This window comes from Phaethon aethereus, assembly GCF_964289735.1.
Source record: "Phaethon aethereus genome assembly, chromosome: 2".
In the NCBI taxonomy this organism is placed as follows: Eukaryota; Metazoa; Chordata; class Aves; order Phaethontiformes; family Phaethontidae; genus Phaethon; species Phaethon aethereus.
The window spans coordinates 131,928,791-132,072,969 of NC_138582.1; the positions used below are offsets into that span (position 1 = coordinate 131,928,791).

The 144,179-nt window shown below is 39.0% G+C and overlaps 1 protein-coding gene across 1 annotated transcript; it reads right to left on the reverse strand.

The window, feature by feature from the left end:
- Window positions 1–225: 225 nt before the first annotated feature.
- PLCL2 (phospholipase C like 2) lies at window positions 226–106,286 on the reverse strand (the record flags this gene model as incomplete). The annotated part of the gene is made up of 6 exons (XM_082015633.1): window positions 105,953–106,286; window positions 44,291–46,777; window positions 40,652–40,855; window positions 23,611–23,686; window positions 8,142–8,251; window positions 226–405 (listed from the first exon to the last, which is right to left on the reverse strand). Exons 1-6 carry the CDS (start codon window positions 106,256–106,258, stop codon window positions 226–228), a joined length of 3,363 nt encoding a protein of 1,120 aa, XP_081871759.1. The 5' UTR covers window positions 106,259–106,286.
- Between the last annotated feature and the right edge of the window lie 37,893 nt (window positions 106,287–144,179).

Genomic DNA, 144,179 nt, shown 5'->3' on the forward strand with positions numbered 1-144,179 from the left:
TACTATATTTTGGCCAATAATGTAATTTCCATGTTACACAATATCATTGCCTTCACAAGCAGAGTTGCTACATACAGTCACAGTTTCAATAGATTGTAATTAGCTTCTCCAGTTGTGCTTTAAAAATTCCAAATATTTTCCAACAGTAAGTGCAAAGCAAATGTCCTATGCAGCTACAATTGGTCACAGAGTTATAAACTCCATAATTATGAGAAGAACATTCTCTCATTCTCCATTTTCATCACCTGCTTTTTCAGGTATAACCTCTAGACTTCGACGGGGCTTTGTGATTTCTGCATTTTCAGTGCCTGGCTTATTGAGTCCACACGAAACAGTGGCGTAATGGATTTGTTTCAGATTCTCCAATGCTTCATTTTTAGCGTATTTGAGAAGATCAGCTTGTCCCTGTAAGAAAAAAAGGCAGTTAGAATACACAACTGATAATAAGATTCTCTGGTTTTTTTCCCCTTCTGTTTGCTTCAGATTAATGGTACTCTCCTAGAGACATAACAGATATGTTGGCTCTGCTCCTCTGCCAAATAAGGCTGAAATCCAACTTTACTTTTTGATTTAAAAAATAAAGGAGGAGAAGTAGAACAGCAGTCAGACAAAAACACGTGTGCACTCATGGTGTGATACTTCATCATTACTTCTTTAGCAACTCCGAACATAAATACTATTCTATGAAGTAAGCAGAATTACGCATTTGAGGCACACAAATTGAAAACAAATATTGCTTTCTTCAAAGAAATAATGCCCCCCCTTCCCTATACAAGACTATAATAGCCAAAGTGGTTTTTTTCTGATTACCAGACAGGAAAAAAACCTCAAAGTTCACCAATCACAACACAAGCTTCAGTAGTATTTTCTGCTACAGAAAACCAGGGCTACTTTATTTTTTTTTAAATCACATACTTTTTTCCAAACTGAAAAACAACTAAAAGCTAATTTAAAACACTCCAGCAGGCTAAATGAGTCATATCTGGAGTGCATCTGTTTCTAGCCCAAGTTCCATTTTACATGGATTAGTAGAATATAGTACTGGAACTTTAATCAAGTTGTTTATTATAGGCAGAGCTGCTAGCAACAGTCTATTAATAAAGTTGCCCAAAACTTCTCATTTCAAAAAACCTGCTTTCAGTTGCTTATATGCTTGCCAAACTTTAACTACTTAAGCTGATACTTCCTATGCAGGATTTTTGCCATTGGCAGATGTTATTATTATTACTGTTTAATATTATTCTTTAACCTCAGCCATATGGTTCATTCAGTTCTGAGAATAAAGATGGAAAATGCTGTCAGAATTCTTTCAACAAACTTCCATCCTTCCCTTCCCACTCCCATTTGGGATAGGGACTTGCAATTCAAACGACTTCAGGGCCTCAGAGTAGTGAATCCAAGTTATGAGCTTTTAATAAACAAAAATCAGATTTTGAACGTGGTTACTACAAGCACTCAGGATTTTGTTCTTGATCATTCTTCATCTCTTGACAGCTCCAGCAATGTGGCAAGACAATGCATATTCCATTCCCACACAATAATGAATATGCGTTAGAAGAAAAAGTTGGGTTTTTCCTGTATGGCTTCTCCAAGTTGTCTTACCACCAACATTTGGTTGCCAATGAAGGCAGTCTAAAAGCCAGACTGGAGGAGGGGAAGGAAGAGCCTGGGATAGGGATTCTGGCAAGGAGGTGGATGGAGAAAAGGAGGGGGCAAAAGCAATCTCTGGGACTGACCTGGCAAGAACTCTAGGACTGCGGAAAGGGAAATTAGACTGTACTATACAAAGTAGAGACTAGATCTTACTAAAAGAGGAGATTGTGAAATCATGACAAATGAACACAGTCATGAAAGAACAAAAGAACACAGACAACTACACTGAATTTGGATCAGACAGGTGAGTGGAGAAAGGGAAAGATTGAGGCAACATCTGGGATTGGAATACAGAAATAAAACGGATTGACAAAATCCACCACATTGAAAGAAGCTTGAAAATGACAGACAAGTAGAAGGACCAACAACTCAAAAAGAGTGAGAGCGCTTGGTAATGACACTAAAAGCTGGTGAGAGAGAAAAACAAACAAAAATAAAGAGCAGGGAGAATACTGCAGAATACAGTGAAATCAGTTAAGTTGAGGGCAAAACAAAAATTAAGACTCACTGGGAAGGATCTCTAAAGGAGGCGAAGAGGGGGCAATGTGAACTGAAAAGCAATGGGAAAAAACTGCCAGAAGAGAAAATTAGGCACCAAGTGGGAACACAATACTTGGATGGAGGAGACAGGGGAAGGGAGAAGCCAGGGGTTAGCCAGAATGGCTGCATTTTCAGCCAGGAACTAGAAGTGTCTGGACAAGACTGATCAGGGAACACGAACTTTGTAGACAAGACAGGATTTGGGATAAGGGGCTGGATTATTGTAGACAAGAGGGGATCAGACTAAACACATTTGGCCAAATGGGATCAAGTTTAGAGCAGGGTGAAATAGAAAACTGAATCTGTGTTCATTACTCTCTTCTCCAACACTTAGAATGAAGCAATTGATTTCTGAATGCCACTGAACTCAGAAAAATGTTTCTGAAACCAACTGTGTTGTCATTATCTGCTGTCATGTCTGGATCCAAAGATAAAACAAGAGCCAACCACTGCTACCAAATATGGCTCAAGTGAGAGAGGTCTTGTGCAACTGATGTAAAGTGCCTAGCTCTGTTGATGTACCATCATGAAGCCATATGCTGGAGAAAAAAAGAAGTGCACAACTTAAAAATTCAAGTTGTAGTCACAGTGAACACTGTTGAACAGTAATACAACGCATCTGAAAGGCAGAAAAGTAAAAAAGTCATCCAGATCTGAAGAAATTGCCCCCACACACTCAGTTGAAAGAACTCAAAGACCTTCCTTCTAGTTATGTATCAAATGTCTCTTGTCCAAGGGCTCTCAAGATTCAGTTTCAATTCTCTATATTCTATGCATACTGTAGTTGCATAAGATCCTGGTTTTCGCAGTAGGTGCCATTGATTTAAAAAGTAAGTCAACAGCACAGTCAGTTGACTGCAATCTGGAACACAGGAATCTCTCAGATCTATGACTACTCAGAGGTCTTTCACCTACTTACCAGCCCGAAATGGCTGTAGGCAACTTGCTCTGATAAAATGCGTAATGTAAAGCAAATACAAGAAACCTATCAACAGCTCAAGCCTTAGTCAAGCAGATTTATCATAAAGTAAGTACAAAAAAGCCTATATTCAAAGAAACAAAGCTGGTCTGTGGAGACAACTCAATGCTGGAATCTGGAGCAGTTGCAGAACCAAACCCGTATGTTTCTCGCTATACGGTAGGGCTGCCTATGTCAGGCTTTCACCTCAGGTAAATCAAAACGTAAATGAATTTAGTCCTTAGTGCTGTCTAGCAAACACACCACAAAACTTGAATTTACTCCCAATATTGTCGTTAACAGGCAGTTAAGTGATTAATTCCCAACTGGGAACAGGACCGATAGCAGGCCTTGCACATCACAAGCGCAGAGCACTGTGAGAGCACTGTCCTCACAGCAGCAGAAGGCAATCACTGCTCCCTTTCCTTCACCGTGGTTAAAATTCACTAACAGAGCTGAGTACTATGTAACTTTAATATCTATTTCACAGGTTGATGTTTAGAAGCTTCAGAAAAAGAATCAAGCACCAAGCTGTTTTGTAGGCAGACATGAAAAAGACCTTAAAGAACATCAAAGAACAAAATTGATATTCATTCATAAGCTTTTAATGAACAACAATAATAAAGGATGTGAATTCATGTGGAAGGTCAATTCAATACCCTTCATACCTCTCTGTCCCAATATGCCTGCATCAACTACTCTGTTGGTTTTTTTTTAATAAACATTAAAAATCTTCTATTTCTTTTGATGCTTTTAGCCAAGAGGCAGTGTTTTTATATCATAGCTCCTGAAAGGTAATTAAAACCAAAATCAAAATGGTTCCTATCAGTTCTCATACCTGTGAAATGAGATATCATTTCAGTGTCAACTGGACATAGCATCAAGTAGAATGTCTCAGCATAGCTACCTGCATAATCTGGTATGCATTCACTCACGATTTCTGGTTAACAGGTTCTCCAGTGAGTGTGTGAACGTGAAAGTACGACTGTTGAGATGACTTTTGAAATAACTGCACGAGCACCCTTTCCCGCCTCAAGAATCCCAAGAAACTGTATCAGTAATGACTGGGCTTTAGGTCAGGTTCTGGGACCCAAAGCTCGTATCAGGAAAAGAAAGAAGCCGGTAACACTTTCTCAAAGCGCTTCTCTGAGCAGTGGCTGCCAGGTACAACGGGACATACTGCAGTGCTCCCTGCCCAGCTGACATTCTCTGAGTGCGTTTACAGGAACAGGACATAAAGGACTTAACTTCTGAACTTCTAAATATGGGTTTAATTAGGAGCCAAAATCCTATCAGTCCAGCAACATCAAGAGACTAGTAATTTTAGATATTTAAATGGAAGTGGCATGTGGGAGGTTTTCTGAGTAGCTACAGGAGTAGGCAGCAGCTATCAGAGGCTTTATGAATGCCCCATGGTGACAACAGTGCTGCCTGAATCCACTTGTAGATTTGGTCCATAAAATTCAGATGGTTGCTTTTTCAAAACACATATTTACGAAGTTGCATCCCTATAAGTGCCTTGAGTGTTCCATTTACAAATACATTTATAAAAACAATGTAGGTGCAGAACCAACGTCATTACAGACATAACATGCCCTGAACTGCGTGTCTTGGGAGTTCAAGAGAAAGGAAGTCATGTTGTCTAATGTGACATGTCTAAAAACTCATAGCCAACAAGAAACATCTAACAAATGCTGGACTTAGGAGTCCCACCTTCATTCCGAATACTTCCACTGAACTCTCCCTATGCGTTTAGAACAGCTCTTTGTTGCAAAGACTAATTTAGAGACAGCGTCACGCTCTTCCTATGGGCACCTCAAATTCTGAGCCTATATAGGTTTTTTCAAAGTTTTGCTCTGCCAGGAAAATCCATAAATTGTTACATTATGTCATTTGCAGCAGTCTGCTGTGGCAGTCCTTAAGAGCGATTTTCTTTCTTCAGCTGTGTACTCTTCCTGGCAAGAAATGTGATTATCTATATTTATGCTTAGAAAATATGAATGCTATCAGTCTGAGTAGTAACAGTAAATAAATTACTAGCAAATGACCTTGCAAACTGCCTATTTGAAAGAGAGGAATATTCTAATATTGTACAATCTCTAAATCTCTCAAATAGGCAACAAAGTTCACTAAAGCAGACTAAATTTACTCTAAATGACGCTCTGAAGTTAAGCAAATACCTATATGTGCATATAAGGGTTGCAAAAAAATGGGAATGCATGCCAAATTCAAACATTCTATACCAATAATAAATCTGGCCACATGGCTTCCAATTAGGAAAAATAAAATTCTTTAAAATAGTAACAGTAATAGTAATGCGTGTGGGCGCGCAGACACCCGTACAGATATTTAATAGCTACGTCAGATGTTTTAAACAAAGAGTTCCCCTAGAATTAAGCTGTCGATTTTGTTACTTTATCAAACTTTCCATTGCATCAACTATAGTCAAAATGGCCCAATTGAAAAAAAAAAAAAGATCAATATGCACCTTGAGGGTTAAATGCAGCTTAATTGATTTGGAAAATATATCAGCCACACCATGTGAGCAGCCTGCGATTCCTCTGTGAGGGAGCTGAGGATGGTGCTCATGCAGAATTATTTAGTAATGCTGTTCAGAGCCACACAGCAATTCCTAATTCATAGCCAAGAGACCATGTCAGACACTGTTCCTAATTACAAGAATAAAAAAAGTTAAATCCATCTAAGCATGGCACTGACTTTGGTGTATTGGTTGCTCAACTGCTTTGCGTGTTGAACAGCAAAATTTGGGGCCACTGAATAGACAGGGTTTTATTTTTTGTGCTGTTCAAGGGGGAAGTTAATTTGACATAGGCAGAGAATTCAACAGAAAAAAGAAATTCTTCTTAAAGCGGCTCACATTGTCACTCTTCTGATCAATTTTTACTCTAAAAAATATGGGCATTCACTTTCCATCCCTGTCCTCACATATTTTTTACAGAACTGCAAAATGGAAAAACATATTAGATTAAAATTATGATTGCAGGTCTTTTTGTCCAGACAGCAAGAGCAGTGTCTTAGAAACTGATAAATTTTTTCTATTTAATTATGTAACACAAAACAAGTTATAGTTACAGCCTATAGTTAAGACTTTGGAGTGAAAAAACTCAACGTGTTACTTCAAACAAATCACAACCTCTAACTTTCTGTACATCTAAATGTGAATAACAGCACTTCATAGACGCCTATGTGAACTTTAATACCTGTAAAGAACTTTAAGATGTAACAACATACCAGAATTTTCTGTAACATGTCCTGTTAAAGTTTCGACAACAGGCTGATTAAACACCTCAACATTTTTTTTGATAAAGTATTAATTAAGGGACAAATTGTATCTTGCTACAGAAAGGACCTCAATCTGCGAGCAGAAAAAAACAAGTCAATGTAGAAGAGATTCTCTCAAGAATCTGTACAAAAGGAAGGCCACCTAACTTCATCTTTACATTAATCCTAAGGATATGCAGAAAAGCCCTTCAGTGCTCTGAAGAGCCAGATATACTATGTGGGTTTTCTGATTCCTGGCTCACGCAGAAATCACGACTTCATATTTCAGTCACTCATCAACTGCAAAGCTCCCCCCCCAAGCCCTTATGTTCTGAACAGAAAGCAGAGATGAAGCAAAGGTACTGCTGTTTCAGGCAGCATTAAAATAGATTTGCCTATCCAAGCCGATATCTGATACCTTTGATGGAAAAGAAGGGATAAGAATTTATTTCCTTGACATTTGCCAAAGCCATTGAACTGACCCCCCTCCCCTCTATTCCCTAGGTAGCACAGGAATGGTACTTGACACACCCCATACACTGTCTTCAAGAAACTCTGCTCTAAGAAAGGAAAAGTGGTAGTCTGGTCCTTTTATCTACAAGCAGAACATGCATGCATATTTTTAGAATGTATTAACTGTACAACTTGTAGCAAATTTAACCTCTTTTTGATTCTCCTCCACATTGGACTTGTGTAACACAAGGGGGACTGGAGCACCAAGCAACACTGTGAAAAGCTTAACGGTGGAAACCAACATGGAAAGCTGGAGAAACACATCTGTATTACTGTTTTTCTGTAGTAGTTCACTGTAGAAGAGGCAATGGGGAATTCTATTTTCAATAAGAAGTAAAAATAAAAAAATATGTGGGAGAAAGTAATTTTCTTTATAATTAAAACAGACTTTATAGTTTAATGTAGCGATGAAATATTTGATTGAGTGGGAGAGAAGAACTCATTAGTGGATGTAAACACAAAACCCGAATAATTTGGGCTAGAAGTATAGTGTCAAGGGAATAAATTAAGGGACGCAGTTTTGCTATCTCTATAAATTTTGATATACTCTGCTGAGATGAAAGACCAGCGAGAAGAAACCTGAGCTGTTCCATATTCTAGTTTCCTGGGGGTCTCTGGCTGAAAGCTTTTTTATACTTCATCACTTACTGTTGTGTCAAAACATAAGCAAATGCGCTTGACAAAATGCAAAGAGAATCTCCAGCTCATGCACACTCAACTTACTCCAGTCTGGATTACTAATATAATTTGTATGTATTATTAATCATTATTCATCACTGACTGTAGTAACAACAGCTTCCCTTTTGTTTTTAAAAAACTGCATGAACCGTAACACTCTTACTCCCTTTTACATCACAAAGCAGGTTAGAATAGATTCCTCCCAGCCCGAGCCCCTTCACAGAAATCTATACTCATTGTTTCACCTATGTATTCAAGATTACAGTGGATCCTGTTAATGTTAAAACGTTGTAAGAAGAAAATGTCAGACAAAATAAACAACCTGCCACAATAGGAAAAGAAGAAAAATTCACATTGAGAGTCTGATGTGTTTTCAAGTTATATAAACTAAACTGATGTGGTTATAGAAGTGAATAAAACCAGTTGAACTGTGACACAGAATAATGACCAATAACAATATGAGAATGTCAGTTGTGAATGGAAAAATACAGTAACTAACCGAAGGAAGACACATTACCTTTAAAATTGTAATGTTCCACGTAAAACTTTCTACAGACTTTTGCAGTTTTCTTTCTTTTAAGCCTTCTCTTGCTCCTATATTGTGCAGGTTTTCATGAAACTCCATTGCTGTGGAGAATAAAAGAGGGAGGAATATAGTATCTATTTTAATGCATTTTTGTGATCACAGAGATAGTGATTTGAAACCAATAAGGCAAAAGGTCAGCGAAAAAGCTTCAGAAATTTTATTTGTCAAGCACAAATGTATCTGATCTAGCAGTGTGCAATGTTATACAACATGCCAATATACAAAAATCTCTCTAAGCCAAAATCCACACTGAAGTACCTGTTGGGTCACTGCCACACAAAGATGGAGCCAAGCAAATATTTACCATACGAAAATACTACTTAAGCACAACTGAATTTGTTACACTATATGTAAAAACCGTTTTGTGAGTTGCTATAGAATGGGAACAGTAATTTCATTAAATATTCTGGCCTAAAAAATTTATTTTTTGCCTTGCTCTTTTATGCACTAAATTAACATCACAGTTGTCCAGCTAACAGCTTATATGCTGGGGCCAGCTTTACCCCTGAGAAAAGGAATAACTGTGAAGGAAGAGTGCCAAGTGAACTGCAAAGAACATTTTACCACACCCATGTAAGCTTCTGTGTCCACAAAACCTGTATCTGAAAAACTCCAAACCAAAAATTTTTGGCAAAATTCAGATTAGCTTGATCTAAACATTAGAGTGACCAGAGCTTTAGTTTTAATCCAGCACACTGCACAGATATAAGAAAAATAATTTGCTTTCCATGCTGCTGTTACAAGTCATATGAAAATAAGTTTGAAACAGTTTCCTTCATAGAGGGGAAGTAAAACATCCTTCCATGGGTATGCACATCAACCCAACACGGATTACAGCAACTCTCTTATGGAAGTCATATGTTAAATTGCGCTCTCAGGCTCCCCATCAGTATATAACATAAAGGGTATTTTTGAGGGCAAAAGTTGGCAAGTGGTTGTGACTTACACCTGTGAATGTAAAACCAAGTTACAGCTTAATTTTAACTATGTTGATTGAGGTCTATTTGCCCAGTGAGTATATGTACTTCAAAATTTACATGTAATTAGTTATCATGGAATAAACATACGAACTTGTGTTGGCTGTCAATCCTAGAGTAGACTGACTTCTAAGGACATCATAGAATCTATTCTTTGTAATTTCTCTACCCCACCCACACTTATGTCTCATTACAAGAAAAAAACATGACAATGTTTTCTTTGTACATTCCCTTACCTTACTCCCATATATATACACACACACATTTTTAAAATTCTTCGTATATTCATTTGAAAGACAAGATCGTTCTTTTCAGCTTTTCTTACTTTTTAAAATTTCACTACAAGAAAAATAAATGGCAAATATTTTCCCTGAATTAAACTACTGTATCATTTTTATTTCAAACACTTCTCTGTAACGCTGGTTTGCCTCTAGTAAACCATTCATACTATATTTCCCTAAAACAGTTTTCTAACCAGGTGAGAAATTAAAGTTCATTCATCCACCACTGTTTCCAAGTATCCATTTCCCGTTTACAACATCCAAAACAATAAACTCCCAATGTGACCATCAAAAGATTATGTACAGATCCACATTTACACCATTACGTTTCTAAAGCCACCATGAAAATACAGATTTTCTGATCGGTACCATGAATTCTGAGACTAATACTGCTAAACTTTTGGAGTTCTGCACCTCATTTCTATCTTCATAAATATTGCCCTTCAAATCCACAGGCACGAGTGATCGATAATAACCGTGAACTGAAGCCACTCAGCGAGAAATTAAGAATAATGCTGAGAGGCTGCATGATCGATGTGAAATTGGTGCTTTGCAGATTTCAGATCATTCTTATGTATACAAAGTCACCAATACCTCAAATGCAGAGACAGTGGTGACCACGTATTCTGCTAGCCAGGAGAGCTCTTTTCTGGTTCATGGACTACCTTCTACAGTGACCCCCTTCCTTCTTTATGCTCATGCCATGTTACACTTCTGTTCTGCCAAAGCCACTCCACTACAGCTAAATATTCCTGGCAGTTAGCAGCAACATCTCAGTGTTCTTTTTCAGAAAATGAAACAAAGTCAGATCATCCTACCAGAGCATGCACATGTAAACGCTGAGCAAACTGCCTTCTGCTTAAACAAACTCATCACACCCCTCTCCTAAACATCTCTCATTAGAATGGACAGGGCAACTCCCCATTACCATGCTAAACTAAAGCTATCCTACTGCAAGCCTAAACATAAAACCATGGACACGTAGATTTGAATTTTATTTCTGTTTCTATGACTAGCTTGCCTGATAAATTGAAATGGATTATTTCACCTCCAAGTCTCAGTTTTTCCATCTGTTGAATGGAACAAATTATATTTGCTACACAATATAAGCCAACTTAATTTGGAAGTATGAATGTAGCACAGCATTTAACAGTTGACTACATCTCTCTTGATATTCCCCTTCTATGTTCCTGCTTGTTTTTCTTGGATTTTGTCTTAGAACTGACTACTTCATGTATTAACAGTAGTGAGGTTATAACAAAAGTGTTAAATTCCAAAACAAAGCTGACTTCTTAGAAGATAAAAGGAAAAAAGAGCTTTTCATTTACAGCTAAATTAATAAAAAGAAAAATATGTTCATATAAACTCATGTAAAAGTGCCTTTAAGATATTCATGACAGATGTCTTTCCTTTTTAAATCTCGTTGCAAGTAAAAATTAAGATATAGTAAGCAAATTACTTTTATGAGGCTTAATTACTTCTAGAATTATTAGTCAATTAGTCCTTTCGAACTGCCTGAGAGCTCTTGGATGAAAACATACATAATACTAACCTTATTTATCAGTCTTAATATATTTCAGCATATGTCACCTGCTTAATCCAAAAAGCAGTTTTCCATTTTTACTGGCAGATGTTAAAAAGGGTATCATCGGCAAGTTTGTGAGCAATCATGAAGATTATGTAGGATGTGGGTTCTTCTTGCATTCAGATGGAATTTCCTGGGTTTTAATTAGTGTCAATTGCACAAATATTTTTATCTACAATGAAGTTACTGATTGTTGTCTTGAGCCAGAAAGCACAGTTCTAAAAATGTATTTTGATTAGAGACGTCAACTCAGATGGGAACAGTTTGCTCAGAGAACCTGTGGAGTGTCCATCCTTGGAGTTACTCAGAAGCCATGTGGACATGGTCCTGGGCAGCCCGCTCTGGATGGCCCTGCTTGAGCAGGGGGAGTTGGACCAGATGACCTCCTGAGGTCCCTTCGAACCTCAGTGACTCTGTGTGTCTATGCTGAATTTATTTTCTTGCACAGTTGGAGAAAGAGTTTCTAATTTAGACAATATGTTTGCTAAAAAAACTTACTGCTTTGAAGCAAATTTAGTTTGATGTGAAGAGTCCCCCATGTATACAGAAGTAGCAGTTAGCCACTTTGTCTTCTTACCTCGGCACTTTGGACTATACTTGGATAGTAGAAAGATCAGTTGTTGTTCTTCATTACAGAGCAGCTTTGAACTGTCTGGGAAAAAACACACCTGATTTTTATCTATAGTGATCTATGAGGATCAATAAGATATCTGTAATAGATTATTGATTGTTGTCTTGAGCCAGAAAGCTCAGTTCTAAACATTTCTATGGATTAGAGATGTCAGCTTTACTAAAATCCTATGTGCACCTAGTATCACAGAGGTGGGAAGGCACCCCTGGAGATCGTCTTGTCCAACCGCCTTGCTTAGAGTTGTGTCAGGTAGAGCAGACTGCCCAGGACCGTGTCCAATTGACTGCTGAATTGCACCAAGAATGGAGACTCCACCACCTCTCTGAGCAACCTCTTCCAGTGTTTGACCACCCAAGATCCGCACTGAGCCTTCTCTGCTCCAAGCTGAAGTCCCAGCTCTCTTAGCCTCTCCTCATATAAAAGACACTCTAGCCCATTCAGAAATCATCTCTCCGGCCCCTGGTGGACTCTCATCAATATGTCTGTGTCTCTCTTTTACCGTGGAGTCCAGACCTGCATGCAGCACTGCAGATATGACCTCCCCAATGCTGAACAGAGGGGAAGCATCAACTGCGCCAGTCTTTTGGCGATGCAATTCCTTAGGTATGTTCAACTTGTTGTCCACCAGGGTACCCAAGTCCTTTTCTCTGAAGCTGCTTTCCAGACAGTCAGCACCCACCCTGTACAGGTGCGTGCATGGCGTCATTCCCTTCCAGGTGCAGGACTCAGCACTTCCCTTTCTGACGTTCGTGGGGTTCCTGTCAGCCCACTTAGCCAACCTGTCAAAGTCCCTCTGAGTAGCAGCACACCCGTCTGCTGTATCCACCCTCTTCCAAGTTCCTACCTTCTGTCAACTTGATGAGGATGTGCTCTGCCCCGTCATCATCCAGCTGACAAAGGAAGACATTTTAACAGTAGTGTCAACCCCTGGGGCACACCAGTGGTGACCATCCTCCAGATGGACTTCATGCTGCTAAGCACACCGCTTTGAGCCTGGCTGGTCTGCTAGATTTCAGTCCACCTCACCGCCCACTTATCTGGCCTCGACTTACTTCCTTAGTTTGTCTGTGAGGATGTTACAAGAGGCGGTGTTGAAAGACTCACTAAAGTCAAAATAAAAAACACCCACTGCTCTCCCATCCTCCATCAAGCCAGTCACCTCATTGTAGGTGGCTGTCAGGTTGGTTAAGCCTGATTTCCCCTTTGTGAATCCATGCTGACTTTTCCCAATCACTTTCTTGTCCTTCATGTGTTTGGAAACGGTTTCCAAGAGGATTTACTCCATCTGCTTCCAAGAGATTGAAGTGAGGCTGGCTGGCTTGGTTCTACTTTTGACCCTTCTTGAACTTGTTAAACCATAGTAACTCTACTGCTTATGACAGTGTGACGACATCATTACTTGATTCCCTTCTGAGTTTCTGCTTGTGGAATAGTAGGGCGCTTAGTTTGCATCAGATGCATTAAGAAGTCTGGTCACCCCTTTTCCCCTGTAAGCAAGGGCTAGCTGACAGAAGCTATACAATTGTCTAAGGGCTTTGTCACGGTTTAACCCAAAAAGGACTGTCGTGGTTTAGCCCCAGCCAGCAACTAAGCCCCACGCAGCCTCTCGCTCACTCCCCCACAGTGGGATGGGGGAGAGAATCAGAAGAGCAAAAGTGAGAAAACTCATGGTTTGAGATAAAGACAGTTTAACAGGGAACGCAAAAGCCACGCACACAAATAGAGCAAAAAGAAGAATTAATTCACCACTCCCCATGGGCAGGCAGGTGTTCAGCCATCCCCAGGGAAGCAGGGCTCCATCACATGTAATGGTTTCTTGGGAAGACAGATGCCATAACTCCAAATGTTCCCCCACCCCTTCCTTCTTCCTCGTCTCAACTTTATATATCAAGCATGACATCATATGGTATGGAATATCCCTTTGGCCAGCCTGGGTCAGCTGTCCTGGCTGTGCCCCATCCCAGCTTCACGTGCACCCCCAGCCTTCTCGCTGGCAGGCCAGCATGAAAAGCCAGACAGTCCTTAACTGCTTAGCAACAACCCAAAACATCAGCATGTTACCAAGATTTTCTCATCCCAAATCCAAAACATAGCCTCACACCAGCTGCTATGAAGAAAATTAACTCTAGCCCAGCTGAAACCAGGACAGGCTTGCAAAATAAAAACTTCCATCTTTCATAATCTGATTCAAGTCTTCTCTGTTAAGGGCCAGCTTTTCAGTGAAACATTCATCCCAACTACACTAAGTCTTGTAAATACACTGTTATATATGTAACAAAATAGGAATAGCATAATGCAACTGAAGGTCTTAAAACTGAACAAAATACTATCATAAATTTTCCCAATCATAATCAAAGATTTCACAGCATACCCTTCTCCACTGAAGTACATTTCTTCTTTTAAAGCATTCTCATAAGCAATTTTTCAGTATTTCCTAATAATTAGTTTTCCCCCTCAGTGCAGAATCACTTTCTGGTTCCCCAGTGAATGCTGATTAGTTTAGTTTGAATTTCATTATTGTCTCAGCTTTTCCTTCTCTCTCAGACACTCTCTCCCACTCCTGGAATGTATTAGATGACTTTAAAACTTCTTCATCCTTCCTGCGAATACCTTACCATTCAAGATGCTCTTCTGAAATTTTATGTAAAATTCTTTTCACCCATTTTTAGTAACTTCAAACAGCATGAGGAGAAGTGTTATAAATTTGTTCAATGCAATAGGAACCCTATATCATGTGAGGACGCTAATAAATGTTTGCTTTGTTAGTCTAGGAAAAGAAAACCAAAAGAGAAGTAATTGCTCTCTAGACACACATCAGTCAGGTAAGACCTTGGACATCAAAGAATCATCATCTTAGCTAACAGAAGTATTAGGATGAATGTCCATCAGTAAAATTGGAATTTATGTAAAATTTGTAATGATTGTAGATGTGGTTCTGTAAGCAGCCTTGAAAAGGAGAAAATTACTCAAATAAAAAACTCATACTCATTTTAAAATAGACCTTGACATGATCAATTTCCAAAAATTGTACCTGGGAGTAGACTTCAGGACCTTCCATTCCTGTGTTTCCTCAAGCAGCTGCATGATGAATCCTCTAAATAATATTACATGGCAGACCTCAAACTTGCATTAATTTATGCTCAGCATATTCTGATGGAATGTTTATGTCCATAAACAAAAAAAGAACTGATACGACAGTATAGAAACTGGGGTGTCTTATTGCTATGACATACTTACGTACAAGGCAATACAACAGTCTTGGGCTGATAAGAATTCTGAGCTATCACCTGTCAGAGTAACTTCCAGATTAGAAAGTTAGCTTTATTTTATAGTCCTGAATTTTTAATCAGTATTTTAATTGTCACAAATAAGTTCAGAAGATGCAAAACCTTTCATAACTTACAAGCATGTGAGCTTATAATATTTATGTTATTATTTTGCTGATGCTTGAAATGCTAGAACAAGGAATATGCATTTTTGTTGTTGTCCTGCATATTGGATATGTTGGCTTTGTAGTGCCAACATTGTATCCTCAGGAAAAAAAAGGTTTATTTGCAGATATATTTCAGAAACAACAATGTAGATACTATTAAAAGTTACTAATCTCCAACAATATTTATCTTGGAAAAAACAGTTTCTTAATTTCTTCAAAATGAAATAACCTCACATGAAATTCACTATCCCTAATTACTACCTAGAAATGACACCTGTTGAAAGTTGGTCAGCAATTCCTCCCACTACTGGGCTTTCACTATAGTTCCAATGTACTACACTTAAGATACTGATTAAAATGCAACACACAAAGCAGCATAAGTGACTCTGATGAAAACTCTGATGATAACTACATGTTTATTAAAATCACGATGTGAAGAGAGACTGCAACATGGAGAATCGGAATGTGTGTGTGTAAGGCAGCAGTTCTGACTGTTTGGAACTCTGAGATTTCTTTGCTTTTTTAAGAGTTACTATCACAAAGCCCTGGCACACAAACTGAGGTTATAGGAAAAAAAGTCACACCTTTTCTTTAACCAAGACTTGAGATACTAATTTTCAAGGAAACCTTAGCAAAACAGTAAGCACAACACTTGCTATACTGTATTTCTAAAGACAAATTTCTACTTGACATACTCGTTTGTTTTCTTTCATGAAAGCTTTCTTGCCAAGAGCATGATTTACAACCTAGGTGAGACATGACTACACAGCAGATGGGCTCCTCCTGGTATAGGTTTTTTCGCTTAACCAAGAACTTTATCAATGAAATAGCACAATGGTAAAACTTTGACAATAGATGTATATATTTAGTAGGCCTCATATGAAATATATTTTATTTCATTCTTGGTAGAGCACTTTGATTTAAAAGCAAATGAAATAACTTTTCAAAAGAGTAACAGAAGTACCAAAAATAAAATAAACTTTAAATGTTTTTAAAATGGAAGGGAAATACCATTCAGCTCTTGATTAGGTTACCACATATTGCAGCTCAATTACTATGTACACTAATTTTGAATGCTTAGAAAGTTTTCAGTTTTCAACATAAACCACTTTCTTTAGTGCTGTGGAACCACTTATAAGATGGCCATCAACTTCTTTATGAACCACTCACTGTCAGAAGAGATTCAAAGTAGTTGGCACACCACGCTTACGCAGTTACGAGGTTACAAAGAGGACATCTGTGACATCTGGCCTCAATTTAATTAGAACGCAGTTACTTCCAGGGGTTGAGTAACAAGCTCTACCTTACTCAAACACTTTCAAGAACACTCCTATGTAACATTAACTGTCCAGACACCACAGTCAACAAAATTGGTATCAAGATACAAAACAGATGAAACCCACACACCAACATGTTTTGTGTGCGTCCAAAACAGCAGTCTTACAAAATACACAGAAAACCAGGCCTTCACAAATTAAAACATTTGCTCTGAAAAGAAGACTCTTAGTATTTGACCCCCAATGTAGGGAAAACTTGATCCAGAATGACAGTCCTCCATGAAGACAGATTACATTTCTGAATGTGGGTGAAGTTAAGCCGTTACCATGTATGAGAATTAATTAATGCTGTCAATAAAAGGGAAGAAACACAGAGCTGCAAGGGAGAGGATTTTTTCCACAGACTGCTGTTTCCATCTTTTATTTATCAGCCTTGATCCTCGGGAGAGACCAATGAAAGTCTAAGGAAAAAATATCCTGATTTTACTGAATGCTAGAAAGCAGACTTAATAAAGACATTGATTTATGACACATTATAAAATTTCTCCCAGTCTTCAGATCCTGCTAAGCCCACGTTGTTTCACTGGCAATAGTAATTACTCTCTCTTTTGCTTCCACAGGAGTGTAACTTCTTCTTTCTTAAATATCACCTTCTGCTCCATAGAAGTTGGGTACCTTTTTCTTTCAGATTGCCTGATTAACACAATTAGTTAAACCCAGAGTCATTTCCCCAACATGTAATCACTACTGTTTGTTGCTGTTATTTAAAATATGAAGGGGAATCTCTGAAAGCCCGTTAAACTTTTCACTGCTTCAGCTACTAACTCACATTACAAAATTTGTCTTTCGACCATAGTTCTGCTTTTTTTAACCCCTTAGGTTGGAGCTGTTGGTTAGTCTCAGTCAGCAGCTGTTGTACTAGTTATGCTGTCACATGTAGATACAGATAGTCCAAAGGGGAGTAAACAGACGACTCATCCTTTCCTACTGTTTTGGATTAGATTATACTTATGAAAATAGTGTAGCCTTTGGGCCGATATTGGTACATAAGATGTCTGCTGTATTAGTGCTCTCTAGTATACTTCTCTATATCCTAAGAGATAAAATTAATCTTGCCTCTTTAATCATTTTAGCAGGTAGAAGGCAACTGAAAAAAAAAAAGAACCACAAGCTAATATCACAGCTTAATTTTATAGATACTTCTGTACTGGGAAAGGCTATTTAAAATCAAGAGTTCTATTTTAGCTTCTTAAAACTTTATTCTGATTTCCAGTACATAACCAAATTTTCCAATTATTTTTGTTTACTGAGGTTGCTTAAAGTTGAACACACAGCTCTAGATAGCCATCATTAATACCATTTTTTACTGGGCTAGAATTGCATCAACGATAGGGAAAAAAAAGGCTTCATTCTTCCTGACAAACTCAGGAGAACAATACAAAAGCCATTACTTTAAGTGTTTGCCCCGGGAGCAGCGAGTGAGATCTTTAAGAACATCTAGAAGTAAGGGAGATGCATCCTAGGAACCATCCACGCTTGTGCAAAATATACCAAATTCCCCAAGAAAACACCACCATCCAAGGTATTAGAGCGAGCTATATACAAGGAGCAATATATGAAAAATACGGTGTGAATAACAACGGAGAGAGGGATTTGAACACAAAGGAGAAAGACCCATCATCTGTTCACCTATGCTACCTAAGTTGATCTAAGTGCAATTCTTCACTTTCCCCCGCCCTCCTACCATAGCAGAATGTGGCTTCACGAATATTCAAGATAGGAGAGGAACAGGATTAACAGAGCCAGGGAGTATATGCAACAACAGTATAACCTGAGCTGCTGTGGAGCTGCACCTGGAGATGCTTAGTGGACTTGCTTGAGGAAGAAGGACTAATAGGAAGAAAAAAATGTAGAAAAAGGGGAGCAGACAGAGCAAAAGAACAAAAACAGGTTAAAAAAAAACAGGTAAAAATGATGGCCCAAATACAGGAAAAAAGTTAAGAGGCATATAAAGAAAAGGATTGCCCTGAATACACCCTTTATTAACACCCTTCCTTAACTATCACCGACAGCCTATTGTGCTAACAGACCTTCAAAATGATGTTGTGACAAGTGTGGAGAAAGCAGTTAAAACAATTTCATAGCTGGCTTAGAAAAAATGGGAACAAGGAGAAAACAGGGAAAAGCAGGTATTTCAGAAGAATGGAGACTGGCTGACAGGGGCCTCAAAGTGCTGTTTTAGCCATAGCAGGTGAAGTTGGAGTTTATGTGATGGGGGTAAATATTGTAGATTGTTTACTTTTAACAATGAACCTCATGAAAAATATAGTAAAGGATCCAATTCTAAGATTTAACTTCAACATCACTATGTCCCACTCACGCAAACACGTTAAATACTGCTCAGTTATGAAGTCCAACGGTAACAGATAAAGCAGCTTTTTCTTCACTCCCTACCTATGAAGCCATAGTTTAAATGCAGTGACTTCTAATCAAAAGTCAAGACTTGCTGATGAGAAGCAGTATTTCAGAAGACATGGATTAACAAATCCTGCTGGACTTGTGTATCCACAGTTTCCAGACCATGAACACTGCAAATTCTCTCTCAAGTCAGGGTTAACTACAAAAATGTTGAGAACAACTGATCTAGTCATTCCCTTTCACTGTTTAAATAAAAACTCAGTTGCATGCCTCTATACCCAGTCAAAAGTGCTCCTCAAAACTTAATTAGATCAATTTCTTTTCCTCTATTAATGGATTATCTAATCTGTACATAACATATAACATAGAATATTACCTTTTCTGCATCTTACATGTTTTGTTTTGGTGGATCATAAGTCCAACTTAGAATGCAAGTAACAGGAACAAATAGTAAAAGAAACAGCTCAGTAAATGTGTTGCTGAAAAGCTTAAGCAGTAACAGTGGGGAACTGAGAGTTATAGCTATTTGAACAAAACTGATTTTATTACTTTAATTTTCAACTACAAAGAGTATTTGCTGTGCTTGTATGGCCAACATCCTAACCTTTTTCTGCATGCAGCTCACATATAACTTTTTCCCAATGGATATTGTTGTGCACTGTTTACCTTTGACAGCATCCAGAATGGATGGATATTCCCTTTCTTGAAGCTGTATCCTGTTTCTGACACTTCTGAAGGACTGCTCTAGAGTACAGGTTAGAAAATGTACTCATTTTATGTCTTTTACTACTTGCATTATTTAATAAACTAAGTCCCTGCTGGTTTAGTCACTGTACAGATGGAATAAATAAGACAGTCCCTGCTCCAACAACTTAGAATTGAAGTATGAGGGGAAAAAAGAGAACAGATGGATAAAGAAAGAGTGGGGAGTACAAGGAAGCAATGAAAACTATTTTTGTTAAGGTGGTAGGAGGGCATGTGTCAATCTAGCTATATTTGTGGGATAATTTTAAAAACCAATTCAAAGGAAGTAGCCTGGTGGATGTTTACAGTGAGCCTGTGTGACAACATGATAGAATGCATGATGATGGCTGACAATCTATCAGGCAGTGGAAAATCTTGCTACCAAATGAACAAACACAAGAAAAGTGAAACCAGCTCAGGCCTGACGTACAACGAGGAAAAAGTAGAGAAATCAAGATAGGGACAGACATCATCAAAACGACAGCCAGAAAAATTATGTACACAAAACTGTAATGGTCAAACTCAGAGAAAGGGATAGTGTAGCTGAGATCCCATAAGATAAAAACCCGAACAAGAGTTCTGGCTGCCCAGATAACATGGGAAGGTTATACCTCTAAAACCATATAGAAAAAAAGCAATCTGAATTATCAGCACACAGTGCTGGAATACATATTTATGCATGAAATTAGCAGTAAATTGACACTTTTAGAACTATATGCAGTAATTTCATTTCCTCAATTAAAACAGAAAACATAGACACCGTTTATTGTAGATATTGTCAAGGCTACTTCTTCCTCTACACACATTCATTTACCGCTGTTACATTTCAGACTTTGTTTTCTAATTGTCAGTGTCACAAGATCCTTTTTTACTGTTTCACAGTCATATCTACATTTGACTATGTTCAATAACTTTGTCACCAGCAAACTGTGTTTGATCATTATTTGCCCCTCTGATCATTTAATGAATACTTGGAATATCACATGTTCTTTTGAGCTTCCACTGCTGAACACCAAAACGAATTCCCCTAAGGTGTGGTTCCCTCTTTTAACCAGTGATGAGCTCAGGCAGTTTTTAAGTTATAAAGCAAAAGAATGCAATGGAAGATTCAAACAAGAAGTACAAGAATGATGTGAGTTGGGTACAAAGGAGGCTACGGATGGGGTAAGGTGACCTGGACATTCAAAATGTTTACTCTGGAGAAGATACAGGAGCACTTTAGGTCTTAAACAGATCAAGGGAACGGACTGGATTCTCTTCAAATTCTCTTTAGCACCTACATTCTGTTTTCTTGCAGGATCTTTATCTGTCTGAATAGCACAAAATAAATGGCACTGTTAAAGAATGAGAAGTAGTGGGAACCAAAGTAGTATCATGTTCCCATATCTTTTCATAAGTTAATGTATCTAAAATGCTTTCAATAACTATTTACTTAAGAACAGAATGTGTTGAGCTGAAATTAATATGCCAATATGAAGAAAACAGGTAAGTTCTTTCAGATGGCTTATTTTTAAAGAAACAAAATGGGGACAGAAGTTTACAGTTAAATGTTCTTAGAGAAAATTAATAGCAAAGAACCTGAACTCTGGGAATAGCCATCTCAAGAATCATTGCTTTTTCAATAGGCTATCAACCTAAGTAAGAAATAATGGTGCATTTATTTTAAAATTAGTTCCTAATTTTAGGAAAGGCCAAAAATCTTATTATTAAACTTAAGTTAGAAAAAACTTTAATTCAGCAAGTCCACTTTGTCTATTTAACAGATTTCCTTTATAAGCCTGTTCATGACAACAAAAATTCACTGCTTATTGGCAGCTTGAGTATTTCTTCTTATTTTAGCAGCGTCTTCACTCTTTCAGCCATAGAACAAAAAAGCCCAGACAAGAGCATTAATTCTGGTTTTCCTTATCAAGAAACTACATAGGAAAACATATAAACTTTCACTCATAATTAAATAGAGTAGCATCTACTGAGATCATGAGATCAATTAGTCATAAGAAAATCTTTGAAAACAATTGATTTTAAAAGATAATTCAATTCAGTTCATTCATCTTAAAAAGTACCTTGACCCTGCAGGGCTAAAGCTGCCCTAAATAGCAGGTTCTATTACATAATCCATACTTAGGCTTATGTCACCATGCTGGAAGTTTCTCATTTAAATAAGATCAAAATCTCTGCTATTTAGCATGGGCTTTGTCTTCAGCATTCTTAAACAAAGGATTCTTGGACCCAGCTGCAGTTCATGTAAAATAAGGTTGTAAAACTCAAGAAAATCAGACATAGGCAAGTTTACTGGAATCTGTATGAGCTAGCAGAAAGCAATTTGAAGGGCAACAATTCTAAAATATGAGGTAAAATAGGAAATTAGCTTTTGCCTTACCTCTAACCAAGGATCTAAACTGCTTGAGACACTGATGAAGGTAAAAAAATATGGCACACTATCACCACAAAAATGGGAGATGATTCAAGAAGTAAGCATACAAGTCTACAAGACGATGTCCTTATGGCAGCATGATACACTTTGAGTTTGACATTTTAGATAAATCTCTGCATCTACCAACAAGATATGTGAAATATTATTTTGTCACTCGTGGTATTTATGATTAGTTATGTTTGAGAGCTTGAAGTAAATAGGACAAATTAAAACTTCAAGTATTTTTACAGCTCTGTGGTTTGACTAAAGTTCACAGAGTTTGAGGAATGTGTGCTGTGAATAAAGGGGAGATCTCAAAATTCAGAGTGGGTAAGCCTTCCTGCTGCTGATCTGAGTTGGAAGACACTGCTAACAGAAAAGAGTTTGTAAAGTAAGGGTAAGAGTGGAAGAGCATTATTTTTTTCTTTTCAGGAAAAAGAGAATCAAGAAAAGAGACTGACATTTATAGGAGAGCACAGAAGCAGATCAAAGAATGGAAGAAAATCATGGAAGATGATGGGAGCTGCAAGATGCTGAATATCAGATAGATAAAAATGTATATAAAAAGCTTCTGTCCCTACTGAGTCACGCAAGACATGGTTGTAGACACTGACTGACTCTCTGGCAGACTTCCTGTTTCTGATGCACAATGTAATGCATCATTACTCTGAGCAAATCTGTAATATTGTTTAAAAAATCCTTAAGAAAGACCAAAAGAAAACATGCATAATTGAACAGCAAAGTCAGAGATGCTATTCAAAATAAGAGGGAAACCTTCAACACCCAAAAGTCCTGTTCAAATAAGAAAACTATTAAAATGTATCAGGTGAAAAAGAGACATTTTGTGAAGGCATTGAGAACTAACTCCACAACCTGTTTGAAATATGTACCAGAAAAGGGAAAAATTCCAGACAATCCATGGGTCCAAGAGGTCACAACAAAGTTTAAAAAAATAGACTTTCTGCATCCATGTGGTTTGAAAAGTCTGCCAGGTAACTATCTGCAAAATCAGTTTTACTCCAGATATATAAGATGTTAACAAATCCGCAGAACCAGAGGGTATCCATCCAACAGATCCAGAGAAACACAGGGACAGAATCATAGAATCACAGAATCCTGGGTTGGAAGGGACCTTTTAAGGTCATCTAGTCTAACCCCCCTGCAGTGAGCAGGGATGAAGATCTGAACTACTATCACGTAATTATCAGAAGGCAAGGTACTTTGCCAAGGCTCTTGAAGACATTAAGGTTCCATGACAAAAAAGAGGAAGTTCTCACATAGTAAAAGAGGAGATAGGAGTAAATGGTTAAAAGATTTCATTGTGAAAGAAGATAATCCCCTTTCTTTCCTGTAATCCTGCGTTTGCATTTGTGTAAATTACTATATTGGCAAGCTGCTGTCCATATATAAAATACTCATGATTTCCAAAGCCAAGCTGTAATTCTATGGATCTTCAATTTCTATTACTTGAAATGTCCTTTTCACTGTTACTGTACATGCCCAAATTACAATAATCTCTTTCTGTTGTTGTTTGGGTTTTTTTGCTACTGTTGAATAAACAAACTCGATTAAAAGGTTTGGGAAATAACAAAAAATGCAGTAAGTTCTTTACAACATTTTTAAAAAACAGCTTGTACTTACCTGCTCTCTGACACTGTACTATCTTCTCATATAAGCTATCTGTATTTTCAACTAGAGTCCTGATGGTCTGAATCATCTGTAGAGAAAATAAATTAAAATATACAAAAATATCAGTAAAATTAAATTTCTACCAAAAACCTTTAATCTCTAAAAGATGCTTGAACTTGAACTCAAATCAATAATCTAGTATTTGTTGTTAACATAATGAATACATTCATCTTCCTGGTCATGACCAGGCAGAGAAGTGTTCTAAATGTGGCATGAAGACATAAAAAATACGATGTTTTTGGGCTGGGATCTGTGAACACTGAAGTAAAATGTCTACTCCATAATTAAGTGCCTAAGAAAGCAAGTGGAAATTATACAACTATTTACCAGGTAATTCACTTTTGGTGGCTTGGGTGAGATAACCTGGATGCAGGTTTCCTCTTCCTCACTCACTCTGATATTCATGATGATGACCACTCACCACCCAGTGCTGCCTTTTTCCCTAGGGATCATTCCATTGCTTTTCCAGATTTGTTCCTCTACATTTTCCCTTTTTGTGGCTTGACCTGTACATATGTATGAGACAAAACTCTATGGAGGAAAACAAATCACTCCAGGCTGGTACTGGAAGATGAGGAAAATTAATTATTCCTTTACCTGATCTTTCTAAACAAAAAGTCTTTCACGGAAGCTCAGCTGAAAGCACACCAATTAAGATGGAACCGTGCAGATTTTTCAGCCTAGGGTATGTATTCAGCAGTAACGGCTTTGTTTCACACCTTACCCACTGATGCCTCTGGGCATCCACTCAAGCAGACGGATTTCTCAGCACTAAAACAATGACTGCAGTTTGACAGGTTACTTATGTGGGTGTTCATGTGGAACTTTCTTCTTCTTAGGAGACCACAACTGCTGTTATTAGCAGGAGCGTTGCATGTTACAGGGAAAAAAAACCCAAACCTCACTAGCAGTCCTCCTCAGAGAAATAATACTTTAAGAGGTATGACTACAGCAGTCCTTCATCACACATCACTTGAGTGACATTGAGGCTGTTTTTCTGATCATTGCTCTAAGTGACACATAAATCAGTTTGGAGAAGCAGGCAAGTAAGCCTCAGATTTTTGATCACAGCAAGTGGGCAAGCAAGTGAGGAGAAAGAACACCTGCATAGATGCAAACTACTCTACAGACTTCTATTATTTTCAGCTACACAAAATGTGGTTTAAGTAAATGACAAAGCATTTAAAAATAATTCTAGTTCTGTTTCTATTCTTTCGATTTAAAACGATAAAGAAAATTATGCAACCCCCAAAATTTTTAGTTTATGCTACATATAAACAACATGTGAACAAGCAACTTTAGAGTATGTGGAGGTCATCATACTGGATAATTTAATTTAATCTTCACATCCCAGTTAATCTGTATTTAATTTCAAAGTATCTATTTATCCTGATTTATATTATGTCAGTTTAAAAAAAAAGAAATGCAAATTGTAATAAATAAGGAAAAAAAAAATCACTTGGTCAGGTTGCTACGCTGCAAGTAAAATACTTTAGCTTACCCATTTTAACTGGATTGTTCTTTGAATATAAATAACAATGTTCACTCAAGCAAAAAATGCCTATAAATAGAATTAAGTCTATTACTAATTAGGTCTGATAAATTGAAGATAACTATTTTAAAGAAAAGCATACTTAAACAAGCGAATATTGTATTTCACACAGACAGGCTTCTGTAGGGAGCACTGCAAACTGACTATTCCTGATTTGTCAGGAAGAAAGCTGCATTTCACTATGTTTCATTACTATTCAGTCTTTAGAATAGTATTCAGAAATTGAAATGAAGCCACTATAAATTTGTTTGAAAGGCAAGGATTTTACCTGTTTCAATATCTATGTATGATTGCTTCTGTAATGCACTTAAATGAAGAGAACCAAAACACAGCTGCCTTCAATTGCAAATACACCTCCAATAACTGATGTTATTTTGCTAACTAGCTGAAAGGACACTGTAAAGCATCCTCCACTGAGCTTTTGCTGCATTGAAAATCACCTTGAAAAATGAAGTGCTGGGCATGTATGGCTCTTGTTTTGTCAGGATGCTAATACACAATAATACGGACTACAGTGGGATTCTCTGTTAATAAGAATCCTTTCATTTGAGAACTTTTTAGATTGGAGTTTATAAAAGAGAGAGACCAATTGTGCTGCTGTACCAATTCAAGGTATTTGTTCTGCAGGAACTGTAAGAAATACTGCAGCTGCCCTATGTTAGTCTATTCTGTGTTCTTGACCCCATGTGTACAATAATGTAATTTCTAAGTCATCTCAGTTAGGTCCTATTCCAGACACAGAATGTCTCTATTTGCTCTGTTTCCTTCATAAAATATATTCTACATGCACATCAGATAATTTAGAAATAGTGGAGAACAAGTCTCAGCAGATTAGAAAACTTTGAGACACTGCACTGACCTTCAGAAATAAGAGAATTCAAAGACAAAAATGCTTACATCACTGCTTCTTTGTTGACTTTCTGTATCAACAAAGCAAGAAAGTTGTACTAGTTCTGCAGAAGAAAGGAAATGAAACTAATCACTGTATTAGTGCTCTTTCATCACAGCAAGGCTAATATTGAAGAGTTTATAATAATGTGCAGATTTAGTATTTCGCAGTTTTGGTATGGAAAGTTGCTTTCCCTAAACACTCTCAGATCAAAAGTTAACACCCTCTTCGGAACTTTTGAAGAAAAATATCAATGCATTTCATGTGACAGAAATTACTCTAATATCAATTTTTATATTACCAAGGCCAGTAACAGTTTCTTCCTTTATCTTTGGTCTCTAAAGTACATACAAAGCTGTATTTAACAGCACCACTAAAGCAAAACTGGCTGAGCAAGCAATAATTCAGGGGTTGATTGCCACTACCATTCAATCAATAATATGCTACACCCCAATTTTGTTGATGCCCTTCACTAATGAAACAATGGGAGCACTACGCTGCATGCATGAGTAGGTGTCATCTTTTAGTAGTGTTTAAATAATAGAGTAATAGTATTAGTTCGTAATTTTATTCTTATATTGCTCTTCACCATGCAGCCACCTTTAAGTATGTATTCAGCTATTTGTTAAATGACTCTTATGGAGTGTTTGAACATGTGAATTCTTTCTGTTGTTCAAGCCAAAACTGTAACATCATAGAAAACATTCATGTAGATATTAACAGAGACTGAAAGACTTTTGGTAGACACAGCATATGGAACAACTGAGTATAAATGGTTATATTTAAACAGAAAATTAGCCTGATCCAAATGATTCTTGTATGTATGTGTGTGGCTGGTATCAAAGCGAAGTAGAAAATGATGAGTAAGCAGGAGCTTCAGTGTGAAAAACACTATGGCTGCAGCAAAATGAGAAATTAAATTCTCCCTCAACCCCATGCCAATCTTCATATGACCAGCGAAGTGCTCTGGTACTCACTACATACTGGACTATCTTCCTTTTGTTTTTTTGGCCAATGGAAAATGGGAAATAAGGAATGGCATGCTTTATGAGCCATGAAGTCACCAAATTTTTGCAGAGGCCAGGATGACAGTTGATCTGTTCGTCAAACTCTATTTCTTAAATCATGCAACCATTTAACCTATTTATCAGAAAAACTGTCAGTAATTCCAACAAAAGGACAAACGTCAGGAAAGACGTTAAAAAAAAAATTTAAATTATTCTTAAGGGGTTTTAGAAATAAACACTAAACAATTACTCCAGAGTTCCCAGTGAGGATTAGAGACGTGTATTATTATATATTGTCCCTGCCTTAAAAAGCATGATGACAATGGTTAGAAATGAAAACAACTCTTGCTTCAAACTGATGGAACTGTGCTGCTAACAGTACCATTCACCACTTACGTGACTGTGTCTTCACAAACCGAGTGAAAAAATCATATACTTAAAAAATACATCTATCCCCTTTCTCAGCAAAATAGAACTCTCATTCAAAGAGAGTTACAGAAAACTAAAAAAAGAATATACATGTCTAGACTACCCTTTAGGCTTATTTTTTATATTGCAAAGGTTTGTTATGTCTGTTTTGTTGTTTTATGAGAGAGATAGGTGCTATGAACTAACACTATGTATGTCTATGCATGTATATAAGCGCTCACATGTAGGTACACATGCACGTATTTGAGATCATTCACTCAATTTCAGCTGAATTTGAACAAGTGAAGATCTATTTCTACTAGGCTCATGAAGACAGGTCTTCTGGTAGAAGACAAAACATCCCGTTTATGTCCCCAACTTAGGGAAAAGGTATAGACCGAACTCAACCCTAAATATTTTAAAACATCACATTTAATAAAGAATGCAGACCTTAAGAAAGAAATCTTTAAAAAAACCCAGGATTTATTAAGTCCTCTGCATGTGGAACTGGCTGGTAGCACACCAAGAGAGACATCAAGTGCATTTTAAAATGGAAAAAACAGCCAATGATAAACTGTGTCTGGCTGATAAAACTCAGTGGGAGAAAATACCTTCACTGACAGAGTTGCAACACCAAAGATGAACTTTATTTTTAGCAAGCACGCTACACATTTACATTTTGAAATCTGTGAATAGGTGTTGCCAATACTGTTAGACCTACATGCCAACAGTAAAAACTGAAACCATACTTACAATAAGTATAAACCAAATCTTTATTAAAATGGCTCTCTCCACAAAATGATGCTTATCTTCTCCTTTGTCTCAAATCTCAGCATATTAGATATACTTCTGAGACCACAAACTACACCATTTCTGAAAACAGTTTAGTATTCAGTGGCCAAACTGGTACTCTTAACAGTAGTAATAAAAATATAATTTGCATTTTCCTGATATTTTATTAAGTCCAGAACAGTACAAATAACACTAATAGTAAATAGCACTTCATAAAAAACAAAACCAAATACAGGGCATCCCAAACTACAATACATAAACAGTTGATAGTATCTGCACCATTTCAAAAGATGTGTGTGACCCAGAGAGGGTCAGAAGTTGCTACCATTGCCACAAGCAATAATGGCAAGGAAAGGAACTCTGGTAGGGACAGCATATAAACACTTCTATTCTTAAGACCCATGATATGTACCAGGAACTCAAACAAAATATGGTCAGTTCTAATTAAATTTATGTATAAGCTGTGCCCAAATAGTCCAGTATTCAATGTCAATGCACCAGGAGGCGTTTTTGTTATGGCACGGGAACAAGCAGAAAAATTGTTCATAGTCCTTTCAGTGACAACTGCCATGGTCAGCTTGCTTTGAAGTTACATAAAGAGTTGTTCTGAACTATACATACCACCTTTGATTTTCTGCTGGAGAAGAATGGTGCTATAGCACTAAGGAAGGAAATGACTGGAAAATCAGATTGTAAACTCATATTAAACCTCAGAACTCAAATGAACTGTTCTAATGGTGTGGACACCACACTGAAAGCATTCTGAAATGTCCAACTTTTAACCAGTACCACCATAAACAACAGAAGTGGACTTCTAATAAGCAGGTGCCTCATGTTCACATTACTGAGCTCAGCTCAAAACACAATGAAGTGATAAAAACCTTACATCTACCACCCTTGAGACTGCTAGCACCACTAGATCAGTGCTACTCAGTTTTTAAGACTAAAGGGTCCTCAAGTTCAAACAGGAGTGATATACAGCAAAGAAATCTGTTAAGGTGCTACTTTGCAATTACTTTAACATAAGGGACAATATACTTTTCTCGGTCCCAGGTTCAAGTTACAGTCTTCCAGAAGACCTCTTAGTAGAGCTTTAAAATATCTGAAGAATACCTTGCTAAACTGCATCGAAAAGACAACTGAAAAAAGACAGCCAAACAGTTTTCAGAGAATACAACTTTCTGGACGACTACTACTGACAAGTGATGAGACAGAAAAAAACCTGCAAAAGCCCCAGCAGAACAGATTTTTACTAATTTTTTAAAAAAGTTTTTCTTCAAATTCCATAGAAATTTTAGAAATTAACACTGAAAGACCACAGCCAGTCCATGAGTTGAGTAAATCATGTTATGTAAAGAAGGTATTCATTAGCAATAGATACACTGACTCTTGTTTAATGACAACTTCATCAAAGGGAGAGACACATATGGGGGATGTACCCATGAGTCCTAAAGGGGCAAACTGATGTCATTGCAAGGCAATCCTCAGTTATCTTTGAAAGGTCATGGCAACCAGGGGATGTTCCTGAGGACTGGAAGAAAGGAAATTTCATTCCTATCTACAAGAAGAGGAAGAAGGAAGACCAAGGAACAACAGGTCAGTCAGCCTCACTTCAATCCCCAGTGGAGTAAATCCTCTTGGAAACCTCTTCCAAACACATGAAGGACAAGAAGGTGATTGGGAAAAGTCAGCATGGGTTTACAAAGGGGAAATCAGAAATCAAAAACCTGACAGCCACCTACGATGAGGTGACTGGCTTGATGGAGGATGGGAGAGCAGTGGATGTTTTTTATTTTGACTTTATTGGGGCTTGAGAGAGGTACTGCCTCTTGTAACATCCTCACAGACAAACTAAGGAAGTAAGTCGAGGCCAGATAAGTGGGCGGTGAGGTGGACTGAAATCTAGCAGACCAGCCAGGCTCAAAGCGGTGTGCTCAGCAGCATGAAGTCCATCTGGAAGACGGTCACCACTGGTGTGCCCCAGGGGTTGACACTACTGTTAAAATGTCTTCCTTTGTCAGCTGGATGATGACGGGGCAGAGCACATCCTCATCAAGTTGACAGAAGGTAGGAACTTGGAAGAGGGTGGATACAGCAGACGGGTGTGCTGCTGCTCAGAGGGACTTTGACAGGTTGGCTAAGTGGGCTGACAGGAACCCCACGAACGTCAGAAAGGGAAGTGCTGAGTCCTGCACCTGGAAGGGAATGACGCCATGCACGCACCTGTACAGGGTGGGTGCTGACTGTCTGGAAAGCAGCTTCAGAGAAAAGGACTTGGGTGCCCTGGTGGACAACAAGTTGAACATACCTAAGGAATTGCATCGCCAAAAGACTGGCGCAGTTGATGCTTCCCCTCTGTTCAGCATTGGGGAGGTCATATCTGCAGTGCTGCATACAGGTCTGGACTCCACGGTAAAAGAGAGACACAGACATATTGATGAGAGTCCACCAGGGGCCGGAGAGATGATTTCTGAATGGGCTAGAGTGTCTTTTATATGAGGAGAGGCTAAGAGAGCTGGGACTTCAGCTTGGAGCAGAGAAGGCTCAGTGGGGATCTTGGGTGGTCAAACACTGGAAGAGGTTGCTCAGAGAGGTGGTGGAGTCTCCATTCTTGGTGCAATTCAGCAGTCAATTGGACACGGTCCTGGGCAGTCTGCTCTACCTACACAGCTCTAAGCAAGGCGGTTGGACAAGACGATCTCCAGGGGTGCCTTCCCACCTCTGTGATACTAGGTACACATAGTATTTTAGTAAAGCTGACATCTCTAATCCATAGAAATGTTTAGAACTGAGCTTTCTGGCTCAAGACAAAAATCAATAATAATATCTTATTGATCCTCATAGATCACTATGATAAAAATCAGGTGTGTTTTTTTCCAGACAGTTCAAAGCTGCTCTGTAATGAAGAACAACAACTGATCTTTCTACTATCCATGTATAGTCCAAAGCACCGAGGTAAGAAAACAAAGCTTTTAGAAAACATATTGTCTAAATTAGAAACTATTTCTCCAACTGTGTGTCCTGGTTTCAGCCAGGATAGAGCTGGTTTTCTTCACAGAAGCTAGTGTGAGACTGTGTTTTGGATTTGGGATGAGGAACTGTTGATAATGTGCTGATGTTTTGGGTTGTTGCTGAGCCGTCAAGGACAGTCCAGCTTCTTGTGCTGGCCTGCCAGCGAGCAGGCTGGGGGTGCACGGGGAGCTGGGAGGGGACACAGCCGGGACAGCTGACCCAGACTGGCCAAAGAGATATTCCCTACCATCCGACGTCATGCCCAGTACATAAACTGGAGTTGGCCGGGGGGCGGAAATCGCTGCTCGGGGACGGGCTGTCGATCACGGGGTGGTGAGCAATCGCTGTATTGGGCATCACTTGTTCTTGTACATTCCTTTGTTGGTATTATCATTATTGTTCCCTTCTTTCTTTCTGTCCTATTAAACCGTGTTTATCTCAACCCACGAGTTTTTTCCTAATTCTCTCCCCCATCCCACTGTGGGAGGGAGAGTGAGCGAGCGGCTGCGTGGTGCTTAGTTGCCAGCTGGGGCTAAACCACGACACTGTGCAAGAAAATAAATTCAGCGTAGAAACACAGAGTCACTGAGGTTCGAAGGGACCTCAAGAGGTCATCTGGTCCAACTCCCGCTGCTCAAACAGGGCCATCCAGAGCAGGCTGCCCAGTACCATGTCCAGATGGCTTCTGAAGAACTCCAAGGATGGAGATTCCACAACCTCCCTGGGTATACTATTCCCATGCTCAGTCATTCTCACATTGAAAAAGTCTTTCGTGATGCTCAGACAGAGCCTCCCGAGTGTCATTTCATGCCTCTTCTCCTGTCACTGGGCATCACTGGAAAGAGTTGGCTCTGTTCTCTTTGCATCTTCCCTTTGGACACTTATTCACATTGATGAGATCCTCCCCAAGCCTTCTCTTCTCCAAGCTGAAGAGTCCCAGCTCTCTCAGCTTCTTCTCATAGGAGTGATGCTCCAGTCCCTTCATCACCTTCGTGGTCCTTTGTTGGAATCTCTCCAGTATGTCCATGTCTCTCTTGTACTGGGAAGCCTAGAACTGGACACAGTACTCCAGGCATAGCCTCACCAGTGCTGAATAGAGGGGAAGGATCACCTCCCTCAACCATAACTTGTATCATATATTATGGTGTCATTAAGCATGACATTTCCATTTAGACTGTAAAACACTGTCCTCTTCCAAGACAAATGCAGAGGAAATTTCCATTATATTTCCTGAACTCAATGGCATATGATGATATAAACGTAATGCTGCAGCTAATTGACAGTGGCAGTATATCCCCATAAGTGGGAAAAACATATGAATGGGCTCATGGTTTCACTTTTTCAGCCTTCTTTTCCTTTCTCACCTCTTTTTGAGATGTTTTATGTTCTAGGAGACACATACATGGAACACTTTGTCTTCAGAAAGAAGCAAGCTGAGATTATGCCATAATGCAGTGCAGGAGCATAAGAGATGAAATCCACTTATCAAAACTAATTCTTGTAGGCCCAAGAAAAAATAAGACATCATCTGCTCTTAATTCTGCAGTATCCCAAAATGAATTAGATTTCCCACAGTTCAAGAAAATTTACCAAAGGAACAAACAGTCCACAAGTTCTCCATTAAAAAGTCTTACGTTCTTTCTTAATTCCTCATGGGTGAAATTTTTGAGGAAGACTAGGTTGAAGACAGAGTAAATAATCAATAGCTCTCTTCTAAACTATGCACATAATTACATTACACTCTTTTAAATCCAACATCTTCCTTGCTTTCCTGACACTCTGGATGTTACAGCAAAATTATTTCCATAATTTTTAAACTAACACTGATAGAATGAAAACACTATGTAGAAAGTGGACCATAAAGTGGACAGTAAGGAAGCACATATATATGAAAGGAAAATATCTTATATCTGTAAAAAGAAGTAGAAATTTATCATCCTTGTGAAAAAATTAATAGGTAGTGTTATTTTTTGAAACTAAAACTGTAACAGTTCCAATAACCACAATTTTTTCACACAGAAGGAGTCAAGACGACAAACTGAAGATTAAGAATTTATTGAGAAAGGAAACTACTATTGAAAATATGGAGTACATTTAAGAGAAGTTGTTGTGCATCTTCATTTTTATGCTCTTCCATAAACATTCCATTGGACTACATTAGAAACAGGACAGTAAGCTAGATGAACTCCTCTTCCTAAGTAGTTGTATTGCTTTGTGCTCTTATGAATACTGTGAGTCAGCCATTAGCCATAATGGGGTTAATGAGAGGATACAAAACGCTTCACCATTCATGCTCTTAACAAAAAATGAAGAAATCTTCATTTCCCATAAGAATCAAGTTGTCATTATCAGAGCTTTTCAATCAATGCAAAACAGCTCATACTTTACAACATTTCGCACTGGAGTCCAGATATCCAAAATTAGATGTTTGTTTCTGCCCTTGTGGACTGAAAAGCTGAACATAAACTGGGGTTATCATCTGCAGCTCTGTTTTTGGAAGCATAATTGCAACCTTTGGTTTAGAATGACTGTCCTGTTATAAACCAGGAAAATAAAAACTGATAATAAACAACGTAACTCTTTTTGAAGAAACTGCCCAAGCTGTTCACTAGATTTTCTATCAATACTTTTTCCATCAGTTTTTGTGACAGACTAACAAATACACAATCAGTAACTTTTTAAATTAATCTCAAAAACCAGGATCTACAATTATTATAATTCATTTAACATGGCAAAAATCATTACCTGGGCTATTTGCAATATTAAATTGCAATGAATGATGTATGTTTTCCCTTAGATCTTTTCACCACTGAACTGTATCCATTTATTACCTAAATAAAGACAGTTCTAACTCTGCAGAGACTTGATAATGAAAGTAAATATACTGTACAAAGCCAGAGGCAATAATGGAAATAGTGAGACAGTGTGTGCTATTGGTATTTAAATATTGCATTTATATTGCCAACTCTGAAACTTACTGTTTTAACACACATTGTAACAAACCACCACTAAGACTGAGAAAGTTGTTTAAACATACCTCACATCTTGATGATCTTTGCAAATCTGGGGACGTCATTAAGTCATACATCTTCAAGAGTATTTAGCTATTTTAGCTAGATCAAAGTTTTTGGAGCTATACCTACTATCTCTAATCCACTTACTGGAAAAACAATCCCTAATGCAAAAATCAACAGAAGCAACTGTCTTTAATAGTTCTTTTCCTGTTGGAACATCAGGTTAAGTTCAATACTTGCTCCAGTTATCGGAGAAGAGCTAAGAATTTTAAAGGGCAAAAAGTTTAGTTTTAATATGAGCATTTCAAAAGGGACTTTGTAAAATGCTGTTGGAAAATACAACCAGACTAATCTTCCACACAACTTGACTTCAAAGAACTCCAAGAGATTAACAACCCCTTCACTTTATAAAAGCTGCACTGACTCTTCCCCAACACAACGTGTTTCTCCATGTTTCTTCTAATTTTCTTCTTCAAAACAGTTTCTACCCATTTTCACAGTACAGATGTCAGCCTGTCTGATCTGTAAATTCATGATCTTCCCTGGAAACCTCTTAAAACACTAGCAGCGCACTAACAACTTTGATATTCAGTTTTAAGTGAGAGGATACACACAGCAATTAGCAGTTTGGATATTTCAACTCTTGACATCTTTCAGAATCTTTGAATGAGTATCACCTCTTGCTGGTAATTTTTTTCTCATTATGCCTTTCCTGTGTAATATCTTAGATTGGCATTTCAGTTAGAGATGAATTCTCCAATGAGTCCTTCATAAAGAAGCGTTTCATATGAAACCTTAATCTCCACAGGTAAATGGATGCAAAAACTAACTTAGTGTTGTGACTTTATTTCTTTTCCTTTCATACTTTGATCAACTAGTAGTCATACACACTCTTTGACAGTCTTCCTTTTTCTGATATTTTCAGAAAAGAAGTTACTATTAAGTCTGTGCAGGTTGTTCCTGAAGTTCTTCACTGTCGGCTTTCTTATGTTTTTTATTGAACCACGGCAGGGTTAAATATCTATCTTATCTTCCTCATTTGCATGTGACCAGCTTTTTGGAAGAGGCCACCTTCTTTTAAACAGCACCACCTCCTTGTTGTCCTCCTCAAGTGTTTTTTGGTAAGTAGTACATATTTACTTCAAGCCCCCTGTGTGGTATCTTTAGAATGTCTACGATGTCTGTTCTTCAGACTGCTTCCCTTACCTTTTTGTTTTAACATGGTTCCTTATTTTTATGTAGTTATGCTCTTAAGCATAAAAGCAAGGGATAATAGCTTTTCACTCTTCTGTGCAAAGCCTAAGTTCTTTGTTTTATAAGCCAGATGATGCTAAGAGTTAAACTGTAACATGGAACTACCATGGAGGTGGACTCTAGAAAACATGGTCTCAAGAACAACATTCTGAACCAACCAGGAAACAGAACACAGCTATCACAGTCTATGCCAGTCGCATATTCCTCAGAAAAGGTATAAGATGGAAAAATATGGATTTTCTTCAGGTGCACAAAGCAGAAAGTGGTCAGATGCTATCATGTGTTTTAACAGCCCATGAGATCCAAAGATTGAGTTGGATTACAGGGGATTGGTGACTATCTTGAACTCAGCCTTCTCTGCCACAATCAGAAACTGAGTATTTAGATCACAAGAAAGTTACACAAGTAACCTATTCCTATCACTCCATTTTAGGAGATCAACTGGTAATTACCAGCACTGGATCTAGTATTTTTTTGTTACCCCACAAGTTTGCAGCCTCAAAGGGTAATTTGTGGAACAAAGGCTTCTTAACTGAGTAACTCTGGCATATTAGTAAACTGAGATAAGTAGAAAAGCCTTCACCTATTGGTACTCTCAAGATACAATTCTATAACCACAGTCATTCAGAATGACTGAAATCCCTCTTCCTGTATTTGCAAAGTAACCATAACCAAGGACCTACACCAACAAGTTAATTAATACAGATTTTACGAGCTAAGCATAACTCAAAATAGATCTGTTGATCATTTTTTTAGGCCCTGTGAAAGAGGCAATGGATATATTCTGTGCTTTCTTCAGAATTATGAGCTTCAGTCCAACATGCCCAACAGAGAAATGCCCCACTCAATTCATCTATACTGATATCAAGATGAGTTTTAAAAGTAAAGAATATTTACGGTTTTGAGCAGTAGCCAAAGTATGAGAGGACTATTAACATTTTACTGAAACCTGGACAATCAGTCCTTTCTAGATAGTCTTTTAATAAGCCCTACTAGTACCAGTCCAGTCTACAACACTACAACTATCTACTTCTCAATGGGATGGACATGTTCACGTTAAAAGTACCGGCTATCATGTTTAGTTTATATCATCGTCCAAATTTGCAAATCCATAACATTAAGTTAACTTCCATGTGACTGCATATGCAATCTGCTGTATTGAGTCAGTAGTTAAAATGAGCCAACAATAAGGTAACCAGACTGAAGCTTACTACAGAGCTACTAATCACCAGTCATATGCTGTTTTCCAGTTCACAAGCTTTGCTGTATTTTAATACCACTCATTTTCACCATCTCACAACCCCTACCACCAATAAACACAGCCCTGCTCTCCAGCCTATCCCTAGGGTTTGTATAAAGAATTTATTCATCTTGTTTGACTTCATTTGAATCAAATACAGACCTCCTATACTGTCGTCTGCAGACATTTTGAATTACAACATAATCTCCACATTAAAAAAAAACCATCACCAGAAACTGTGAAAAAAAGGATCTAGCAGCATTATCTAATTAGGATTTAATAATATTTAATCCTAATTATTGTAGCAGCATTAATTATCTTCTTTCAAATAGGTACAGTTCTCTGCTAGTTTTCCTCTTAGAAGTAAATGCCTGCTTGAAAAGTTCAGAAAACCTTATCTTCATCAGATAGGACACTTCATCCTCCACTATGGGCAGAGACAGTCAAATGCTCAACAGTATCTGGCTTCATTTGCATGATCCTCTAGCATATCTTCACAGTGCTATTGTACTCATCACTGAATAATGCTGCAGACTTAGGACGAGATAATTTTTTTTTCTCTTGCCATAGCACAACTTTTTAAGGCTTACTTACTGTTTATGTTAAAGGTTATAAGACATTTAAAAAAAAACATGCAATGGTGTGGAAGAGGCACTTGCCTTAACTCCAAGCTTCAGTCTGCAGCACTGATCAGTGATGGGTGTGATGACACCAACAGAGTGCATGCTGAAGTATCACATAAAGGAAGCTGAAGTTCATGAACGAGAGGGAAAAATAAAACATTGTTAAACAGTGAAAAGATGTTAGGGTGAAAAATACTCAGGAGCATGGAGAAGGTAGAGAAAAATACACAACTTAAACTTCTGCCTTTTTCAAAAATTCCTAGTTACATTTGTTTTTCATTATTCTGAAAAGACAGCCCAGCTCCTATAGCATAGATAAAAGCAAAAGATCTTTTTACTTCCTGGGTGAACTTCTGGTTTCAATAATGCTGGTGACAAATTACTCATTAAATTCAAAATCAGAATATTTTAACACATGAATAGTACTAGCCTTTACCACTTATAGCTCTTCCATTAATGTAGTAGTGAATGCTGACAATTTAAGAAAGCATTGTGCTATTTGTTTACATGTAAAAAACCCAAGTATCTAGTGATATGCTAATTAACTTATCATTTGCCTCATTGTTTCTTTAAAAAATATATGTACCTGTGCTACGCTGAAGAAATTCTCACCCTTACATGTGCCCCTGCAGTATTGCGCTCTTTATTTCAATGTGGACTGACTGTTCCACTGTTTTACAGCCATTCTCACTTTACAGAGCAATGATGAATCCTTTAAGCACTCCCAATGTAAACAAATTCTGAGTAACTAAAAATGTTGTCTGAATATTGCTTTTCATGTTTATTGTCATTTTATAAGAAGGAGAGTATTTCTGACAAATAAGAATCCCTTCATTAGCCAATATCGTGATCCTGAAACAGCAGTACTTTGAGAGTATCATTACGTGTGTCACATTGAGAATTCACACAGCCTAGGCATTTATGGTACTAATCAAGGTTTATTTAATAAACATTTATCACAATCTCTGTTACCAACATGATTTCATACTTACAGTACTTGACACACTGGAAGAAGAGAGTTATATAATTTTGACCTATATTAAGGCCTAAGACAGCAGAAAATAAGACAAGGAGGTAATCATTACTTCGCCAATCCATCTGCCCTTTCTTAATTCTGCATAAGGTTTTCCATTATTAAGCTGAATTTTACACCCACCTGTTAATTAATCATGTCAAAAAATCACCAAGCCAAAACCAACCATTGAGATAAAACGTGTCATTCTGAGGACTCACCGTATTAATTTACACCAAAAACACACAAAGAGAACATTATCTATGATAGTATCAGACTCTAAACATTTGCCCCTATAGCAAATATCAATATAGGAGCTAAATAGCTTCACATCTCCTCCTCTCCTTGAGGAAAGGATTTCAGAAACAAGAGTTACCAATATGGCTCCCATGGTTAACTTCATTTTCCAGTATACCCTACAGATTTTAACTGCTTAAAACCCTTTTTCAAACTGCACAGAGTATTGGCAAGATCAAAGTCTCACAAATTGAAATGCATCTCGCTATTTTAATCTATAAGTTTTATTTCATGAAAATAATCTTAATTTTTACTTATCTTCAATATAATTTAGAGCTAGAAGCACTATCATACTCTTTGTCTTTCTTTGAAACTGGGTCTTTATCCCTTAGGGAAGAGGAAATGGAAAAATGCTTTGAACATGACACTAAATAAATATTCTATTATTTTTATGTATAAAAATTAAGTATATATTTCTAAAGTATAGATTTCTAGATTACAGGATGTGGGAGGAAAAAACATATGTGAGAGACAAAGAGCAAACCAAACTTGGATTGGGAAGATTTATGGAGTCATGAGTCACCTCTATCTAGGTGACCTTCAAAGAAAAAATTTAATCCAGACTTACAAAAAGGTTTTAAGTAACTGGAATATCTTAATAACTAACAAGCAGCATTACCACATCAGAACAAACTGCATGTCCATCAACAAGACAAAACTTCATTACGTACATGTTACAGGTGTAATCACAATAACCAAGCTTGTTTGCATCCTAATTACAGTGGTATCTTATAAGCTACCATTAAGAGGATATACCACTATCTTCTTGTAACTGTGCTACCGTTTCAATCAAATTCTGTTGTATTTACATCATCACTGAACTACACAAACTCTACCTAAGTTGCTAATTTCTAATGAGTGCTTTTTGGATTTTGGTATAGCATTACTCTAAAGCTACTTTTTCTTTAGAAAGCAGTTTAAAAGATCTATATGAAACTGGGCTACTGGTTCTTTTCCTTCATTTTCTTTCTTTAAATAGCAAAGACTGTTTTTAAAACAGTGACTTGATCCTTCCAGGTGAGGTTTCTCATTTTAGCAGAAAAAAATAATGCAAAATTATCCTAGAAACCTTTACTTATTGTCAGATGATGTATCAAATTAAAGAAATCATTAAATAAATAAATAGATGTTCAATTAATCTGTGCCAGATTACTTCAGCAGAAGTAAGGAGGACATTTCAAATCACACTCATCTGGATCTTTTTTCCATACTTAAATTAATGCAAGGCAGGTGTAAATCAGTATTTCTCAGTGTATTAGTTCTTCCTTCTTGTTAAATGTTTAATCTCCAGTCTCTTAAGAAACCATTTACATATTTACTGAAGTATAAGGGCTGAAGTTAACATTACAGATGCTTACAGATGTAAAAATTGGACCTATAAAAAAGATATAGCAAAGGAAAATGAAAAAGTATGTGTAGAGTTTAACACTTCAAGGAGCTTATAAAACTACAATTCCTAAAAGCAGTTCCTGACGTTTTTCTAGTCTATGTTGAGTCAAAGCCAAAAGAAATCAAGGTCCACAAACTGGAAAATGTAAAGTAGCAAGTTAATGTAAAAGGTTTATATATAAGCCAAAAGTTTCAAGTTACTGCAAAACAGGTAAATTAATACATCCTCTTCATGTTAAATTCTCTTGATTATAACCACTTTGCCTTCTGAAGTGTACAAACACTTACGGATTTGCATGCAGTGTATTAATCTCTATGTTTTACCCAATATGAAAACACTATCAGTTGCTGTACATTCATGGGAATGTCTTTCAAGCACATGTAATGAAGCATGAAATAGAAAGTCACAGGTTAAAATGACCTTTCAAAACCGGCATGGTACTGTGTATTATTAAAAAAAAGTCTTTCAAATAGCATATAAAAGAGCCACAAAGGACTACTCACCATGTCATATGCTGTTACAATCTTTTTCAAGACCTCTGGAACAATCCCTTGGAGCTCCATAGTCGGATACTGATCATTGAGATTCAGTACTACCAAGGGTGTATTATCAGGCCCAACCAAGCGTGTAGACACTGCCAAAATGCACTGCATAAGATTTGCTACAGGAGAGAGGCCACATAATTCTTTGAATGAAACTACTGCATTCTGCAAAAAGGAAAGAAAGAGTTTCCTTTACAGTTAAATATGAATTTTAATGTCTCATTCTTTCAGGATAAAATATTTCCCTGTTATAGTTGAGCTACAATGTAGAATTACCACAGCTTTTCCCGGAAGAACTGGCAGTTTTCCAACGCAATTAATATTACACATATATTTTACCAAAAATGTTAAAAATTCAAACAGAATTCAATACTTGCCACAGGAAAAAAAAAAAGATCTATTTAGACAAGTATCTCTGGTCTCTACCACTACTAAAATTAACCATGCAAACAAATGAATTCTAAAACATACTGGTTATATATCTCGAAAAATTCTAAAAGACACTTCAAAGTAATTTTTAAAATGCCACCAATAGAAACAAAATATTAGGTGCTGAACATCACAAATAAGCAAAGTGAAGTGGAAGGAGGAATTCAGCCCATTTGTAATTTTAAACATACCTGAACTACAGTCCAGACGTGCTGTGGATCTGCTGGCTCCCATTTGGTGTGATTCAGAAACCCAGCACTCCATTACCGATGGCATTCCTATCACAGAATCACACTTAAGTGAATTTTTAAGGTACTTCTATATAAAAACCAATTTTGTACCTTTCCCTAAAATTTATTATAGTTGTATTTGATATGCAATATGGTAGAATACAAAACCACATGTTTAAACTTGAAGAAAATTTCCAGTATTAGAAATACAATGTGACTCCAAGTAGCCACGGAAATTCCATGATAGGAACATTTTTAGCACTGTAATGAAATTAGGCATTTTGTACCAAGTGGGAGCTGGTGATCTATGGCAGGTCTGGAGTTTATATTCCTATAGGAAACAAAACCAAAAACACGGTATATTTAAGTTACAAATGTGCTCAGTGCTCCTTGTCTCTCTCGTCTTACCCAAAGAGGGCATCTGACACAAATCTGAATTTTAATCAAAACCATTTTCCATCTTGCTTGGCATGGTAAGACTCGATTGTGGACAAATTTCTTACAGAGATGTCAACCTTAATGCAAACAGGAATCAAACGTGAAATATTTTGCTGTCTCTTTATGAGACAAAATACCCAAAGAAGACTTCAAAATATGTATGTATAGCATATTTACGCAAAATTATGTAAATACTAAATTGCATCTATTACAGTCACTTACAGTGTACTTTAACGCTAAGTAAATGTTTAGTAGCATCTAGTAAACGTTCAGGAAACAGAAACTACTTTTATTAACTCGAGTACACCTTAATGACACAATAACTCCACAGTTGAAAAGACAGACACTGGGAAGTCCATTCAAACAGATTTTGTTTGAGATAAACATCATGGGTATGCCATTATGAACAACAATTTACAGAGAGGTTAATAAGGACCCAGGGAACATATATATTAACTAATGGCAGGCAGGACAGAACTACAGCTGTAACTCTTGCCTTTGGACTTCCAACTGTTTATCCAGAGACTATCCCTCATACTGTCAAGCCATTTAAACATGCAACATCACATCCAGTTTAATCACTCATGTTATACTTTTATCAGTGATTAATATGTAACAACACTTCATTACAACGGTTTTTGTCACAGTAATGTAGTACCTAACATGGAAGAAAGAAGCCTAGCTATTTGTACACAGATTTAGAGAAACCATTGAACTCATGGCTGCACATTTTTTTTTTCTTCCATCTTCTATTAAAAAAAAAAACAACTTTGCTCTTTATAATCTGGTTTGTGAGGACATTACTTCTGTTTCATAAAAATCATAAAGATTTATAATGCAAAATTTCAGTAATATAGAAATTAATCAAATCTCACGTAAGTTGATACTTGAGTGGGGTTTTTTACTTTTATTAGCTGTAAAACCTTAGTTGTGCAAGTTTAAATTGTGCACATTATATAATCTGTCAGTAAAGTTATGCAAAACTAATATTCCCTCGTGTGCTCGAAATATCTTCTTGACAGCATTTTGAGAGATAATGATGAATTTACTTGAGAGCACAACTTTCAAACTGACAGAATAAAATACATAAAATACCTTTTAATATCTCATGTTCAAAGAAGCCACCTGTTTTCAATTACATCCATTCTGGAAAATACTATAGCACGGACAGTAAAGAGTTTAAAGTAGCTACAAAAACTGTACGTTTTCACTGTTTCCTTAAATCTTTGGTTCAGCTCTTCCTTGAAAGGTGTCTTAAGACACAGTATCCTTTATATGACAGAATTCTAGCCTTCGATAGGTTAACTATGGCTAAAGTTCACTTTATATGTAGACCATAATGTGAAAATTTATGAGTCAAAACATCAACCCCATATTTTTTTAATAATCTTTTAGTATAGCAATTTTATAGACCAAATGGAATGGGAGAACTTCATAATGCTGTACTAATTTCTTCTTTCATATGAAGAAAAATGAGTTTTAAAACTGTATTACTAGTAAAATCTCTTCAATGTAAGATTATCCATGAAGAAAATTTATCTACACTGATGTGCCTTTAAAATCCAGAATCAAGTCTTAGACATTTCCTTTAATCAGCTTCCCCTTAATATTATGTAAGAGTAAGAGGATTTAATAGGTCACTTCATTTGAAATGACTATGCTTAATTTTATTGATCACTGCTAGTACTCCATCAGAAGTCTACAGATAATTAAAAGCTTTATTAAATAAAACACAGGTTTACAACTCATTTTAATCTATGTCTAAGAGGGTTATTTACCTGGAATCTTTATGGGAATCTCCAAACAATGCATTTTTGAAGTGGGATCTCTTGGCTTCCACAAAAACATGCACCTCAGCCTGTACTTTCTCCTGAAATTCAATGTGTTTACTATACAAGACCTTTAAGGTAACATTAATTTCTTCTACAGTATGTCTTTTAATACCTTAGCACTAACTCCATGTATTTCTAACATATTTTTGCTATGAAGAATCATGGAAAGCAAATGGTCTTTCAGAAAGGACTGCCTTCTATTTGGGAATGAGGAAAAAACAATACCTCAGTGAAAATACGCTAAACATACCTTCACGTACAAGAAGTTTTCTAATAAGCAGTAAAGTCTCCTTTTTCTATCAGCTCTATTTTCCTCCTGCATTTCTGTTTAACTTGGTTTTCTAAAACTAAAATATTGCCAAACTTTCCTCTAGTGCATATCTAATATTCCTTCAAAGACATAGGACGAGTCAACAGGATTGAGTTCTAACACTGGAGTCGTATTTCCATTTCACATTCAACAAAATCCACATATGCATCCAAGGTTACCTCAGTAGACAGTATCACCTAAAAGACTGCTCTGACATAACTTATTTTTAAAGCTGTTCAAGCATTAGACTCGAATAACATAATTTACAAAATGCGGCAAGACTCTTAATAACATATATTCCATATGCATCACAATACAAAATTACATGTAAGAACCAATAAATTCATTGTAAAAACTGTACCTGCATATTTTCTCTCAAATCCGTGGCATCCCGAATAGGTTGGAGAGCGTTCTTGAATACTTCATCTATTGTTTTAATCCATAATGTTCTCATAGAAGCATATTCCCTTGATTTCTTGCCCTTCCTCACAGAGAGGCCCCGCTTATGAGGTTTCCCACCACCCCTTCGATTAGTAATGGCCACATGCACAAACAAGGAAGCATGTGCTAACATTTCACCAGTTAAAGACTGCAGAGGAACGTGCCGATAACCAGTCTGTAGACATTCAAAGGGAATAGTGTATTGCCCGATAAACTCATCCCCAATGTAATCATCATCCAGTACTACAAAACGCACCATAGCTAGTTCTGGTAAATTTATTTGAAATTCAAAGCTTTCATCAAAAATTGGATTATCCCCATTCTGATGCATAGTTTTCGTCCTTTGCTCTGCACAGTCAGCAGGGATTCCATGTATTTCAACATACACGTAAGGATCCACAACATCACCTTTGGCACCTGATCCTTTGGGTTTAGGAAAGTTTTGCCCGCTAATGATTTTAATATGAAGCAGCTGAGGTGAAACTCCAGGCACAGTGTCTTTTGTATTTGCACTAAAGAAGGATACTTCTTCTCTCATGATTGCAGGACGAAGGACATAGCCACAGTTTCCATTTTGTCGAAACCAACCAATGTTAAGATCCATCATTAAGCCAGGCGTTTGAAAGTTCATTGCTACTATCTGACAACCACATTTCCAAAAGTCCTGGGGATTCATATTACTAGAGTCAATCCTCATCGGACTGGGGAAAACTCGCGCAAGAAAACGTTTGTTGTAATTTACAAAGTCTCCTGGGTTTTCATTGGCATATTTGCTTGCAAGCACTTCGTTAAATGAGCACACTTCCCAGTACTTCTGGAGCTGAAATGAAACTTGAAACTCTTTGAACTGAACTGATTTACATATGCTTACCAACTCAGAGAGTTCTTTGCAGAGCTGAAATCTCTTCCCCATCATCGAGTTTTGCTGTTCTACCCCCTCTTTCCCCACTCTCTGTGACATTTCTGCTCCTTCATCTTCATCTGTAACATCTCCTTCTAGTCCAGAACAATTAGAGGAAAGTTTCTTTGCTTTAATTAGTATTTTCCCTTTAAGTGATTCCGGTGATGGAAGATAAGATTCTTCAATGTTTGGAGACTGTGTATGTAATTTGTCCCCCAAAATTTTTTTCATGTGTTGTACCATCACTTTCTGCTGCTTAATAGAACAATGATTTTCTAAACACAAAATAAGAGGGTATTCTGAAGCAAAAAATGCATACTTGTTAATAATGTCAATCACACTACGGAAGACAATCTGTGATGTCATTGTATGCCCTGTGTAAATCACAGGCTCATTATCTGGACCATCCCATACATCCAGTTCAACACTTCGACAACCCATTTTAAGAGCACGAATGTAACCTGTGATGTCAGAAGGCCCTCGAAACTGATCCTCTATTAAGTATGTATTATGAGATGAATTTATAAAATAATGAGATAAAGGTTGTTTCATATCTTGACAAACTTTTTTATGTTCTGGATCAAATATGTGGCAGTCTGGTGAAGTAAGGTAGTTCGTAAACCCATCTATAGAAAGACAACCCTTTTCCTGGCCCTCTTTGGCTGGCTCGTATTTCTGAATAATTTCAAGGCTTATTTCTTCCGTGACGTGTGCCATACCCTGTTCTGCTTCTAAAAACATCATGAGATCCTTGGTATCTAGGAATTCTTTATTGCTTGAAAACTGAACCAACAGGAAATAGATTTCAGGTCTGGTACAAAGCTCATGAAAAACTTCAATAAACTCTTCTTTTGTTACTTCAGTACCAGTTTTTTCCTTGGATCTATGTAACTCCTTGAATTTTAGTTCAATTTTATTATTTTTTAAACCAGGGTTTAAGTCTTTTATAAACTGTACAGCATTACACAGGGGTATATGTCCCAAATTTTCTATATCTGATTCACTGAACATCTGTGAAAGCCATGAAGTCCGCATATTATCTTGAGTACTTTCTATCATATCTAGAGTATGTTTTCCATAAGAAATCAGGTATCTTAAGCCAGTAACCCAAATATTTGCAATGTCTGCTGAGTTAGCAACAAGATCTAGTGACTCATAGTTTTCTCCATAGATAATTGAAAATGCACAGTCTTCTGATATCTGGTCATATATTCCATTGCTGCGAAAAATATCTGTATTTTTTCCTGTTCTTACTTCTTTGATTGATTTAATATCAATCTTTGCTTTTTCAGAATCCTTTTTTGAAGGTTCCCAGCGTAAAGACTGCATATCTGCATCTAAAAGAAAATATCGGTGATATACCCTAGAGTTGGATCGAATCTTTTTGAGCTCAGAGCCTTCAACCATTGCATTTATACAGTCACTTGCACTGCTGATCTTTTTCTCAGTTGGCATACTGCTAAATGACACAGTCTTTTTCCGTTCTCGCTTTTGTTTCGTACCATCCTGGTAAACAAGGGAGGGAAAAAAAGAAAACATGTATCAGTATGATTTTGCTCAACACTGAAATAGGTTTCAACTTACAGCTGAAAGTCCATAATGTAGTTCAAAAAGGTCTAGCATCTGCGTGGTGACCAGTAAGATGGAAATTCTTATTGGAAGCATCACAAATGATAATAGTAATAATGCCTTCATATTTGTTCTTGCCTATGTAAGTCATCTTCCAGGGTTTGTTGTTTTTTTTTTTTAATATTTTGTATGAACACAAAATTAAACAAAGCAAGTTTTGAATGCTAATGAAATAATAATGCTGTATAAATGCATTTTACTTTATCAGTAATAACCTACTTACAGAGCTAATGCATTCTACAGACAAGGCAGTAGGAAGTAAGCTTTCCTCCGAGTTCTTATACAGTCCTCCGGATATTTGCTGAACTTTGTCAGTACAGAATATAATGCTTTAATACCATGCTGACAGGGTCCTCATGAACACCAGAGAAACATTAATACAAAATTAACTATATAAAATACACAGGACATGGTCCTAATCTAAGTACACAAGATGTTAACAACACTTGTTACACATAGCTCCCTTCTCTATTGCACCTATCCATGTTCTTCCCACGAACTGCCCAGAGCATTGACACATGCATCCCACCCCTATACTAAGAAACCATCCACATTAGTCTTAAGAAGCTACACTGAAACTCAAGCAGCTGGACTGGAGCAGATATAATTCACTGCAAGTTCTGAGTTTCAGGAAATACGACAGTGACTCAGGACGGAACCACCTGAGAGGATTAAAGTTTAGCCGGTTCCAAAGAAGCTGCATATCATTAGAAAGAACTTGCATGGAAAATGCAAGACCTGGTCAGGAAGGGAAGCAAAAGTGATTCACCTTTTCTCTTAAAACAATGGAATAACCCAGAAGTCTAAGTTTACTAGAGAAAGCTTGGGTAGGAAACTGGATATATAATCTATTAAAAAAAAAAAGACAAAATAATATAATCTAGCTACCTCTATTTGCTGTTTGTATTAATTCAAAGAAGTGTAAATAAATCAGTAACAGATGACTTAATTATAATCAATTTCATGAGAAAGAACTAAATTTACGAAAAATGTGTGCTTTCATTATCTGCATTTTCTGAAATCGAAAAAATGCTGCGTTTTTTTAAAAGCATCATGTATCTTGATAACCTAACTTGTAGTCTGAAATAATACTTTCATGAAATAATCTTTTTATATTAGATACCCAATTCAGAAGTGTTCTTCTTATATTGCAGCACCGCTCAAAAAATTACTTTTCCAGCTTTATACAGAAAGAATGTTGATTTTCCCTCTAATAGTCTTCCACTTGAAGTATGTTCCAGTGCAAATCAGCGTTACTTATATGGCAGAAAGGAGAGGGAAAAAAAACTTTTAATGATTGCTACGCTGAACAGATGTTCAAATAAAAACCATTCATTACAGAATACATTTCCAGTTCAGGGCATATGTGCTGTATGTTTAATTTCATTAAATTGAAAATGCAGAATTGTGTAATTTAATTTATATGCATCTGAAAAACCTTTCATAGAAAACAATGATTAGTGAAGTAAGCAGACTTAATATTTGCCGTTCTGTGTTTTAGAAAACTGATCAATCATATGATTCTTGCACCTTTAATGACAGAAGAATTTGCTTTATGCAAGTTCTCAAGAGACCAGTAAAAGCGAATAACCCGACAGAGGACTGTTCTATTTCTGAGTCCAGATCAAACACCTGCAATGGATACCACACACAGTTGACTCTTGGAATCTCATGTAGTTTGGGCATGAGGATTGCTTTCAAACAAAAGCAAATTTCTTTAATTTAAAAAAAATAATAAATTACAAATGTGAGTCTTGTTTACAAAGATTTTTGTTCTCTTGTAAGCCTAGCTTCTTGTCTGGCTACTGGTCTATCTACATCTCCTAACCTAAAAAAGTGTCAAGGGACAGCCCTACAGAAATGAGCAATGACATTCCTGCCCAGTATTTTAGGGCTTGGAACGAAGCATGTTTTCTCAGTCACAGACCTAGGAGGGGGATATATTTCTTGAACCCTTCAGTGAGAGACAGCTGTCAGATAACTTCCTGACACCAGAACCATCAACGCCTGGGAAGTACTATCTTGCCTGACTGTGATCAGTATCTACCAAACAGAAGGAAGGCCTATGCCTTTCTCTATGATCAGGATTGTGTCTGATCCAAGACATGGAATGGCAAGGGAGAAAAAAAGATCCGCCATCTGATGTAAAAAGGTCCTTCTCAAGGCAACCCCATTCCCAACTCTAGCTATCTGAAGACTGAATTGGAGTTTACACATGCGCATGAGAGGGATAATTCAATCTACCACACCTGCAAGGCTATTTTGCTTGCCTGCCAGATGAATCTGAGACCAGTTTGACAGTATTCTGCATTTCTGCAGGGTAAAGCAATCTCACCACTTGGCTTATTCATCAGTAGACATCACTGCCTGAATGTGGTGACCACAAAGACAAATTTTAAAATACTCTTGTGAGTTTCTCACAGCTCTGAACTCCAGAACACACTTTATAAGTTTTTGCTTCTCCAGAGATCAATGACCCTGAACTACCAGATTGCTCGTGCGAGTCCCCATCCTGACTGAGACATGGCAGTCGCAATCAATCTGCATAAACAGAACAACAAAGGATATTTCCCCAAAGACACTGGCCAGAATTACCCAATGAATAAGTGGCTGTCTAAAAAGAAACAGAAGAGAAACTCTCATTCATAAAATGAGAATGTGATTGCATAGAGTGTGCACTCTCCACGGAACACGTTTGTGAGCCTCAGGGAGATAGTCTGGCATGGAGAAGGAGGCAAATATATTCTTCTATATGATGTGGAGGATTTCACCCTAAAAGCAGGGTGGCATTCATGAACTGGGTCACTCTCATGGCTTTAAGTCGGTCTTGAATCAAGAAGACTGGCACATTAGAAAACTCTGTAGATCTGAACAAACACAGGAGTGACTTCTCAACATTCCTGAGACTTAGAGCATTCTTGATGCTGTTCAAGATGGCTCTACAGTGCAGGTGCATAATTCTGTCCATGGCAGAAGCTACAAATTTTGTGCTGGAACAACCTTCAGAGTCCTTCTAGGATCTCTCACACAATGAAGACCACGACAATCTTCAGATTAGAACAGGTACTGTCACCATAACTCAGGACTTCCCCTAAAGACTGCCTGTTCTTCGTAAGACTTAATCATTGAAATCAGAATGACCACCTCCTCAATACATTTCCTAAACTATGTGTGCCACATCCAAGGTCACCTGAAAGAAGTTTTGAGAAACAAACCAGACCACAGGTAAAACTGTTGTGAAACTTTGCTAATATCACTACAAGTGACAACACAAAGAGTTTAGTTTATCCAGGAGTTCGTAGCAACAGAAAATGAAGTATCTAGCCATTTAAAAAACAGAAATAATCCCAGCCGACATCTCCGGCACTTAACAAGACAGAGATAGCTGGAGAAAATGGCTTAAAAAAACCAAACACAGAACAGTATCTCCACCATAACTTTTTTTTTTATCCCTTTCAAGGTACAAAGAAATGGTTCTGTGACTAAGACAGTGCTATCTACAAAACAGAATTCTGTAGACAACAAAGAATCTTGCATCAGACATTGAGAGATATGCACATCATTCTTGAACAGCAAAGCTTTTAATACAAGCAATTTTATGATAAAATTACTTAGAGTTGTTCCAGTAACCGCGGCTACTGATAGGGACAGTGGCAGAGTCCAAACAGAGATTTGATAACGTAATAGATCAAGATGATAGAGGAAACAATGAATAGTGCAAGGTTTGCAAACACCTACTAAAGGAAAGGATGCAGAGAGTGAACTTTATGACCTGTAAATATGCCCCAGAACACACCAGGGGGAAAACAGTACTTCAAAAAACATCCAGTCCTGGACTTACCAAGAAGTTTAGGTACTGCTCGGTACAGTGGAACCTAGAACACTCTAGGAAGAAACTTAAGAGCCCAAGGCAGGGGCCTGCCAACCCCCCGAGGTGGGAAGTGAGAGGCTGCAACTGGTGCACTGTGCAGGACAGTCCTTCCATCTGCCAATACAGAATGGTTCTTACACTCGCCAACAACAACTTGGGAGACGGGTGTCTCCGATCCCTGCCTCCCTCCACAACTAAAGCAGCTAGCTGCAGCTTTGATGCGGTAGTTAATGCTAACTGGGATTTGAAGATTAAGGCTTCTATCTGCATTTAGCCCACTAAGGTAGTCCTTTTGGGACAGAGGACTTTACAAAGACAAGACAATGGTAACAAGAGGAAGTGGCAGAATGACACATTTTTAGAGCACTCATCTGGGAAGTGAAAGTCCCTGATGTCATTACTCTATAAACATTTCACTTGGTGACCCTGAATGCAAAACGTACAAGCAGTCCATGCAGCAGAGACCTGAACACTGACTTTTGCCCTCTCGGAGGAATACCCACCTCCTCAGTGGACAGATCCTGCTGCTTTTTGTTTATGCTCTAACCATACAAAATTGCCATTCGTGTTTATATACCAGAGGTTCGTCAGAACTGTGGAAGGCAGCTCCATCCTAGTCGTGAGAGCATGCAGCTAGCACATGAGGGGCTGCGCATTTGAAGATCCCCAGGCAGAAGGGCTAGTCAATGAGTTGGTGAGTGCTCTGCCAACCAAGCAACTACATAAAAAATAGAGCATAAGATGCCTCCCCTCAACCCCAACACCTTGCTGCAGGCTTTTTGACTGTAAATGTCTGAGCTTTGACATGTGAAGAAACTTACACACCTTGTGGCAATGATGGCATACAGTCTGCAGGAGCTACAGTCCCAAGAATGCCTACTTAATTAATCCCAAACAAGCTTAGAAACAAGATGGATGCTGAGCCATTTAGCCTGGCAAAGACAGCAAGGTCCATTCATATGTTTAGTAATAAGACTACAATCACACACAGTGTCTCAATAGCTTTTAAATAAATCAAAAATTCAGAACTTACATGCAAAAAATTAAGTGACATGTTTGGGAATCTGAGGGTCAGTGTTGGGGCAATACTCTGAACAATTACTAGTGAGTAGGTGAGAACACAGCCCATGCCTAAGTTCAGTTTGTTTTGGGTTTTTTTTTTAAATCACACTATTATTCAATGTCATATAGCATAAAAGCTGTTTTAGAAGTTATTTAATGTACATCTGTAGACAACAGTTGCAATACAATTCACTACTTTATGACGAGAACAAAGAGTCTAATGATCTTCATGATGAACATAGAGTGAACTACTCTTCTGACACTATACAACCCATTGATGACTTGGTTTTATAGCGCATGTGATACTTAAATAGCCAACGTGAGTTCGAAAACTGCCTGTCTTCATCAAATGCAACTCAGCAGCAACTGCAAAATCACCGAGCTTAACAATATGATGCATAACATAAGCCCATTTCAGGAAGTGGTTAGTTAAAAAAAAAAAATTAATTTAAGCTTTATTTGTTTAATTAAGATTCCTAAGCATTTTTCTTCAGAACCCTGCAAAATAAAAACCCTGAATTTTGGAGATTTTCTTCATACTTAAGAAAGCATTCAGGTATGTCTATATGTAGTTAGGTCTATTCAAAGGATAAAAATACAGAGATTTAAGGCATCATTTTAAAATATTCGATTTCTAAATGCATTTTAATAAAAATAGGATCATATCAGTAACTTGTTCTTTTCCAAGGTTTCACCTGTGGTTTTCAAGATACAAATGCAGCCATAGATCAGCAAATTAGTTATGAACACAATGTCATTATCATATTATCCTTCTCTCCATAAATATTTTCATCACAAAAATATTTAGAGTTTTCTTTGAAAAAGTATCTTTAACTGATACAGCAATAATAAACAGGGCCAATTATTTTTGAAAACACAAAATAAAAAAATAATTATTATGTATAGGTTGCTTACATACAGCTGCCAGCTCATTCGCTCCTCTAGACAAGTATGTACATTCTTCCTAGTCAGTACCTTTTAAGTTGCCATTACTAGGAGATTCTTACTAACACGGTGACCCAAATTCACTAAAAAGCACGTACTTTATAATGCTTTAACACAGCTGTCCAAAGCTTGCAGAGCATGTGAAAATCAAAGCAAGAAAAAACTCTCCAAGTAATTAGCAGTTCAGCTGACAGAATTCCAAACACTTCAGAAACAGTACAAATTAAATCACATCGTGTACAGTAGTTTTTCAATGGAACTGTAGCCACTGTTTAATGAAACACAGCACTGAGCAGTTGTATTTAAGACAAAGCAAAGAGTCCACAACCTAAAAAAAAGGCATTTTGGGGGGAGACAAAACATCAGCTATTTGGAAAACACAGAGCCTCCCACTCATCGTGAGTCACTGTATTTGAGCTCCACGTTTCAGTATTTTTCCAAACTGATGTTCATGGCATATCTGCTGTTTGCAGAAATCTTTTAAGAGAACCGTATTTTTTCAGTGTGTGGTGGGTTGACCCCAGCCAGACCCAGTTACACAATGTTATAAATAACAGTGAAGGGGAAAGAAAAATATGAAAACTAGCTGTAAAAGTAACAAGTAATATTTTTTAAAATCATTTTTTACTAAAGGCATTCTATTATTAAAGGAATATGGACACAATGGCAAGTCTTAGCTCAACACTCAAACAAAAATTACCTGTTTTATTTCAGATCGGCTAATTGTGTGGTTTCATGATACAGCTAAACCAATTCCCTCTTGAAAACATTAATTTTCTGTCCTGTCTCCTCCTGTCCCAGCTGCATCTCCCTTTTTCCCACCCCAGCTCCTCAGGCCCACATTAGCACCTCTCTTACACACAGTTAAGTTAATTCACCTCACCACCTCAGGAAACAAAAAATCCCTTTTTTGCTGAATTAGTCTCCTGCAATTTTAGTGAGCTGAAACAATTTACCATGTCATCAAGTAAGTATCAGAGCTGGTTCAAAATAACCACCTGAAACAGAGAATTGATTAAAAATGGGAGGAAAGAACAGAATCACTCCCTTTTATCAAGAAATTAATTCAATTAAGATCAATGCTGTTGAAACTGTTCTGTTGAAATCGGGTCCTACATGACTCCACAAGAGAACTTTATGTCATTGGGAGAACAAAATCTCTCATCTTGATCCACCTCACTGAATGTACATCAACAATTTCATAAACATACTGAACATAAAGGCAAGGTATAAGAAAGAACTACCAACACCACAACATAAGAGAATTGAGGTTCCCAGGGCTCCTTTGGCTCATTTCATCCTGCCTCACTTCAAGAAAACAGGACAGCAGAAAATTTATGAGTATATTATATGAGAGAGATCACTACTACACTACCTATTAGAAAGAGCAGAGGAAAATGGTAGCCTGTGTTGCCCTTGTTGCTTTTAGAGCACTTTAACTCAGTTAAAGACTGTGACGAGCAGGGAAATACAGTTTTGCAAATAAAGTCTAGACTAAGGCTTTCTTTGTAAAACTTCTTACAGAAGAGCTTATTTAGTCATTTGATCAGTTTACCAAGAGTAAAGGAATAATTTTTTAAATGCTTTTTTTGATGTTGCTGACTTCAGCATCCTTAGGTTCTTCAGCGTTTAGATGCTCTCACAGTATGTCGCAGGGAAGCTTTCCGTGAACTTCTGCTACAAGGCAGACTCTTCTTCCACCAAGATGCCCAAGACATCCACAGGCATGCTGCCACTCGCTCCTTCTCACTCAGCTCTTCAAGCTGAGCAAGGTAAGAGGATGTCCTAACTCCAAAGCTAAAACTCACTAAAGCAGCACAAAACCACATTTTGTGTCTCAAAATAAAAAAGTGGCGTTTCAATATATTAATTCAGCACTCACAAATCCACAAGTTCTTCAAAAATATGTAAACAATCTGATATTACTTAGTCTGTTGAAAATAAAGGAACTGTAACTACTTACACTATGTTTCATTTCGACCTAAATTTAAAAAATTGTTTATAGTAACTAAGATTTCTCCATTCTGCTGATTCATGCTGCCAAGAATGTTTGCATTAAAGCAGCAACTACTGTAATTCACAGAAATGAATTTATGTTTATAAAGCAATACACATAATGAGAGAACTTGATAATACTATATATCTTTATATTAAAATACAGTAGTAAAAAAAACATTCAAACACAACTGAGGTGTTCTTTCATAGGTAAGTATATCTGTGTATTTATGATAGTAAAATAAAGGGGCATTTGGTTTCAGGGGTTAATCTGCAACACAGATGAGCAGGGGAAAGGGAAAAAGAAAAGTTCCATCTCAAAAAAAAAAAAAAAAAGTAAGAAACAGCTAAGGAAATTGCCCAGACTGCTGTGAGCACTGACAGTGCCAAAGCTTGAGTTATGCTTGGCATGAATGTCTAAGTTTTTTACTTTATTGAGTCAGTTACAGTTCAGGCTTCTGGGTTGCATTTCCAATGGAAGCAAAAGAGGTATCCACTTTTCACAAACAATAAAAGAAAAACATGTATATTTCCGATCCAAACAAGCAGTATTTTAACCAAATTCATATGGCCTATGGCAAACAGATCATTTTAACTGCTATAGAGAAACTCATGTTTATTATAAGTATTTGTTTTTTCAGTCATGGATGATCAGAAAAAGGAATAATAGTTATATATACTTTCAGCTTGAAGAATAATTGATTAATTTTAACACTGTCTCCCACAGCATTCTCCTGGAGAAACTGGCAGCTCTTGGCTTAGACAGGTGTACTTTGCGCTGGGTAAAAAAACTGGCTGGACAGCCGAGCCCAGAGAGTTGTAGTGAATGGCGTTAAATGCAGTTGGTGGCCGGTCATGAGTGCTGTTCCCCAGGGCTCAGTACTGGGGCCGGTCTTGTTCAATGTCTTTACCAATGATCTGGATGAGGGGATCGAGTGCTCCCTCAGTAAGTTTGCAGGTGACACCAAGTTGGGTGGGAGTGTTGATCTGCTGGATGGTAGGAAGGTTCTGCAGAGGGATCTGGACAGGCTGGATCGATGGGCCGAAGTCAATTGTATGAGGTTTAACAAGGCAAGTGCCAGGTCCTGCACTTTGGTCATAACAACCCCATGCAACGCTGCAGGCTTGGGGAGGAGTGGCTGGAGAGCTGCCCGGCAGAAAAGGACCTGGGGGTGCTGGTTGACAGCCGGCTGAACATGAGCCAGCAGTGTGCCCAGGTGGCCAAGAAGGCCAACAGCGTCCTGGCCTGTATCAGCAATAGTGTGGCCAGCAGGAGTAGGGAAGTGATCTTCCCTCTGCCACTGGTGAGGCCGTACCTCGAATCCTGTGTTCAGTTTTGGGCCCCTCACTACAAGAAGGACATTGAGGTGCTGTAGCATGTCCAGAGAAGGGCAATGAAGCTGGTGAGGGGTCTGGAGCACAATTCTTATGAGGAGCGGCTGAGAGAACTGGGGTTGTTCAGTCTGGAGAAGAGGAGGCTGAGGGGAGACCTTACCGCTCTCTACAACCACCTGAAAGGAGGCTGTGGCAAGGTGGGTGTTGGTCTCTTCTCCCAAGTAACTAGCAATAGGACAAGAGGAAATGGCCTCAAGTTGTGCCAGGGGAGGTTTAAATTGGATATTGGGAAAAATTTCTTTACTGAAAGAGTGGTCAAACACTGGAATAGACTGCCCAGGGAAGTAGTGGAGTCACCATCCCTGGAGGTATTCAAAAAATGTGTAGACGTGGCACGCCGGGACATGGTTTAGTGGTCACTGGGTATTGGGTTGATGGTCGGACTTGATTATCTCAAAGGTCTTTTCCAACCTTAATGATTCTATGACTCTATGATAACTGAAGACAACAAAGCTGATACTGCAGAAGAAGATACTGGAGGATTCTAATAACCAAACTCCATCAACAGGTTTCAGTACAGCTCAGGAGTGAAGAAGCCTCCGAGTCTTTGCTGTGATACTTAAAACCAGCAAGATGCTCTTTCTGCATACACGCACAACTATTTAAACTCTGAGCATTTTCATTTTCAGCTCTTCAATAATGTTTTAAATACCCAAATATTATAGCTAAGATATACTTTCATGAACATTTCAGTCAAGACCTATCAACAAGATTTAATATGCAGAACACTATAGCAATCATCCTGAAGATGAGTCTCAGATTTTTTTCAAGTATTCATAGCTGCAAGTCAGTTCCACTATTAGAAAGCACGTGATTTTTCCATTTTTCATTTCAGGCATAAAGAACAATTTGACTGAATTGGCAAAATAAGTAACTTCCATACCCAGCTGTCAGGCTTCACAGTTTAAAACAAGAATATAGCATGTGGGTGACTTATAAAGATAACACAATAACCACATTTAAGATTTCTGTAATTTCAGATGCAGCACAGCCTCTGCAGAAAGCTGCTTCACCTCTCTCTGTGCTACTCCTCTCCGGCATCAGAGAGGAAAGAGAAGCCAACAGCAGGACCAACAAGACATGAGTGTGAGCACTGGCTCAAGCCTCCCTACCCTTTCCCACTGCTGTTGGTAAAGCCTTCCGAATAGCTCTTCCAAAGCTTCCCACAGACATAAGCCTTGTTTTTGTTTGGTTTGGGCAGTGCCTCTTCCCACATCTCTTGAGGGGATAGACTGCAAGATAGGGACATGGAGGAGCAAAGTCTCTCCCACTGTAAGAGAAAATCAGGTTTGAGAGCACCTGAGGAACCTGAACATACACAAGTCTATGGGACCTGATGAGATGTAGCCCAGAGTCCTGAGAGAATTGGCTGATGTAGTTGCCAAGCCACTCCCCATGGTATTTGAAAAGTCATGGCAGTCCAGTGAAGTCTCTGGTGACTGGAAAACGGGAAACACTGCATCCATTTTTAAAAAGGGGAGCAAAGAGAACACTGGGAAATACCAACCTGTCAGCCTCACCCCTGTGCCTGGGAAGATCATGGAACTGATCCTCCTAGATGCTATACTAAGGCACATGGAGGACAGGGCGGTAATTAGAGACAGCCATCACAGCTCCACCATGGGCAAGTCCTGCCTGACCAACATAGTGGCCTTCTATGATGGAGTGACCACATCAGTGGTCAAGGGAAGAGCTACCAATGTTGTCTATCAGGACTTCTGTAAGGCCTTTGACACAGTCCCCACAACATTCTTCTCTCTAAATGGGAGAGAGATGGATTTGATGGGTGGACTGTCGGGTAGGTGAGGAATTGGTTGGATGGTCGCATCCAGAGAGTAGTGGTCAACAGCTCAACGTCCAAGTGGAGATCAGTGACAACTGCTGTCCCTCAGGGGTCCATATTGGAACCAGTACTGTTTAATATCTTCATCAATGACAGAGACAGTGGGATCGAGTGCACCCTCAGCAAGTTTACAGATGACACCAAGCTGAGTGGTGCGGTTGACACCCCTGAGGGACGGGATGCCATCCAGAGGGACCTGGACAAGCTCGAGGAATGGGCCTGTGTGAACCTCATGAGATTCAACAAGGCCAAGTGCAGGGTCCTGTGCCTGGGTCGGGGCAGCCCCCAGTATCAGTACAGACTGGGGGATGAAAGGATTGAGGGCAGCCCTGCCGAGAAGGACTTGGGGGTACTGGTGGAGGAAAAGCTGGACATGAGGAGCTGGCAACATGTGCTCGCAGCCCAGAAGGCCAACCATATCCTGGGCTGCATCCAAAGCAGCGTGGCCCGCAGGTGGAGGGAGGTGACTCTGCCCCTCTACTCTGCTCTGGTGAGACCCCACCAGGAGTACTTCGTCCAGCTCTGGGGCCCTGAGCACAGGGAAGACATGGACCTGTTGGAGCAGGTCCAGAGGAGGAGGGCCTCAAAAACAACCAGAGGGATGGAACACCTCTTCTATGAGGAAAGGCTGAAAGAGTTGGGGTTGTTCAGCCTGGAGAAGAGAAGGCTCCAAGGAGACCTTATCGTGGCGTTCCAGTACTTACAGGGGGCTTCTAAGAAAGATGGACACAGACTTATTAGCAGGGCCTGTCACAATAGGACACGGGGTAATGTTTTTAACTAAAAGAGGGTAGATTTAGACTAGATCTAAGGAAGAACTTTTTCACCACCAATGAGGGTGGTAGAACACTGACCCAGGTTGCCCAGCGAGGTGGTAGATTCCCCATCCCTGGAAACCTTCATGGTCAAGTTGGACGGAGCTCTGAGCAACCTGATCCTAGTTGTAGATGTCCCTGCTCATTGCAGGGGTGTTGGCCTAGATGACCTTTAACAGTCCATTCCAACCCAAATTATTCTATGATTCTATAATAACACAGAAGTAAAATTATCGCCTAAAGGTTATTTTATCCAAGAAAAACATTCAGGCTTAAGAGGAATAAAATGTAGAAGTTTTTTTATTCCAAAAACTATCATTACCTCTGCCCTGCAGCTGTCTATTCATCAGGGGATTTGCTTCATTCTAGTGATTGATGAATGGTGTCTTCAGATCTGCTTCTTGACTAATGGTAATTGGACTAACAAATTTCATAAGATAACTCTAAAGAAGGAGAAGGGACTTCACAAGCTGAATTGTTCTGCTTTTGAGGTTTGAGATAAGTTACTTTTTGTCAGGTAGGAGAGTGACCATTACCAATATTAATTCTTCAATGCCATGAAGAGTTCATGTACATAATTCAGTACAAAGTACAAAAGTTGGAATTTTAAAACTTACTACTTGCTAAACAAGATTATCTTGCAAATTCTTCTTTGAGTTGCTACTTCAACCTCATTAGTTAGATGGCAATGATAATTAAACAGTAATAAAGAACTGTTTATTTTTACGGAGGACAATTCTTATAAATTAGAGAAAAAGTATTTATTAGGTTACCATGGCTCAGCGATCACACGGGCAGCAAGACATGAACCCAAGTGCCTTTGCTAACCACACACTGCTGTTTCTGATAGGTTTTCCTTGTTGATTTTCAGACGTATGTAATTTACAGTTGTCAAACAATTATAGGAAATGCTCATTCTGAATGCTACATCAATGCCGTTCTTCCCCCTTAAGTCTGTTCTTTAATTATTCATAACAGTTACAGGCACTTAGAAAAGAACAGTGAACTATAAATATTTAATACAAGATGCCTGTAACAGGAAGACATGAGAGAGACTACAAAAAAATCAAATAGTATAAAGTATTTATTTATCCTAAACCAACAAACAATAAGCAAGGTGTACACTCTTTAGATTTTAAATTTATATAAATATTCTCAGCTTTGACAAACAAACCTAGTAAGTCATCTGTATACTTTACCAAACAATTACAATTAAACAAATAAAAATTATCAGGTACAGCAGTTTTCTCCAGACTTTTACTGTTTTAAAGGGGTCTATTATGATCATTTGCTACAAGTTTACCTTGTGAGGAATGCTGAATAGGCATCACCACAGGACATGACAGCTTCAAGTAGTTACAGGATGTAAGAGTCAAGAGCAAATACGCTGAAGACAAATTTCTGAAATCCCACCTACAACAGCAGCATCTTAGCAAGCAGTTGATTTTAACACAAATTCTCAATATAGGTTAGAATTCTATCACTTGGGGTAGTAAGAAGGTATGCAAGAATTTCAAAGAAAAAGTTTACAAGCCTTCTAGATGTGGAAGAGGGCTACAGATCCAGTATACACTCAAACTTCACTATAATATGGCAGGTAAAAATAATCCTACTTTTAATTTTCAGAGCTCATTGTGTTTAACACTTTGTATGGACAATAATGAAAATCTGCTAATACCGTAATTGTGTTCTGTGGAGGAAAAGACAATTACTAGGAAAACAGAACTCATCTTTTTTTAAGTCCCGAAGACCTACTAGGGAAATAGCATCAATCTTTCATTAAAGTATTCATGCACTGTATCTCAATACAGTGTACGCAGCTTTCTGACTATCTTACACATCACAAATACTCAAAAATTCACATTGTAGAGCACAAAAATTAACCCCAAATACACCTAAAAACTGAAACTAATCACAGAAGCAAAAACGATTTTCTCATCCATTTACTTCAAATTGAATTGCTGTCTGCTCACTCTGAAACCAAAGGCCTCCACTGTTCTGTTCACAGTACAGAGTGATATACCTGTCCTTTCAAATCAGGTCAGTGTCCCACCACAAAAGCACATCTGCCTAAACAAATGGGAAAAAATGAGCATGCCTTTGGTGGTCAAGAAAAGGCTGAAGAAAAGTTTAGATAATACTTAGAAAATATATCCATTTTCCTTATCTCAACATTATAACCACCCAAAATGCAACCTCACAGTGATTAAGTGACTTCATGAGGAGGAGAAATTTTGTTCTTGTGCGATGTAGAAGAGAGACAGAAACTAGAACTGTTTCATTAGAGTCATCCTCCTCACTCTCCCAGCTTCCTACATTCAGCTGTTTATTTTCTATTTTTTTATAATTACTGATTTAAAATGTGTTTGGAAAGTTTTGTTAATATTTCAATAGTTCATATTTCATTATTTCAAAATTATTTAAGCATTCATCTTCAACATAGAAACACTGGTGCAAAAAAATGTTTCCTTTTCCTAATACTGTTAATCAGAACTGAAAATAAATTACAGTAACCACTTTTGTACATAAAGCATGTGGAGACAGTGTAATCAATATGTGGTGGAGAGTATATTTAGAATATATTTAAAAGTTTGCCTGTACAGCAGACACTAAGGTAAAGAAAAATCCCAGCTGTAAATGACACCAGTGTACCAGAAAAGTACTAGAACAGACACAGTTTTATCTGCAAATGCATCTTTTGGTTACCTAGCTTACTCCTCTCAGTAGTTAAATTATGCCAGTAAAAGAAGGCAGCTGTTAGAATCTGTGTAGTCCCTAAAAACAGAGCTACCCCTCATGTCACCTATACCAATAAATCTAGTCAAAAGCAGACAAGCCTTCAGTATTAATACTTATATTGGAACCCGAAGAATGAAGGCAAGCATTCAGTAAAAAATTGAAGGAACTACTTTTTGTGTATTAAGCAACTCTCAGAATAGTTTAACTAATACACAGACTAAAATAGTAAATCGTCTAACTTCTTACAAAGCCAGTAACATTCCTAGATAAAAAAAGAAGGAAAAGCACTGACAATAATATTCAAAACTTGCTTTTTTTTGCTTTAAAAATAGGTTGTATGTAAAACATTTTAAAAGCACATCTTTAACCAACTTTGCCCGTATTTCCACATATTTTGGTAAAGTCATGCTGCAACATGACCTGCCCTGTTGGATTCAACACAACGTAAGTCTGAAATGACAGAGGAGCCAAAAGGAAGCGTAAAATATGAGAGGAAGCAGATGCGCCATTAGTGGAATGCTGCTTTAAAAGATTTAGATTTCTGTACTAAGAACAGAAAGAATACATGTAAGGGAAAATAATTTACTGAATTAATTTGATGGAATGGTTAATTGAAAAGTTAACAGAATTACTAAATTATTTGGATACTGCATCTTGCATATGTATTCATTTGAATATAGAATTCATTATCTATTATCCACTTGAATTCTGAAATAAAAATAGTCATATTATAATTGAACATGCTATAAATCAACCAGCCCTCTGAGGTACAACATTAACTGAATACAGCAAAAGCATTCTGGCAATATTAACAGAACTGTCTATTCATATCTCTAGTAACTTGTTGCTGGCCAGTTTTTCTGTACCATTGGATTTTAACTGTCAGTATAATTTAGAAGGAAAGAAAAAAAACAGTAAGTGGTATAACTATTTCAATGATGTGTGGTAACTTCTCATTCAATGTACGTTATAACCTTATTTCAGTAACTTGCTCTATGCTGCAACTCCATTTCAATCATTTACCAAAGTATACGTTAGCTATATGAACTTGTAGTGATAGGAAACAAACTAACTTTACAATAGAAGAGCGCTTTACAGATTTGGAAAATCAACAACAATCTTGTCCCAGCCTATTGTACTGGATTATTTACTTAAGGACTGTTTAAGAACAATTGCAGTTGTACACATTACATCACAAGGGATTAACTTTGGGGTCAGTAATTTATTATAACTACCTTTCATTTAAATACTCTCTATCTCCTGCAGGTGCCATCCAGCGCAATATTATTTCCAGAACATTAAGGAGCCCAACCTTCAGAAATATATGTTAAATGATCTGCACTCAAATATAGCAGAAATATCCTAGTTTACATAGAACCTTTTACTCTTTTCCCTACCACAGTATTTGCACACTCGCACAACGGCATTTAGTTACAATAAAAACTATTTCTTAAAAGCAAGTTACAGATGTATGAGAAGGAAATCATGGCAGAGTAAGCTTCATGATGATAAAAGTGATTGAGATAGAAGCAGGCTGTTTCCAAGGCTACCAATGAACCATATATTATGTTTTAGATGGTTTCCCAGGAAAATAATCCTAGGGATCACATCACCTATGTGTGTTTCTTTATGTATCCCTCCTCCTAACCTTAGAGTTTATTTCTTGATTTCAACTAACTCTGACAAAAGAGGAGATCTAAAGATGACTAGGCCCCACAAGTTTACCAAAACAGGAAGCCAGGAAACAAGAAAGATTCAATAAAATGCAGATTATGCAAAAAGCATAGATCAAGCATTCAGACCTCCTCAGATCCCCAAGTCAACCAAGAAGACACAGTCCTACTGAAGATCACATGTCATTAATCTTGGGGCAAACACAACAGACTCCAAAGCAGAGAAAAGAGCCCGCCACTTTCCACAATGTCCTGTCTTCCAGATAAGAAATAAAATTTTAGCCCGAAGAACTACTTTTCCCCTTCATTTTTTTCATTCTGGCTTTACATAAATGAAATGGATATACAACACTGAGATCTAAACATCAGAAGAACCTCTCTTTACTGTCTCTTGCTCAGATTCCCTCAACAGACATTACAGCATTGCCAAGAACTCCCAAGGGCTCAGTAAGAAAAACAAAAGCTTGTTGTATAACATTATCAATCAAACCCTGCTCCAAGAAAGGTAGGTGTAGAGTACCTGCTTCTTCAAAGACAACTCTCTCTTCTACTAGAGACTAAGATTCCTCATCTCCTCTAGGCTTAACCACAGAGAGGTTTATCTCATCTGAGCATGGCCCGCTGTCTTCCCACAGAAGTTACTGGGAATTTTGAGAGAGAACAGGAAAGGTTTCAGAACAGATCTTCACCTGTGTCAAAAATCCCTACTGTGATAAAAAGGTGTTTCTTTCAGTGTAGAAAATTCACGTATTGCCTGAAGTGCTTACAACCAGCAATGTACTATTCACCCTCTTTTTCCCACCCACCAAGACAGCTGTAAATTGGATCTAAAAAAAAAGCACCCGTCCCACTGGCTTTAGCAGGGACTGACAAGTGGTGCATACACACAAGAGAATCACAAAACTTCCTTTTATGAAGACAGTCTTTTCTCTATATTAGAACATCTGAGTTAAACCGTAAGATTTCAAAAATTAGTTCTTTGTGTTAGCACAGTACAGATTACTTCAGTCTCAATTGATTTATTTTCTTAGGGGAGATCAGAGCTTTATAAGAGGTTAACTAAGAATTCTTCTGTAGACATTGCTACTAAGGGGCCACAAGCTTTGCGCTATAATAATACCAAAAGCCTCAGGCATGTCAGGTTTCATCTGAATTTGTCTTGGCCTGCCTGGAGCTTTGTTTTAGCTTGTCTAGTTGTAGCAGTAATGATCTAATGCCTAGGTGATTATTGCCTGCTTTGTTTTAGATTTTGGTCAATTGTGCGATGTAATACTATATATTTTTGTAGTTTAACAGACAGTAATAGGAGTAAATGTCCTGTGTACAATAAACACTCAGTGACCCCAGAATAAAAACACAGCATAGAGCACAGACCATCATATTCTCCCCGAAAAAAAGACAGCTTGCTGACAGGACAACTCAAGGCTGACAACAACTTGCCTTGACACTTGGCCCCATCCCCAAATGAAACCATTGACTGTGGCATCCATCCATAAGGGCAGTGTCAATCTGGCCATAACATCAGAGAAAGAGGTATATACTAGAATATATGCATGTAAGAACTTCAACCATACATAATTAGAACTGTGTTACTATCATAACTGGACTAATAAGAATTCTTTCCTTGGACTGCTAAGATTTTATGTAGACTGGCAATAAATTGCTGCCTTCCCCTGTAAGGTGTATCTCCTTTCACTTATAAGATTTTGAGCGTAATAAATTGGTCAGAAATCTGTAAGCTGGACAAACCAATTGGTAACACGTCCTTTCCCATTAACAATCACATATGTTGCTTATCTTGTCACACCCAAGTAAATAACCTCATGATACTTAACATCATATTTACTGTTAGCTGATAGCTAATATAACTTAATAGTCCATGCTTGTTAAAAGGTTAATAGTGATTGGAGAACTCATTACACATGGATAAATAATCCTTCATAATTTTTGCTTCAAATATACCAAGAACACTTAGTAATTGATAAATTAGGAGGACAACTTCAGCAGCACCTGTTCTGTATTTGCAAACCTTTTCTATCCAGTCTTCAGTGCAGATATTACACCCGTAAACTAATGAATGACAACCTCAGAACATCATAAAGCACACAGATTAGAAAAGGCATTAATGCTCTTCATCTACTGACTGTCTCTGACTCAGGAAAATGAAGAAACAGTGACCACTGCTTAGATGAAATCACACCAAACTGGCTGGATAGAAGTACATACATGTGGCAAAACTCAGAAAAAAAAAATCTTATAGGAGCACAGTCGATGTTAGCATATTCCTGACAATAGCATCCATAACAGGGATCAGAAAAGCCTTTATGTATTGACTCATACCAAACTTTTAACTTCTGTATCACTAAAATGTCACCCTGACATAGACTCACAGAAATGTTTAGATTAGAAGGGATCTCTTGAGATCATGTAGTGCAACCCCTCTGCTCAAACAGGGTCACAGAGAGCAGGCTGCCCAGGACCATGTCCAGTTGGGTGCTGAGTATCTCCAAAAATAGATATTCTACACCCTTTCTGGGCAACCTCTTTCATTGTTTGACCATCCTCATACTAAAAAACATGTTGTCTTGCATTCAAATGGAATTTCCTGGTTCTTTTAATATGTGCCTCTTGCCTCTTGCCCTGTCAGTGAGCACTACTGAGAAGAGTCTGACTCCCTCTTTTTTATTCCCTCCCACCAGGTAAGATGCCCACTGAGCCTCCTCTGGTCCAGGCTGAACAGTCCCACCTCTCTCAACCTCTCCTCAAATAAAAGACGGCCCAGTCCCTTAACCCGCTTTAAGGCCCTGCACTGGGCTTGGTCCAGTTAAGTCTGTATCTTTTTTGTACTGGAGAGACCCGAACAGGACTAACTACTCAAGATGTGGCTTCATCAGTGCTGAGTAAAGGGGCAGAATCACCTCCCTTGACTTGCTGGCACCTAATGTATCCCAGGATACTCTCAACCCTTTTTGCCACAAGGGTGCATTGCTGGCTCATCGTCAGCTTCTCGTCCACCAGGACCCCAAGGTCCTTCTCAGTGAAGTATGAACATTTACATGTTTCACTGACAGGTGTGGTGCCTTCAAGGACAAATACAGCCACCAGACTGTCAAGAGGAAAGAGAAAAGTTAACAGCGTAGTGATACACACACTACTGATGATTTTTATCACAAGTTAGTACCATTCCTATGTATTTGCTTGTTTTAAACACAATCCAATTTAAGAGCTTTGCTCCTAAAGGTAGTGTGCTCAGTGAAATTAAATGGAATGAAAATTCATTATGCACAGGGTTCATATTGGCTGCAACCTATGATAATTTTAGTATAATTTAGCAGTTACTTGGGTTCTCAACAAACAAAATGGCAATGCTGTCCATGGCTGCTTTATGGATTGTTAGGAACTCTCTGCTTATTATTTAATAGCCTGTTCCATTAACCATTATCAGTCTCAGAGATGACGCAGCTGAATATATCAAACTCAGGAAGACTTAAAAAAGCTTTATAATTTCAAGGACAGTACATACAGCGTGGGAGATGGAAAGACACCCCCCTTCCATTACATTAATTATTATAGGGAAAATTACTTCTCTCTCTAGCATATCATTACTGTCATGCTTTTAGGAAAGCCTGTTGAGAAAGCAACTAGCTATGGCTGTATTAGTTTGACTAATAAACTCTTAGAAATTTCTTTATCTTCACAATATTTATATAGCTAACACAGAGGTTTGTTTTACAGTATGTCTTTACAGGACACCAAGATTCATAATGCATTTTATTCTAACAAAACCACATACACAAGTATATACATTAACCCTAAATCATAGAATCATTGAATCATTTAGGTTGGAAAAGGCCTCTAAGAATATCAGGTCCAACTGCTTACCTAGCATTGCCAAGTCCACCACTAAACCATGTCCCTAAGCACCACATCTACATGCCTTTTAAATAAATCCAGGGATGGTGATTCCACTACTTCCCTGGGCAGCCTGTTCCAATGCTTGACAACCCTTTCAGTGAAGAATTTTTTCCTGATAAAATCTAAACCTCCCCTGGACAACTTGAAGCTGTTCTCTCTTGTCCTATCACTTGTTACTTGGGAAGAGAGCCTGACGCCCACCTCACTACAACCTGCTTTCAGGTAGTTGTAGAAAGTGATAAAGTCTCCCCTCAGCCTCCTCTTCTCCAGACTAAACAACCCCAGTTCCCTCAGCCGCTCCTCATAAGACTTGTGCTCCAGACCCCTCACCAGCTTCATTGCCCTTTTCTGGACATGCTACAGCACCTCAGTGTCCTTCTTGTAGTGAGGGGCTCAAAACTGAACACAGGATTCAAGCTGCGGCCTCACCAGTGCCGAGTACAAGGGCACAATCACTTCCCTACTCCTGCTGGCCACACTATTGCTGATACAGGCCAGGACGCTGTTGGCCTTCTTGGCCACCTGGGCACACTGCTGGCTCATGTTCAGCCGGCTGTCAACCAGCACCCCCAGGTCCTTTTCTGCCGGGCAGCTTTGCAGTCACTCTTCCTCAAGCCTGCAGCGTTGCATGGGGTTGTTATGACCAAAGTGCAGGACCCTGCACTTGGCCTTATTAAACCTCATACAATTGACCTCGGCCCACCAATCCAGCCTGTCCAAATCCCTCTGTAGAGCCTTCCTGCCCTCCAGCAGATCAACACTCCCACCCAACTTGGTGTCACCTGCAAACTTACTGAGGGAGCACTCGATCCCCTCATCCAGATCATTGATAAAGATATTAAACAATACCGGCCCCAGTACTGAGCCCTGGGGAACACCGCTTGTGACCGGCCACCAACTGCATTTAACTCCATTTATCACAAGTCTTTGGGCCTGGCCAATGATCAGTTGATTTACACATCTTTCTATGTTCTCTAAATTAGAAAGAAAAGATACCATTTGAGCATATAGCCTACCCTTTGCTTAATGAGAAAGCACCAACAGAAGCAGTACTGAAAATCCTTCAAAACAATACTACACATACCACAGTTTACTGTTTAGCTTGTGAATGGTGATTATAAATGTTCTGAAAAACCTCAAGATAATATCTTCTATGCTCTTCAAGATTTATGACTTACAGTCTATGGTTTTCTGGGAGTTTCTGGATCATTTCTAGGTGATAAATGAAAGGTGACTCAAAGCATGAGTGTTGTTAGGCACTTTCTGTCTTATAACACTGCTAGGTAACTCTGGGAGTCTATAAACTAAACAAGACTAAAATGCACTAAAGAAACACCACAAAGTTCAAAAAGATTATGAAATGTCATTATTACATAGCCCCAAACTTTCTAGAGACACTATTTATTTTTGGAGCTCAACTTTCAGCTGTTTCCTTCCACCAAACCTTTTAAAGTGATCTATTCTCCTAACCCCTAGCAAAACTCAGTCACTCTTTTAAGGAGGTGCTGGAAGCCAAGAACCCCAAAATGAACAGCCCAACATCACCATCCCTTCCTACATTAATGTGACTATCTTCAACCTCAGGGAAATCACACATGACTGTAATCCTTGTTTAGTTCCTAACTAATTAATAGTTGTTGAAGCAATATCACAACAATATTACATTTCAAGATGCATGAAAACATGTCTAAAATTTTCTACTCCATTTAGTTGTTCTCTACACTTTGCTGTGAATGTATCACAGCTACAGAATTATGATTCTAGTTTTGTTCCCATATGCCACATTGAAAAAATGTTATGCAGAGAAAATACATTATATGGATGCATGCAAGTATATTATTCACTGATTTATAAGACATTGGCAGCTGAAAAGAAATATTTACACAGGCAACTTTCCTACAGTTCTATGCTGTATGTTAACAGGACTGCAATTCTGCTTGAGATTAAAAGTAAATTACTATATCCAAAACCAGACTCTAGGTATAGACATAACTTCATGAATAGCAAGTCTGCCATACACATCCTTTTGTCATGGACACAACTGAACAACATACACATTAGCAATACCAAATTCCTCTAGAAAAAATGGCAGACTTTTCACAGCTCTGAATCCTGTAGTGTGTGTGAAGTCGTAAAAATGAATAACTGGATGGCAACGAGTGCTAATGGCGAGACTGCACACACATCTGTCCTCGGCTGGTTCCAGAAACTAACTGAACAGCTGAACCCGAAGGGTAAACAACAGTAAATCTTCCGGATGCTTTTCATCCAAAGACTTTAACAAGTTTCAGGAAAGTGTTCCAAATTCAGACTGCAACTGACTCACTGTGGGACATTAATTTGTTTTAACAGACTTCAAATGTTACATGTGGTCCAAAGTCTGAGGAAAATGTACAGGCTCATTTGCTGTTATCAGATAAAGAGTGATAAAGAATATGAAGAATATAAAGGTAAGATTAAGATTCAGGACCATAAAAGACAAGGGGCTCAATCATGTATTCTTTACCTCCCAGTCAGATCCCTAATACATAGCACCTGAGATGAGTAGTATTTTTATACATTCTTCTCTGGTTGTTTGTAAGTTGCCACAGGAGGCCAATATTTACAGAATTTGTGACCTTCTGAACGTTGCTTCATACGGTCACAACATTTACTTGGTAATCTTTTTTTCTTTATTTAAAGACAGTATTTAGGTAAATTACCTCTGTAACCACAAACTAGTTTAAGGAATATCACTTTGATTCCTTCTGAAGAATAAACTGGCATTTCCTTCAAGAATGGACCACTCTCACTTTACTACAAAACACACAACCATAGCAATTGTATACGCTGTTACACCTGTTGATATTTTAATATATTCTTGTTCAATTATACTATTCGCCATCCAGTAATTATGTCGCTGGTGTATACATTTCTGATTTTCTTATTTTAGCAAAAGTGCAGTAGAATCAGGAAGTTATCATGACACTGGTCTAAATTGTTGTTTTACTAGGAAAATTCCATTGAGACGTTTTGAAACCAAGCTGTGCAGCTACTAAATTTAAATATGACCACATGTCAAGATTTAAATAAGGATTCTCAATTCCCACTTTTTCTTAAATTGGATAAACTAGGTTGCTTTCTACAATTTCTATTTATATCTGGTCAAGAAAATCCAAAAAACAAAGGAAAAAGCATTTCAGAAGCCAAGGTAACTATGAGAGAATAGGCATTCTATGACTTAGGTGATACTATGCATCTTCCAACTAAAAGCTAGTGGTGAGACAGCTCATTCTTCCTCTGAACTGCATAAACAAATGCAAAGTACCAATACTACTAAGCCACTTCCTACTCAGGGTTCACAACTAAGAGAGAGGGAGGGAAAGAAAGGAAACAAATACTTAAAATGAACAGGGACTTAATTACTCCTTTATTAGAACTTAAATTTACCAAAACTCTGCTAAACTACCAAACACTCAACTGGCAATACTAATCCATATGGATCTTCCACAGGGAAGAAAAAAATAATTTATGAATAAATGAATTTCTTTTTTCATTTATTGTTTATTAATTCATTATTAATTAATGGATTTTATTAATTCATTTGACCACTATAGAATGTACTTGAATTCTGGAGAATTAAGACATGGACAGACTTGTTCAGCCAAACATCCCACCATCACATAACAGCTTTCTACTGAAGTGTTCTACAGCAGTACCATTTGCATCTCCTACTTCAAATGTTGAATCCTCTTGCCTTGTTTGTCTAGAGGCCAACACTGTGAAAGTACCTTGATCCACACCTCTTTCTTTCATATCATACAGAATCAGAAGCAATTCTTCTAATGACTTAAAAATAATTCTTACTAAATTAATATAATTTGTTAATTATGTCATTATGGTTAAAGTAGAAGGCATCATCAAGTAACGGCTCATAATTTGGGAGGGTGCTCACTGACGTCTTTTTAGGAATTTGCAATCCACATAAGGATTTTGAAGTGCATGCTATCTTAAAGTTTTTCCTTATTTTTATATTCAGATGAGACTGCTACTAAAACCACCTTGATATAGCCAGTTTTAAATATAAACATAATTACTCAGTATTTTTAGACTTACGGCATTGGCATGTGGACTTTGGTGTCCCAGGAGCCTCTGTAAATATACCCAAAAAGTGGCCCAGTTACCAGGGCAACCTCTGAGCTACCGTAAATTACAGATGTTTCAAGAGACTCCAAATTTATGTTAAAATGGCATGTGTCATGCATGAATGCAACCCACTGCACCGCATCAAGCCAGTACAGCTGCTGCAGCACTAGAAGACAGCCCAAGTCCAGAAGGGTGCTTCAGAGAGAATTCCTCTTAACAAAACTGGCAGAGAGGAACGTTGGGAGAAGACAATCATTCTCAACCTCAACATGTCTGAACACAGCCCGAAGCCACATCTTCTCACACTGCCAGATTCCACAACTGCTATAAATCCTGTTTTCAGTTGCATCCCTGATCTTCCCAATCACACACACTCCTCTCCACTACCTCTCCCCATCTTTTATGGTTCCCTCCCAACCCCAGCAATGCTCCTACTTCGTGTGAATCCTGATGCTTTCCTTTTGTACTCCGCTTACGTGGCTTGCAGGACAGCCAAGAGACAGCACACGCTGTAGCTCATTTGGAACACCACCTGTGCTGAAAGGCTAGGCAATACAGAGGCGTCACTTGCTCAGTAAGTCACTACAAAGTTGAACAGATAGTGACTGCACTTTCCTCAAGTTACTGTAATGAAGAATAAACAATGTCTCTCTTCTCTACCCAGCTGTAAACGTTCATGAAATTTAGAAAAACTAAATTATGTCCAAGACCTCTATCCTTTAGTCTTATTTGATAGAAGTTTGCTAGTGGCAGGCATATGCACTAACTCACTTCCTCAGGAAACTTGGCTGGAAAAATTATCTTCTCATGGAATTATAATCTAACTTTTATACATACAACTGGGAATCTTTGGATTAAACTCTGGTATCAGGATAACTAGTTTATCATACACCTCATTGTCTTTCAGCTCCCCCCACCCCCAGGTAAGTAAGGAGGTGTGATCTGTCTGGGTCTCCCCATCATCAAAGGGAAAACACATTATATGGGAAACACATTCCAACTATCAGTTGCCTCTTTAAAAAAAAAAAAAACTATATCCTCTTAAAGGTTTACTTTAGCATCCTAGAACCTTAAAAAACAAATTATTTTTTCATTGTCTGAGCACTCCAGACAGGAAGCATATACAAAGAATCAATCTCCTACTGGCTTTATAAAAAACAGGTGACAGCTCTTATAGGAGAGAATAGACTACAGACTTGGAGAAAACACAGTAAAACCCAGGGTGTTTTCTCATTTATCAAAAATATCTTAGTGCTTATACAGTAAGTTACACTGCCACACATAAGTTTCTAATTTGTTTACTTCATTATAGCCACTCTTACTTTTCAAACTAATTTGCATTATTCTCTGAAAGAATCACAGCTTCATATTTAGTTTAATTTATAAGCCTTTTGCTTCTAAGATGAGCTTATAAGCTTATGAAACTAAAAAGATATTAAATCAGTGATGTAGAACAGCATCTTCTCTTTATTAGTCTTGTTTTTGGAAGAAGACTAGCTGAGCAAGCCAGTAGTATAAAGAAAAAGCTCATTTGTAGCAGAAGCCATCAGTTCAGGAGAAAAATCCAGTGGAGTTCTTTTATTTATAAAAACTTTCAACAAAACACTTTTAGATGATCAGTAAGAGTTTTGGCATTGTTTTCTGAGCCCAGGACTGCAGACAGAAGAAAGAACGCCTCTGGAACCACTTTCAAAATAGCAGACCGCATTCCTCTTCAGCACAGTGATAGCAGAGGAAAAACCAATCATTACACTCTTCAATAACTGATATTGGGAAGTAAAAAAACTACATTATATTAAAAATTAAAAACTCATATAGAAAACAGTGAAGACTGTCTTGAAGTTTTTCCATTCATTCAAAAAAACCTAATATGCTTTTTAAATGTTAAAAAAAAGGACAAATTACTGTGGCTTGCTTACACTTTTTATTTTCAATATTAAAATAATCTCTTATTCACATCTTATTCATTGGAGTTAAAAACACTTCACAGTATAGGTTCAGCTTTCTGAAAAAGGACCTGTTTTTACAGTGGGACCAAGCCATGACTCTCCAGCATAGCAGACCATACTCTATGCTAAATGAATAGAAGAGTATAAGGAGAGTAATGATTCTGCCTGGGAGGGAAGAGAAATTTAGGGGTCTCTGGGTGTGTACATGTACATACACGTAAAGAGACAAACAAAAAACCAAAAAGGAATGTGGAATAGCCATCTTCCACTCTCACATAGTTTCTACTTCGAAAAGAAGCACAAGGCACTGCATTCTGACAAATATTGCTACATGTATTATGTCTCTTGTACTTTGTTCTCATTAGCATTAATGATACAAATATGATTGCATGTGAATTTTATAGAATGTTTACAAGCAATTTGTCAAGTGTAGCAGTGCCCTGATTTCAGAGCAACAGGCTTTCAAAACTTAATCAAAACACACTTCAAGCTGATTGTTCAGTGCTTTTACAATTAGCAAGAATTACTCAGATCTGTAGATTACGGGCAGCTTGAGTGCATTCAATAATTTATAAATATAAGCTCTGTGAAAAACAGTTCACAAGAAATTCTAGAAACATAGTACTGTTCCTTCCAATGTAAAATATTACCTGAATTACAAGGTTTACTCACAACATCTGAGGCCCAAATGATGCATATATCAGAATGCCAGATAAGTGGGAAAGAAAAAAGAATAGTTGGTATTCATTCTGGAAGCTCAGTGAAATATACCAAAAAGGAATGAAAGATAAAATTGAATTGTAATGTTTACTTAGATTGGTCTCAAAGTATTACCCAATACATTCTGTATAACTTTACATCTACACAATACATTCTCTGTGTTTCATAATAAAGATGATACACAATATTGTTCTCACTAACACACAGGAGTAAGTCTCAGAAAACTTTGAGGCATTTCCTCACTTCTAAACATACAGTCAAGTGATCATTGCTATAGACTGGAAGCAGAAACTCCTTTGTTGCATGAAGTGACGTTCCCAACACCACTAAGTTTTGAAAGTCCCCCCCAAGAGTGCCAGCCTATCACATTTCAATGTAAGTATTTGTAGATATAGGCAATTACTATAAAGTGAGTAGCAGATTACTCTCAAAGGAATGTCCTGTACTTTTGGAACAAACACTTGGAAGGGTATTAGCTACATATTCTGACCAGGAAGAGGGAGAGGTAGTTTGATCCACCTACTCCAGTATCACAATTGTTTTCTTTTTCTAACGTCCTCTAAAAGCGTTTCTATTTAGACAGCCATAGCATATACACAGACTCACACAGGAGTGAGTGATCAGGAACTTCTGTGATCTAGATAATTTTTGAATTCTGTATTTGGTTACCATAAAGAATCATAGAATCACACACTCTTTGGGTTGGAAGGGACTGTTAAAGGTCATCTGGGCCAACACCCCTGCAATGAGCAGGGACATCTACAACTAGATCAGGTTGCTCAGAGCTCCGTCCAACCTGACCATGAAGGTTTCCAGGGATGGGGAATCTACCACCTCGCTGGGCAACCTGGGTCAGTGTTCTACCACCCTCATTGGTGGTGAAAAAGTTCTTCCTTAGATCTAGTCTAAATCTACCCTCTTTTAGTTAAAACCATTACCCCGTGTCCTATTGTGACAGGCCCTGCTAATAAGTCTGTGTCCATCTTTCTTAGAAGCCCCCTGTAAGTACTGGAACGCCACGATAAAGTCTCCTTGGAGCCTTCTCTTCTCCAGGCTGAACAACCCCAACTCTTTCAGCCTTTCCTCATAGAAGAGGTGTTCCATCCCTCTGGTTGTTTTTGAGGCCCTCCTCCTCTGGACCTGCTCCAACAGGTCCATGTCTTCCCTGTGCTCAGGGCCCCAGAGCTGGACGAAGTACTCCTGGTGGGGTCTCACCAGAGCAGAGTAGAGGGGCAGAGTCACCTCCCTCCACCTGCGGCCCACGCTGCTTTGGATGCAGCCCAGGATATGGTTGGCCTTCTGGGCTGCGAGCACATGTTGCCAGCTCCTCATGTCCAGCTTTTCCTCCACCAGTACCCCCAAGTCCTTCTCGGCAGGGCTGCCCTCAATCCTTTCATCCCCCAGTCTGTACTGATACTGGGGGCTGCCCCGACCCAGGTACAGGACCCTGCACTTGGCCTTGTTGAATCTCATGAGGTTCACACAGGCCTATTCCTCGAGCTTGTCCAGGTCCCTCTGGATGGCATCCCGTCCCTCAGGGGTGTCAACCGCACCACTCAGCTTGGTGTCATCTGTAAACTTGCTGAAGGTGCACTCGATCCCACTGTCTCTGTCATTGATGAAGATATTAAACAGTACTGGTTCCAATATGGACCCCTGAGGGACACCACTCATCACCTATCGCCTCCTGGACATTGAGCCGTTGACCCTCTGGATGCGACCATCCAACCAATTCCTCACCTACCCAACAGTCCACCCATCAAATCCATCTCTCTCCCATTTAGAGGGAAGGATGTTGTGGGGGACCATGTCAAAGGCCTTACAGAAGTCCTGATAGACAACATTGGTAGCTCTTCCCTTGACCGCTGCTGTGGTCCATCATAGAAGGACACATGACGCTATAGATTTAACCTGAAAGAATTTTGGCTGTAAAAACAGACAAAAAAGGAACACTAGTGATGATTAAAGATAAGCTTATCCAGTTCACACAAAACAGACAATGACAAAACTATTTGATTTGAAGATCATGTCTGCTCCACAGCCCCTCTTCACAACTGATTCTAATCCTGTAAAGATCCACAAATAAGAAAGGGTTCCTTTTATAAGGGTGATTATATGTGAAAAAAAGTACAAGTTACAAGGCAAATAATAAAGGTTGCACTTATAATCAAATACATTACCATATTTTTAAATATGAATCAATCATAATGATCTATTCCTCTCCTTATTGCATGTATTATTTGTCTTTAAATTTCTTAGCAAAGTGCTAGCAATTTGCAAAATGTGGTGTTCTAGGTATTACGGCAAAGCACACAAATCGATTTTATTAAAAAACAAGCAAAAACTGAAGTAAAAAAAAATTTTTTTAACTTAACAATTTTTGAATAGGAATTTTTAGGTTCAAATTTGATAACATTCCTACTCCCTGTCTCTAATTCCACCAACAGAAACTATTTCTTTGCTTAACCACCCTTAACAACTAGCTGCAGAACAGCATCCAGATTCTCCTTGTTGATCTGCTTTTAAATCAAACATTGAAGTTGAGTATTTGGTATTTTCAGTGCGGCGCAACTAAGCAGAATCTGACTCAACAGCCTCAAAATTACACTAGAACTAGCTTGCTCTGGCCATTTTTAGAATTTAACTGATGATCCTGTTGTTCATGGTGTCCATGGCCTTCCTCATATAACTTTGTAGGAAGTTTTCCTACTTTTGTAGGAAATTTTACTTTGTTAGGAAATAGTATGTATGAGGTTTTTTTCATGGCTTTCTTTTTTTCCTTGCAGACACTACAAAAATCTTCATAGTAAAGAAGCATGCATCCAAATAACAATGATCATGATGGAAGAAGTCAAAATTATTCATCATTTCCTGAACACAGTACTGTCCAATTTGTGAAATTCTACCATTCTGTACTTTCCAATATTGTAAACCAATCGCTCCTAGGCAACTAAGAGGACAAGAAAGAGTGAAAACTATTTATTAATTCAGTTAGAAAGCAAGTTCTTTAGTCAAAAGAAAAAATGTGTTTCTTCCTCTGCTAATGTTACTTTAGCTTGCCAGAAAGATTACCACCCATTTTGCAAAAACTAGCTAGTGTTTTTTATTTAAAAGCATTTGCCAAGTCCTCAACCACAAGAGCCTCTAACTACCACTCATAATGCCATTGATCAGACCACAAACATTAATTAATCAACCACTGCAGTAAGAAGTACCAACAACAACAAAAAAAAAAAAGGACAGCTCTCAGAACAAGTATTTTAATTTTAGAGCCTTTACAAAACATGTTTACTAAAATTAGCTTGGAAAAGCACTGGGCCAAAAAGAGTTTAAGCACAGTTTATTCTCTTTCCTGTTGCAGCTGTTTTAAGAACAGATTAAAAAGCCTCCCTGCTCCCTTTTCAGGCTGTAGGGTTCAACTAACGGAGTAAACATGCACCAGGAATTAGTAGGGATGAAGGAGATTGCAAGATGGCAAAATCTATTCAAGTAAGAAAATACTTCAGTTAGGATACAATTCAGGACTATAGTTCAGGAAAAGGTTATATAGCTTCACTAGTACCAGGGTTACATTGCTACCATACATCAATAGTAAAAAACCTCCCTAACAAAAAAAAAAAAAAAAATCCCATAGAAGAGTATACAACAGTTGCCAAGACAGACTGACAACTGAAGCACAGCAAAAGTTACATAAGATCTTGGCATTCTTCTAAAAAAAGCGAGTTTTTATCCTTATTGATATAATTACGTTTCTTCCTTCAGAAATAGATAAATCTGGTTTTTTTAAACTTTCTCTAAGAACACACAGATTATGTAAATACTTCCAATGTTCACCTAGTTGTCTGTCTTTCCCTCTTAGAGTCCCCTACTCATAGCTTTTAAATATATTAGCCTATCTTAATGAAATGTGAAAAAGGAGAGAGACATCTGTTAACATAATTTTACTCCAGCACTTCTCAAAAAAATTAATATTTTTCACAAGAAAAAGTGGCTAAAATTAAGCTGCTCATCAAAACCCATCACCCATCTGGCATATTTACAGCTACCTACACAGCTGCCTCTTCAAGAATGGGGCTTAAGTGGAGAACTTCACAACTGTTATTGTAAAGTCCTTAGTTTTCTAAAGATATGTATCAAATTTCACAATTATTGTTGTAAAGCCTTATTTTTTTCTACTACCCATGGAACACCTTGTGTTCCTAACCAGAAAGAAGCACAGAAGTGTCCAAGAATCTTAAGATCTGCACTGAATCATGTCTTAGATTCAGAATTTCAAACAAAAGTATGTTCTACCCTCATCTTCAGCTTCTTTAGACAGCAAAACTGTGGTTGCCAATTTGGCAAACTCCTACAAAACTGTTTTGGCCATTGTTTCACCTTTAGACGCAAGAGATTCAATTCCCAATTTCACCTCCTCCAAAATGGAAAAGTAGCATTTAAGGAACAAAAATCTGTGGTTTGACTAAGAAACTGTTCCATTAACACTGGTGACTTCCAAGTGCCAAGTTTCTTTTGCTGTAGACAAGAGCTTAGACATTCTATCCAAGGAGATTTTACATAGTCTACCACTACTGATAAACAGCCTACAGCTGGATTTAGGATCTTACGGTCTCGGTATACATAATTAATCCACTTTGAAACTTGAGTAGTTCCAGCAGATGGTAATCAGAAATCTCTCATCACTCCCAGAATATCCTCATGGTATATCATCCCATAAATAAAGCATATCCCATTCCCCCTGGGCTGTAAAACTCATTACGGAATATCAGAAGTTTCTCTGGGTTATAGAAAGCTCAGAAAGATACTACGCTGCAATGGCTTACCTCTCATCTTTTTGGAGTTGAGTATTTTTATGATGAAGTTAATGCAGTTTAAAAAAATGTCAGACTCATTTGAAGCTTATGCAATTGCAATTTTACTCTAGAATTTCCAATTTACAAAGGCAGTTTTTAAAGCATGTTGTCCCTTACTACTGCTAAGATGGACATATTTTGAGATTTACAGAATTGTAGTCAGCTAAGAATAAAACTATTGAAAACTAATGACCTGATTTGTTTTGCAGAATAAATTAGCTCTATGCATTTATGAGCTGGTGTTACTTACTCAAGGCAGAAAATGGCACATCTGAGGTTTGATCACTGTTGATAGGTAACGAGATATATTAAAACCAATTACATGTTCTGGTTTGTTTCCAGACATCTTCAACAATTCAGCATGAGTCCCTTAATAGATAATCAAGCATTACTACTCCTGACTTTAATCTTTGTCGGGGGGGGGGGGGGGGACTGCCTCCAAACATTGGATTCTTGTCAGCTAATAACAGTCATTATATTGACTATAGCTTTTACATGTTTTCTATTAATTTCTGTCTATTCCTGTGCACGCATGGATAGAACCCTTGTAATTGTCCAGTGCTTCTAAAAAATAAAACCCGAAACAAAAACTCACATCACAACACCATGAAATGCTCTCTCAACTTTACTTTCCACGTATCAAAAAGTAACATTTACTTCTTCCCTTTAAAATTAATTTGCAAATTAAGACATCATGTTCTGAAACTCTAGAAAAGTAAAGTTATTTTTAATTACTTCCTGAATGTGGCAAAGTCAACAAGTCTTCATTACCTCTTCTGGCAACAAGTTGCAAGTTCTGGGATTTCCTTGGCTTTTCCTAGGGCCAAAAAGTAACTTTGTTCTCATATACTCTTACATGAGGTCATACTCTTACCAACTAGTAACAACATCAGTATCAAGACTTCTTGTGGACCAAAAACCTTATTTCTTGAAGCATAAAAAAGTACAGACTCATCTTTTGGTAAGTGTTTACAATTGAAAAAAAATTCCTCAGACAACCCAGTCCAACAGGATTTGATTGTTGCAGCAGAATGTAATACCTATCAATACTTCACAATCACATGAAATCCTTCAGAATACTTCCAAAATACCAAGTGAACCCTAATGTGACACTTTAAACTTCCCTGCATTTTTAGAACATCTGCCCAGCAACTAATTTATATAACCTTTTTCAGAGATCTCTTCTCCCAGCCCATACTTGTCTACACAAAATGTCAACAGATTTAGCTATTCTGAAAGTTTTGATTGCATCAGCAGCACACACAGTCACATAGCCAGATAAACATAAGTAACTGCAGTAATAATGCTTATTAAGTAATCAGTCATTCACACATTCTACTTTCAGTATACTACCTATCTATACTGACACAAGGACAGCAGCCACAATCAATGGGTGAAAACAATTACAACCTTTTTTTCTAGCAATATAGATTCTACTGATCTGATAGACAAAAAAGGATTTGATATCAAAGGGTATGCAAATCTTTGAGATACTGCGGCAATTTCAGATGCCTTTCAATGCCAAACATGGAATTGCTTTGGTCAGGAGAGAAAGAAATTATTTTCTGAGACTACGGACAATCAAATAAACATAAAAAATCCTGCTGCTTCTTAGTAAAGCAGTGAGGAATGTGCCTGAACCCCACGTTTTACTGAGAATCTGTCACAACATGGTGTAAACAGTTAGACATATCCTGATATACCTTAAAATGTTAACACCAGTTCAGAAATAATTTTCAAGTTCTAATTTTTCATGAAGCATCTGTATTGATTTGGAAGTTTACTATTACAGACCTTCATAACAATAGGCAACATTGATTTACATTCATTCATTTGCACTTGGAACTTGAAAGTCAATTTCCTAGACATTTTTCCATCATTACACTGTATATTACCTTGTCAAATTCATGTCCTTATTACTAGTATCTTGTAATATGTAACACTAGAATTCTCCACTTACAAGGTCCCCAGTGAAGGGGGATATTCTGCATGGATAACAGGAGTAGCTTTCAAAATACTGCCTTATCCATTATATAGTTTAATACAGTACAAGTATTTTGAAATCATATTTGCAGTTTTGTTTTAACCATATATACACTGAAATAAGTACAAGAAAACAGACATGTCAGTAGGGCCAATATAAATATTTTGTAAGCTTTACAAAATTATAAAATCTAGATAGTATACTTACATAATCAAATCACAAAAACAAGCTGCTAATGTTAGTGCTGCATTCTGTGCCTATCATTATTTACAACCAGTACAAGCTGCTGCTTTGTAATTAACTGATTTCCGTTAGTTACATACTCACATTTCTAGCTGCCATGCTATAAAATGTAAGCAAATGCTAACAGCTACTGCAAGCATACTGACTACAGCATTATCTGAGCAAATTTATTCTGTTCTTGGGTGAGACATTACAAATGTTTGCACACATTTGGCTAATTTCTGACAGTCAGCAGTAGGAAGTGACATAACCTCTACGTTGTCCTCCAAAGGTTAAACACAAAGTGGATGCAAAACTACATCAGTTAAACAATTACTATAGTATGTTGTGATAGTGCCTAGATGCACAGTTAGGAGAGGCACCTGAACATAGTTATTAGAAACTGACAGTCCCAGAATTTACAAAAATAAATCAAGAGTCCATAGGTTTTGTTCTGCACTCGATAAACTACTAAACAGTAAGGCTGAATGTGTCATTCAAGATCAGGAATTTTATCATACATTGAGCTACCAGATCTTTCAGTATTAAATCACATACAGGTATACTCCCTTTCGTTGCTGACAGGGCACTCAGAATGAACTTCACACAGAGAATAAAGATAGTATTTCTAACTAGAGAGGTAACAGTCCTTGAGGATATCCCACTAGGAGAGGTAGAACCTAAGCAAATCATAAATAAAAGGAAAATGATGCATGGAGAAGAGAGGGAAGCATGAACGTATTCTATCGCTACAGAAAGCAATGTGATGAGGGCACCCAGAGGAGAACAAACTGCACTGATGAAGATGACAAAAGCCATATTCATTTTGTATGTTCTCTCTTTTTTAAGAAATTAAGACCAGATTTTGTGCAAGTTGATGAAGATGGGAAAGCAGTTCTGCTTGGCCTGCGAGATCATGGAACTGTAAGAAAAGGCAAAGGCAGACTGAAGAAGTCTTCACAAGGAAAAGAAGGGAAGAAAGGGAGGAAGCAGTGACTTCTCAGCAATGTTTCACATGGTAACTAACCTAACGTTTGGGCCACTTTTCACTGAAAAACATTACAACAGCATAATGAAACTCATTCTCTGGAAACTACATTCATAGAACTTCCCCAGTCCCTCGTGAGGTAAAGGCATCAGCATTAGAATGTTGCTGTGCAGGCACGTTTATAAACTGCAATATAGAACTACTTTCATTCTTACTCCTTGGAGTAAGTATCCTTTAATAATCAGTAGTTCTGAACATGTGCATCTTAGCTGACTAATTCCGCAACTAAAGATGACTGTAATTTCTTTTTTACTCCTTTCAAAGGTACGTTTATACTGTGACCAAGAACAGACAATAGTAGGGCAGTCACCTGGCTGCCGCAGCCTGCTACTGTCTGTACAACAGTACAAATCTTTTTACAAAAAGATTCTGAAATTGGTCAACCCATTTGCATACTTCTGGTATCTTATTTTTATGAATTATTTAAGAATCTTCTATTTATCTTAAAGCTTGAGTGATTTTTCTATTATTTTAGTGTGTTTTATTAACACACTGGTCCTGCTTAAGTATTACAAGCACTCTGATAAAAGTTTAAGTGAAATGGAAAAGTTACATTTTTAATTCCAAGTGTCTTCAAACTGCATACTCCTGCAATTTAGAGAGATGGTTTTGCTTATGCCATTTTCTTTGAAATCAAAGTATTGAAACACATCTGCACTCTTCCTACTGTTTCTGACTTGAAGTCAAGAAAGCAATGCTGTTCAGCTGACCACAAAACCTAAATAAAAGTTTCCTTCCATAGGTAAGTTTAACAAAGGGGCGGGGAGGGGGGGGGGAAGCCAGCTACTCAGAGTCACATGTTTGGAGGCAATGCAGAAAAGCTGCTGATTATCTCATTAATTAGAATCAGCAAACACTACCTTTGAGGTCAGGTTTTAATTAGAGAACAGCACATGCAAAAATTCTCCAACACAACACAGAAAGTTAATTTTTTGCTTTTACTGGTATGACCCTTGCACTACTGTGTTTAACACTGAGCTATATAACAGCTGCTTACTTCTACTTTAGTGAGCGCAAAGTGCACTTATGGTTTGGCTTCTTCATGTCAGCGCTGCACCAAAAAAAATCCAATTGGCTATTTAACAGTCGACGACATTTCACATTTTCTTTCTACCTTCATCTGTTAGTGTTATCTTTTTCTTAAGCTTTAAAACATTTTAAAAAAAAACTTTATATTTCAAAGACTATGAACATAGTAACATATATAAGTACTAGAATCCAGCAGAAATACTAGATTCTGCAAAGTGTCTTTTTTCCCCACTACCATTCCCCAACTTCTGAACGGATGCTAATTAAGAGCAAGTATGTTCTTCCCACATTCTATTTAACTTGATAAAAAAAAAATATTTTGTTTATACAAAGATAATAACTTTAAGTTATTAAAAACCTCTAAGTTATATTAAGTCAAGTATCTAAACCAAAATTTTATACAAACAGAAATACACCAGGGCTTACAAGACCAGTTAATTTAAGCTCCTGATCTAAATACCTACACATGGAAAAAGAAGAACAGGCAATACAAAATCTAGGATCTATTTCCTCAAACTCCTGCTCAGCTACCCACCTGTATAATAGAGGAAATAAAGCAGTTTGAACAATGAAACAACCACGGTCATTTCTCTACAGTTTCTCTGTAACAGCTTTTATGTGAAAGACAAACTTCCCGAATATATGAGTACTGTAGATTGCAAGCCAGAGTACTTTCTCCTTGAATTCAAGATGAGGTTTTGACAGTTCAGGAGTAATTAATTGCTTTCAAATGTTATTAAAATATTATTATCTCATCAGACTTTTTGACCTACATGCACTAGATCATTCCTAAAAACTGACATACAATTACTGAAATTATAAGGAAGTTTGATGCACTGGGTAGACTGTGAGATGAAAATTAGAATTGATCAAAAGTCTCTCCCTGTTACTAAAATTAAACTTTGTATTTTGAAAAACTCATGAAGATTTCAGCGCTCTGCCTCTGAGAGGAGTGAACTGTTGCCCTTTTCCAAATGACCAGGGTCTGTCTTTTTTTCTTGTTAAGACTGAAAACACATGATTGCCTTAAGTTTTTTTTATTAACACCACTCTATTCTCAACTGGCAAAATGAAGGGAAGAGGGATGTATGATTGCAGGAGAGAGAGAAACTGGTATTATCGGCAGCTAGGGAAATTTGAAGACAGAGCAGTTGCAAAACCAGCCTTGATGGCCTGCATGCTGCACCAGCTTTGCAATGATTCGATCTCTATCACAGATTGAGCCAAAATTTTTAATTAATGTATGTAATACTTAAAAAATTAAGTACTCTAAAGAGCTGTTAAGTATTTAAAGGCAATCACTTCTGAAAGCTGTATTAGCTGTATGCAAGTTTTCGGATCACCAATCTATCATATTCCCTCATCAACACAAACTGTAAGAATTGGTTTATTTAAAAGACATCAGCGTACCAAATCGAAATACACAAGAGAACCCCCAAACCATACATACATGCATGTTACTCTGCTGATTCCAGTCTGAGACATGGGAAAACCACAGTCAGGCTGGGATGGAGTTAATTTTCTTCATGGTAGCCTGTACAGAGCTGTGTTTTGGATTTGTGACTAAAACAGTGTGGATAACACACCAGTGTTTTTGCTGCTGCTGGATAGTGCTTGCACAGTGTCAAGGCTCTTTTTTCCCCTCACTCTGTCCCCACTCCAGAAAGTAGGCTAGGGGTGGACAAGAAGCTGGGAGGGGATACAGCCAGGACAAATGACCTGAACTGGTCAAAGGAATGTTCCATACTGTATAACATCATGCTCTGCAATAAAACTCAGGGAGCAGAAGGGGAAGATTTGTCTTCCAAAGTGGCTGTTGCTCAGAGACTTGCTGGTCATTAGTCTGCTTGTGGGAGGTGGCGAGTGACTTCCTTTGCATCACTCGGTTTTTTCCTCCTTCTTTCACTTATTAAACTGTCTTTATCTTGAACCAAGAGTTTTCTTGCTTTTGCTGTTCCTACTCTCTTCTCTGGCCATGGGACAGGAGAATGAGTGAGTGGCTGTGTGGGTGCATGGCTGCTGGCCAAGGCCAACCCACGACACATAGTAACTTCAAGATTCTTTCCAGACCTGTTTTCTGCTAAAATTACCATCACTAGCACCTTCTTGGGATTAACAACACTGACCTTGTTGTATTTAAAAGACCAATATATGGATGGAAAAAAACCAAAAAATGTGGAGAAAAAATAGTCAAGAAAAAGGCTGCAGAGTTAGCAATAAAATGGGTAAATTTCTGATCAAGAAAACTTACCAATTCAGTTTCTCCTGGGGCCGTATTCTCATTACTTTGATACTAAACCTGTATACATTTCTGTAAGTTACAGAAATAATTTTAGGTTCTTAAGTCAGAAAGAGTCATTTTACTACATTGTTCTACAGCTATGTTGCCAAAGTGTTTCTGAATTTCTTCTCAGTACCCCAGAAACTGTCATTTGTTTAGTCTAACCAGTCACAGTACAGATTGTTTTTTATAGATTCTACCTCCAAATTGTCTGCGGCTTCTAGTACTCTAGACAGAAAATGTGTCCAACTATCTTCTAAGGAACTAACCATTCTCCATATTTCCCTTGGGAGAAAAGGAGATTTCTCCCAAAGGTTTTGACAGAGATCAGAGTTAAAAGCCTCTAACTAGCATCAAAAGTAACAAAAGAATCCTCACTTGAAAACAAAACTACAGTTCATGTGAAACCTCCAGGCAGAGATTCTTCCATTCCAAGCAACCAGATTTACAAGGTCACCTTCCTTACGTTTTTGGGGTTTGTATTTAATCCTATGCTCTAACTTGAATCTACAATACAAAAGTAAAAAATATTTTTTAAAAAGCATGGAAATATACAAATAGTTTTTATTACTCTTTTTTTTCAGTGAGTAATAAAAACATAGCAGCAATAAAGCTTGAATCCTAATCAGGAGCTGGGGAAGAAATCCTCTCTTGTAGCCTAAGCTTTTAGGGATAAACACGGAGAACTGTCATTTTCACATCTGCAGAATATTCTGCAGTTCCAAATGATTTGGACTGACCTGCTAAGGATCCTCCCGATCAAGTGGATTTTATCAGTTCTCATCAGTATATTACTAAACACTACAGACAGTCACTAAACAGCTTTCTGTTATTTTCATCTCTCATATGTACCACATCCTCCCCCCAGTCCCTGCTAGGCACAAAGAAATAGTTCCAGTACCCACCATGAGATAGCCACAGGTATCTTAAGTTCAATGCAAGAACTTTGTTAATGGATTCAACCAGCAAGCAATTTCTGATAAGAAAAGGCCAGCTTGAACTCCTTGAAAAGAGAAAAAGGCATCAAGAAAATAATCTTCCTCTCTCTGACATGCAAAAGTCATCAAATCATTCCAATAATTTTCAAAACCAAGAAGCATTTTCTTTTTTATATGGTTAAAAGACATGAAGGGAAGAAGAATAAATAAAATAATATAAAGCTTGTATGTCCCTAGAGAGGCTAATTCTGGGAAGAATAACTCCAAGCAGATTTGCCAAAACTAGAAGAAACAGAGTGAGCACATCCTGGAAGAAGGCTTCATCTAAACCAAAAAGGAACAGTGTCAGCAATTTAATTCAAAACTTTTCTGTGACCTTTTAAATTTTAATAGCTGAGAAAAGCCGTTAAGGATTGAACAGCACACAGTTTAAGATGATGAATCCTCTGTGGAAGAATCACAGCAACACTGTATACTCAAAAGAGAGAGAGGATAGAAAGTGACTACACTTCAACAGTGAACAAGGATAAAACAGAACAGAGACATTTAAACAATGCAGACAAACAAGACGGAGAAACAGGAATGCTGAACTTTAAATGAGTATGTTGATGTGACAGATGTTTCAGAAACTCAATGTAACAAAGGCGATCAGTGGGAAATTACTACCAGCACACACATTCACAAGGTCAGGAAAGCTATTAGTGTGGAATAGTTCTAAGCGAAAGGTGGCTTACAGTTAAATTAGGTAAAACTAACTCTGTTCACACATATCACAAGATTCCTATGCATTGAGATTCCAGGTGTGGCCAAGATACTTTCAGATACTGAGGAAAAAGAGGCTAATTCTTTCCAAGTAGACTGGACAGCTGTTATGTTCAGAATATGATTCCAAGATCTCAAGAAATCTTTTAAGTTATACTTGACTACTTTCTAGGAGAGCAAATGTGACACCAGAATATAAATTAAAAGGTGAAATAAAGAACATGAATAAGGAACGATTGCTCACCATCTCACCCTATAAAAAGAATTAAGGAAACATCAAATTTAAGTAGTAGGTGGCAAATTCAAAATAAAGAGGAGGCAGTACCTTTTCCTTACAAACACATTAAAGACAGGGAAGTCTGAGCCACAGCATGTGAGCTACATGTAGCATGTGCTACAGATGCCAAAGTGTTAAGGTTTCAAAAAGAAACTTGGGAAATTAATGGGAGCAAAACCTGTCCTTTAAACATAGACACCAAATAGGAGAATACCACCTCTGACTATGAAAACCCTTATGCAACAAGTCACTGAAAAATGGTAGGACTGCTAGGATCCAGCTCTGGAGCCTTCAGCACAGGAAAGACATGGACCTGTTGGAGAGGGTCCAGAGAAGGGCCACAAAAATGATCAGAGGGATGAAACACCTCTTCTGTGAGGACAGACTGAGAGAGTTGGGGTTGTTCAGCCTGGAGAAGAGAAGGCTCCAAAGAGACCTTATCGCGGCATTCCAGTACTTACAGGGGGCTTCTAAGAAAGATGGACACAGACTTTTTAGCAGGGCCTGTCACAATAGGACAGGTAATGGTTTTAACTAAAAGAGGGTAGATTTAGACTAGATATATATCTAAAGGAAGAAATTTCTTACCATGAGGGCAGTGAAACACTGGCCCAGGTTGCCCAGAGAGGTGGTAGACGTCACATCCCTGGAAACATTCAAGGTCAGGTTGGACGGGGCTCTGAGTAACCTGATCTAGTTGAAGACGTCCCTGCTCATTGCAGGGGCGCTGGACTAGATGACCTTAAAAGGTCCCTTCCAACCCAAAGATTCTATATTTACTTCATCCTTGAACTTCTCTGCAAAAAGCAGAGAGCTGGGGAGGAAGGGGAGCAGTGGACATTTTTATTATTAAAGTCACAGCACAAACCAGGGCTTCACTGTCTGTCTCCTCCTTCCTCCACACTGAGGTTTCTGAAACAATGGGGGACGCTGCCCTTGCTCCCAAGCACTGCAGAGCTTGAGAGGCTGTTACAGCACCTGGGCACCTCCCTGAGGCTTCTCAGACTCTGTAGAGGTGACACGGCTGCACAGCTGGATGCTTGGCTTCACAAAGCTGCTTTGGTGCAGCTCTCACCCAGCTTCCCTAGGCTGGCAGCCTTGACTGCAGTCAACAGCTCAAGGGCAAAGCAGTCCAGGAGGCAAAGGCAGCAGTGATGGCTGCACTGGCCCTAGAGTGACCGTATCCTCCAGGTGACCTCATTGTGAAGCATCTGGGTTGCTGGAGGGGCTCCAGTGTGGTACTTTGGTAACTTGTCTGCCCCTCTGCTAGAACCCAGCCAGTGCTTGTGGATCAGGGACACGGCAACCTGGACATTCAGCACTGAGCTGCCTTTCTCAGTTATTAAGAGCTCAGCCTTTGCCAAGCCATGCAACTTCACTCCCTGTGCTTTTCTGAGCAGATTGTCCCCATCTAATATCTATTCAGTGGGCACTCACCCATCAGTTTATTTTGTCCTGTTGGTCACACCTTGCCTAGACGACCTTCAGCTTTGCCTTCTTTGCATGCTTCTCAGAGCCTGCATTCAAACACTCTTCTGGCATGCCCACTCTCGCTGAAGGTAGTATAATAGGCTAGGTGCAGAAAGGCCATTCTGCCAGAAGACTTAAGAAAGCTTAAGAAAAAGATGTGCGTTTGAGAATAAACTAATTTATATTCCAGTTTTTAAATTTCTGATCCACTTCAAACGATGGAGATTGCTGCACCACCATGCCTGCTTTACAGCACACCACTGGAACAGAGCAGCTGCTAACTACCAGTTTAACAGCTTCCAAAAGCCACCGTTTATTTTCCAACAGGAACACTGGCTAAATGGAAGTGAGTTTTACTGGGGAACTTACATACAGAGCCTTTGCAACAACTCATGAAGCTATTTTCGCTCATGGCAAAGATCCTACTACTACATCTGTGGCTGACCCCAAGAGACTAAGAATATATGAGGTAGGTTTGAGCTACTTTCCATTTCCTTTCTCCTTGGCTGTATCAAAATGTAAAGGAAAATAAGACACAAGAATCAGAGCACAAGAGATGTGCAACTCCAATAATCTGTACCATTCCCTTTTCCCTTTCTATACACACTCTCCCTTAATGCCCTGACCTGCTTTGTGGTGTGTTTTTTTTTTAACGATACAAACTTGTTGGAACAGCAAACTGGCATCACTATGGACCAGAAGCCAGCTGGCCCATTTGGAACACCACAGCAATACAACGTTCTCTTCCCGCGTAGTTAATCATCTCCAAGCCACAAAATAAGCCTGATGGGTAACTAGAATTTTTAATTAGTCTCAAATATAAATAAGGAATATTTTAAGTGTCTCTGCGTTTAATTTTATACTGACAATTTTAAATGAAAGTAGAATTGTTTCATGCACACATCTGGCTCTTCCAATGAATCCTATGAATCAAGAACATTCCTATGAATCAGGAACAAATGTAATGAAAACCACAACTTTGATTCAACAATACTCATATTAAATAGGATATTTTATCTTCCTGGTAAACTGGTCTTCCCCTTAAAATACATATATCCACCAAAATAAAAGTAGTCTATTCAGTTAATCCTAGCCATTTAATTAAATAAAACAAGCCTACAAGTTTGGCCCAGGAAAATGACAATAACTTTATGCTATTACATTTTAAAAGAAAATAAAAGGTTCCAAAAACATAAAGTGATACACAATGGACATGCATGCTACAAAAAGAAGAAACACATAAAATAATTTTATGCATATAATGCAGAAAAATAAAATTACACTATTCTTTTTATTGTTCTTAGCTACCAACACAAGTCACCTACTAGAACTCGCCAGAGAAGAGACTCCCCGCAATCTGACACACACACAACCAAAAAAAAAACCACCACCACCTCCCCCCCAAAAAAAGAAAAGGTAACATGTGGATCAATTAAACATGAAGGAGTCATATGATGCTACCTTAAAACACAGCTTTTTGCATCAAGTGCTTATTTCCTTCCCTTTGAAAAACTGCCAGATTTCTTTCCAAAGTATTTGTTAAGAAACATTTTCTTGATTACTGTTCTGTCCCTTACACCAATTTCTGAGACCTTGTTTCTCTATGATATACAAGTGCAAACAAGTGTCTCACCCCTAATAAGCTTTGCAATAACTGGAAGAACACAGATTGTGAAACGCTGAGCACAACAAACACCTTTAGTAAGGAATGTCAAAATAATTTGGTCATGGAAAAACTGGAGAAAAGATGCCCATAAACTTTGAATTTTTTCTAGGTTTCAAGGTTGAAGTTACAGCTTAAAACCAGATACTTATTTTTTTTAATTCTTACATGTAAACAAAACAGGGTTATAAAATTCTAGCAGGTGTTACCTTCTCCCAAAGAGTTATTGCAAACACTGAAAGAAAATGTAAAATGTAAGAGAAGTACATTTTTCAGTAACAGTTTTGATTCAGTGTCTCCTACAGTTTTAGTACATTTCTTATGTTTTACAGTAGCAAATTACATTAAAACAAAGGTTTCCTGGAGGCAAGGAGAAATGTCTTTTCATTGCTGATTTAAAACAAATAACAAGTTTGGCAAGCTACAAAAACAAGAGGGATGGAAATGAGGAATTTTCAAGCAGCATAATTTCTGCCTCACAGAACTGCAGCTAGTGGATGCATAGAATGACCACAGATGACACAGTGAAGAGAATTCTCCTATATCATCTACATAAATGAAGTTGGATGAGAATGTTTCTTACTCCTGAGCAGTAGTGCAATTTAGGACAAAAGTCCAAACTCATTTTATTTTCTCTAAAGCGTTGCCTCTCTCCCCTTCCTCAATGCAGCAGGTGCAAGAATGGCAGTCCTGTTTGTTTTCCCAGTGGAATATTTGAGGGAAAATGCAGCTTCCTCCCTGGGATGACCATGACTTTCATTAAAAGCAGGGTAGGAACAAAGAAAAATATGTTAGACACAAAACTGTATGCCTCCTATATTAAGAAAGGAATCGTATAAACTAAGAACCATCATAAACAGAACCATATTTACAGAAGGAGGGCTAAGAAATGTCACATTAATTTCATACACTAATGCTGAGAGACGATGATTCGACAAGTCACAGAGGGATTTTACTGCTGCTCAACAACTGCCTCTCACAATAAGATCTCCCAAGACACCTTCCAGGAAGAAATTAACTGGCATCCCAGAATGAAAAAGGAAAAAAAAAAAAACAAAAAAAAAACCCAAACCAAAACAAAACACAAAACCCCACACAATACTATCACAAAATACTAGTAAGTGTAGCCTTCCACAATGCTATACCATGCTGAAATCATTTATGAGCTACCAAAGATGTAGAAAAAGGACTCGGAAATATTATACCTTATTCAGTCACATTATTCTTGGCACAAAACTCATCCTGACCCACAACCAGAAATCCATTATTTTTTTCACCAGCTCTCAGAACCTGCCCTCCTACTTAGCAACAAGGAACATATGCAACACTAACACTTAACACACCTCCTTCTGTTTGTTATTGTGTGTGATTCTACATTTTTCAAGTAACTCCTTTGAACACTATGACTATGATTTATATCCCAGCTATCTGTGAAATCACTGTATTTCCCCTTCACTACCAGCCCCTGAAACCTGCTAACATTCTCAAGCCTCTGGTTTCAGAAAACTTGGACTCAGATTTAAATTCCTGCCAAGTTGTTGGCCTGAACTAATAAAGAACTATTTTTTTTTCCTTTCTAGTATAACAAATTAAGAGCTCTGAATTGAGGCCTTGCCTTCCCCCCCTCCCCTTAAGTTTTGCCTGTCAACAACAGCAGTTTAAAAATTTTTAACTATCAGAATTTTTTTTTTAACTGGCATACTTTGGTTCTTCAGGTTTCTGTAACTGGTTATAAGTTTTGAGAATTCTGTAGAACCGCTTATCCTAATTTCTTTTCCTCTAGAGAAATTTTCATAAAGAGTCAGCTAAACAGAAGTTTCCGAGCATCTGATTCCTGTTATCACCATAGTATGTGGATAAAGCTTGCAGTGCCTCTATTATAACACAATTCAGAAATACATGGTATTTCTCAAATTGCTGAAACAAATAGTTCAAATACAGGAATTTAAAGAACAGTTAATATCCTCCTAAACATAACTGAACATTAGACAATTAACTACAAAACTCATGAAATCTTTGCTAAGAGGAAGAGTGTGAAACTACTTAAAACATATATTAGCACTTTGTTAATTTTGCTAATAAAATAAAAATTAAACAAAGAATCAAAAGAATAAGATCAAGTATATAAATTGAGAAAAAGTAAAATGGTTTATCACTATTATATTCTGTTATTTAATGTTACCTGCCTGACATAATAGCTGTCTGTATAATAATCAAATGGTCTTCCAAATGTCATGACAAATCTCAAGAAGTGTTTTCCTAAAGACCTTAAGGATACTTACATCTCAGAGTCTCCAAATTAACTTAAATTGTGTATGTATTCATATGTTCCCATGCGAAGAATTGGAAAATATGGCTCACATGCAGAATGGCTTAAGTCAAAGGACCACTGAAAGGAAACCAGTATATTAATTCTTAAGTCTTATGATTTTTTTAAAAAAAAAAAAAAAAAAACACACCAGAGTTCGTGGTTTTTGAATGTTAAGGTTAGACAGTACTGTAGGTAAACGTAACAGGAATGAAAAACATGTACTTCATACACTTTATCTCAAAGGGTTTCATTACAGTTAAACCAAAGAAAAGGACAATTGAAGCAAGCAAAAGAGTACACACTGTCTAAACCAACTGGGGGATCAGCAAAGGAAGAAAATTCAGCTGGGGAGTCCCAAAAAGTTCAAGGATAAGGCTGAAGAAGTTACTATTTATGTTTATGAGCCTGCTTTTCATGAGGACTTACTGCAAGCCAACTTCATGGACAGCAATATTCAATAATATTAGTTTTGTCCTGAACAGAGTAAGAATTCAAGGATAGGGAAGGTTACAAAGGGCTTTAAACTGCATCATCAGTTGATCAGTGCAAGACCAATACTGTTTACATTGTCCTGCAAGGACCTCCAAAAGTTTGTTAGGGATGTCTTCTAGACAAGTGAAAAGAGGAAGGTTCATTCAGCTGCACTGTTAACAATTACATAAGATTTTTAAATCAATGGACCAAGAGCTCACTCTATGATATTTCTGAAAAATCATGGAATAAGGAAGTAAACAAACATGAGCCCACCTGGCTTGTAACCAAAGCGGCAAACAGAAGTTTGCAGTAGAAGCCCATGACTTATTCCCATCAAACACTGTAAGTGATACAAATCAGACATTTAAGCTAAGGAACGGTTATGAGGTGTGCATTTCTAGAATACAGAACTGTATTCTAAATAGCTTAAGTAGTAAGCAAAAGAAAAAAGGAGTAGCTTTCACTATGACTAATCTTGACTCTTGCAAAATTTAGTGACATAGTGGATAGGGGTAGGTTCTGAACCAAACAGAAAAAAAACAATGTTGTTCTGCATTTCTGTTTTGTATACTAAATAATTTCATTTGTATTTGTTTTATAAAAAAACCTTTTAATATGCTGTATTTTAACAGAACGCATCATAAAATTTGTACTTCTCCATCATCTCAGCCACAAGTACTATTTAATAAAGTAGTCTGAGCATCTACTGAATTAATATAAAAACTATTCCATGGTGGAAAATTAGGCACTATGTTAAATCACAAAGTGGTATTTTTTTCTCAGCAAACGATGCTTTTAGTTGATGGTATTCCATAATGTAATTTTACTAAATTCACCAGAAAAAGTGACAAAGACCTGAAATAAATACAATAATTATTCACTTCAGAATATTTCCGATACATGAAGGGATTGTTTACAGACTGTACTATAAATCTAAACATTAGAATCTATTTTTTTTTATAAAATTAATGAAAAATGTTTAGGTCTGTGGCAAGTGGTTAATCTTGCACATCAATTTTTAGAGGTCAAGGCTTTAATATCCCCCTCTTTTATCCCCCTCATACCCCCCCAAATTGATTATAGTAAATTTTATATATCCACTAAGGACAAAGTTGAATTTGGGATTAGATGTGGAAGAAGAAAAATATATTTGCTGTAGCTGACCACATTGACACTATGTATTTGAGCTATGATTTCTGGTTAATATAAAAATTCATCAGCAATTACCAGGACAAAAAAAAGGCAGATTTTTTCCTGGCAAGTTAGGAACTCCTAAACTACTATTTTGGGAGATTAAGTTCAATATTTATGGACAGAAGTATTTATTTTCACATGTAAAACAATGTAAATCCATGTCACGTTCTAATTCTGTTAGTCTAACTCAGCGTGTACCACTTCCAAATAGAAGAAAAATAACATGTAATCAGACATTTTAAAACAAGCAGTAGAATTATCTTTATGTAATTATTAAGTTTCAAAGCTTCAGATAACGTTGCTGACAGTGATGCTCAGAAATAATGAGTCAGGCATTGGACTTTGTCACAAAGTGGACACACAAAAGCACGAGGATTCTGGAATCCTCAGGAATTCAGGAATAACAAAGGTGTCTCCTCCTGTCTCAACACAGCAGCCCAATAAGAAGTATAGGCTAATAGGGACTACTCCCCTTCTCAGCAGCCAGAAATTCTGAAGAAAACAAAGCAATTTCCCTCCGGGGGAGGGGGGGGGGGGGGGGGGGCAGAGAAAATGTGTAGGGGGAAAAAAGGAGACAACCCTAAGAAAAACTCAGAAGAGCATCCTAACTGACACCTCTCGTAATTTCTATTTTCAACAGCTCAAGTGACAAAGTGTTTGGCTTTTCTTCAAAGATAATGCTGTTGTACAAATCTTGTGGGACCTAAAATCTTCTAGTTATTTTTATCCCTCGCTGCTTACTGTAACCATTTAATAACCTTTTAATCCTCAGATGAATTCTCTGAGGTGAAACATTAGGTGCCCTTATATTTTCAGGAAGCTATCTGATCTCATTGTTGTACTTTGTGTGAGCTTCCCAAAGACTAGAAATGCCTTTTGGGCTCTTCTGGACTCTGACACAGGCATCCTGAAGAGCCTCACATATTATAAAAGCAAAAGAAATAAAAGTTTGGGTAAAATAATCAATTAACGTGAGTGTTGAGCAAGAACCTAAAATCCATAAAATATAGGACATCCATAATACTGTCAGACTGCATTTTCAAAAACAAGGTCCTTCCTCTTTCGTATACTATGAAAGCACTTTCATTAGTACTGTGTTTTTCAGCTTTATGCAATGTCCATGCTATTTTATTCTGTTACTAGGCAAACAAATGTACTTTACCATAGCTAGAAGCTAGATGTGCTAATTAGCAATGTTTTGTGTCATCAGTACCATAAAAAGACTTTATAACATGTTAAAAAGATTTCTAACAGAACTTCAGTCTCCTGCAAAGATGTTACTGCCAGCCACTTCCAACACAAGCATCATCACCAACACAGACATTCTTACACAGTTCTTCAAAGAGAAGGTTTTAAATATTTAGTAAAAGGTTTTAACAGCACCCTCCCATTGCCAATTAGTGACAGTGATACCATTTAAATCTTTGATGATGACAACACTAAAAATAAATAAATTGCACTCCAACTTGGTATCACAACATCGCTAACCTTCATTATGCCATAGGGGTTTACACATTTCTCTGGCACACATTTGGAATACCATTTTAGTCACACACTGCAAAAAAATTAATAAAATGGAAGGAAAAAAATACATAAAAGAGCACCAGAATGGGAAAAAAAAGCACACAGAAAAGTATCAACAGGTGGAAGAACTAAATATATTAAGGTTCTTTAGCCTACAAAAAAAAAGATTACATACAGCAAATGTGATTAACACCTTTCAACTCATTTGTGGAATACAGAAAGTGAGTACCAAACAATTGCTCGTTATCTGTTCTAACAGGAGAGCCCAGGGACAGCAGGTGAACAAGTAGCTGCCAGGTAAAACCAGGCAGAAAAGGACTTCACACAACACGGAGTTAAGAAACTGCCACAGGACACCACAGTGGTGAAAAGCTTACAAAAGTCAAACTGGCCTTTGACAACTAATGGGGAAAAAAAAAACCCATAAGGACTATTAAACACTTAGCTCCAAATCACTTAAGGCTGGGAGCAGATGCCAGGAAAGGAGACTTTTTCTATTCTTCTATCTCGTAGCAGTTGCTGTTGAAGGCAAGCTAATGAGTCAAGTGGACTTTTGGTCTGACCCAGGGCAGCCTTTCTTACATTCACAAGGGCTGGCAACTTTTGAAGACTGGAGGAAACAGATGCATCTACCCTGAACTGTGCAGTCAGCCTTCATAGTAGGTTCAGGCCTCAAACCCTGAGTGACCTAAACCCACTGTGAAGGTCAACTGCCTTGCAGTGAAACTCTCTTTCTGTTACTCCTTTTTGGGGACTCCCAAGCAGACATGAACTATTGCAGTATTGCACACACCACACAGAGAGCTCTCCTCTCTTCTATCACTTTGCTGGGAATAGAAGGACCTCCACTAGGTGTTGAAGAAGAAAAGCAGGGTATGGCCAGTCTGTGGTCTCTCTGTTGCTGAAGAAGAAGAGCCAAGCTGTGTGAGGGATGGGGAGAGACAGAGAGGGTGACACAAACTAGAACCATGACAAGCAGAACAGTAAAAGGCTAATGTTATGAATGCTTCAACAGCCTTACCTCTAAATCTACAAAATACCAAGAGATAACGCTCATATCTAAAAGCACTCAGTGTCTTCACACTATACCACCACCCTCAGAGCGGATTCCAAATCCGGCTGGCCACTCTCTGAAGCAGGACCAAGCATGAGGCAGGTGGTATGCATTATTTAAGACAAGGAACAAATAAAGCTGTGAAGTGTCCACCTCAAACAACAGTTGTGGGATGCATCACTGCAACCACTACAATCGGGAAGAACAAAGAGAATATAAAGGAGAGTTGGAGTTTAACAAATTAAGTACATCCAATAAGCCATAAAATGCTCTTGGAGGTTCTTCAAAAGCAAGAAAAACGTAACACTCTCCAAACTCAAACTACTTATGTCTGCTCTAGCTTTCTCCACTATGTGGTAGTAACATGCTATGACTAAATACATTCTCATTTCACATAAATATTAGTCTTTAACTCTAGGATTCAGACTGGAAATGCTTTTGGCAGCAATCTGCTAACAGCATATCTAAAAAAAACTGATCTAGTGACCATTCTCTATAAATGGCAAAATGCGCTTCAGTTGATTCAAACTACTTCCTGAAGTGATTTATTTCCAACTATTACTCAGTTTTTCCTGCCTCATGTAGCAAAAATGTATGTATTTGTAAAAACATACATATTGCAATGAACGTAAGTATTATTTCAGCAACTCGGAAACTAACTTTTTCTACAATAGGTACATGGAAGATATTGGTTCTGTTTCTAATTGACTTAAGGAAAAAGCATGGTAGAGTATATAAAGTTGCTGTCTTTCCCCTTTTTTTTTTTTAAAACAATTGTCCCTGTACCATTTATGGGAGTTACTTAAACTCAATAAACAACTGCTTATCCTAAAAACACCAACAATATCTTATAAGAAGAAAACAATCTAAACAAAAGCTTTGACAGCCAGCTTAATTCCTGTCCTCTTAGTCCAAATTGCACTTTAATAATACAAAGAATTAAGTGATGAAATTATGGGGTTTTTATTTAAATGAATAGTCATTTACCCTTTATTTTAAGGAATGCAGTTAGAATAAACAGTTGACAAATGTCAAACACTCTGTCATCAGGAACGAGGTAATGAAATACCTAAAGCAGCCGGGATTTTCCATCATTAAGAGGTGCTACATGAAAGGAAAATTATATACACCATTCTGCTGTTGCAGAATTTCACAATCATTCTTCCTCTCCTATCCTAAAAAGGACAGTAAAGGATGGGGATATGTTCACATACATGGACACTAACACATCAAAGCACGCACAGAATCTTATAATGCTCTGCCTTTTTTAGTGAAGGCAAAATAATAATGCTGGAAAGTACAAAAATATAAAAGATAAGAAAACAGGAAAAGAAAAAAGAAGTTACAATCACAGAAGCTCAACCGTAAAAAGAACTTGAAAATTCTGTGGAAGTGCTTTCTAACAAACCGCAGCAGTTCTTTTCCTTCTGCAATAGAGATTATCTCATCATTTAAAGGAAATATCAAACCATTTTCAGCAATTTTGGCAAAGGTATCATGACACTAATACGCATAGTACCAATTATCCACTATATATTTGTAAGGTACCTATTTCTTACACCATAATAAAATAAACTTATTTCTGGGTTCTATTTAAGTAAGTATTTTTACAATGAATTTGGAAATCTGGCTTAGTAAGTTGTTATTTTATATTTCTCATTTTACAAAACGCTCAGACACTACTCTGAAAAGGGGTTGGTTTGTTTGTTTGTTTAAAGACACTTGCCTGGGCTTATGAACTATGTACTACAATTTACAGAACATGAACATCTGGTATCTGAAAAGATCCCTGAACACAACACACAATCTGAAGTACTCAGGGATATTTTATGACTTATTCCAAAGGGTCAACTGACATTAAAAGAAACCCCAGGAGAGGCAGAAATTAATCACATCTATTTAACTTTCCCAAGGCTGCACCAGTTAACGCTGTGATCCTCAGTACTGCTGATTTTCAGTCACATGCTGTATTGCACTCTTCAATGTCTTGAACGTTGATGTTTTGCAAGGTCAAGGTCTAGGAAGCAAGAGGTGGTTGAACTCGGGCATGCTCTTCTTCAGAAGCAAGGGACAGATGAGTCTATACTGACAGTTCTGGAAAACTAACTAGTTAAGTAGAAATTAAGAGAGGTACTGCAGTCAAGAGGATGGGCAACGTATCTTTCCAAAGGATCGCTCCATACATAATCTCCTACAACAGGGAGATGTAAGTACAGTGATGGTACTACCCCATGTTTAAAAGGCATGCCAGATGTGAAAATCTACTGTAAAACAGTAATGATAGTCTTTATAAATACAACTGCGAAACAAGGAAAGATGACGCTTGATACTTACTCTTCTTTAAAGACAAACAAACCAGCCCCTTTCAAAGCAGCTTTTTTATGCCAACACTGCAATCTAGTAAGGATATTATAAATTTGCATTTACTATCTATTATTTTAATTTATTTAGAAGGAAAGACATTTTCTCATAAATTATATTTCTGAAATAGACTCTGCAACATCATATTGCCCAGTTTACAGGCGGTAAAGAGTAAAAATAATTGATTTTTAGTTTAACCATGGAGTATGTAATTTGAACTTATATTGAAAAACCATAAACTGCAATAATTTAATGAGGGAAAAATCATGCATCCTTGTATGATGGAAATGACAGCACAGTTAAATCTGGCTGTTCACCTGAAGATGGAAGAATTGCATGCATGTTAGAGGTTAAGTTAAAATCAGAAAGAACCTGACAAATTGAAGATATGATCTGAAATAATCAGGATGCAGTCAGTAGGACAAATACAAGCTTTTAAATTCTGGGCAGATGATTGCTTTTGCCCATATACAAAGAGGAATAATCAGCCAGCAGTTCTGCATAGAAGGATGACAAACAAAAGGTGATTAAAAGACAAAGAGCATCACACTGAAATTTATTAGCAGTTGATCCTGTAACAGAGCAGTAGAGCAGAGTAGACTGACCTCTGGAGGTCTCTTCCAGCCCTATTTTTAAACATTCTCCAATACACATATACTGCTGCTTTTTATCATATTCTCCTCTTCTCTGTGTAAGTTAAATGTAAATTATTGTACACCTTTCTTCCCCCAACATCTACCTGCTACTCTATTTGTATTTCTGAATTTTGAACACAATCCCAAATTTGTGTGCAAAGATAAATATTTTACAATCAATATACTATCATTAGAATATGAATGTGTGTTTTAAGTTAACTTGGCCTTTAAAGGTAGACAATTGGCAAATTTTATTTAGGGGTTTTTTTTTAATAGTCAGTGAGAATAATGTAAAGACCTATGTCGTTTTTACCCATGGACCAGTAAAGGCTGGGAAACTAAGCAATTAACTTGTCCTGTCAGTCTCACTTCTAAGTTTCTAATCTTCCGTTAATGCAATCAAATCATGGGAGCACTGTATTATCTGTGAGCCATGGGTAGGAGACCACTGCTGTAATTCCTAGTTTAAAAGAAGTTTAAACTAATAGTCATATCTTTGATTAAGCCTAATAACAGGTATAAAAAACCTCATCAAGTATTTGTAATGATTTTTACAGTCTATTAATTTTCTTTTTTCACCACTGAACAGACTGAACATGTTTTGTGGATATTCTAAGGATTTAGGGGTGGAGAGGGTGAAGGAGTTGCTAATATTGACACTAGCCAAGCTCTTTACTCAACAGAAATAGAGAGATAAGCTCTTCCAGAAGCTCTTCCAGAAGAAAAGCTAGAGAAGCTAAATTCATTCAAATTAAACTCTCACTCCAAGTCATCTTTTGGAAAAATTACTTTCTCTTCATGGGCTATAGTAAGTAAGCTAACTAAGTAAGTGCTGATCTTGGTTAAAGCGAATATTGTTATGTACCTATTTCTACAAACACCTTTTGTTTCTTTTTAATAGTATTACATATATCAAAACAAAATTTTGATTACTGTGGTCTACAGAGAGTACCAGCTCAAGTAAAAATATATACCAAATGCAATGAACAATATACCCACTCAGTGGCTGTGACACAACACATATCCCAGTCCAGCATCACTGTTAAAAGTATTAAAATGCCCGATACACAAGTCTAACGTATATATGCTATACTGTACACTAAGACCTAAGGTATACAGCTTTTGTATGACAGAAAACATGATTTAGGGAGAGCTGCTATATGGTGTTAAGTATTGTTTTAAAATATAGATTATCTTTTTTAAAATTAGGAAGCCAGTACACCACAAGTAGTAGAGGATTAAGTAGGAGGAATACAAATACTCTTGGGTGCTGGTAACCTTCTATAGTGTAGCTGTGAGCCCAACAAATCAAAAGAGAAAGTATCCCCTAGAAGAAAGCTCCGGGACTTAAGAGAGCTGCAGTTAGCCATTCAGATCTCTCATACTATCTGACAAACCAAAGAGATGAGATAGTTTCTTCTTGTTGATTTATTGTAGATCTAAGAAACAAACAAAAAAAAATCCAGAAACAGCTCAGAAAAATCTACTCTTCAATTACCTAGCTGAAAGCCTGCCCAAGGTAAGACATAGGAATAGCTCAACTATCACAGCCTTGTTTCCTAAATACATACTTTTTTGGTAGTGTCAATTTTGGTGTCAGTTAACACATGTGCTCTGAGCAAAATATCTTCCATTATTGGGACATTCATGTCTTTCTTCCACATGGATCTTCTGTAACTAGGAAGAATTCAGCTCATACTGTAGCTTTTTGATCCCAAGGCAAAAGAGTGTGGAGAAGGAAAGTACATGCTAGGGTTGTCCCTCTTTCCTCTACATGGATGTTTTCTTTGAACTTTAGGAGCCTTAGCACCTTTGAGCCTATGACTGCTCAACCAAGTTTACTTGAAAATGTCCAGCACATTGAAAAGCTTACTCAGGCAGAAATTAATTTTATATGTATGTGCACACACATATATATAGGTGTATATCTATAAAAACAGCATCATTGCACAGGTTTCTTTCCCAATATGAAAGATGACTGAAAAATCAGGTAATTTCATATACTTTAAACTGACTTCAGCAACCTAACTCCTTTATATCCTTTTAGATGGAAACTGAACAAGTATGATCTATTCCTGGGTCTCCACGAAGACTTGCTAACATGCCATTATGTCTAAGGTAATTTAGGATGCAGAAAACCTAGATCTACTGAAAATACCACTTTAGAATTTACCATGAATGCAAATGGTTTTATTAAAGTCTTTAAAAGATCACAGTGGTAGAAAATACTGCATAACATTCTCCATATTTCATATTTCGTACACCTGATACAAGCATGTATACAGTATGAACTAGAGATCGTAGAAGACTGAACAAGATAGTAACGTATGCTGACATTTTAGTAAGAAAAAAGATGATCTTCATGCATATGCTGTAGAACTCCCCAGCTGCAGAAAGACACAGATATAAGAATGTTTCATTTCAAAAGCAAAGCTCCACTGAAAATTATACCCTAGAATATCTACCTGCTAAATTTGGTTCCTCTCTTCTCACAGACTTTGGAACTTAGGAGTAGCCAATGCTCAGCAAGTGCATGGCTTTACAAAATGAATGAGTTTACAGACAGAATAAAAAAGGGAGATACAAGTTTGTTTATGTTACTAGCCAATATATTTATTGACCCCGAGATCAGTATTACCATATGCAAAAAAGCCCCTGGACTTTGCTTCCAAACACATGTTGATAAGAACACTCCTGCTCACAGAATGCCAAGCCACCCTTCTCCATTTACTTATCTTTGTTGTCTTCCTAACTAACTGCAGTCTCTCCTAAGTATCTCTCTTCTCATTTTATTACTGTAACACCTCATCTAATAGAGACATATTTATCCCATTGGATCTCTTTCTGTCCAGGTCTACAGTTTTGACAAACTGTGACGTTCCATAACTGTTTATTGGAGACCCCTCAAAGCAAGATTCTCCAACACCTACCACCTCAAAGTCTCTGTAAGAAAAATGAGGAGGAACCTCACACAAAAATAAAGCAAGCCCACTGCCAACTGTCAGAGCAGCTAAGAGAAGTTCACAAGAAGCTTAAATCCACTTTGAACTGCAAGATGGACTCACTGTAAATTCATTTTGCAGAATATTACAGGAACTGTTGCAGGAAATTACATTATAGGAAACCATAGCTAGTTGCACCAAGAAAATATTACGGAAAAACAACATAATGACCAAAAAAACCCACTATGTACAAATAAGTGATATATAAATTAGCTCACAAATCAGGTATTTGAAGAGCCTAAATCCCATGAATGCACAATGTGTCACCACTATTACCTCTGAAAAATCAGAATCTCATAAATACACAGAGTAAGAAATGGAAAGTGGAAAAACCTCTATAAACACAGATATGCAGCCCCTAGCCCTCAAGTTGAGTTCAGCAAAGGTAAGCAATGAAATAGGTTATTCCATAAAAATTGCTACAAATGAAGGGCACAATCTTTAACACTTTCAGCCTAAATGCAACTTACATACGAGAGTGAAAGGCCAAGTAAACTACCATGGTACGAAGATCGTATTAGTTTTTCCAGTAACAGTGGCCCGACCACCTGTCATCATCCCAGATGACACTTCAACCTCAAAGAGTATATCCTCTTGTACAAAACACAAAAGAAAAAGCCAAATGCACAGGTGCACAGAATAAATAAAAATAGAAAGAAAAAAAATACGGAACCAGTGAAAAAAGAGAAAGAACAGAGGCTGCAAGTAAGAAAGGAAAAAAAAAGGCAGCAACTGCTCTGAGAAGAGTTATCAAAATAGCCAACCAGTGGAAGCACAGACTAAAACCAAACTAAAATACATTTCAGTGCTCCTGATTTTCATACACATACATGCAGTTCTAAAGAATTTAATCTCAACTGGAACTATTACTCAAATGTGAATTTTCTGTTTGTGACTCAAAAGCCTACTCCATATATTGTTTAAGAGCAGTTTTACATCATTGATGTAAGTTACTACAACTCCAGGAATAGACTACATTTTATTTTTTCCACTCCGTTTTACAGACTTTTGGTCTGCCAGAGTGGACAACAAGAGGTATCTTAAGGTTTACTACTCATGCCAGATTTTCCAAAAGGTTTCGTATCAAAAACTAGGCATCCACACAACCAGATTCAAACTACCTGTGAACTGCTGAACTTAGCAGGCAGAAGAATATTCAGTATATATGAAGACAAGTGATTTTTCCCAGAAGTATTAAAACAGTCATTTCTAAAATAAGTATGGACCACATAACCTTAACTATAGTGTTGTCAGATTTTTTGACTCGTCAAATTATTCAATTATTCAAATGATAACACAAAGTTGTAGTAATCAGTTCTTGGCAGCTAAACTGTTGACAGTTGCAAAATGGTATTCATCAGTAATAATACCAGGAAGTTGAATTATTTTATATTCCAAAGTGCTATCATTTCTGTGGAAACTAAGAACCTTCACTTAGGTATTCATGAAATGTAATTCAAACTTTCTTTCTTTATCTCATGCTTCTTGATCCTAATAGATCACATCCCTAGGTATTGTGTCCTTGTCTGCTCCCCAGAGAGGCAGAAGGTTGCTGTATAACCAAATCATACACTACAAAGTAGTATGATGGCATGAGACATACTGCACTATCTTTCTTGGGCTACCACAGAAGAAACAAAACAGTATTAGGAAATCTCAGGCCTGTAAAAAAAAAAAAAAAAATCACTGGCAAATCCAGTAAGTATTAAGTTATTCCAACACCAAGCTCAGTTGCCCCTTGTCTATTGTTGTAATTTCTTTAACACACACACACACAAACGTACACGCCCAGCATCACTGCTCAAACAGGAAGGGTGGGTGCAGGCTGTCAAATGTGTTCCACTGCTGACTGCCCTTGCTCTCCCCTTGGTTTCTACAGCAAGGTCCAGGAGACAGTAACACAACTTGAGATACACTACTAGCCTTGAATTTCTACACATCTTTTTCTACCACCCAGCTGCCAGAACTTCATACTATAATTTTGGACGCATATAAATATCTAAGACGACAACAAATCCAGCTTGATTTTTGATCTAGTTGATCTTGATTAGCCTCAGTTCTTAAGTACTTGAAGCTGTGCTTCATTTACAGCTAGTACAGCCATTATACCAATGGAGTTATTTCTCTGTGTTCTCTCAGCCTTTTCACGGGAATTGGGAAAGCTAACCCAACACAAAGTGTCATGTCTCAGGAACCATGGCTTTAAGAAAAGAGAACAGCTGCATTTATATATGTAACTGTGTTAAAAAACACTCCCATTCCTTTTTCCCCGATCTACATTCTACCATTGATGTTCTCCCTACTTTTCAAGCTGAAACACCAGCATGCAGAATATGCAGAGCAAAGTATAAATAAAGATGTTTCTATAGGTGATGCACAACACAGCCTAGTGTTAAACGAGCTGTCACTTTTAACAAGAAAAGTGCTCCCTGTTCTACCTCTCCCATGCTCAGCCCAGTGAGATCCCGAACCTCTCATCACCTGCTGTGTGCCTGTCACACACAGCCAATGGAGCCACAAAATTGCTCCGTACAGGTGCATCCCAAATAACAAGGATACTGTGTAATCCATGTCTTTCCCTGCCAGGCTGGTGCCCATGTTGTCTTTTTACAAGACAGACAGTTCCTCTCGCCTTCTCCAACAGGAGTTGAAGCCTTCTGTTTTAATAAACCTCAAAAGATGAGATGTGTGTGTCTCCAAGCGCGGATGTGCATAAAGCCATCCTCTCACTGTTGTCCACTTCTGACCAAGGAAAAATCAAGGCCCCTCACCACAGGGAGGGGGGGAAACAAACAAAAAAAAAAGCTGCCTATCCTTTCATCTAGAGCCAAGGCTCTGTGAGCCACATCTATTGCCTGCATCTCCCGGTCTCTGTCAGAGAGAAAGAGCCAAGATCCCGATGGGGAGGAGCAAGTGCTCTCACCTTAATTATGCTGCTCCTCCGGGGGATGCTGGGCTTGCCTTCTCGCTGTTGACTGGTGGAAAATCCTTTCTCTTTGCTGCTGCTCTCCGGGCTTGCGGGAGGAGCCGATCCCGGATCTTCGCCGGCTCCCGCTAGGGCACAGTCCCCGTTGGAGACCCGGCTGCCGGCACTATCAAAGCGGGATCTCCCGCCGCCGCCTCCTCCTTCTCCATCTCCTGCCTTGAAGGCCACCTTCCCTTGGACGGGCCCCGGGGAGGAAGGCAGCCCCCCGCCGCCGGTGCCGCCACCGCTGCCAAACTCCGCCATCAGCCTCCCTGACTAGAGCAGAAGCAGTATCGCTGTCCCCCTCCACTCCTCCTGCAGCTGCTCGGCGGTGGCTCTTCTTCCGCTTTTCTGTATATTTACGATCGGGGGATTTTGAGCAAAAGTCTCTCCCCTCCACGCATTTGTCAGCCGAGGCCGCGCAGCTCCAGGAGGGAGGACAACCGCCTCAGTCGCGTCTCGGCGAGCACCCGCACTCCAGCACCTGAGGAAGGAAGAGAAACGAAACGTGACACGAAGCGGCGGCGGGCGGGGGAGCGTTACACCACAGCGCGCTGCCCGCACACACACACGCGTGGGAGGAGGAGGGACTGCGCGAGGTCCCCCGCGAGGCGCCACGCCAGGGACACGCGCGACCCGGAGGGTCCGGCGCCGCGTGGGGGCCGCGCAGCACGGCGGCGGCGCCGCGCGGGAGGGCAGTGCAGCCCTGCCGCGGGGGAGCGGGGCGGCCCGCCCCGGCCGCTGCCCGCTCCGGGGCGGGGGGAGGTTTGAGGGGGACTGGAGGAACTGCGCCGGTGGGGCTGCTCAACTGGGAGAACAAGAGAGACGTTGATGGCGGTATTTTCAGCCTTAACAGTGAAACCCACAATCGCAGAGCAACGAAGCGGGAGCGAAAAGAGAACTTGAACAACAACACACCCCAAACCCTCCGGCCCCAGCCCGGGGGAAAAGCCCGTCCCACGCACAGCGGGGACGACCCGCCGCAGCCCCTCTCCGGCCACGCGCGACGGCGAGAAGCGGCGGGAACAGGAGCAACGCCGCCGCCCCGCCGAGCACCCTCCCACAGGCGCCATCGGCAACTTTTCTCCTCTCCGCGCTGCCTGCCGACATCCAGTCGCCTCACAGCGGCTACAGCCGCGGCCCGGGCGGCAGCTCCCCCAGCCCTCCCAGTCTCCCGAGACGCTACCCGCCGTGTCTCTATCCTGCAGCCGGCCGCCTTACCCGCACGCTGCGCTCCCGCTACCCACCTCGGCGGCAAGGTGGCAAGGGGAGCCCCCCCTGCTGCCGCCGCAGTAGCCGCTTTTTCCCCCTCTCCCCTCCTCCCCGCTATGGTCGCCGCCTCTGCCCGGAGCCGGATACGGAGAGAAACTGATTCATGTGGCTGCTTTCCTCGCTCTCTGGTGGTGCCGCCGCCGCCTCCCCCGGCTCAACGCTCGGCACCAGCACCGAGGGGAGCAGCAGCCCCAGCCGCCCTCGCTAGGAAACTCTCCGGGGAAGGCAGAGCGAACGAGCCGAGCTCGCCTCCCTCCGCCCGCCGCTGCCAATCACAGGGGCCGGCCCCGCGCGGATTGGGCGGCCCCGCCGCCACCACCCCCCTCCGGCAGCTCGGGGGCGCTCCGCCGGAGGGCAGGACCCGCGCCCGCCCTGGCGGCGGCCGGCCCTTTCGCTCGCCTCGGGGTGAGCGGGGGATTCCTCCACACACTGGCTCCCGGCGCAGACGCCCCTGGCTAACACGAAACAGCCCGCTCCTGGGCACCCTGCTCCCTCCCCCGGCCTCCTCCTCCGCTCCCTGCTCCTCTCCACACCGGGGTCGGCGCAGGGCTGCTCGCATGGAGCGGCGGCTCCCGACGCGCTGTCAGCCCTTCCCACCTCTCCCATCGGGGCCCCGCACCCGCCCGTGCCCATCAAACGGGCCAGGGCGCGGGGTGGCGGCCGCCCGGGCACGTAGGACGGGCGGGGGGGCGGCGGCCCAACGGTCGTTCCCGCCCGCCGTGAGGTGACCCGCCGCCCGGGAACCGGGCTCGCCCTGCCGCCGGGGCTCGGGAAGCGCACGGCGGGCGGGAGGTGAGGAACCCCATTCGCTCCGTTAGTTAGTTAGTAAAGGAAAGCAGGTGATGGCGGGCTGGGATATTAAAAGCGTAATGAAAATTGCAACTTGACCTAAGACAAACGTTAAGAAGTGTGCCCACAACAAAGCAAGCATGGCTGGCGTTCCCTTACATCCTATGTACATGCCCGTACGTCCTTCGTTACACTTGCTGTGAGACAAACAGGACCGATTTCATGCATGAGGAGTAATTCAAATGCATGAAGAATAATTCAGAAGAGCCACGTTTATTTTTACCTCTTGACACGGCTGCGTATTGCAAGAGCTTGGTATTTCACGATTAAGTTGAATAAAGGGAAATGAAATGCCGCAGTTGAGGCACTTGGCCCTCTGCTTGAAATTCAGAAGTTGAGTCAGACGGGGAGGTGCCACATGGAGAGCATGGGCGAAATTAGGAATAGCAGAAATAGGAGTGCGAAGAGTCGCGCTGAGCGAAGAGACAAATGGCCCACGCCATCTGACCTTCGGCATTTGGCTGGAGTGCTTAATGCAGGAGCTAGACTCGGATTATAGTGGAACGAAAGCACTACGCTTTTAATTTAGGTTCCCTCAGTTGCCCTCTGGAGACTGTCTACTGTGTCTGGAGCCTCGGCACCGGAGATCAGACACCTATCATAGATACCCAGAATAAGGCAGCTTAAATACCCCCTTTGGTGTGCTGGTGCAGTCTCACATTTCCGCACAGTGGAAACACAGGAATGAAGAGCACATTTTCAATCTTGCCCTTCAGCTCCAGAGCCTTCCCATGGACTGTAGAGGAGTACCTCCATCTGTCAGTGGCCCACAGCCTTGAGCTTTCTCCAAAGGGAAGGCACCGCCATGTTCTCCTTTGGGACAGCAAGGGGCAGCTCACTCCTCCAGAACACTGAGAGCCATGGGGACTATGCCTTCTTCTGAGGGTGTTTAGCGATCAGACCGCCTGGAGCGTGAAACCCCTTATTTTAATCCCCTTTCTTCCTGAAGTGATTCACATCTGTGCCCCTGCTGCCATTAGACAGCTGCCATCTTACAGACAGCTTCTGGTGAGTGCGTTTTCCTTGGGAAGCTGTGCCACACTATAGGAAGGAAACCAAGAGACGCTGGGCCAGAGAGAAGACAAAGCAGAAGTGGGAATGTGACTGCAGTTTAGCAGTAATCTGCTCATGGGCGTTATTAAATAATTGTCTTGGTAGCAAGGAAAGGACCAAACACCCTGGGGGTGAGAGGTCTAGTAACTAATATACAGGAACCTACTTCGTTTCGTGTCATGGAAGTGCCACGCCACTCCCACAGAATAAATCTGCTTCAAGTGCATAATAATTACATGTAATAAGTCATTAATCTCTGGTCCATGACTTGAAGGCAATATTCTGCCTGCAAGTCTGGACAATGGTGTTTGTCACTGTAGGAAAAAGAGACCATGAAGTATGATCCAGCTTGGAGGAAGGTATGAGCCTATTTGGAGGATATTACTTATTCAGTATGATTTCTAGCAGATCAAGGAAGTTCAGAACCTGACACTGCTACATCACTCATATATGTGGTCCCAATTTTAATCAAACTATTAACAATGCTTAAGTTTAAATTAAAACCTAGACATTTGCAGGATTTAGGCTGTAAACAGTGAGGGACACTAATACTAAACGTAAGATTTGAAATATCCAAAGTTTGTGGTTTTCATTAGCTGGTGATAGAGTGATTTTACCATTTGTCCTTATCTGAACATCTTGCCTCACCATTTAAGTAGGAAAAGGCAGCCTTGAATATTAAAGGAATGTTCAGTATTATATCTGCAGATATGTACACCACAAACCATCCCTACAGGAGACACTGTCATTAAGATCGTCACTGTTTTTTCTGGTGGATGAGATTTACATGCAACAGGTAGAAAAAGTTATTGGAATCATTTGTCACAGAGCATTGCCAGTAAACTGATAAGGAAGAAGAAGGGTGCTTTCTGTCATGTTGCTACTTAAGATGCACATACTAAAACACCAGTTTTAAGGCCTTTAGCAAAATTTGATCAGTCTTGTCTCAGAGAAAAAAGAAGAAAACACCTCCCTTTTCAACTTGCTTATCTGTCCAACCTGTATAGAAAGAAGATAACACCACTGAAAAAGAAGCAATTTAACTTTGGCCTTGGCAGTTCTGTAATGAATGATATCAAGACCTGCAGACATTGCCAGACTTTTGGCTGTAAAAGTGTTGATTTAATACAAAGGAACCAATAAAACTTCTGAATCTCATCTTAAGGAAAAATGCCTGCAAGTCAATATAATAGTACTGGCATTATGCTTATTCTAATTACTGAAATTTAATTACTGATAAAAACATGGTATCAGACACTACACTAGAAAGGTTGTGCTAGAAAGATGGGAGTAGCAAATAATTATTACTCCAAAGCTGAGATTTCTTCTGATGACCATTCACTGATTTTTATTACTACCCCATTCCGTTCTACAGGGTTTCCTTACATTAGCAAAGCGTTTATTCAGATGCATTTTGAATGCATTAAGTTGAAAAATACTTCCATGCAAAAAATGAAGCATTTCTGATAAACCAAAGTCCCAGAAATGGCCACCGAGATTGGGCTACTCCATAGAGACCTTGTTTATCCCCGTGAGCTCAGGTTTCCGAACTAGTTCATGTTACACTAACGTAAACCATTTACTTTCTTTGCCACAACTTTTTGAAGATCGTGGGGTGAAGAACCTTTCTCATTACCATTATTCAATAGTGGTCTCAGAAGGCTCCATTTGTTTAATTGTTAAATGAAGTAAGGATTATTATGGAATCAAAAGACACCTCTGTGGCAATATTTAACTATAAGAACTTGCTGTCATGTGCACATATTAGCTATTTTCATAAAATTCTATCAAATATCAGTTCTACAGCTAAGCTAATATTACCCATTGAACTTTTCTAACTCAAATAGTGTTGGCAGTAGAAACCTGCCAAGAAACAGGCTACATTTAAACCCCTAACCAGTGACTAAATGACCAGGATTTAAATAAACCAAATACCAGATTATTACTAATATCCTAAATATTTTTTACTCCACATTTGAAAAACTTTAATTAGCAATTATCTTGTTTAAATGTTGCTTTTCTGACATCCTTGCTTGGAATACATTTCTTCATTATTATAAGTATCTCTACAATTCCAGTGATATTTTTTTTTAATTGCCTGACTTGATTGTTCAGGTCACAGTTTTGCACATACTTGTTTATAATACTTGTTTATAATTAAGTATACATGTTTAAGCAGTCCCATTACAGTCAGAATCTAATTCATAATTAATCCAAAGCAAAGTTTAGCTATAAATAATGCATTATTGTATACAACATCTGTAAATTGCAGGTGTCGTATGCACATAAAAAGAGCAGACGGTACAAGTAGGGGAATATGAATGGTTGTGCACTAAAGACAGCAAAATGTAGGTAGGCAAACATAGGCTAAATTGACAGATTTGTTTACTAGAAAGCATTTGTTAACATTGTGTACTTGAAATTAATTATGTTTATAATTTTGGGAAGTTCATTACACTAGCAGTAAGTATGAGGATTTTTTTTTATCAAGCAGATCAACCATTTTAGCCTATTAATTGCAGCCTAAGGAATGTTTACTCTCTATCCTACCTGTCATGCCAATTAGTTTGGCTACAAGCCTACTAGAATTTGATGGTTGAGGATTAACAAAAGCTTAACAGTAAATCAACTTTTCCCCTACAGAGTACTGAATCCAGAAGGAATGTTTTTGCAAATCAGGATCATTCAAAAGTTCTTCTCTAAGCTGTTATTAAGACTGTCATGCAGGGGGCTTAGTTGGTTGCAACGTAGCTTTAAATCACATGGCTTTGAAAATGAGACTCTCTGTTTATATGTTTAAAAAAAGGCCAAGATTTTTCAAAACTGAGCAACAGTATTCCCTGCCTTTTGAAATAGTGAACTGGACACCTTAATGGAAAGTTAGAGAGCAGACGTGAAGAACCTTCTGGAAATCGGGCTCCCTTAAGGCCTCAGTTTACAAACTATAAATTAAGTCTCTTGACCTAGGCCCTAATTTTGAGTAACTCTGTTGGGGATCCTGAAGTTATCTTAACTGGAAATGGGAGTTTATCATATTCTAACAGCATGTTGTTTGTTTGCCACTCTTGAAAAGGCTGAAAATCAAATCTTTTTTGCTTGATATTAGTTTCACCACTTGGAAAAACTTGTTTTGTAATGATAATATTTGAGGTTATATTAGGTAAGGTTTCTATAGAGCCAAATTAGTATTTTCCTCTACTAGGGAAGACAGACAGAGTGGGTAAGACTTGCATCATGTGCATTTCAGCTGAGGCACATATGTTTTACCAGGGAGCCTGCAACAACAAACCTGTTCTTGAAGTGTTTCTGATGCATCATTAAAAAGAGCATACAAACAGTGTTTGCCATCTCCTGGTGGTGTACTCTGCCCTCTGAGGAGAACGGTTACAGAGTTACAAAATAGGCTGAGTGCCAGAATTTTGCAAAGGATTGGATTTCATTTTGTCCCTCCGTGTATTTGTTAGTAACTATTGGATATATACAGAGGCATTTGACTTCTGGGATGGAAGGCATTTCATAAGTCATCTATTTTTGTAATTTGAAGCATCTGAGACTATTATTACAGGAGCATGCAAATAAAATAGCCCACAATGAGCTCTTACAACTTCTTCAAACCTAAACTTTTCTCTTGCAAACTAACTGAAGTGTTAATACCCATCAACATCTTTCATTAAATTCTCACATAGAAAAAACGTAAAGCTTTTAGTTTGTAGTTCCAGGATGATATGCTTTGCAAATTCTCTTCATAGCAGAGTATTAAACACTTTCACTGCTTTGAGGAAAATCGCATCTCGTCCATTATAGGAAAGTAAATAAGATAGGTTGACTTTTGTCAGCTAAGTTCCTTCTAAAATTGTCTGCATTTTATCATGTCCATGAGGGTAAACACTGGGTCTGCATATGCTTAGTAGGAATTGCAGTATGTTATGTCTTCACTTTGAAGACATAACAGGAAAGTTAGCACATACGCACTTCTGCTGATAAACAGTTAACTATATGCTGGTGTCAGTTTCTCGTGCTAGAAAACTTACGACATGCAATACCACAGAAAGAGGAAAAGATATGTATAAAAGAGGAATGAAGTTCTTTTAATGAATGGCAGTCAAAATTCACATTATTCACTTTAGCCTAGTAACTTTCCTGAGTTACAAGAACTCATATGGTATTCTTAGGATATGCCCACAAAAGAGGTAGAGGGAGAACAGGAGATCATTAAAGTCATCGTACCCCAAGTCACAAATGCATTTCCTTTTAATCATTTGAGAAAAATCACACAGCAGAAATTATTTGAAACAATTTTTAGAAAGGTTACTAACACATGGTGGAACATAGTTTTTCATGCTGTGTGACACAGAGACTGGTAGACTGCATCACAACAGCCAGTGAGATTGTATCCTATACTAAAGCTTGTAATGTAGTTCCTTAATCCCGTTCATTTCTTTTGTATTGCTCACATATGTGAAATTATCATCTGCTCTTGTCCCATAAGGGATGGTAGGCTTGGGTATGTTGCACTAACTAGCACAGGTCTTAACAGAATTCAATTCCACCATTTAATTTTTTACCTAATCTTTCAACTTTTGAAGCATCCGTCAACAGTCATATTTGTTTTCTTTATTTTTAGCTCTAAAAATGCTAATAAGTTACAGTATTTATAGATGCTTTCACATGCACATTCAAAACTTCTTTACTAGAAATAGCTTTATGGTTGAAACATCTGGTCAGAAGACTTTAACTAAACATCTATTGTACCATTACCACAAACTGATAAGAGTGCAGTAGGCAGAAAATACTCTTCTTAATTTCTCTGAAATGTTTATATTTTGCATAAACCATCCATGAAAATCAGGGTCCTGACTGCTAATGTAGCTTTACCTATACCCTCTGGATTTTCAGATAATGTATATATACAAAACCTCATTGTTAATATACAGCAACTTCATTTTCTGAGTAAGCAGCAGCTGAAGTAAAGGGAAAGCACCATTTTTCTTCTGCCAAAAACCAGAAGGGAAATTCCCCGCTTCTGTTCTTTGCTATGGCAATACACTCCTGGAAGAAGAGTCACCAGGAGGGGGAATCTTTAGTGGGACAATGGTAAGACTAATCAGTACTTGAAGAATTTCTAGTTCTCTCACCTTTTTGCCTTTATGTATCAGGAGGCTGGGAAAACAAAGTTGCTCCATCTCTAACTCCTCTAACTCCTTTTTGTACAGAAAAAATCCTTCCATCCTTCATTCTCCCATTCAGTGCCTCCTTTCTGTTAGGGATCTACACATTTCACTTTTCTTGAACTTATTGTACACATTGCTTCTTCCTCCTAGATCTAAGACAGAAATCTACAACCAGGTTTGATCTTCTGAGCATTCCTGCTCAAGGACACAAGGAAGAAACCCCAGAATAGTTAGGAAAATAGTATATAGGGGAAGAGTATGAATGAAGAAAATTAATGAAAAGGGACAGCAGAGAAGGAGAAAAGGACATAATGGTAAAAGCTATTGACATTTGCTTATAACAAGTTTCATGATTACTGTCACCATATTCCATAGCACTAATGTAGTTGCAGGGAAAAAGAGGGGAGTGAACTGTGAGGTAAAGGGCAAGTCAAAATTGGAGAGGCAGTTAAAGTCAAAGAATTGGTAAACAGAAAGCCATGGTAGGAGAAAGGGAGTAAGAAGTGTTAGCCACTGGAATTGGAAAACAGAGTTGAAGACAGAAGAGGAGAGAAGGAAATTAAAAAAGGTTGGTCAGATGGAAGAAAACTATATTATTGCAAAGAATGTCTTGAAATACAATATTATAACAAAATCCAAAAAAAGAACTTAGCTGCGAAGGGTTATGACTGTACAGGGGAAGAAGAAAACTAGACCAATCTCATGAAATGATTATGAATGTAAGAGCTCCTTACCTTCAGATAAATGAGGAAGTAACAGACACAGGCTGAAGAAAAGATTTTCTCTTTCAGACTATGTTACTAACATTGATATGTTCCGCATGCATTTTGTCCATCAGAAGCAGCTGAGGCCTAAAAGCATGCTTCTTGACTATTTGACATTAGTCATTTCTGTACTTAATAAGGTCACTTTCTGGGGAAAGAGGATGCTGGGGTTTTGCTCCATTTAAAATTCCCTTTTCCTCCTCTCTAAGTTCTTCCTAAGCAAGAAACAGAACATGAATTTGCATATTTATGAAGAATAAGATCAGAATACTGATTTTAATCATTTTTTAATTAATGTTATTTGTATCTGCATTACAGAACAGACTAAAGGCCCCAGTCAAGATCAACGCTCACTGCTGCTGACACTGTATAAATATATGGCATCATCCACTTCAGAGCTGGCACATAGCCATCCAGTGTGGAACTCAAACAGTGTGATCTTGCATCTGCTCGCAAAAGTCCACATAGACATTCTCTGGGTAATTTAGGAAATGTCTAACAGTTGAAAATGGATCCAGGACCTCCCAAATTCCTGACCCCCTTTCTAAGCACTTGATCATCTTTCTTCTCTGGAGAATATGTGTGTGGCTAGAAGGAATTTAGGACAAAGAGCAGTGAAGAACTGAAGCACTGCCTGTGCCCAAAGGAACTGCCAGGGTGCATCAATAGGCATCACTGATTTCTACCAGTCTGCATCTTTGTATTTTCATTTGTTTTAATTATTTTAAATACACTCATACACTTTAATCTTATTTGAAGTCTCAAGTAAGAAGCAGTATAATAATACCAGCTGTTTTACATAAATGATTCTGTACAGGTGCAAAGGGTGGTGGTGTCAATGAAAGGAAAATTATCTTGATTAATCTTCATTAAGTGCAGCATTTTAACATAAGATAGGCAATGAAATTCAGGGACTGATTTACTTAACTTCATATCTTTTAAAGGCTCCCTGGGCATTTAGAAATGCAGGTGTGTTTATCCCAACTCTTTAGAACTAAGTTCAGCTCTTTTTCTGACCAATTATCTCAGAACTTTCAATTCTGCTGATTTCAGTCATTACTGCTGAATGAGGAGGTACCACTTAAAATGTTTAAATATTGTTCAGCTGGAAAAAAAAAACCGTTTCTTTAGCTTTTTTTCCTATCTAGCTTGTTGAATTATTAATAATGCTTTGTTTCATATTGTTTATCAGCATGGTCTCTGGATGATGATTATGCACACACACACATTCATGACTATTTTCTTTGCTTCCACATTCTGTGGTGAGTATCCTTTGTTTTTCCCAATAAAATACAAAGCTGTGCTTTGGAAAAAAATAGATGAAGTTACATGAAGCAGATGAAATAGGTGTTTCCAGCAAGATGAACTGTGTGTGAAAGGACCAAATAAAGCTAAAGAACAATAGACAGCACTGTTCCCCAGTACCAACCACGGGAAACACCTCACAAATACTGGTTGTAAATGTAAACATGAATTGTCCAAGGAAAAGAGAAAAATTGGCCAGAAAAACAGTTCCATAAGTGGGTACTTTACTTGAATTTCTCAGTTTTGGAATCAACTTAAGATTTTACTATGTGAATGACTTACAAATCTAGTGGGGATCCAAAATAAATTCAGAAAAAAAATATTTACCCTAAGGCATTAAGATGGTGTCATTAAATGTGAACTAGTTTTCCTGAAGCTGTCTAGTATATTTTTAAATTTAAAGAGGAGTAATGTAAGATGTACAAACTGCGTAGTAATTCTTTCTTTTCTTTATAGTTAAAGTCTGACCTTTCAGTTCACTAGCACAAATTTCTTTGGCATATCTGCCAGGCAAAGCAAAGCTTCCATCTTGATTTTGCATTTTAATACAACAGTTTGAACATCACAAATCCACCAAGTATTAAAACATACTATTCTACATATGGAGCTGCTTTTCTTTTAAATGCAGACAGTGATTGGCTATAGCTTCCCTTCTGGCTTACCTTAGCCTAAAGGAGTAGTGCTAGATAAATTGATATAGGGCTTCCTTGGTTGTCAGACTGGCAAAAAGTTGGTATAATACAAACAGGAGGACAGTTATTCCCAGAGAAGCAAAAAGTACTGGGCAGCAGCTTGACATTATGTATTTTACATCTTGCAAGCTATGACTTATAAGATTAAAAGTTACAGAAATTATCTGAATATCTGTATTTTGTTGTGTAACCTAGGGCTCTCTTTATCATGTTGTCAACTAAAAAGAATTACATGCAGTAATTCCGTAAAAAGGCAGCTGTTGAGAAATGCAATACTTCAATTACAGACTATCGACATGCGTGATCATGAAGTTAGGTTGGCTACACCAACTGAGGGTATGACCTGCAAGACTGCAGCTACATTAGCTACACTGAAGGGAATTCTATTAGATTCATAGCTTGGCCTCACGTTATGTAATCAATACAGAGAACCATTCGCTTGTATTTAGATTTTTCCATTTTTTGATGTGGCCAAGAGTAATCAGTTACACTGAATCTTCATGGACTGCAATTCATGGACTTGGGACCCTTCAGAGAGCTAAGGATCAGAAGGGAAAGGGTGTACTGCGTCCTTCAGGCAAGCCAGTTTTGAAGCTATATTAATTTTTATATGACCCCCCCCCAGCAATGGAGCTGGGACTCCAGAAGCAGTAATGCACAGAATAGCCCCCTGCTGCAAAACGAGTACCAAAGAACCCCGTAATTCTGAGTCGCTCACAAGATAATCATAATCTCAAAGTCTCTCTGCTTTCCAGGCCTATTCCATGTTTCAAATACCTGATTTCCTTTCCATGCCCTAGTACTGCTGCCTTTATATAGTAAAAGTCTTCTCTGCAGTAATGCCAATCATTAATGATAAACTACATTCCTTAAATAAATGAACAACTATGTTATAATTTGATACTGTCCTTTTCTATTTTGCTTCACCTCTCCGGGACTCTGCAGATTACAGCCTTTTGCAACAGGTCTTCTTAGGGCCTTGTCTTACAAAAGACAAAATGTTCTGGCCCTAATCCAGGAAAGCACTTAGATACATGTTGACATTTAAGTAGGTGAATGGTCTTAGTGAGGTCAATTGGACTACTTATTTGTGTAAAGCTAAACCTGTCCTTAAATATTTTGTTTGATGGACATAGAGTATTCAGCACTTTGAATGATTGAACCCCTCATGCAAACATACAAAATTATTATTATTATGGCACAAATGCTTTATGCAATAATAATTGCCTTCCAAATTATTTGAAATATGCAAGTTTATACTCAGTGAACAATTACTGTACCAAATTTCAGTCCAATCCCATGAAAAATGTTTACTTCCAAAATGGGGAAGATATTTCTCATTGTCATTGTGTATTTCTGCAGTGTTGTGGGGTGTTGAGATTGAAAGGGTAGGACATACTAGGGTCTTAGTGTGACCTCAAACCTGCCCCATTGAGCACGGCTAAGTGTCTGTCACCCCTAGTTTGCTCTCTGGCAAACATTTGCTGCAATGCTAGTTCCAGCATCTTTGTGAGGGAGCTGCTTTTAAAACAAGGCAAATGACCAGGTCCCAAACTTGCTAGCATTTTTGGTGGAAAAAGAACATTAAGATAGCTCAGCACTACATTGCCTGTCTAATCACAAGCTAGTAGTGCAGCGTGGCAGCTGAATGCTGGTTCCTTGCCCTGTAATCCAGCAAATTATTCAATGATGTGAGACATAGCTCAGCTTTAGTTTTTATTCTTCCTCTACAGTAACTGAATGGCTGTCTGCCCTCATTACTGGTATTTTTTTCCTGTGTAGCATCATTAACAGAAATTCACAAAGAATGAGGTTTTGTGGTCACTTACCAGTTCTTTCTCTGAGGTACCAAGCACAGAAGGGAAAGAGGATACACCTCTTATGAGGCCTGATGGGAAAGTCCAGCCATGTCTGGCCTTTACAGACCTCTCTGCCACTGCTCGTTTCCGCTGTGACACACCGGGTGTAAGGCTTTCAGAGCTCAGTGAACCACTCTATTAGGAGGAATTAATTTGTCAACAAGTGACACGATCTCAAGGAGTCAGAACAACAGTGCTCATCTTTCAGCTTCCTTCAGACTTTCATCAAATAACTTAGATTAGTGTTTTTATCAAGAATTCCAAGGCTTTCTATTAGAACAAAATTCCTTCTTGGTCCTGATATGTATACATTACCTATGCATAGTAAACAGGAAATATTAATCAGTGAGATGTCATCAAGAATTTTCTGGTCCTCATGTACTTTTTTTTTAATGATATTCAAGTTGTTCTGGAAGTGGAAACATGAAAAGCTAACGCGCTGATTTGAAGGGTATCATCTTCTTCATGCATTCTTCATCTTGCACATGAACTCTCTGCCACCAGCTGAGTGCCACAGAAGGTTATCACGGAGGAGTTGATCTCTGACCTTAATTTTTCCAGTACACAATAATCAGTGGAGTGATCAACATCTAAAGATGCGTCACTCCTTCTTCATAGCATACCGAAGTTCGGCATGAAGTGAAACATTATTCCACAGGTAAAACCAACAAGATTTACAAAGCTTCTGAGTTTAACTAGCTGCCAGGAAAAAAAAAAAAAGAAAAAAAAAAGAGTTGCATTCAGTTCCATTCAAATGAACACCTTGAAATTTGACGACTATCTCAAATCACACTTGGGCTACGCAACCCTTTCAACTTCTCAAAACAATGTTGTAAATCTTGCAGCAATAAACTGCCTCGGTGGCGTTCAGCACTTCCTGCTCGCTCTACAGCAAGAAAGACCACGCAAAAAAGACCGTCTGCCTCTGACACTGGTCAGAAGCAGGAAGTCGGGGAGGTGTCTGAGAACACATTAACCCAGCCTGTTAAAACCCTCACGAGCACTTTGTCCGAGCTTGGCCAAAGGTTAAACTGGTTCCTATGAACTAATCTCTTCTGCCTGAATTTTATGCTGACTTTCTGTTGCGTGTAAAACAAGAAGCTATGGCCAGACTGAATTACAGCTAAAATATTTTCTGTTTTTCTTTCATGTGTGTTTGTTTGACTCAGCAAATCTGTTGTTTGTTGATTGTTTTTATTACAATACCTAGCACTTCAGTAATCCAGGAACTGTCAGAGCATTTTGGCTTTGAAAATACATTCGTGATCATCCAGAGTTGTTAAGAATATCAGTTCAAAACACTTCTGCATATTTATTTTGTTCCAACACTATCAGTGCACTATTCTAAGGAGAACACACCTTTGAAAAGTATTCAAGAGTGTGTATTTAGAAAAAGGAACATTCCTCTTTCCAAAGTATGCAAATTTTAAACATGGTTTGAAAAAATAAGCCTAGTCATTAAATTCTAACACAAGAAAATAACCTGCTGGGTTCTTTAATGGGAAAAAAAACTTGTGAGAACCTTGACCCAAACTCCTCTTCAAACCTACCTGGAACAAATACCAGTTTTATAAGTCTTCTGCTCAAGTGTGTGCAGTTAAGCTTTCTCTTTCTCTTTTTCTATCAGTATTTCCAAAGTGCCTCTCTCTCACTGGTTACCAGGCAACAGAACAATATTGCTCTGCATGCACATCCAGCAATAACTGACATTATACTGTATTTTTGCAGAGTTTCTCAAAGAAAATAAAGATGTCCTGAAATACTGTCTTGTGTGATAAATAGCTACTGCCCAGAAGACATTTAAACACTTAAAATGCTGAATTCTTTCTTCATAGAAATGCAGAGATTGAAAAAAAAGCTCTTCTCTAATAGAGGAACTCCCATCCAAAGTGGATTTATAACACTAAAATAGACCACACTGCAGAAGAAAGCTGCTTCAGTTGTTATTTCAGACAATTAACAGCCTTTTAGGTTCTACAGCCACTTGCATAAGCCCTTATCTTACAATCAAGGCAAAACTAATGAAGCAGCTACAGACATCAAGTTAAAGCACTTTTCAGTGTCCTAAAGACTAAAATGCTGTCTGTATGACAAAGCTCTTTTTTTCCTGTTTAGTTTGCTGGTTTGATTTCAATAAAACAGTCAAGAAAGTTTAGCATTTTGCCAAAAAATATTTGCTTTTGATACCAGTTATTAAAGATGGGCCCAGATCCAATCTAACTACACACCTTCTCTTAACCCAAATTGTCACTGGGAGGGAGGGATGGTTTGCAGCCCTTCGTCTGGAATCAAACTGCATTCAAGAAAGGTCTGATTCTAGGTCTTGACCAAAGTAACTCTAGGTCCTTCTATGTAGTTGTAATTCAGTTTCAGATTTCACATTGTAGGTCAAATTCACCTTTATGCAACACTAAGATGAGAAATTGAAGGCTTTTGCAGTTTTTTCACTCCCAAACCAAAAAATAAATCTTTAATTTTAAACAAATCCCATGTAACCCCACCAAAATATGCAATGTACTGAATTCTTAATTACTAAAAAGGTATGCAGCTCAGTCTCAAAAAAACAGGCAGTATCAATGAATAGCCCTCATAGGTGTGTTACATAAATTTATCTTAAAACGATGCCAAGGGCGAAATCTCAGAATACCCAACAGCTTTGTTTTTGACTCTGCAGTTGTCAAATTGCATCGTTTTATAAGATTTCCTTATTTAAATTATAAAGGTAGCTTTCATTTTGGTTATACTTCCATTAGACTCTTTTGTTTGCTGTATTTTAGATGTAAAGCTGTAAGTGATAAATGTTTTCAGCCTAGATAAAAACCGGTTCCCAGAATTGTTTGAATCATGACCTTTAGGACAGACAGTGCATCAGGATATATATGACACCTAAAAAAAATTGTTCCATTCCCTGCTGCTGTTGATGTAAATGTGGTATACAACTACTTGCTAGATAATAGCTGAAAGATTTGTGGTTCACCTTCTTGTATCTGGGAAGCGCAGTACAGCATAATGATGCCTTCTCAGCTTGTCTAGATAACATAAATAGTATTGCTCAATGCATACATTTGACACTTTATTTACTCCAAAAGTCAGCATAGATGAGCATTGAGTCTATACAATAAACATCTCAGTTCTGTTTCTAGCTCTTGCAGGAGGAAACAAATGCAAACACTGGATTAATTTATTTACAGAATGGCTGGAGCATTAGCTGGCTATTGCCTGTAGTGAGAATATTATGCCTTGGTCAAAAGAAAGACTCCACTCTGCACTGAAATATAAATAGCAATCACAAGAACTAACACCTCAAGGCATGACCTGGCTTGTAGTTTACTGCCATTTCTCGTATGCCAGTCCCCATGTACAGCTTCTTTTAAGTGAACAAAAAATATCATCAGCTTATTTTACAATTCATAAAATCCAGTACACTCAGGAGTATTTACTGAATTTTATATAAAATCCCCAAATGGTAGGCAACAGCATATTTTCTCTGCAGAAGGAAGCAAACAATTAAATCAGATGGAGTGAGAGTGAGTGAAAAGATGATGTATCTACAGAAATCAGCTGGATCCCTTATGTGTTCATTCTAACAGTTGACTTTATTAATAGAAGCAGAATTTTTTTAGAAAAAAGTTCAAGCCGGGCAACAGAGGAGAGATGGTGGCAACTGGACTCCTGTGAAGCCAACTTCGCTTTTTATCATATCCAAGTTATAGTATTCAAGTAGCCTTACTAAATAACAAGGGAGAAAAAAACACTTTAAAATGAGTATTTATTTTTTATACATTGCCAATGATGAGAAACAATATTTGCATATTGAGTCCCTTTCCACATATACAGGCAAACAACTTGCAATCCAATTATTTTAAGCTAAGTTAAATGAAAAAATAGATGGCGTTATCGCCTAAAACCCAATCAATAGCCACTGTATGGATCAACAGTCTAAAAAACTATTGACTGCTCATGTCACAACCTGTACTTTCCATTCCACACTAAATACGATTGTAGATCAATATTTGCCAGATGTCCATTTGGAAACAAAGCATTCTGGCTATGGTCTCTGTCCTTAACCTTGCAAAAAATATTGGTCTTTACGTTTCATTTAAGCATCCCCTGGTGTGCTGTAGTATTCCACTAGCAGCATCTCCCAGAAGGCTCGTTATCTTCCTTTTCTAAACGTTGTGAGGGAGGTGCTTTCTGTGTCTTTCATTAGTCCACCCCACACCGTACGAATCAGACTTCATCATTCTGACTGTAGAGATGCGTTTATTTGGAAGGGGATGAGAGGAAAGTAACGACTGAGTAACAAGGGGCAGTTCCTTATCTTTAAAGAGAGTTGACTATCCAGATTGCTCACACCCTGGTCAAGCAAGCATGCTTCTCTTGCACACCTGTATTCTTGATGGGTCTCCTTCTAAAATAATCACCCCTGTTTTAAAAAATGAGAGGCTGTAACGATACAAAAGCTCTCCAGCTGTTAAAATCCCAATCCCTCTGTTGTGCAAGCTGCTGCTCCCCCAAACAGATTTGAGGCACCGAATTTGTTGAGTGCAGAAATGTTTCCATTTCTCACTTGTAGGTGGCATGGACACAAGCGCTCATGCGCCCCGAGCCCAAGGAGCTGCAGCACTGACCAAGGCTCCACTGGTGTGGCAGTGAGGGATTTGTCTTCTCCCAGTACTGCAGTGAGGACTGAGCAAGTGCAGGGGCCCTTTGCATCTGAAGGAGGAGCTGGATCTTGTGTTGTCAGAGAGGGAGAGAAGGTTTAAACAGGTAATTTTTAGAGACTGTCAAAACTGAAAAGTGTAAACATTGTTAACATTTCTTTAAAATTCTGGCAGGGAATGAAAGCCACTGGATGTGTGCCATCCTACAGTTGCAAAACGCTTAGCAAACCATATGCTGCCCTGGAAGGCAGGTCCTAGACAGATCCTCCCTGGGAGGTTTGGGAGCAGCAGCACGCAGGCCTTGGGGCGCTGCTGCCATTGCCCCATGCAGCACCAGCGAGCTTCCTCTTTCTGCAAGAGGGTTTGCCAGATGCGCCGCCACACAAGGTCCTAGAGAGAATGGGCAGCGCTAGTTTTGACATGGGAAAGTATGGATGCATCTCTTCTAAACTGTAAACAATTCCGCTTTCCATTTACATCCATATAGTACGGATTCAAATATCCTTCTGATTTACCTGCAGGTTATTAAATAGAGTCTAAATTTCCTTTGCATTTGATTTTGCATAGTACTGTTCTGTAGAGAATAGTTCCCCTTTATCAAAATAATTCTGCAGTAACTTCACTGGCATCTTTAGTTCTACATCAGTAAGAAACAAGTGCATGCAATTTCAGAGTCAAACATTAGGATTTTTCACAAGTTTTCTGTAGCTTAGAAAAAACACTGATTTAATAACTGCACTGTAGATGTTTTTTACATAATGTCAATGACTGCTATTCAACATGACTTTGTAAATTAACATCTCAATTGCTTACATTTTACTCTCTTGTCTGAACAGCTGTGGTGGGTTGATCCTGGCTGGACGCCAGGTGCCCACCAAAGCCGCTCTGTCACTGTCCTCCTCAACTGGTCAGGGGAGAGAAAACACAACAGAAGGCTCATGGGTCGAGATAAGGACAGGGAGAGATCACTCACCAGTTACTGTCACAGGCAAAACAGACTAGGCTTGGGGGAAATTAGTTTAATTTATTGGCAATCAAATCAGAGTAGGGTAATGAGAAATAAAACCCAAATCTTAAAATACCTTCCTTCTACCCCTCCCTTCTTCCCAATGCTTAATTTGACTCCCGATTTTACGTACCTCCTCCCTTTCTCCAAGCAGCACAGGGGGATAGGGAATGGGGGTTGTGGTCAGTTCATCACACGTTGTCTCTGCTGCTCCTTCCTCCTCATGGGGAGGACTCCTCACACTCTCCCTCTGCTCCAGTGTGGGGTGGCTCCCATGGGACACAGTTCTCCACGAACTTCTCCAACGTGAGTCCTTCCCACAGGCTGCAGTTCTTCACAAACTGCTCCAGCCTGCGTCCCTTCCACGGGGTGCCGTCCTTCAGGAGCAGGCTGCTCCAGCCAGGGTCTCCTGCAGGGTCACAAATCCTGCCAGCAAACCTGCTCCAGCGTGGCCTTCCCACGGGGTCACAGCCTCCTTCGGGCACATCCACCTGCTCCGGCGTGGGGTCCTCCCTGGGCTGCAGGTGGAGATCTGCTCCAGCGTGGAGCTCCATGGGCTGCAGGGGGACAGCCTGCCTCACTGTGGTCTTCACCATGGTCTGCAGGGGAATCTCTGCTCTGGTGCCTGGAGCACCTCCTGCCCCTCCTTCACTGACCTTGGTGTCTGCAGAGCCGTTCCTCTCACATATTCTCACTCCTGTCTCCAGCTGCATTTGCTGTTGTTGTTTTTTTCCCCTTCTTAACTCTGTTCTCCCAGAGGTGCTGCCACCATCACTGATGGGCTCGGCCTTGGCCAGCGGTGGGTCTGTCTGGGAGCCGACTGGCGCTGTCTCTGTCGGACATAGGAGAAGCTTCTAGCAACTTCTCACAGAAGCCACCCCTGTAGCCTTCTGCTACCAAAACCTTGCCACACAACCCCAATACAGCAGCCCTGATGAATTTTTCCTTACGCTAGTGTAACTGAAGCAGAATTTGGCCCAGTGATGCAAGATGCTATTAGCATTTCAAAACAGGCAACATTTTGCAACAATGACAAATATCCTAGAACTCACATAAATTACATATATTTGCACAGACTTCTGTCTGGTCGCACAAAAGACTCATTTTTTCCCTAAATTCCAAATGGCTAAATCTGGATCCCTCATCCTCAGAGGCTTCCGCATGCCTACCATCTCAACATTAATTAATTGTACACTTCTCAACCCTGTATCTTCTCAATCCCATAAATTATTCTGGCCCTTCCAGACTGATATTAATTACAGTGCCTCACAATTCCCACTGACACACTTTATTTCGGATTCAAACTGTCTCTCGTGGTGCTAGCTCCAACCATACATACCAGTCCTTCTACAGTTCATACTGGTCTCTCTCAGCTTTAGTACCCGTAGCCTGTAATATAATTGCCACCAGCTTCATCAACCTATCATGTCCACCATCCATCCCTGCTCCTCCTGCACTTACATAGGTTCTCCCCTCCTTTTTCAGGTCCAGGGAGGAAACTTCAGATACCATTCGGTCCTGCCCATAGCCCTGAACACGAGGGAGGAGAAGCAGGATATTTGAGCAGAGCCTGGGGCACAGAGAAAGCTTAAAAACATTGAGAGCTTTTCTTGTAGATTGATGCCTTTTCCTGGCGGATTGATAGAGGAGTTCGTTTGAACACCGCAGTCACACCGACAAATTGGCAATTTTTCAGCTACTGGTTATAATCTAGATTTCTGCATTGAGGAAAATGCGAAGATCCCAATAGTGACTACTTTAGACATCCTGGGCGGGGTTGTCTACTTGGGCAAAAGAGCAACAGCGCGGTCAGCTCCTGTGGGGATTCTCCACCCCGACAGCTCTGCAGCATCTGTATTTTGGTGGCTTCACCGGACGCTGCTGGGAGCACACAGGTGCCAGCCAGAGGCTGGCAGAGACTGCGGGGATGGTTGCTACTGGCAAAGGCCCTGGGGGCCTCGCTGCCTTCCCCAAAGGCTTCTTCCCAGCTGTGGGCTGCTGGTGCTGAGCAGAGAAGCCACAGCCCCGGAGGCAAACAGTGGGGAGACGGAGAGAGGTCTCAGGAAGGCCCAGCAGCAGGAGGGCTGCAGAGCATGGCGCTGAGAGAAAGAAGATGAGATGAGAAAAAGGAAAAAACCCAGCCTCTTTCTTTCTGGCTAAGTGTTCTTCCTCCCTTCCCCATCCCATTTTTAGGATTTTTAGGACGAAGCAGACCCCTGTCACCCTCTCACAACCTCTGACTTCAGGGTGAGCACACTCTCAGGGGCCCACAGCGCTTCTGCAGCTCTGGCTGTGCGCCTCAGCCATGGCCACGGTACGGCTGTCCCAGCCCAAGGGACAGCAAGGCCAGTGCTGCCGCCTCAGCAGACGCTTCCATGCCCTACAGCTGCAGGGAGAGGCTTTAGGCTGGGTGTCTTACACCGGTTAGGGAGCCTGGCACCGTGCGCTGCCACGCGGCAGTGAGAAGCGGGAATGGAGGTAAAGGAATGGAGCAATGCACTCTAGATGAAAGAGCTATGTTTTCCTGACTGTCGCAACTGCTGGCCTCTTTGTGACAGGGAAAGAAGCAGAGAGTGGAACAGCAGAGCAGACAGAGAAAGAATCCAGGCTTGGGGATAACACCGACGTTCAAGGGAAGGATTATTTCCAATCAGAGTGAAAAAACAAGGCTTAGCGGAAGGCACTAGGAAGGGGCAGCATCCATGCGGGAAGGGAACCTGCTCAGAATTTGCATTTTCATATTAGAGAAATCTAATATGATCGTTACAAACATATAGGCCAGATCTTTCCCTTACTCCAGCAGGTCATTATTCCTCCTCTCAACTTCACGATCAGAAGCCTAAACACCAGTAGTATGTCCCAAACCCAAATAAAAATAGTTTACTTTGATTACAGGACCATGAAAATTTCCAGATGCATTTTTTGGAATTACACTGCCAAGAAACAGAGAATCTTAGCTGTCGCAGTCAGCTAATACAGTCACTCCGGACAGCTGAATTTCAAGGAAAAATACCAGCATTCCAATCCAAACAACAATGACTTGGAGAAGCCTGAGCAAACCAGCAAGAACATGATGCAGAATGCTGTAGAAACCATCAACATATTTTACTAATTAGATTAGAGTTAGCTGGAGTTTTAGTTAAAATATGTAAGCATTTACTGTGTTATGTACCCTGATGATGTTAACATGATGTTGAATTACAGTTACGTATGAATAAAAGCTTTTTCAATGAGCAATGAAAACCAATATTTTCCTAGTGAACTTTCGAACCTCTATTATTTAAAAATGTATTAACTTTGCTGGTGAAGGAAGAGAGACAAATTTATGACTGACAGTTTGGAAATTCTTGCTTTGTGAGGCATTCTGAGGACAAAACAGTCGTAAGAAATGACATCTACCCCCCATCGCCCCAAGCAATTTGTGCTCTCAAGCTAAACAGGAAACAATTCCAGCCAGTATTCAAACAGATGCTAAGAACACACATAATCAGTTAAAGAAAATATGTTAATAATGCTTTAATCTCCAATGGATGTAATTGATACATAAACAAGCCAACAAATGTATGGCTGGAGATGTCACCATAAAAGACTGGAAAGAATCAGCTATCAAAATCTGCCCTGATGGTAGTCAAGTAGTGCCTTGTGCTTCTGTAATTTGGTAAAGCTATTTTGTTTGTCTATGATTCAAGAAAATTACTGTGTCACCAGTAAGTCTGGATTTGAATAAGACGACCGAGATAGAAATCCTGGTATTCCTTTTATTTTGGTTGAGATAGAAAACACTCCTGCAACCACAAAATGATTCTGTAACACTGGCAAAGTCAGGGTGAATCTTCCCCCTGAGTATAGTGAACACTGGCCCAAGCCTTACGTATATGAGGACTTGCAATGCAACTGTGAGATGGCAACTTCACTACACATCCCAATGCTAAAGAATGTCCCTGGTATCACCTGACAGAGTATTACCATGTAATTTATAAAAGAATGAAATATTCAGCATGGTTTTCCCATTTGTAATGCTAATAATGAAAGTTTTCAATAGTTTCTAAGAAAAGTTATTTCAAATCTATTAATGAAAAACACTTTTTTTAACAGATAAGTACTAATATCAGTTTTTTATTCTTGTTACTGTCTTTCTTGTAACCCATTTCTCATTGTTACCTTCTTATCTTCCATGTTATCTTCTACTGAATATGTTGGTAAAGTATGTAAGGTAGTAGTGCAATTAAGTGGGACTGTCCAGTCTGACCGCAGGCATGACAGGCCAGAGAACCTAACACAACCATCAAGCCCATATGCTCTGTTTGGATTATGCCCAACAAAGATGCCTGTTCTTCACTCTTTAGTTTTAGTGCTCTTTCCTTACTCTTTTCTTCTTCTCCAGCAGGCTGAAGTAATTCCTAACACTGGAGACATGGGAGCTGTGTGACTCATTTCCTCACCCGTGGGGTCCATCAGCTGAGAGATGGTGTTTGATTTCTTTTTCCTTTATTACATAATTTTAAAATATAGCAATAAATTGTGGCATAACTTTAAAATTTACCACAGGCCACAAAGAAAAGCGGTGCATTTTGCTGCAGTAGAGTCTATCTGCACAGATATTACAACTAACTAAATACCATATCACACAAACTCTACAAACTGGGATTTGACTTAATAGATTTGGAATATTGTTTAAATGGTTAATTTACTGACTGCCTTTCAAAGACAGATTATGCAAAGAATTCAAATCCTATTTATTCCAGCCCTGCAATGAGCTTAGGGAATATCTGATAAAAGGTGTAATGAATTGTATATTGTATTGTATGTTGATATTGTATTCAATATAGTTTTTTGAGACAAATTGCTTTCTTCAGTGGAGTCATAGTTACAGGTCATTGTAAAATTTATAGAATCATAGAATATTTGGGGTTGGAAGGCACCTTTTAAGGTCATCTAGTCCAGCACTCCTGCAATGCGCAGGGACATCTTCAACTAGATGAGGTTGCTCAGAGCCCCGTCAACCTGACCGGGAATGTTTCCAGGGATGGGGCATCTACCACCTCTCTGGGCAACCTGTTCCAGTGTTTCACCACGCTCATTGTAAGAAATTTCTTCCTTTATATATATACGTATCCTAAATCTACCTTCTTTTAGTTTACAACCATTACCACTTATCCTATCACAACAGGCCCTGCTAAAAAGTCTGTGCCCATCTTTCTTATAAGCCCCCTTTAAGTACTGGAACGCCACGATAAGGTCTCCCCAGAGCCTTCTCTTCTCCAGGCTAAACAACCCCAACTCTCTCAGTCTGTCCTCACAGGAGAGGTGTTCCATCCCTCTGATCATTTTTGTGGCCCTCCTCTGGACCCGCTCCAACAGGTCCATGTCTTTCCTGTGCTGAGGGCTTCAGAGCAGGACGCAGTACTCCTGGTGGGGTCTCACCAGAGCAGAGTAGAGGTGCAGAACCACCTCCCTCCACCTGCTGGCCACGCTGCTTTGGTTGCAGCCCAGGATACAGTTGGCATTCTGAGCTGCGAGCGTGCATTGCTAGCTCATATCCGGCTTTTCCTCCACCAGTACCCCCAAGTCCTTCTCGGCAGGGCTGCTCTCGATCCCTTCATCCCCCAGCCTGTACTGATACCGGGGGTTGCCCCGACCCAGGTACAGGACCCTGCACTTGTCCTTGTTGAACCTTAGGAGGTTCACAGAGGCCCATTCCTCGAGCTTGTCCACTCCTCTGTCCTTGTCCCCCGCCCTCCCCCCTCTCCCTACTGTCCTTCTCTGCCTTTCCCACTCCTTCCCTTATTTTTAAATACCTCTCACATTTCCTGGCCCCCATGCTCTCCCTCCTTCCCTCCATCCAGTCTCTATCCTTTCCACCTTCTTGCACTATTTTTGTTTTCTGCATTCTTTCTTTTGACATCCAGGATCTTCATGTCTACTATCACCCTATATGAAATCGTTCCTTCTATACTGTTTGTTATTCCCTACCTCCAAGCAGTGTCAGAAATACCATACATGTCTGCCTGCATCTTTCACTCCCTTCTCAGAGCCCCTCCCTGTCCCCTGTTCTTCAGAACAGCTACAGCTTTCTGTAGATGCTGCACACCCTGCAATCTTCTCCTATTATCCCTCCCGCTATTCATTCCAGCTCTTGAAGCCCATCCAGTTTCTGCTCTATACTCTGGCTCTTTTTGCTGCCAGAAAATGGTCTAGTTCTCATATTTTTGGGCGAGGAAACAATCTCCATTTCCTATCTCACTTCCTGGATACAGTTTCACCATCAAATGTCTCTGTCCTTTCCCTTTTCTCCTCAGTCCCAGCAGATCTTAAATTTCTGCCTTGCTTTCTGCCATTTAGAGGTTCAGGTATCACAGCATCATTTATCCTTAATGTATATCTGCATCTTTTATGTATAACTAATCCAACATCAAATATAGATAAACAACTTGCCCAAAATTCCTCCTGGAGCGTGGATTTATTGCGACACAATTCTTTCTAGACAAATTATTTACAGGTCAACTTTCATTGTAGAATAAGGAATGACATTTTCCCCTGTATGGAAATCACTAACTCTCAAAGCTACACCTGAAAATACCATTCAGTAGCGTTTGGTGGTTCTGTGGTGTTTTGTATTTAAACCAACAATAGAGATTTTCATTAGTATGTTGGCCAGGTCAAAATCCTCAAAGAACTAGTAGCTATTTTCTCTGAATATCTTGTTTTTCCCCTGTTTCCTCATTCGTCTCTCAATGCTTGTTCCTTTTTGGAAATATCAAAGATCTTTTAGGTGATAATTGCTCTTTTGGTCACTTCTACTTAGAGCCTATACATAATTTTGATCATCATTTCCTTCCAGTGCCCCAGGTCTCTAAAACCACGGTCAAGGTTCTCTTTCCTCATCCTAGGAATGCCCACTTTACAGGTTACATATTTAACCTTAGGCTCAGCGGGTTAATTCCCCACTAGATTTTTTGAGATGTCAGGAGACATATATAGCCTAGCTGTCCGCTAGTTCTTTAGAAGAATTAATTACAGCAGTGTTTGCTTCAATTCCAATAAAGTCACTGTATTCCTAGGTATAGTATAACCTTTCATATTCAGGGGGAAAAAAAGAACATTTCACTTGGTCTTACAGTTAACTCCTCTAGTCTAGACTTCAAAGTGAGACTGTATTTGTGAGATTCAGTAAGCACCAGTCCTGAGGGCTCTTAGTCTGAAAGTCACTGCAAAAGTATCTGAGAAGCAAGAAGTCTGCAATCTTCCTTTCCTCTTGGAACAAAGTTATGATTCATGATCAGCAACAGGCTAAAACACATTTAAAAAAAAAAAAATCAAAAGAAAACCAGTGATTAGAGAGTCCAGTCACATCAGATCTAGCATATTAAGGTTCAAGATGTCACTTCTCGGTGAAGGCAAATTCTGCGTTTTCCCCTAACAATTGCTGAAGAGATCTTATCCAAACTGCCTTCATTACGGACAGATGTTAATCTCAACTTCTTAGAAATGTGTCTGTAACAGTAACCAGGGATGAACCCTCCACGCTTTTTCAGTGCTGCCAATTCTACAGTTAGGATAGAAACCTGAAGATTAAACCTGCCCATCGTTTGTACTTGGGAACACCACTGCTGCTTGTTGCTCAGGATTACCCCCTTTATCTTGGAGGAAGCTTCTTGTAGGTCACAAAAACTGGAAAAGTCTCCAAATAAACCTGGTCAGAGAATTCCTTTCCCTCAGCCCTCTTCCTTTGCTTTGCTATACCAACTGCCAGGAGAGGGAAGTAGTAAGGTTGCTAGATGGTCTCTACAGCACACACGCACGTCCAATGAAGTAATCCTCCCTCTGCCAGCTACTCTTGGAAATATTTCCTCCTTCCCTCCCCTCCAAGACACCCATAAAGGATCTCAGCCTTTTCAGGATAGGGATTTCAAAGCGCCCTTTCAATTAAAACCCATTTTTACTAGCCTGGATGGTACTCTGGTTACAATTTGGTTTTTATAGTTCTATTTTGAGGAATATGGTAATCTGAAACTACAAGGGAGGGAATACCACTGGTTCTTCCAGCAGCTGGAGATGAAGTACATTCCAGGGTTAAATGGCTCTTGGTTAATACTTGCAGCAATTTTGTCTATAATTATTCTCAACGCCTGAGAAATGTCTGCATAAGTGGGAAGATTATGGTTTTGCAGTTGTTTGGAGTTTCTGAAATTCTGCTTGTTCCATTGTGTTACATCTGGGAGTCTGCTAAAAAAGTGAAAATATATCTGAAATTTGACATTTCAGAATACATGGCTGCTGCAGACTTTGAGGAGTAAAATTTGTGTGGTGCAATTAGGGAGAAAAAAGGTAGCTGGAATTCTTCCAGATGTGCCATGCTCATGCGCATTGCCATAGACATTTACGATCAAACACTTTTCAATTAGCAATAACTTTAGGACAGATGTACACATATCCTCTCTCCTTCTGCACTGAGCACAGGTATACAGCATGCATTATGCCTGCTCACTTGCAGAATTCTAAGAAATTAAAGAGACCCTGAAAGAGAGGAAGGAAAGTAAATGATGAAAGTGCATCTTGTAGATATATCTTGAAGATTGTTATTTACGGAGCGGATCTGCGCACAGACTGCCAAGCTTAGTGTGGGCCACAGGCACAGACAAAAGAAGAACAGATTTAATCTTTTTCAAATAGAAAGACAAGGCTTGTTTGGCATCCCAGGTGTGACATAATGCCTTGTCCCTAGAAGTGTGAAATCTGTGAAAGTTATAAGCAGGTTAATGTTCTGATTCCGGTGAAAATCGGATTTAGCATAGGTAGAAACTGAAAGAAAAAACCAAACCCACTGTTTCACTTATTTTGTGAAAAACTCTATATCCAGCTTTTTGCTTGGTTTAAAAAAACAAACAGAAAAACAAACAAAAAACCCCAATACTTTAATGCGGACCACTAGTGCTACAAAAGCAAACTAAGCTAAACTTGGGGTGAGGAAGGCAGAAAAGAATAATAATTTTTAAAAAGTTTTGAAACTCTATATGGAACAAATCAAAACCCACAAGACCAAGTAAAACTCTGAGCAGTGTAGCAGAAGTTACTATTCCTACTGTCAAATTCCCTTCTTGATCTACTGCAGAATTACCCTCAACTCAGTTCAGTCAGTATAAATGAGGAAGATAACTGAAACTCAGCACTGGTGAGGCCGCACCTCGAGTACTGTGTTCAGTTTGGGCCCCTCACCACAAGAAGGACATTGAGGTGCTGGAGCGTGTCCAGAGAAGGGCAACGAAGCTGGTGAGGGGTCTGGAGCACAAGTCTTATGAGGAGCGGCTGAGGGAACTGGGGTTGTTCAGTCTGGAGAAGAGGAGGCTGAGGGGAGACCTTACCGCTCTCTACAACTACCTGAAAGGGGGTTGTGGCGACGTGGATGTTGGTCTCTTCTCCCAAGTAACAAGCAATAGGATGAAAGAAAATGGCCTCAAGTTGTCCTGGGGAGGTTTAGATTGATTATCAGGAAAAATTTCTTCACTGAAACGGTTGTCAAGCATTGGAACAGGCTGCCCAGGGAAGCAGTTGAGTCACTATCCCTGGGGGTATTTAAAGATGTGTAGACGTGGCACTCCAGGACATGGTTTAGTGGTGGACTTGGCAGTACTAGGTTAGCAGTTGGACTTTATGATCTTAAAGGTCTTTTCCAACCTAAACGATTCTATGATTCAATGATTCTATGTCATGATTTCTATTTCTCCACCTTCCAATTGTTTGTTTTGTGTGACTTCAGGTAATTTGGGCAAGAGTCTGCCAAGCTTTTACATTTAAATGCTCCAAGAGAAGAGGGGAAACTATAGGCAAGGAATGTTTTCTTGTCTTTTATATATATATATGCTGAGCAGAGGTAGAGAGTGGATGTCACTGAAAGGCTTTTCAGAAATGTTCAGTGCCAAAAGGGATGAGATGAGGTAGGTGTGACAGGTAGAACAGTAGCTCCACTGGCTGCCTGCGTACAAGGTCTGCTGATGCAATTTTAAAGCTGAACATGTATCTTTACCTAGGTTAGGGGAAGGGAGAACAAAACAAGACTCCCCAAAACCTTATTCAGAAATTAAATGAAAACTTTTCCTCCCTCGTGTACCCAACTGTTATTTACCACCAGTTGTATTTTATTGGTTTTATTGTACTTTTATTGTTTTTATGGTGTATTACATAGTACTGTAGGCATTACACAGAGACTCTAAGACAGGCTAGATTTATGTTAGAGATTGTACAAATACATATGAGTAAATGCTTTTTGCTTCAAAGAACTTCAATCTACTGTAGCTTATAAATAATAAAAACAAAGGAGAGGAAGAGAAAAACAAGAATAGAAGGATCACAATCACACAGCAAGTGAACAGCATGGTCTGACTTTGATGTTGCTTATTCTGGAACAGACCTGGAGGGGGTCGACTTCAGCCAAAAGTCCTACACCAGTCTGAAAGCTGCATCAATGAGGAGAAAAGGAAAGTAAATTGTGAGATTTCTGGGGACTAAGTAAAAGCCACAAATGCATTTTACATCATAAAGAGAGAAAAAGAGAAGTTAAAAAATTACACAAGGTGGAGAAATAAGATGCTGACACTTGTCTAGGAAGCATTTGATAGCACAGTGGTGCCCTTTCTTTGAAGTGAACCTAGATGAGCTCAGGAGGGGACTTCATAAAAGCAAACTGGAAAACAATCCCTTCAGTGGAAAAATAAATTGTTTCAAGTCCGTAAAGCTGGGAAGAAAAGGGAAAAGGGAATATATTAGCACAACAATATCCATCACAAATTATGAGGGTGGGCCACTAAAGATGCAGCTCATCAGGACTAGGCTCTCCTATCCTTCTTCCCACATTTCCCACATCATGTTCCCCAGTAAGCCTTCCCACATATCTGACTACTGCTGGAGGGTGAGGAAGGTGTTATCTGGAAGGCCACACATGAGGGGAAGCTCAGTAAGGGCTCCCAGGCCCAATGTGCCTTCCTCTCAGGCAACGAGAGCCTGTGTTAGCCGGCCGTTTCACCCACAAGCACCTTCCCATCAGAAGACTGGGGAAAACACAATTTCTTGTAGGTGGCCCAAACAGCCAAGAACTGGGTATTGTCTGTGTGACTGACTCACCGGCTGCAAGAAAGAAATTAATCTCTGGATTCGTTTGCTATTTTGCAGCGTGGCACGTAGCACCACCCAAGCCACAAAGGAGTCAAACTGTCTTTCAGCTGTTGATGGGCAAAGAAGTTGCCTAGGGACTAACTAAAGGCCTGGGTGAGATGCAAGGCACCTCTTGTTTGAGTTTCACTTTGGGTTTTTTTTCCCCTTTTAATTAGGTGACAACATAATGGCAGAAATATAGAAAGTCTGTGTACAACAACTAGCAGCAAGCGCAATCAGCAAGATGAAGATGGAGTAATGAGACTATATGAAAAAAAGCTTTTAACTTGATTGATTTTTTCCCCCCCTATGTTGGCCAGCGATAAAATAAATACATGGCCAAATGAAAGTGAAAGACTTCAGGATAGGTATAAGGGGTAATTCTAAAATTTTAACATCCTTCTTGTACTGTCTGATTGCAATGATAGGAAAAATTAATTCCTCTTTTGTATGCTGCTTAAGTGAGACTCACCAAATTAGGCATATTGTTTCTGTCGTATTATTTTATGGTGCTGTAGCTAGAAGAAGAAATCAATAAATAGACACTAAAAAGGTACATGTCCAGAGAAAGCTAATCAACATATTATTGACTCACCTATGGTTATTTTTTGAAGAGAAAAAGGTCAAGAAGATTTTCAAGACTCAGATATCTTAACTGAATACAAAGCCTTGGCAGGTATAGAAGAGCCATCACAGCAGCAGAAAGACAACAGGAAACAGCTTTCACTGGGCAGAGGTCACTGGGAGAATATGCTTCACGACCAAGGACTCCCTAGGCATTTGAAAGGAATAAAGAATACGCGTTATATTTTCACCTCTAACACTAAAACCAAACCATATACAAATGGATTTTGGAATATGTATATGCATGTTTACATATCTGATTTCAATAATATAAACACTTAGCCAAAGTTAGATGCTCAGTCACTTGAAACTTTTTGCATATGAACCAAAGGACTGTGTTCCTAGTGGGAATCTATTTGTCAGTGTCTGCAACCAAAGACAAACCCTTAGATGTTATAAGAATGAGTAATGGAAGAGCCCACTCACAGTGTACAAATCCCAGTACATTCCTTAGTTTTTCTGCAGGGCAATGATTTCATCTGCAGTACATCTGCTCTCTGTCTGCTGGAATAACTCACCTCATCCATTCAGAGAATATTTTCTAACAACAAAGCTGCCCTCACGTCTCAGTTTAAGAAGGACAAATAGCCCTTTTAAAAACAAATGTCTGGCCAAAACTCTTATAATAATTGCAAATGATATCACATATTTTAAAGAAAAGATGTTTACTGAATAAGGTTCTTTCCCCTCATATGCCAAAAAGACTTTTCATTACTTTTCCTGCTAGTCAAATAAGCTCACATTTTGTATTCACTTGTATTTCAATTAAAGAGTTATTAGAATCTGTAGCATTTGCTTCCTAAATTAAATACTAAATTTTTGCCATCAGTATAACCTAATAGACCAAAAGCTTTAAAAACCTCAGGCCAAAGTTGATTTTCTGATGCACTCAAGTTTTAAAACACATTTATTGCTCTGAGTGGAACATATCTTAATTATAGCATTCAAGTTTCCTTTTTCCCTACAGATCTGAACAGTAAGCTGTCTGACAGAATTAATCTTCAGAATCAGATGAACCAAATCACTTGTTGATTTAACAGATAAGTGTTTTATTGGATTTTGAAAATGTTATTTGTAATTGCTAATTTTTAAAGGACAAAATACATGATGGCGAAGTAATTTTTAATATACATAAAGAACTGTGTCATCTACCACCTGTATGTCTAATCCTCATCCTGCACAGCACTGAAATTCCAAGTAAGACAGATTTTCAAATCGCATGCATGAGCAATACTGGTTAAAATTTGTATGTGGCATAGTAAGTGTACTAGCCTAGCTTTCTGGAGGAAAACCTGTTTGAAAACCTGTTTAAACACCTACTGAAGGAAGTTGGAAATGGGTACCTATTCTCAGCCAGTAGACCGAGACGTCGATTTGCTATGAAGATTCATGTATATCCATGGTGGAAGAGGGTGGACACAAGATTGTGACTTTCCACCTGCCAGAGGCTGTAGCCTCGGCAATGTTCTCTCTGGCTCAACAAGCAACACCTCCTACTCTGCCAAGCAGAAGTCACCGAGATATTCCCCAAAGATCGTTTAAGCTCTGTTCGTTTTATCAACCTTTCTGATACCCGTTAATAAATACATTTTGCAATGAGTAGGATTTTCAAAAGCATTTAAATTATGTAGGGAGCGTAAGACTCTAAATCCCACCTCGCCTAGACTTTTCTTTGTACAGGCTCTGTTTAGTTATAATGCTTTAAAGAAAGAGAAAATGAGAGAGGTCTGTTTCTTTCATAGTTTAAGTTCCAGTCCTCCATATGAAATTCTGAATAAAATCTGTTCCCAAGGGGTTTATAGCAAACCCAAGGGGTTTATAGCAAAGGTTTTTATAGCAAACTCAAGGGGTTTATAGGAAAGCCTTGCTGGGAGCCAGTTACTCATAACTTCCTTTCCCAAACCCAGCAATGCTAACAGACAACATTAACATAACTCAGGATTTCACATACTGGTCGATGTATTAGGTGATGCTATTTGAATTGCTTTGAAATGCTGCCTGAGCCAACAGGTGCTGCCTTGAAGCATCAACACCAGCTCTGTCAGGTGGCAATAAATCCACTGCGGCTGTATTTGGGACCAGATATATCTGAGACTGCTACGGCTGCTCCGTACTGTACTTGCTGCCTGAGACTTTCTCATACAAAATACTTGAATCAATGCCCTTTTCTCCCTCCTTCCTGGTTTTTAAATAAGGCACTGTTTCTCCATAATCTGCATCCTTCTGATGTAAAAAAAATAATAATTGTGTAACCATCAGCTATTTCTTGTGGTAGCACTGCTTTTTCAAATGCTATTTTCCACAGTAGGTATGTGCAGGCTTTCATTTTCACAAGGAGATGGCGCACTCGAAAAGCAAAATCACACTGGTGGTTTGGTCCATCTACCCATCTCTTCATCTTTCTGCGGGTCCCCCAGCACCTCTGATACCATACAATGATATGATCACATTGGGTTTAATTGAACCCAAGGGTTTAATTAATTGCAAGTACTGAAAAAAGTCTGTTTCATTTGTTCTGTTCTCTAACTTGGTAACACTAAATATGATTCAGAGTTTAACTTCACATATTTTTAATAGTTTCTTGTTTTGACATTCCCACCAACCTGCAAGATTGACAGTCAGGGTAACCAATATTTGTACAGCTCAGCTGTACTCCTCTGCAAACTACTTAAATTCACGCCCACTGAACTGTAGCCTGCGGCAAACCAGCACCTATTTAATTTGTAGACAGAATTTCCTTATCAGCAATCTAAGCTGTAAATGCACTCTATAGATTCAGCAGAAAGCAGTGCTGTTATTCAGCTGGTATTGGAGGCTCAAAGAATCACCTGCCTGCATAAACTGGCAAGCGAAGGACTGGGGGGAAGCTGACCTTGTAGCAAAGAAATCGTTACTTGAACCCAATTTAGTGATAGCATGGAGTAGGTGAGGCAGCTCTGAAGACGGCAACAAGGAGGAGGGAATGAAAGTTGGGGTCAGCCGTCGGTGGCGGACAGAATGGAGTCCCTGATCAGATAGATGAAGAGAGTTCTGCGGAGCACCCAGCAGCTCCTGGGGGTTCAGCCTCCGGGGCTCAGGGCCAGCTTCAAGATAGGGCTGGTGGCCTGGAGAGAAAGAGAAGAGACCTCAGCAAGGGCTGTCCTGCTTCCCAGCAAGCTGCTTTTAAACTGAGGCTCTCGCCCTTGGCTCCTGCCTGAGGTGAGCTGCAGCTGTGTCACAGCTACGCCCGCGGCTGGCCGTGGACCCATTTATCCGCACCCCAATCCTGACCCCGTGGACTGAGCTTGTCCCTGCATGTCAGCGGCGATATGCCTGGCAATGGGGACTCTGGGCTGACCCCAGCTGCCCCCCTGACTGCCCTGCCGGCCCCATGGGGAGACCCCTTGCTCCCGATTCCCCAGGGAACAGCCTTCCTTCATCCCTTCCCCAGGGACGAAGAGTAACTGACGGGTGTGAAACAGAGCAGAGAAAATGGAAAAGGAGGTCCTGGGCCCTCGTAGCATCCAGACAGCGCTCCAGGATGCAAGGAGCGGAAGAATCCAGGGGCATAAAATGCATGAGGTCTGATCAAATCTCACTTTTCTACTCTGGAGTAGGCAGAGGGTTTATCTGATGTAGCCTTTAGCTGCTGACAGTCAAGTCACACCTCAGGGGACATAGTACGTCACTCCATCCTTGCTTTTCCTTTGAAGTGGTGTGGCAAGATGGGACTGCTATTCATCCTTACAGAGGAGTGTCAGTATCGAGCATCACAGGGGATTCCCTTGCCCTCTTAGACCTTTTAGAAACCAGCTGGTGAGTGGACTGAAAGTCTTCCTTTAATCGTCTGGACAGACTGCTGAATGGCAGCAGTCCGCTGCTGGTGTGTGACAAATGGAGCTAGATTATTTTTTCAGCCTGTCTCAACAAATCTATACGAGTTTTGCTTTCGGAGGCCAGCAATTTCCCTGCTACCAGCTTGGACTCTTTTGCTTGTCACTGCTTCCTGTATCCATTTGCATATATTTTAATGTAACACCTTATGAATCTCTGTCCTTTCCCCTTCAAAATGCAGATAAAATTGAAACCTGCTCCTTTAATTGTCAAGTTGGAGCGGGGTAATGCTGCTCTGGTCATTCTATGATAATTAGCACAAATCTTTAGGACTTCACAAACAATTTAGTTAATAAGACTCCACATTTCATCTGAGTCCAGCCAGGTTTATTTGGATGTTTTTTCTTTGTATAAACGAGTTTATGTGTAAAGCAGTTTATTCCACTGAATTGCTATCCAATGCTGAAGTCAGCGTGTCTGCCACCAACAAAGTTTATTCTGGAGGTGCCGTCTGCTGGCAGACATGTATTTGTAGATGAAAACATGTCCCTCAAAACACGCATTCTTGGGGAGGTTTTCAGCACGACCTTTTTGACATGGACAGCTTATGACCAACTCTGCCTAATGCCAACCTCCCATAGGCAAAGACAAAAGCCTTTTTCTGGCTGCCGATGCCTGCCGGAGCCTGCGACCCTGCTGTGCCTACAGCTTTCACTTTCTAGCATCGACTACGATGCTCAAGTGCCGCGCCCCAGATTTCACACCTCTGCAGCAAGACAGCTTCCTTCCACGGCGGCAGCGAGACGAGGCAAACATTTCCCCTCTTCACCTTCACATATTCTCACCGTCAAGAATAAGACTTAAGTTTTGCCCGTTTGCCTTCTGCCGGTTGTGGCTTTGCTTCCCAAGCGACGGCGGCCGTTGCAGCTGCAGCAGTGACCGGCGTGCTTGACTCCCACTTGGAAGTAACAAAGCGCTTTCTGTGGGCTTTGAAAACGACAGCCCGCTCGCTTTCTGCCGCGATGCTCTCCAGCCGTTCTGGGGAGGGCTGCTGCCTGCCAGACCGTCCAGGCTGCGCGTGGTTTGAAGCTGCCTGCAAGATTTATTTCTGTGTCTGGACGCGGTCTCTCCCTGCGGTGTCGCAGTCACAGTCTGGGCTTTTTTAATAGGATCTCTGTCCCCCATCCCTAGTTGCAAAATGGCTCTTCTGCCTTAGATCAGTCGCAAGCACTGCTCGCTCTCATACTGCTTTGTTTCCACTCAGTGCTGTTTCTTAACATGTTTTTCCTCCTATCCCAGAGTTCAATCAAAGCCATGGAATAAAATAGAAATCTGTTTCACTTAGCGTGTGATTTTTTAATTGATTTTTAATTTTTTTTTCCCTTGAAACAAATTAATAAAAACAACTCTCTCGAGCAATGTGATCTACAAAAGTACTCTGGCCTTCAATAAAAGACAAGCACCAGGATGCAAGAGCACATGCTCAAAGTTAAGACCTGACAGCCTGATAATTGACTGGGTAACCTAGGCATAGCCAAATACTTTCTCGCCCAGAGCAGAAGATGGGCTGTAGAGCAACAGAACTCTGTTTGGACAGGCAACCTTAGCTTGACCTTCTGGATGTTGCATACTTGACTAAAATCTAGATAACCTCTGTGTTATATTGGCTTATACTGCATTATTTCATAAGAAAAAAAAAAAGAAAATAAACAAAAAAACCCCCAGCCTCCCAGAAATTCTGCAGTGAAAATCTAGTTGGTCTTATTTCACATGTACAGTGTGCTGTGAATTACACAGACACCTTGTCTTCACTCTAGGTTACTTATCACTCCTTTTAAATCTCTTTTCTGCTATTTTCCCATTTTCTTTTCTCTCTAACCGTATTTTATTCTGAGATCACAGACATTTAGTCCGTTTAAGTGCATAATGAGGACACTGAGACTAAGTGTAATTAAAATCCTTCTAAGTAAAATGATTACATATTCAATTAATATAAACATACTTAAAATTCTCCCTTGATTTTTAATCTCTTAACAATGGCAGCTGCTGCTTCCAGTGGTCTTTCTGTATGCATTGACTCTTCCAGTCAGCAGTATTACATCAATAAATGTGTATGCCTGTCATGCTCTGATTAAATAATGACACTAAATTACCTGAATTCTATCCAAAACCTTCTGTGTCATCTGATTTAAATTTTATTTTCAATAGTCTGAACTTCAGATAGCTACACTTAAGTCAAGTGACTTTTGAAATTATTCCACTGCATTTAGGCAGGAAAAAGAATATATTTTATTTGTATATTGCAGCAAATCCCTCAAGACCAACCTACAATTTATTTTGTAAGTTGTAAACACTTTTAGAGGGTGCATAGTCAGATAGTTAAAACAGACAATGTGCTGCAAGATGCAACTGTTTGATTTCGCTCTGTTTGTGTAGTAATTAGTGTATCAAAGATAGAATCTCATCTGAGATTTCCATTTACTACCATCAGAGAAATCATCATACAAATAGCTGAAATTATGTCACTTTAAAAAGGAACAAAAAACAGTAATGGAAAATACTGAAAAATAACTTACAAAATGAAGAAATATATCACAATACAACAGTAAAATATGAGGAAGCATGGGCATTGCTTTCAGTAAAAGGAATGGGAAGTACCTTTGCCATATAGTTTCCAGATTCTATCATGTCAGGTTTACTTGCTTTGGCTCCAGTTATGAGAAGACTCACAGATATATTTCTTACCAAAAAATAAAGAACAAAAGAAAGAGTCTGCATAGATAGCAGAACAAATTGTATATACAATTAAAATAGAAACTATATTAGAGAACTGTTGGCCAAAAAAAAGGCAATAGTTCCCAGAGTGCCTCCAGGACTTCAAAAAGTGCTGGTATGTGGTCAGTACGGTGTCTGCTTTTCGGGGTTGATCATCTATTTGGTTTGAAAACAAGTAATATTTTTTTCAAATTTTAAAACACATGGAAACACCACCTGGAAAACACATAATTTATGAGCAAACCTTATAAAACCTTTGAAGTCTTCGGGCTCCCTCTCGCATTGGGAAATATTGGTGCTATGCATGTACTGCAAGTGTGTTGCCAGCTGTCGGAGACACCCGATACGCAGCACGCTGCGATCTACACACTTTGTATACGTGGCCTGAAATAGGGGTGAGGAAAGCAGTGGAGAAACACAGTGACCCGAGGGATCAGGTTTTAAGTTTTTGGCTTTGGAGAATGTGTTTACACACCAAAATTACATCATTTTATTCCACAGAAGTTAGAAGAGTACGATCAGTTTGTGTCATCCTGGTACATCAGTTAAAAGGTGCTTGCCTTGTAGTAGTTTATTCTCTCACAGAACTGCAGAATAAGCTACAGCAGTTAGTCCTTCTATAAATGGTGCATGCAAGGAATTGTGCAACGTAGCTCTACTGGAAAAGAAATTGTAACCCTACCACCTCACATTCTTCTCATGTTGGTATAACTACATGTTGATCAAGCCTTAAGAGGGGCAGCAGTTTGCCAGCGCTGAGATTCTCCCTGCAGATAACAGAGAAAGGCAAAACGGTCAAGGAGGAAAAGACTTAAAATATAGTGAAAAGCATAATAACTTACTAAAGTCTTAATAGTTAATGCATAAAATAAGCCAATACTTTAAATGAAGGCAGATAATACTCAGTTGAGAAGCAGTCATGAAATCTTTTTCTAATTCAGGAAGTGCTCAAAACAGATTGTGGAATTGGAGTGTATATTTTTTATGGTTTAGTGACTGAAAATGATGATACAAATGAAACCACTGAGCAAGAAAGTTCATTTCAGGCTAATGTGTAAACAGAGCCGGGAAAACTCAGGGCTCCATTATCTTATAAAAGTAATCACGGCATTCATCTCTACCTGATGTGGCATGCTTTTCCAGTAAACAGCCTTACAGATGATGGGCATAACTATCATTTTTCAATAGAG